Source organism: Bufo gargarizans, chromosome 6, assembly GCF_014858855.1.
Source record: "Bufo gargarizans isolate SCDJY-AF-19 chromosome 6, ASM1485885v1, whole genome shotgun sequence".
Classification (NCBI taxonomy): Eukaryota; Metazoa; Chordata; class Amphibia; order Anura; family Bufonidae; genus Bufo; species Bufo gargarizans.
In genome coordinates, this window is record NC_058085.1 from 252,440,418 (window position 1) to 252,548,082 (window position 107,665).

General features: G+C 43.8%; 4 protein-coding genes across 13 annotated transcripts in view; 3 read left to right on the plus strand and 1 right to left on the minus strand.

Moving 5' to 3' along the window:
- The window catches only part of LOC122940070 (cytoplasmic dynein 2 intermediate chain 2-like), an 11,068-nt gene extending 4,692 nt beyond the window's left edge, over nucleotides 1-6,376 (plus strand). For both annotated transcript variants that reach the window (XM_044296411.1, XM_044296410.1), the window contains exons 3-9: nucleotides 1,187-1,296; nucleotides 2,643-2,800; nucleotides 3,237-3,346; nucleotides 3,634-3,801; nucleotides 4,317-4,549; nucleotides 5,356-5,513; nucleotides 6,046-6,376. In XM_044296411.1, coding sequence (XP_044152346.1) covers nucleotides 1,187-1,296; nucleotides 2,643-2,800; nucleotides 3,237-3,346; nucleotides 3,634-3,801; nucleotides 4,317-4,549; nucleotides 5,356-5,513; nucleotides 6,046-6,284 — 1,176 coding nt within the window. In that variant the 3' untranslated portion in view covers nucleotides 6,285-6,376. The remainder of the gene's footprint in view (nucleotides 1-1,186; nucleotides 1,297-2,642; nucleotides 2,801-3,236; nucleotides 3,347-3,633; nucleotides 3,802-4,316; nucleotides 4,550-5,355; nucleotides 5,514-6,045) is intronic.
- A 29,010-nt stretch (nucleotides 6,377-35,386) lies between these two features.
- LOC122940067 (gastrula zinc finger protein XlCGF26.1-like) lies at nucleotides 35,387-56,220 on the plus strand. 4 transcript variants are annotated; one of them, XM_044296399.1, is made up of 9 exons: nucleotides 35,458-35,504; nucleotides 36,182-36,225; nucleotides 38,926-39,069; nucleotides 47,496-47,619; nucleotides 51,570-51,661; nucleotides 51,763-51,838; nucleotides 51,959-52,029; nucleotides 52,108-52,213; nucleotides 54,552-56,220. In XM_044296399.1, exons 4-9 carry the CDS (start codon nucleotides 47,586-47,588, stop codon nucleotides 55,775-55,777), a joined length of 1,605 nt encoding a protein of 534 aa, XP_044152334.1. In that variant the 5' UTR covers nucleotides 35,458-35,504; nucleotides 36,182-36,225; nucleotides 38,926-39,069; nucleotides 47,496-47,585; the 3' UTR covers nucleotides 55,778-56,220. The 4 variants fall into 4 exon arrangements, with proteins under 4 accessions (XP_044152335.1, XP_044152334.1, XP_044152336.1 ...); XM_044296400.1 differs by lacking the exon at nucleotides 36,182-36,225 and having other exon boundaries at nucleotides 35,387-35,504; XM_044296401.1 differs by lacking the exons at nucleotides 35,458-35,504; nucleotides 36,182-36,225 and adding an exon at nucleotides 36,280-36,430.
- A 9,173-nt stretch (nucleotides 56,221-65,393) lies between these two features.
- LOC122940066 (zinc finger protein OZF-like) lies at nucleotides 65,394-81,067 on the minus strand. Of its 4 annotated transcripts, none has more exons than XM_044296396.1 (7): nucleotides 81,020-81,067; nucleotides 75,587-75,714; nucleotides 74,679-74,870; nucleotides 74,480-74,600; nucleotides 74,036-74,133; nucleotides 73,844-73,955; nucleotides 65,394-66,921 (listed from the first exon to the last, which is right to left on the minus strand). In XM_044296396.1, exons 2-7 carry the CDS (start codon nucleotides 75,668-75,670, stop codon nucleotides 65,864-65,866), a joined length of 1,665 nt encoding a protein of 554 aa, XP_044152331.1. In that variant the 5' UTR covers nucleotides 75,671-75,714; nucleotides 81,020-81,067; the 3' UTR covers nucleotides 65,394-65,863. The 4 variants fall into 4 exon arrangements, with proteins under 4 accessions (XP_044152331.1, XP_044152330.1, XP_044152332.1 ...); XM_044296395.1 differs by having other exon boundaries at nucleotides 65,394-66,924; XM_044296397.1 differs by lacking the exons at nucleotides 75,587-75,714; nucleotides 81,020-81,067 and adding an exon at nucleotides 74,981-75,090 and having other exon boundaries at nucleotides 65,394-66,924.
- Nucleotides 81,068-81,082: 15 nt separating this feature from the next.
- LOC122940055 (gastrula zinc finger protein XlCGF26.1-like) lies at nucleotides 81,083-99,003 on the plus strand. Of its 3 annotated transcripts, XM_044296372.1 has the most exons (7): nucleotides 81,083-81,193; nucleotides 85,182-85,260; nucleotides 85,794-85,835; nucleotides 91,848-91,959; nucleotides 93,537-93,625; nucleotides 93,795-93,882; nucleotides 96,175-99,003. In XM_044296372.1, the coding sequence occupies exons 1-7, from the start codon at nucleotides 81,186-81,188 to the stop codon at nucleotides 97,851-97,853; spliced, it is 2,097 nt and encodes a 698-aa protein (XP_044152307.1). In that variant the 5' UTR covers nucleotides 81,083-81,185; the 3' UTR covers nucleotides 97,854-99,003. The 3 variants fall into 3 exon arrangements, with proteins under 3 accessions (XP_044152307.1, XP_044152309.1, XP_044152308.1); XM_044296374.1 differs by lacking the exons at nucleotides 81,083-81,193; nucleotides 91,848-91,959 and having other exon boundaries at nucleotides 85,203-85,260; XM_044296373.1 differs by lacking the exons at nucleotides 81,083-81,193; nucleotides 85,182-85,260; nucleotides 85,794-85,835 and adding an exon at nucleotides 90,320-90,374.
- The last annotated feature ends 8,662 nt before the right edge of the window (nucleotides 99,004-107,665 follow it).

Consider the following 107,665-nt stretch of genomic DNA (forward strand, 5'->3'; position numbering starts at 1 on the left):
TCTTATCTCTCTGCTCCTGTCCCTTAACCTCATCACTGCTGCAACAAAAGAATCAGCCTCAGTGTAAACTGTTCTAGAGTCTGACTTGTGGCTCTTTTAACTCAAAGAATCAAATGAGTCTCTTAGGGCTCTTTCACACCTGCGTTCTTTTCTTCCGGCATAGAGTTCCGTCGTCGGGGCTCTATGCCGGAAGAATCCTGATCAGTTTTATCCTAATGCATTCTGAATAGAGTGAAATCCGTTCAGGATGCATCAGGATGTCTTCAGTTCCGGAACGGAACGTTTTTTGGCCGGAGAAAATACCGCAGCATGCTGCGCTTTTTGCTCCGGCCAAAAATCCTGAAGACTTGCCGCAAGGCCGGATCCGGAATGAATGCCCATTGAAAGGCATTGATCCGGATCCGGCCTTAAGCTAAAAGTCGTTTCGGCGCATTGCCGGATCCGACGTTTAGCTTTTTCTGAATGGTTACCATGGCTGCCGGGACGCTAAAGTCCTGGCAGCCATGGTAAAGTGTAGTGGGGAGCGGGGAGCAGCATACTTACCGTCTGTGCGGCTCCCGGGGCGCTCCAGAGTGACGTATACCGCTCCCCCGCTCCTACTATGGCAACCAGGACTTTAATAGCATCCTGGCTGCCATAGTAACACTGAAAGCATTTTGAAGACGGATCCGTCTTCAAATGCTTTCAGTACACTTGCGTTTTTCCGGATCCAGCGTGTAATTCCGGCAAGTGGAGTACACGCCGGATCCGGACAACGCAAGTGTGAAAGAGTAAAATATTATAGATAATGAATGATAATGTGAAAGAGGCCTAAGTCAGATCTTTAGATTCTTTTCACCTGCGACTCCTTCGATTCTTTCTTAGACTCCCTGTACAGTGTGTGACTCAGACTCAGAGCTGCTAGTGCTTGCCTTGGCTCAGCTCTGATTGGTTGGGGGGAGGGGAGGGGCTGGCAGAAGCAGCTTCAACTCTAGGATCAGATTACACTCCTCCCGAGTCCCTCCCCTCCCTGCTGCCAGCGGCTCACTCTCTATGTGTGCTGTGACGGAGCTGACTCAGACAGTCTGTGCACTGCTGCGGCGGACCACGTCCGAAGTGCCCGACCGCTCAGTCCGCCCCTGGTTGGAGTGCCGTAGTCCGTGCAGCCCATAACTGACATGGTCTCCCTCTTTCTGTCTGTATGTAGGTGTCCTGCTTGCACAGTCTCCAGTATCCTGAAGCAGTGGCCGAGCATCTTCAAGTCACCAGTGTTACTTGGAACGCCACGGGATCTGTCATTGCTTGTTCCTACGGCAGGTGAGGTACCGAAAACTCCTGCCATCACGTAAACGGAGGAGACGGTGAAGTACAGCGCATGCCAAAACCCAGGTTATGTGTTAGATGATTTCATGGATCTCACGTAGTGGGGCAGATTCCCTTCAGATAAAGTCTTTTGTCTGCATCTTTTTGTTTTCTGCCTATATACCAAAAGCCCTTGCTTGCAAGCTATACATCTGTCACTCGCCCTCTGCACATCACCACCAGTCAATCTACTTCACCCATTGACAGCTGTAAATATAGTCCCCGGTCAGTCTCCTGCACCCTCTGGCAGTCATAAATCTAGTCCTCAAATAAGTGCTGCTGCAGATAGATAGATAATAGTCTGATGCAATGAAGAGATATAGTTGATGCTTTTAAGCAGTCTTCTCAGCTTTCCTGTGATACTGCAAGGCTCCGGTCCTTCCCTGACAAGCAGGGTAGAAGTCATTAGTATGGGCTGCTGTGCAGTGAGCAGAAGATCACTACACCTTATGGCAGGGATGGCCAACCTGAGGCTCTCCAGATGTTGCAAAACTACTACTCCCAGCATGCTCTGACTGCCAACCGCTATCAGCCTACAGCAGGGCATTGTGGGAATTGTAGTTTTACAACAGCTGGAGAGCCACAGGTTGGCCATGCCTGCCTTATGGGAGTGAAGATCTGGCAAGTGGGAGAGTGTCTGAGCTTGTCGTCCATCACTCATGCACGCTGATATACACTTTGACACCAAGTGGCGCTATACTGTGTAAGTAAATGTCTTAACTGACCAGCCTTTCCTATACAGTGAAATAATGCAAAGGCGATGATGAGTGAATGGAGCCCTATGGATATGTTTAATGTATATATCTCGGCATATATGGCAAATGTAGGTCTAGATGCTAAGAGTAAGTGTTTCTGGAAGTACAAAATTAGGATAGGTCATCAATATCTGATCGGTGGGGCTCGGTGGGCCTCCTCACAGAATAAAAGCACAGCACTGTTTGTTGTATAGTGGCTGTGCTTGGTGTTGCAGCCCAGGCCCATTCACTTCACTGGGAGCAGTGACCTCAGAAGATGCCGCTGCTATCACCAGAGCTCCATGGCCTCTTCAGTGGGGGGTGCTGGGAGTCAGACCCCCATGATCAGATATTGATGATCCATCCTGAAGATAGGTCATCAATATTGTACTCCCAGAAAACGCCTTTGAAAAGAGCCTTTATCCACCTGCCCTGTGCCCATAGTTTATGGCCAAAGCTTATTTTTCTTCTTTATACATACAATGCATTTAGTTATGTCAGAGAAGCATTTTCCTAGGAGCGTCTTCACCAGCTTAATTCTGCCAATTTTTTTGGTTTCCCATTCAGGTTAGGAGATGGAGACTGGAGCACAGAAAAGTCCTACGTCTGCACATGGAATCTGGACCGACGGGGCTTCAACCCGAATCACCCTGACTCTGTCCTAGATGTGCCCAGCTCAGTCATGTGTTTGGCATTTCATCCCTCCAGACCGTCCCTTATAGCCGGTATGTTCCGTATGGATGTACCATATGTTTGGACTATAAGACACATTGGACTACAAGATGCACCTAGAATTCAGAGGAGGAAAATAATAAAATAAAATAAAACTGTTATCAGACCTCAGATCCGACCCCCAAATTAGAGCCCCAAGCTCCATCAGCCTCAGATCAGACCTCAGATTAGACTTTAAAAATGACCTTGCATGCTCCGGACTGCGCTGCCACTCACTCACCGCTCCCTGGTCTTCTGGCCCAGGCTGCACTGTGACCTGACATCGCACAGAGTCTGGTCATAGTGCAGCCTGGGTCAGGGGTTTCTATAGAGCAGCATGAAAACTCACTGTCCTATAGTGAACCACAGATAACAGAGGCTAAGTGACAAACACAGCTTTGCTCCACATACCAGCTCGTGTGAATTCAACCAACTTCTCCCTTTCATCAGGTGGTCTTTTTAATGGTGAAGTTCTAATGTGGGACACTAGTCGGACGGATGACCCGCTCATCGGAAGAACTGGTCTCTCCATAGACAGCCACATGGACCCCGTCTACCAGGTAATACTGGACGTTATGCCCGTCTTACCCACTGAGGTCACTTGCTTACTTGCCCCTATTGAGGATGTTATGTGCATTGATCAAAGTGGAGGTGACCATGTTCTATATAGCTGGAGGGTGGGACCCTCAATCATTGTGTATACCCCAGTCTGACTGCTCAGCGCTGTATGATCTCCCCTACAGAGTGTATTTAGCAGCAGTCAGCAGAGTTCTTACATAGTCACCTTTCATTTTCATTGCCCGCTACGTGGCTGGGGACCTCTCTGCCATTCTCTGTTGTCTGACAGGTTCGCTGGCTTCAGGAGGTCGCACAGTCTCACAGGCTGCAGGTTCTGAGCGTCTCTTCTGATGGGAAGATCCTTGTATGGCAGATGGAAAAGGAGGGACAGCTCATGCTGCACAATGGATTTGCTCTGCTTGCTCAGCAGATGCCCAGTAACTCAAAGATGAGCAAGGCAAGCGTATAAAAGTAAGATTGTCGGCCTTGCCGTGCAGCTTGTTGTCTTCAGCTAAAGCGGTATTCCAGTTGTGATTTATCTTATATACAGAGAGCATGCCTGACCTGCAGCTCCATTCATTTTGGGGTCCTAAGGGGTAAGAGTCCCCCGTTCTCATGATCGGTGGGGGTCCAGCGGTCAGGCCCCCACCAATCTAATATCTATGCCCTATTCTGTGGATAGAGGATAAATTGTCACAACTGGAATAGCCAAACAGCACCACCCCTGTCCACAGGTTGTGGGTGGTATTGCAGCTCATTCCTGACTCCAATTGAGCTGAGCTGCAATACCAGACACAATGCATGGACAGGGATGGTGCAGTTTTTGGAAGACAGCTGCCATGTTTTTCTTATCCTGGACAACCGTTTTTTAAGTCCTTTAGACTTTATAATGTAAAGCCCTGCTAGCTGCAAGATTAATTCTTGACTTTATCTACTGTGGACATGTCTGTGACATTCTTATGTTCCTTGCAGCATGGCCGTGGTGACACAGCTGTGGGGGTGACATGCCTCTCCTCGTCACGCTTTGATCCGAGTGTATTCGTTGTTGGAGTAGAAGGTGGTTACTTGCTGAAATGCTCCACTGCTGTCCAGACAGCGGCCCTCACTACCATGGCTTCCTCTGTTCCGCTGAAGGCCCCAGCCCAGTTTGCCTTCTCCCCTCATGGAGGACCAGTCTACTGTGTGGATTGCTCCCCTTTCCACAGGTAAGAAACATTGCTTTTGGTTAAGGCGGCAAATCTTGAAGGTTTAGCTGTGCACGTGTGGTCACTCTGCATTGAAATTAAAGGAAGACCCGCAAACACCGAATTCAGAGTGCGGACCCTTACCAGTTCCATTTTTATGGCAAAACTCATTTGAAGGGGTTGTCCAGTTGTCAGGCATATCCTAAGTGGTGTTTGGTTTCTTCCTGAAACCAACTACCCCTTTAAGGTCAGTGGTTGGAATACTGACCCTCAGGGAGGTGTTCATTATCTGTCTAGGCTTTGGTCCAAAATCGAGATTTAGTTCAGATATATACATCTAGCCTGGTGTGTCCACATGGGCAAAGAATATCCTTCTTGCTGTGAAAGTTTGTGTGGTGACCACCACTGCATACCAAAGCAAGTGTGCCTCCCTGTAAAGGGGTTTTGATGGCTTTTATCTCTAGGATAGGTCATAAATATTGGTGGGGGGTCTGACTCCTGACACAAACACCAATAAGCCATGTGCAGACGCAGCCTCTTTCTATGCCAGTGATGTCACTTTCATCGGTCACATGGCTTATCAACTGCTCAGTCCCTTAAAAGTGAATGGGCTGCAATACCAAGTACAGCCACTATACAATGTATGGCGCTGTGTTTGGCAAGCTGCAAGGAGGCCGCAGCGCTTAAATCTTTAACATGGTCCCAATTGCTTCTAAGAATTCACTGCGCTGCAGTCCAACGACAAACCTCCATGTGTGAACCGTACTCTCATGCCCGGTTATATTACTTTATTACTACACTGTGTTGCTTTCTGTCCCTCTTTGTAGGAACCTCTTCCTGAGTGCGGGAACTGATGGACACGCTCACCTGTACTCCATGCTTCAGGAGCAACCTCTTACTTCTCTGCAGCTTTCCCAGAAATACCTCTTTAGCATTCAGTGGTCTCCCGTGCGCCCCTTGGTTTTTGCTGCAGCTTCTGGAGAAGGTAAGACTTAGGTCTCTATTTAAGGGGTTTTCCAAGACACCCCCCAAAAAGTCTGATGGCAAAAGCTCCTGCCATTCAAGTGCTGCTGCTCCAGTGCTGATGTGTGTGACTACCCCAATGTGATCACTGCAGCCAGGCAATGACCTCATGTACGTCATCACTGCAGCGCCGGAAACAGATGGGGAGCAGACAGAAGTAGTAGTAATTGATGAATATTAGGGAATTGCCATATATGCAGTTCCTTGATGTATATGGTTGGATTCACATGAGGCAGATTTCCTGTCTACGACTTCCGGTCAGCTCGGTGCCGATTGCCTCCAAAACGACACAGTTCAAAAATGCTAAAATATCTGAAAAAAATCTGCCACGGGTGAATTCACCGAAGCACGATTTTAAAGGTAAGTCCTTGGCTTTACCCATAAACTTGTGCAATCATCAGCCCCTGCGGGTAGGTGGGGGGGGGGGGGGGGGCAGCAGTCGGAGCCCGGCCCTTATGGAACTGAGACAATAACATGAAAATCTTCTGCCATAGGAGAACTGCTGCTCTTTGATTTCGGAAGAAGCTCCCATAAGCCATCGCTGAGTGTAAAGCAAACGTCCAATGAGAAACCAGTTTACTGCTTGGAGTTCAACCGAGCGCAGACCCAGCTCCTGGCCGCCGGGGACGGCGATGGGGTCGTTAAGATATGGCAGCTGAGTTCTGACTTCACAAAGCAAGGAGCTCGAGAGATGAACCTGCTGGATGAGCTGGCCAGGGCGGTCGTGGACTGACCCTCGTACGTGTCCCGTATATTTATGATTTATGACTTGTAACTAATACAGATGTGTGTGAATAAACTCTTATTGATGAGGTGCAGCCTTCAGTCTGTGTACATGTCATGTATTGTTCTGTATACTGTTTTCAGGTACCTACCATATACAAGATGGCCACTTATTAATACCAACCAGGCTGGAAAACAAAAGTATGTGAATAAAGGAGAAGCTCGGGTGATCCCGGGTTCTTCTAGTAACAGCTATGCACTTGCTAAATGAATGGGACTGACCTGCAATACCACAGACCACTTTCAGCTAACTGTGGCGCTGCCATTTGGAAAAATACTGATGTTTTTCTAATCCTTGTAAATTCTCTTCATATAAATTAAAGCTAAAGCATTGTACAAAGACAAATTCTTCAAAGGGGTTGTTCCATTACAACAACTTATTGGTCGGCAACTGAATGCTGGGACTAGTGTTATCACGATTCCAAAATTTTGATTTGATTTCGATACCATAAAAAAGTATTGCGATACTCGATACCATTCGAATGAAAAATAAAACGCCAAAAAAAGTGTGCAATCCACATTTTTCTCAACGTCTGGCACATAATAGAACATTCCTATCCTATTTTTTGGGTGGGACAAGGTGACCAGAAAAAAGCACAATTTGGTGTTTTTCATTTTTTTAGCGTTACAGCATTCACCGCATAGGAGATATGTTTAAATATTATAATAATTTTCACTTTTTCTGATGCGGCGATACCTAATATGTTTATTTTTTTTTATTATTTTATTTGGGAAAGAAAGGTTATTGAAACATCTTGGTGTTTTTTTTTTGTTTTTTTTTGTTTTTTTTTTTAAATATAACTATTAGCCCCCCTTAGGGGGATAGAACCTGGGATCTTGTCCTATTCACCCTATTGAAAATAAATGCAAATGTATGGAGCGGGCTCACCCCATCCTTTACCTCTCAGATCCTGCAACCTGAAGAGTTAAATGACAGGGTTCAGCAGATACAGCCGGCACCCGCCTCTTGTGGAGCGGACTCACCGCAGCAGCCCGCTCCATACATTTGCATTTAGGGGTTTATTATTTTAATTGTTAGTGCAGTGGCCCCCTCCCCTTAATGTTATAATTGATGGCAGTGGCGGCCGCTTCACAGTGGGGACTCCCTCCATCACCACTGTGCGGCTGATGAGAACACAGCGCACGCCATATTCTCTAATGAAAAAAGATACTAGACTGTGCAGCCTAGTATCGAGAAAAGGCAAATCCTGATATCGTATAGAAAGTTCCATACCTGGTGCAACCCTAGCTGGGACCCCCTCTGATCTTGAGAATGGAGGCCCGTATTTCCCCATTTGAATAGTGCAGCAGACAAGCATGTGCTTCCTGTCTATTCAACTCCTCAATCCTGTATATACTGTATACCCTCACCGTCCTCCATCATCTGCTCTGTATATACTGTATACCCTTACTGTCCTCCATCATCTCTGCTCTATATACCCTCACTGTCCCCCGTCACCTCTGCATATACTGTATACCCTCACTGTCCTCCATCATCTCCCCTGTATATACTGTTTACCCTCACTGTCACCATCACCTCCTCTCTATATACTGTATACCCTCACTGTCCCCCGTCACCTCTGCTCTGTATATACTGTATACCCTCACTATCCTCCATCATCTCCCCTGTATATACTGTTTACCCTCACTGTCACCATCACCTCCTCTATATACTGTATACCCTCACTGTCCCCCATCACCTCTGCTCTGTATATACTGTATACCCATACTGGGTCTGCTCAGGTAAGCTAGGCATACAGTATAAACAGGCTATTTTTTACTTCTGGTAAACTCCTGTCACGGGGTGGTTAACATGGTTGTCGCTGTTAGTGATTGCACTATGGCTGGCATAAGACACTGGCTGAAAACAGTACTGTGTCTGGTACTCTGTGGTATCAGGCTTTATGCAGTAAATTTATTTTTTTCCCCATAGGGCTGTTACACATGAGGGAGCCGATTACAGGAGTCACGCTCCGTGTGTGAGTCTGATCCTCTGCTCTGGACTTGCAGGAGCGCACGGCATTATCATTTGTAATGACCTTAATTTTACCGAATCATAGAGACAGCTTATTGTCAGTATGATCATGAAGAAGTAATGTCAAGCAGAGGGACATAGCATTATAAATCATGATAATGCCCTGCTCTCCTGCAAGCCCAGAACAGAGGATCACACACTGAGCACGATTCCTGCAATGAACTAGTTGCAATAGTTGTATGTTTCTGATTCTTGGTGCATCTTATGGTCCGAAGAATACTCATATACAGATGTGGTGGTATGGTTGGGTGACATCAGCCATTGTTTGGTTAATCCTGGAGAACCCTTTTCATCGGTTTGTGTGACTTCTTCTGCCTTCGGCACACAACATGGATAAAGAAACAACCCATTGAATATGAAAGCACATTGCTTATATTGCTTCTTCAGTCAGCTAAATCCAAAGCTAAAACCCGGCCCTTACTGTATATGTAGGGTTACATGTGCAAGATGTATAAGTCTGCCTGTTCACCTGTGAGATTCTGAAATGGAACAACATGGAGGTTAGAGGATTGTCCGAAAGAGATCAAACGCAATGCCTGCTAGGGTTGATAATGCTGAGTAAAACAACCCCTCTATAGTCCCAGTTTAGAGACGACTGCAGTTTATTTCATATGCCAATATGCAGATCTAGCCCCTCGGAGCACCACTTCACTACTGCTTTTCCCCATTAGCTGCTCCCTCTTTGACAGGGCCAGACAGGAGGACTGTGAGGATGCCTGGCCCTGTCACACAAGGCTTAAGGGGAAAAAGCAGAGGTAAAGCTGTGCTCCGAGGGGCTAGTCCTGCCTCTCGGAATACCTCATTAGTAAATGGAAATAAACAGCAGATTTCTCTAAAATGGGGCCACAGATAACTACAGAGGGTAATTTCACTTAGCATAATCAACCCTAGCAGGCTGTTGGCCTGGTTTCATAGGGTTGATCATGCTCTTTAAAAAGGCTCTGATGGCTGATCTTCAGGACAGGTCATCAATATCTGTTCTGTAGGGATAAGACCCTTGCCACCCCTACCAATAAGCGGTTGGAAGGGCACACACTATGGCTTCAGTCCTTGATGTCACGCCAATCTGTCACATGGCCTTAGCTCAGTCCCATTCAAGTGAATGGGACTTAGCTGCAATACCAAGCACAGCCACTACCCAATTTATGGTGCTCGCTTCGTATACTATGAAGAGGCTGTGACCCTTTTAAAAACCAAAGTTCGGACATCTACCAATCAGATACTGATAAATGTTTCTGAGGATAGGTCATCAATATTGGATTCCTGGAAAACACCATTAAAGTGGTTCTACAGCTACTGAAGACGTATCCTCCGGACTGGTCATCAACATGAGATTGGTGGGGGTCCAACACCTGACACCTCCATCGATCAGCTGTTTTATAGGCAGCCACGGTGCCAGAAACTGTACACTCTATAGCACGGAAGCAGAAGGCTCCGGCACCCTAAGGATCAGCTCCTATTCACTTGAATAGGAGCTGATCTGAAGTACCCCGAAACAGCCAAAATACCATTGTACAAGCTGTCTGCTTTCAACTCTGGCCCCCACTGATGTAATGCTGATGACCTGTGCTGAGGATACATCATCTATTTGTATGTAGGAAAGAAAGCCAATTAGGAAGCCAACGTCTTTAGAAGCTGGACTCCAGTCATATGCACCTCCATTATCCCAGAAGGTGCACATTTTACTTCAGCGTTCTGATAATAAGGGTAAAAGCTCATGTCCTCACCTGATATAATTCTTCCTTTGTGACGTAAGGTTTATGCTCGGTGCTGAGCGCTCGAAATGCACTGTCAATCTCCTTGCTGGACTTGACATTTCCCCATTTCCTGGCTGATCATGAAGGCCATGTACTCTTGTAGGGACACGTGCCCATCTCTGAAAGAGCGCATGGGCCATGAGTAGGGATTAACGACAATATAACCAAGTCATTTACCTCTTGTAGAGATCGGGACACTTACCTGTTGGGATCTACAATATATAATATATTTTCAAACTCTGGATCGGGTTCTCCTTCTTCCACCATCAGCAGGTCATATCCAAGGGACCTCAGGCAAGACCTTGTCCTTGTCCTTCCAGCTGAGACTCCAGTGTTCCAGACTTGCATGCAAGATCTGCACGAGGCAAAGATCAGTAAGCACAGGTGGTTGATGGTTTCTTAAAGACACTTTACCTTTACAATGGCCAAAATGTGTCCCGATGGACTGTGCATCATGTTAAGGGTAAGGTCTTCAGAGCACAGGAACAGATCCATGCCAAGCGCTGCTCTGCCACCACACACCTGACCAGTGGAGTAGAGCCAAAAGGTGCCCAAACACAGTCCAAGCCTCTCTATAGATCAGCCAAACGGCAGATTAGTGTGCAGTCACTAGTTGTCTAAAAACCAAGATAGAGACTCGGAACAGGAATGTACCAAAGACACCACCTTCTAATGCACAGCCATTCATCTACATCACTCCAGCCAATCATAGGGTGACTACTAATCCAGTGGTGGGTGCAAATACCTTCCTTGAATACCAATCAGTGCAATAGATGTGGTTAAGAGACCACAGCAGACAGCACATATCATGCCCATCATGTTCCTTACAGAACGCTGTAGGGCCAGTAATGACCATGTAGCACCACAGAATGCTACAAATGCAGGCGGTGTAAAGACTTCTTGCCTGCCTTAGGGTACGGCCTGCTGTAAAATCTGCATGTGATACGTGCAGACTTGCATTGCATAGGGCAAAATCCACAGAAAAAATTCAAAATGGAACTAAAATCCACACCTCAGGTCAATTCCGCATGGATCTTCTACTCAGCATGTGGCTATACCTATATTTTACTTAGCTACATATACACGTTAGATAACTGAATGTTTGTTTAGGAACAGCAATTTTTCACAAATCATCCCTCGGCCGAGCATGAACTAGTTCTCAATAGGGAGAAGAGGGGGGTTTCCAGTTTATGAACCCTAGTTCAGTACAGAAAAGCATCACAGTGTGACACAGAAAACCAGTGGAAAGAGGGAAAATGCAACTTCCAGATAGATCATCCCCAACTTCATACTGATACACACGTATCACTCTGCGATAGGCTATGCTAAAGAAGAGAGACCCAATTGTCACGGGGCGCCAAGGGCACACTCGGTCTCCCATCAGCCACAGACCTGCTGCTTAGCTTCGGGAGCGAGGATCTGTGTTTGGCCTCGTTCCCAGGGCGGCTTTGCTAGCTGGGAGGCTCCCTGCTCCTAGGTCTGCCTTGAGCGCCGAGCTGATGACTCGATGCTCGACTTGTCTGTCTGTCGGTCATGTGACGCTGGTCACGTCACATGACCCTCAGACCGCACTATAAATACAGGCAGCCTGCTGGCCACGGGTTGCCTGTTAATTCTAGGTTCCTGGCTATTTGTTGTACTACTGAATACTCACCTGATCCTGTTCCCTGACGATCCTTTGCCTGCTCCTCCTGTACTGCGCATCTCTCCTGGTATCCTGACCCCGCACCTGACGATTCTTTACGGACTCCTGTTGTACTTCGTTTCTCTCCTGGTATTTGACCTTGGCTTTTCCTGACTATTCTCTGCTCATTCCTTAGTACTGTGTAGCTCTCTAGGTATTGACCCGGTTCGTTCACGTTCTGTTATTTGTCTTGTCTGTCTTCCCAGCACGTATCCTAAGTTAGGGACTGCCGTCTAGTTGTCCCCTGTTATTAGAACTTGCGAGGCAAGTAGGCAGGGCCAGGGGTGAGGGTGGAGCGCAGTGGTCACTACCCTCCCCCCTGTGTGTAGTGTACGTGACCGTCACACCAATGGTGAATACACCGCACATAACACATGGATATGGTAACAGAATGCCTCATCAGCGGCCATACTTACTGTAGGCCATCCACACAATGAAGAAAGGTTCTGCAAGCGGATGTGAACTGGTTGCATCATGAGCAAACCCTTAAAGGCTATGGACACCTTTTTTTTTGTTGAATTGTACTCATTTTGCACTAAAAATCTTTTTTTTTCAATTGATCTTTATTTTAATTTTAAATGCAACCCCTTTCTCTGTACAGGGCTGAGATTCTCTAGTAACGGACTCCGTGTTTACTGTGTCACATCCGGTGAAGATCATCTCTGACCTCTTGACAGCTTATAAACACTAATTATAGCTCAATTCTTATCTTACTGATGAGAATATTGTGTTTATGAGCTGTTAGTGGTTCAGAAATAAGGAGAAGTAAGATGCTCACAGCTAGGCTAAACCTTAACCCTTTATCACAAAAACTGGTAAAAAAAAATTAAGACCAATTGAAAAAAATATATAAACATTTTTTTGCTCAAAATGAGTAAAATGGCAGTATACCAAATTCCCCTGAAAGTGTTCATAGCCTTTAACATACTGCTATAGTAATGGCAACATGACCATGTGGGTGTATTGTTGGGGCAAAGACCCCGATGCTGGATGAGCGGTGAATTCCAAATTAGAAGTTATGAGTACTCATAGAGAAAAAAACAACACAGGCATAGAGCTGTGTATCAAGTGTTTCTAACTTTATTGAAAGTAAGCAGAGGTTAATATAAAAATTTTCTGGATCATTTCCAACTGGACGCTTAGTTAACCATTTACATTATATAACTCATTAAAACTACAATCTGAAATGAGCATCCCTTGGCTATATGCCCGGAGCGTCTCCCTGATCTTAAATGTGGGTGTTAATCACGTACCAGTCTTTCTAGCAATGATAGAAGTTCCTTACTTGACTAGGTTGGTGGGGGCTAGGAGTGACCTTGAGGTTATAACAGCTTTGGCAAAGAAGTTCACAGTTTATAAAATAAAATGGCAGTAGTAAGCACAAGATGGAGTCTCAAGGCACAATATGGAGTCTCAACCCTCACAGTATTAACAGAATACAGGCTGCCATGCCTGTGCTTGTATTTGACAGCCACAGGGCACAGATGGAGAATCTGATTTCCCCATAGTCCTACAATGCTGATGTTGCCAAATCTTGTATGGAGAGAATACAACATATTAGGCAGGGGCGGACACACCGCCTGTGCAGCCAGTTCGGCTGCACAGGGGCCTAGTGTGGGAGGGGGGCCCATTGGGAGGTTCTGCAGCTGGGCAGCGGAAGATGAGTGCTTCTACTGTGCTCATCTCTATATTCATCTGTATTGCCGTCCTGCATCGGAAGGGGCCTGCATCGCATCGCTGACAGCGTGGAGGTAAGTATTAGTGTTTATTTTTGTCATTATGTTTAGTATAGTATAGCAAGGGGGGGGCACTATGGGGGCCCTATATTCTGGCACATATTATAGGGGGACACTATGGAGAAGTGGGGGGAAAGAAGCACTATGGGGGCATCTACTAGGGGCCCTTTATACTGGCACATATTATGGGGGGCACTAAGGAGAAGTGGGGGGGAAGAAGCACTATAGGGCATCTACCTGGGGGCCTTATATACTGTCACATAGTATGGGGGGGTACTATGGGGGCATCTACTAGAGGCCATATATATTGGCACATATGGGGGGGCACTATGGAGCATCTACTTTGGGCCCTATATACTGGCACATGTTATGGGGTGGCACTATGAAGAAGTGGGGGGGCACTATGGGGGCATGTACTGGGGGCCCTATATACTGGCACATATTATGGGGGGCACTAAGGAGAAGTGGGCGGAATAAGCACTATGGGGCATCTACCTGGGTGCCCTATATACTGTCACATACTATGGGGGGCACTATGGGGGCCCTATATACTGGCACATATTATGGGTGGGCACTATGGGGCATCTACTGGGGTCCCTATATACTGGCAAATGTTATTGGGGGGCACTATGGAGAAGTGGGGGGAGCACTATTGGACATCTACTGGGGGCCCTATCTACTGGCACACATTATGGGGGGGCACTATGGAGAATTGGAAGGGAGTAAATGAGCACTATAAGGCCATCTACTGGGAGCCCTATATACTGTCACATATTATGGGGGCACTATGGAGAAGTGGGGGGAGGGCACTATAGATAACTGGAGAAGGAGCACTATGGGGGCATTAACTGTGGGTCCTATATACTGGCACACATTATGGCAGGCACTAAGGGGACGTGGGGGGGAAAGGAACACTATGGGGTATCTACTGGGGGCCCTGTATACTGTCACATATTATGGGGGGCACTATGAAGAAGTGGGGGGGGAGCACTACAGGGGCATCTACTGGGGGCCCTATATACTGGCACACATTATGGGGGGCAAGGAACACTATGTTGGCTTCTACTGGGGGTCCTATATACTGGAATGCATTGTGGGGTGGAACTATGGAGAAGTGGGAGAGAAGAGCACTATGGGGCGATCTACTGGGGGGGTGGGGGGCATTTAATATTAGCACTATGGGGAAGGGGGGAGAGGAGCATTATGGGTGGGGACATCTATGTGGGGCACTCTATAGGAGTATTTCATACTGGCACAAATTATAGGGGAACTATGGGCACCTAAGCTCAACTGGGGGCACTAAAAGTGTTTTTTTTTGTTTGTAGTGGCATACAGTACGGGTCATTGGCACACATGAGGGCACTCTGGGGACATTGGCTTTACTGGGGACACTAAGAGGAGGTATATTTTCCCCCCTCGCCTATGACAGCACCCATGGATAGCATCCGCCCCTTTCCTCAGGACAGGAAACAGGAAGCACAGACTCTTTAAAAGGGAAGTACAACCCCCATCACGCCAGTTCTGTTTCCTGTCCTAAGGGACAGGGTGTATGCACAGCACGAGAAGATGGAGCTGCGGGAGCCCCTGGTGTTCACCCGTAAGAGGAGGGCCTACCCGAGCGGCGTAAGTCTTCCTTGGAAGCCGTTGCTGGAACCTGGATCCCTGAACTCCCCCTCGCTCCGGTCACTCCCCCGTCGGGGCTGCCCTGGTGTCCCCTGCACGGCGAACCTCTGCGCCCGTGCCGTATGTTCGGCTGCTGTCCGGCGTTCGCGCGGGAGCGCGACGCCATCACTTCCGGGTAAGCAGGCCGGCGCTGACGTCATTAGTCAGTGCCGGATCCTTGGCTTCCGGGTTCAAGCAGTGGGAGGGGGCGTGCCTTAGACCGGAAGGGGAGGGTGCCGGTACGCGCCCGGCAAGTTCAAATCCAGCCAGCTCTCACTGCAGGCTGGTGTTTTGGCCTGCAGTGATCTCCATGGAAGAAAGCCAGAGGCAGAAAATGGAGCCCACACAGCGCGTAGAACCCACTGAAACCACCAACGAATCTTTGGTACCGGTGGGGGTAAGAGGGGTGAATGCCCTGTTTTTTTTCATATATTACATTATCCTGATGGGAGTCTTCTTATTCTGTGTGTCTAGACTTCCAAAGAGAGAAGGGTGTCAAGATCCAAGGAGCGGGGCCTGGCAATTTGTAAAAGAAAGCTACCGTCCGGTTGGGGTAAACCTGCCTGCCAGACCTGCGTGGGCAAATTATTGGAGGATGAGGCCCCTTCTCTCTTATCAAGCCTAAAACAGATTATCAAGGACGAGGTCAAGGAATCAGTGAAGGAGTCCTTGAGTAATCTGCTTGAAGATCGCCCTAGCACTTCTGCTGCTGTCTCTATTCCCCCTTCAAGTGATCAGGAGTTGTTATCGGGGTTAGAGGAGGAGGGAGAACTACCTTCCTCGGATCACTCCCAAGATGAGCAATTGGCGGGGAGACCTTTGTTCCTATCAGAGAACATTAATTCCCTAGTCAGGATCGTCAGGGCGACCATGGGACTTGATGACCAGTCAGAACCTCAGTCTATGAGAGATACTATGTTTGAGGGCCTGGGTCCTAGGAGGTTGAAGTGTTTTGACGTTCACGAGAATATAACTTCTGTAGATAAGAATGAATGGAGTAGGCCGGATAGAAAGTTTTTCGTGCCATCTGCCCTAAAGCGGAAGTATCCCTTTGAAGATAAGGCCTCAGCTGATTGGGATAGAGCTCCGAAACTAGATGCCCCGGTAGTAAAGATCTCTAAAAAGGCAGCCCTCCCGTTTGAAGACTCAGGAACACTTAAAGATCCGATGGACAGAAGAGCCGAGGTGTATTTAAAAAAGAACTGGAAAGCGACGGCTGGCTCGTTCAGGCCCGCTATAGCCGCCACCTCAGTGGCCAGATCTTTAAAAGTCTGGATGAACGAATTGGAAGAGCAGATAAAGAAGGGAGCACCTGTGGAACAGTTGCATGCCTCATTTCCAACCCTTTATAGTGCCATCGATTTTCTAGCAGATGCCTCAGTAGATTCTCTGAAGCTATCAGCAAGAGCCGCCGCTCTTTCAAATTCCGCCCGGAGGGCCATTTGGCTTAAGGATTGGAAAGGAGATGCGGGTTCAAAAGTGAAATTGTGTGCTATTCCCTGTCAGGGTGAATTCCTATTTGGGCCAACGTTAGACGATTTGCTGGAGAAAGCTTCTGACAGAAAAAAGGGGTTCCCCTCTATATATCAGCAGCCTCCTAAGAAACATTTTCGCTCTCAGACAACCAGATTCAACTTTAAGAGAAGAGAAACTCCCAGACAATCTGGTAATGCGGCCAGAAGAAACAAGGGATTTCTTTTTTTAGGTGGAGAGGCCTCAAAAAAGCCTCAGCAATGACGCCAGATCCCCGGTTGGAGGTCGGCTCTCCCTCTTCGCAGAGCAATGGCGGAAGATCTCGAACAGCCCCTGGATTCTTTCAATAATTTCAGAAGGCTATTGCTTAAACTTCCTGAGAACTCCTCCAGAAAGGTTTGTCTTGACGGACTATCGCTCCAGCCCAGAGAAACTCGAGACGTTACGTCTGGAGATTTCGGATTTGCTGAAGAAGTTCCTGCAGGAGGTTCCAGCTCAAGAGAGGGGGAGGGGCTATTACTCAACGCTTTTCCTTGTAAAGAAGCCAAACGGCACCTTCCGTACTATAATAAACCTGAAACTGCTCAACAAATACCTGGTGTATGAGAAATTTCGTATGGAGACCATCAGTTCTATAATTCCAAATCTATCCCCAGGCTGCTAAACATGGCAACCCTGGATCTCAGGGACGCTTATTACCATGTACCAATCTATCCCAGTCACCAGAGGTACCTAAGAGTAGCCGTTCAGTTTCTGGACAGACTTGTACATGTACAATTTCAGGCCCTGCCGTTTGGGTTATCTCAGGCACCCAGGCTTTTCACAAAGATTATAGCAGAGATGATGGCTCATCTGAGGGAGAGGGATTTGATTGTCATTCCCTATCTAGACGATTTTCTCCTTCTCTCTCAGGAACCAGACCAGTTAATCGATCTGATTTCCTGGTTCAGGGAGGTGCTAGTGAAACTGGGTTGGGAATTAAATCTCCAAAAATCCAGTCTTGTGCCAAGCCAGTTATTCACCTTTCTGGGGCTACTCCTGGACTCCCAGAAACAAATGTGTTTTCTTCCGCCTCAAAGAATAAATCTGCTAGTCTCCAGGGTTCAAGACATTATAGCTCGCCACTCCATCTCCTTAAGAGAAGCGATGTCAGTTCTAGGCCTGATGACGGCCGCAATCCCGGGAGTAGAATGGGCCCACTTCCACTCAAGGTCACTTCAGTTGCAGATCCTGTGGGTTTGGGACAAAGATCCCCAATCCTTGGATTCTCTATTTCTTCTTTCACCTCAAACGTTAAAAGATCTAGAATGGTGGACGGTGCTTTCCAACCTTAAAAAAGGAGTCCCTTGGTCAAGGAAGGATCCCCTTACTCTGACTACAGATGCAAGTCCTTGGGGTTGGGGAGCTCACACAGATTCTCTACTTCTGCAGGGACATTGGAATCAGGAGATAGTTTCCAAGTCTCACAACTTCATAGAACTTCTAGCGATCCTCATGGCCTTGAAGAGGAGCCTCCACCTCTTAAAAGGCAGAAATATCTTGATCTACTCGGACAACATGACGGCAGTAGCTCATATCAATCGTCAGGGGGGACCAGATCCCCAGACCTAATGTCTCCGACCAAAGAAATTTTCGAGCTGGCAGAAGGTTTCCTTCCATCAATCAGGGCAGTACACTTAAAAGGGAAGGAGAATGTAACGGCAGATTTTCTGAGCAGACATTGTGTTCGGCAGGGGGAATGGTCCCTAAATCAGCAGATCTTCAACGACATTGCGGCTCTATGGGGTCTCCCGGTGGTAGATCTCTTTGCCACAAGGGAAAACAGAAAAGTGAAAAAATTATTCTCCCTATCTCCATTAGAGCAGCCCACGGTGGTGGACACATTGGCCCAATCATGGAGAGTAGGCCTCCTGTACACCTTCCCTCCTATAAAGCTACTCCCGAGAGTCCTGAAGAAAATTCGGGAGGAGAAGGCCCTAGTAATTACTATAGCCCCTTTTTGGCCCAGGAGGGTCTGGTTTTCCTGGCTAAGGAGGATGTCGGTAGCAGATCCCTGGGTACTTCCTGTCTTCCCGGGGCTACTAGTGCAGGGGGCCAGTACTTCATCCGCAGTTATAGAGCCTGCACTTGACAGCTTGGCTGTTGAGAGGCAGATCCTAGAAATTAAGGGTTTTTCTGGGGAGGTGATAAACACCCTTTTGTCCAGTAGAAAGGCTGTTACTTCAAAGATTTATTTAAGGATTTGGAGGGCCTTTCTTAGGTTTGCAAATAGGCCTGTTAATGTCCTAAAAACCCCGGAGTTGCCACTAGTCCTTAGCTTCCTCCAGGAGGTCTGGAATAAAAAACTTAGACCTAGTACTTTGAAGGTCCATATCTCTGCCTTAAGTGCTAAGTATAAATTAGCAGACCACCCCTGGATTAAAAGATTTGTCGTTGCAGTTTCTAAACTTGCACCCGTCCAGAAGTCTAGTTTTGTCTGTCTTAACTGGGGATCCGTTTGAGCCCATTGAGGATATCCCAATAAAGATCTTAACCTATAAATTAACTTTTTTGCTAGCCATTACATCAGCTAGAAGAGTGAGCGAGATATCGGCCTTCTCAATCGAGAGACCGTATCTTAGCATTTTAGAAGATAGGGTTATTTTATCTCCTGACCCTGCCTTCCTTCCAAAGGTTTCGTCATCCTTTCACCGATCTCAGGATGTAGTTTTACCTTCCTTCTGTCCCTCACCGAAGAATCAGAAGGAAAGGGAATTCCATTGCCTCGATCGATGTTAGAAGGTGCCTAGTTCAATACCTTTCTGCCACTCAGGACTGGAGGTCATCCTCTAAGCTTGTGGTTTCCTTTCAGGGACAGAAGAAGGGCTCCCCTGCTTCCTCACAATCTATTGCCAGATATATTAAACAGGCCATTTACCTTGCATATTCCTCTAAAGGGGTTCCTCCTCCTACAGAGTTTGGAGCACATTCAACTAGAGCGGTGTCTACATCCTGGGCAGAGAGAGCTTCTGCTTCTATTGACCAGATTTGCAGAGCTGCTACGTGGAGTTCTTCACATACCTTTTTTAAGCACTATAGACTGCAGCTTCCTTCGCAGGAAGGTTTAAGGTTTGGGCGTAAAGTCCTCCATGCAGTTATCCCACCCTAGATAATCTCGCCTAGATATCCATGGCTGCTGTCATAGGCGAGGGGGGGAAATATGGGATTACACTTACCGGTAATAGTTTTTCCTTGAGCCTATGACAGCACTCGCCTAGGACCCTCCCAAAATACCAAAACAAAATAAATAAATAAATATAGTTTTTTTTTTAAAATAAAAACATAGTATAAATACTCCTTTATTTATGTTCAGAAATATAAAGAAAAAAAAAAAAAAAGAAAGAGAAAAATATATTCATATATATATACATACAGTCATGTGAAAAAATTAGGACACCCTTTGAAAGCATGTGGTTTTTTGTAACATTTTTAATAAAAGGTTATTTCATCTCCGTTTCAACAATACAGAGAGATTAAAGTAATCCAACTAAACAAAGAAAACTGAAGAAAAGTCTTTTCAAGATCTTCTGTAAATGTCATTCTACAAAAATGCCTATTCTAACTGAGGAAAAAGATAGGACACCCTCACATGTATTCCCTCTTAAATTGGCTCAGATCTCACACAGGTATATCACACCAGGTGCACATAATTAGTAGATCGTTACTCTGCATGTTGAATGAGGCTTGCCCTATTTAAACCTCAGACATTTAGTTTGGTGTGCTCCTGACTGTTGAAGTGAGAGTGAGCACCATGGTGAGAGCAAAAGAGCTGTCAGAGGACTTCAGAAAAAAGATTGTAGCAGCCTATGAGTCTGGGAAGGGATTTAAAAAGATCTCAAAAGATTTTGAAATCAGCCATTCCACTGTCCGGAAGATAGTCTACAAGTGGAGGGCTTTCAAAACAACTGCCAACATGCCCAGGACTGGTCGCCCCAGCAAGTTCACCCCAAGAGCAGACCGCAAGATGCTAAAAGAGGTCTCCAAAAACCCTAAAGTGTCATCTCGAGAACTACAGCAGGCTCTGGCTACTGTTGATGTAGAAGTACATGCCTCTACAATCAGAAAGAGACTGTACAAGTTTAACTTGCATGGGAGGTGTGCAAGGAGGAAACCTTTGCTTTCCAAGAGAAACATCGAGGCCAGACTGACATTTGCCAGAGATAAAGTTGACAAAGACCAGGACTTCTGGAATAATGTTCTTTGGACAGATGAGTCCAAAATTGAATTATTTGGACACAACAGCAGAGGACATGTTTGGCGTAAACCAAACACAGCATTCCAAGAAAAGAACCTCATACCAACTGTGAAGCATGGAGGTGGAAGTGTCATGGTTTGGGGCTGCTTTGCTGCAGCAGGACCTGGTCAGCTCACCATCATAGAATCCACGATGAATTCTACTGTGTATCAGAAGGTGCTTGAAGAACATGTGAGACCATCAGTTAGAAAATTAAAGCTGAAGCGGAACTGGACCATGCAACATGACAATGACCCAAAACATACTAGTAAATCAACCAAAGATTGGCTGAAAAAGAAGAAATGGAGAGTCCTGGAATGGCCAAGTCAAAGTCCAGATTTGAATCCCATTGAGATGCTGTGGGGTGACTTGAAAAGGGCTGTACGTGCAAGAAACCCCTCAAACATCTCACAGCCTCAAAAGTTCTGCATTGAGGAGTGGGGTAAAATTTCCTCAGACCGATGTCGAAGACTGGTAGATGGCTACAAGAACCGTCTCACTGCAGTTATTTCAGCCAAAGGAGGTAACACTCGCTATTAGGGGCAAGGGTGTCCTATCTTTTTCCTCAGTTAGAATAGGCATTTTTGTAGAATGACATTTACAGAAGATCTTGAAAAGACTTCTTCAGTTTTCTTTGTTTAGTTGGATTACTTTAATCTCTCTGTATTGTTGAAACGGAGATGAAATAACCTTTTATTAAAAATGTTACAAAAAAACACATGCTTTCAAAGGGTGTCCTAATTTTTTCACATGACTGTATATAAGCGTTTGATTTATTATAGATATATTGTGTCCTGTGTGTAGTCTTTTTTGTCTCCTTAGTTCTTGGAATAGGACTGGCATGATGGGGGTTGTACTTCCCTTTTAAAGAGGCTGTGCTTCCTGTTTCCTGTCCTGAAGAGAGGGGCGGATGCTATCCATGGGTGCTGTCATAGGCTCAAGGAAAAACAATTACCGGTAAGTGTAATCCCATATTTTTACTGGCACACAACGGGGAATTTTTGGGACTGGCGCACATTATAAGGGGGCGTTTTTCTACTATACTACATTATAAAGAGAATTATTACTACCAGGGGCATAATAGTGGGCTTTACTATGACTGGGGGACTATGGGGAACATCAATACTAGTATGGGCACTATGGGAGCATTATTACTTCTGGGACATGAGTCCTTATGGGGGCCCTGTAGGATCACTAGTACTACTAAGTATACTCTGGCAGAGAATTATTACTGTTGTTGATTGTTGGGACTCTGTGAGCACTATTACAGTATCAGCTTAGCACAGTTCTTTATGGGTGACATTATGTTTACACTATTAGGGCTCATGCACACGGCTGTTGCCCGGCCATGGCCATATTGCAGCCCGCAAACAGCAGGTCCGCAATACACGGGCACCGGCCGCGTGAATTCTGCATCACGGATGCAGACCCATTCACTTGAATGGATCTACAATCCGGGAGATGCGGTGCAGAAAGGATGCACGGATCGGAAGCCCATGGAAGCATTACGGAGTGCTTCCATGGGTTTTCTGTCTGTGCCTCCGCACCGCAAAAAAGTAGTGCATGCACTACTTTTTTGCTGTGCAAGCAGCCGGATGCAGACTACGAACCCCATTCAAGTGAATGGATGCGGTCCGCAGCAAGGGCCGGCTGCCACACAGTCGTGTGCATAAGCACTTTTTGCTGGGTGCAGTTATTTTCTAGGACATTGTGTTCCAATAATTATTGAAGGGGCACTATCTGTGTGTAACTGGTATTTTCAGGGGGTTTATCTGTTTTTGCAGTATAGTTTTGGGGAGCACAGCGTCTCAGTATTGGGGGTGCATGATGGGATGTTGAGAAGGTTGGAGGATGATGGAAAAGTCTGATGTCTGTCAAACTCTGCCGAGATGAGAGATGGCTAAAAGAAATCATAATGGCAGTCTGGTCTGAATGGAGAAGATGAGGAAAGAGAAAATCTACATCAAAGGAGAGGTCACTGGATGTAAGAGGTATGTGACACTGTATTAGGCTACCTTCACATCTGCGTTAGTGATTCACTGGATCCAGCAAATAACTATAATGGGGGTCAGGCAGAGATATGGCCACAATCTGGCAAAAATGCATAGAATCAGCAAGACGAAAACCGCTGCACGCTGCAGTTTGTGTCTGGCCGATTCCTTGCATTTTCTGCCGGATGAGGTGGCCGGAGCGTAGTGCCACAGGTGTGAAAGACCACATGAAATCAATAATACACTTTATTTGCAAAATTCATATAGGTAAAATACATGTATTAAAAACAAGTGCAGGGAAATAGCATCAACTGGAAGGGAACACAATGGCAATAATTCATACTAATCCAGGAAAATGAGATCCGGAATAAAGTGCAAAAAATAGTCAAAATTTATCATATCTGGCCTTTCCAGTTGAACTGAACGAAGGCAGAATTCTCATCGAATTTGGCCTTGTGTTGTGCAGCTGCCTTCTCAAGTTCTGCCACTTTCCCTGGGAACAAAAAAAAAAAAGACATGGAAAGGTTCTTTCTCTCAGCAGAGTATTTGGTCCTTCAGATAGGCTACATAATTATGTTCTGCTCACCTGTATGAGAGCCAGCGTATCACCATAGTCTTCACTGGCCATAAGAGTCATCTTTTCGTTAATCTAGGCTTCTTCTTCTTCCACATTGGCAACAAACTGTTGATGCTCTAGAGACTCTTCCATCACATTTGCACAGACTAAAAGGAGTATTCTCACCTTTTTCTGTGGGTAGGTTCTCTTCTCTCTTCTGTTAGTTACTGAGAAAGGGCACATATAGAGCCAGGGGCTGGGGTAATGACAAGAAGCAACCTGAGAAGCGTACAAAAATTATGTACAAGTGTGCAAAATTAAAAGACTTTGGTGATTCTATATGGTGAGATTTATGGCAACTTTTCTCTTTTTGGACTTGTCTAATTTTATAGTGTTTAAAGGGCCAATGTCAGCAGATTTATACCTATAAAACTGGCTGACCTGATGATGTTTATATTGCCTGGTCCTATCAATCAATGTAAAGAGGGCTCAGGAAATGGGACCAACATAGATGCCTTCAGCTACCAAACGTACACGCAAGCGTTCAGCCAGTTAAATAGGTACAAATCTACTAACAGATGCCCTTTAAATTTATGACAGTATTAATAAATCTGCCCCAGAGTATTTTGCAATAGTCTAGTATAGGCCAGTGGGGGCAATCCTATGGCACGGGTGCCAAAGGCGGCACTCAGAGCCCTCTCTGTGGGCACCCATGCCCTGGAAAAAGTCTATGGCGTACCAATATGCCTTAGACTTTTCCTGCCATTCATCAGCGCAGGGCGCACTATGAACAGTACAGGCAGCGCACGGAATGTAGGCAGGCTATTATAGCTAATGATAAAGTACATGGAAGATATAATATGTTGGACTGAAGTATTCAGGGTAAATTGCAGTGTCGGCACTTTGCGATAAATAGGTGGGTTTTGGGTTGCAGTTTGGGCACTCGGTCTCTAAAAGGTTCGCCATCCCTGGTATAGGCCATGAAGGTGTGATCAGAATTCGAATACCAGTCTCTTGAGAGCTACAATTGTATGTGATTTCTACTGCTGTGTAAATACCAGCCACTAGGTCTCACAGAAGTGTGCAAATTACGTAGTGTACCTTTACCCCCTATGTGATGTTTGCTTCCTGCTTATATGATTAGCATCGGGCATTTTTAGCAGTTTCTTTTTGCATCCTGCATCTCTAATTCTCAGTTGTTCCTGAGCTGGTGGGTAAACACTAGCTGTAATGTTGCCGGCCCACAGACTACACATAGAGACAGAGCTGATTATGCTTATTAACTCCATCTCTCACTCAGAAGAACTATATAGGACATTACAGGAATCTACTGAGCAGCATAGATGTGAATAAAGCAGCACTTGAGGTGAGATATAGCTTTAGCTGCTAAATCAGGTCTTTACCTGTACTATTCTTCTGAACAAAGTTGTGTGAAAGCGCAGTTCCCATTTAAAGCCATCCTTCCCTAGTGATTATTGTCTGGGTTGCTGGTCCTTTTAGGTGGCAGGCAACCAGAGAGGTTCTTGAAATATATTAGAATTCTGATGGTTAGAATTACAGACAATTCTCTTCCAGTGGGGCCTAAAATGGGGGTCAACATGGTCAGTTTTCCACTCCCACTCCAATCAACTTTTCTGCAGATATCTATCTTCGGCATCTATCATTCAAAAAATTGTATAAATCGGCCTTTTCACCCACCCAAAATAAGTTTAAATGACTAATGGACTGTAAGGCAGAGTCTAGTAAAAAATAATAATAATAATATCATTATTAAAACCCCATATAGCTTTAAGCTTGATGGTCAGAATACCACTTTTGGCTTAAACAGCTGGGAACATATGTGAAATAAGACACCCAAAAAGAAAGACTAACTTCTCTTACCTTGGTACAGTATATATGGCTACTGGGTTCCTGGCAGAAACATTTCTGGACCAGCAGACATGGGGGCATGTGCCTTAGTTGTTTATCCAAGCATTATGGTTAATTCCTGTCATTGAAGAATACGTTGCACTCATAACCAGTTTGTTTTTGTACAGACCCAAACAAAATATTGGAAAAAACAACGGACAAGGTTTAACTTGAGACTCATTAGCCTGGAGTAGAAAACCTTCTCAGTTAGTGAGTTGTCATCCCTGGCTAGCCCTTCTTTTCAATGTATAAAGCATGGTCAGGTACAATGGCATACACATTGTCATTTCCCTACACTTTGGCAAACTGTCACATATTACCTCCTTTGCACATGTGCTCAAACTGGTTGGGCAGAGATTTATAGAATTCATCCAGGAATGCATGTGATCCTTTCAGCAGTGTACAGGAAAGCATGGTCCAATTTTAGCAGATATTCTGCAACCAAAAATTCTCTATTGGTTATGCAGCAGAGCAGCCATCCAGCCATGCTGTTTGATGTTCTCACATGATGGATCTTCACATGCTACATGCTAGACAATTTGTTGGAACAGCACAGAACTGTAGAGCCATCAATGATTGCTTCATGTATTACAGAGGCAAAGAGGGGAACATGTGCCCGATGCTCAGGCAAGATCTTCACGACTTTGGTGGGGGTCTTGTAATTAGCAAGGCCAAATCTTTATTAATGATGCAATCCCACTTCATTTGTGGATAGCACCCCCTCTTGTGCAACAAAATTGTAAGGATGACAACATTCAGTGTCTGATTTCACTCAATATTTTTGTTTGTGGTACCAGATTAAGTTGGCTTCTGTGCAACAGAATCTGGAGGAGCAAGAGGGTGATATGCTTCTCATACAGTTAGGTGGAAGAGGTTCAGATGACTCAATTCTGAAATTCAAGCCTTCTGCCATCTCAAGACATACTTCTGTTCTGGTTTGGTTCTCCATCATCCTGATCCAAATAATCAGTTTTTCCTGGGGTTTGATGACTCTTCAATCAGAAATGAAGCAGTCCTGTTCCTACAGGACTCCTGGGGCCAAGAAACAGGACAAGTGACTTGGACATGAGGCATAAGCTTTGAGATAAACAGCGTCTTCATTCCTCCACTGATGTGTGACTATTTCCATGAAGCAAGAACTGAAATCCAGGAATAAAGCTGAGGTCAAGAGTCAGGAGCAAATTCATTATCACAGAACAATAAGCCAGGCAAGGATATTTCTCTGGGAAACAGCAGTTTATGGAAACATGGTTATCAATCAATTATGATCAAAGAGCTGTGTTACCGGCTGAATCCCGATCCGGTGCGGTGGGAGATGAGCGCTTGCATTGTGCAAGCGCTCATCCCCCTACATTCATCTGTATCACCGTCCTCAGGACGGCGATGCAGATGAACACTGCAGCAGGGCAAGGGAGAGGTGTCTCCCTTCCCTGTTCCTCTGATAGGCTGCAGACACGAGGCCGGAAGAGACCTGCATCGCAAAGCTGACAGAGTGGAGGTAAGTGTTTTTTTTTTTCCTTTTTCTTTTCTGTGATGCGCTGGAGGCATTGCTGGCACATGGGGGACACTATGGGGGTATCTACTGGGGGCATTGCTGGCATATGGGGGACACTATGTGGGCATCTACTGGGGCATTGCTGGCACATGGGGGATACTATGGGGGCATCTACAGGCACATCCTTAGGGACAGTATGGGGGACACTATGGGGGGCATCTACTGGGGACATTGCTGGTACATGGGGACACTATGGGGGGCATCTACTGGGGACATTGCTGGCACATGGGGACACTATGGGGGCATCTACCGGGGGCATTGCTGGCACGTTGGGACACTATGGGGGCATCTACCGGGGGCATTGCTGGCACGTTGGGACACTATGGGGGTATCTACTGGGGGCCTTGCTGGCACATTGGGGACACTATGGGGGCATATTATACTGGCACATTATGGGGACACTATGGTGTTGGAGGGGGGGAGAACACTATGGGGGCATATTTTAGAGGCACATTATGGGGGCACTAAGAAGGGGCATTTATATTGGCACATTTTGAGGGACACTATGGGGGAATCTTATACTGGTACATTATGGGGGCACTATGGGGAAGAGGAGAGGAACACTATGTGGGCATTTGCTAGGGGCATTATATAGGGGTATTTTATACTTGCACACAGTATGGGGGCACTGAGGGATTTTTTTGTACTGGCACACAGAACTGGAGCATTTTTGAACTAGTGCAAATTATTATTATTATTGAAGGTGGCAGGTGAGTTGTTAAAGGGAGTCTTTCACGCAGATTCACCCTATTAACCTAATAACAGTGTTATGTCCACGGCATCCCCCCTATTAAAACCGTGCTTACCGTTAGTTCCTTGCTAGCATCGTTGTGCAGCAAAAACATATCCATATGCAAATGAAGCTGTGAAGGTGCCCAGGGGTGGCGTTACAACGGCCGGTGCCCAGGCCCCTGTGTCATTTTCATACGAAGCCACTCCCCCTCCGCCGCATCTGCCCGCCCTTAGTCTCTGCGGAGACACTAAAACATAATTTTTTTTGTTTCAAAAATGAAATTATTGTGTAAAACTTACATAAATAAAAAAATTGGATACATATTAAGTATCGCCGCGTCCATGACAACCTGCTCTATAAAAATACCACATGATCTAACCTGTCAGATGAATGTTGTAAATAACAAAAAAATACGATGCCAAAAAAGCTATTTCTTGTTACCTTGCCTCAAAAAAAGTGTACTATAGAGCAAACAAAAATCATATGTACCCTAAACTAGTACCAACAAAACTTCCACCCTATCCCGTAGTTTCTAAAATGGGGTCACTTTTTGGAGTTTCTACTCTAGGGGTGCATCAGGGGGCTTCAATGGGACATTGTGTCCAAAAAAACAGTCTAGCAAAATCTGCCTTCCAAAAACCGTATGACATGCCTTTCCTTCTGCGCCCTGCCGTGTGCCGTACAGCAGTTTAAGACCACATATGGGGTGTTTCTGTAAACGACAGAATCAGGGCCATAAATAATGAGTTTTGTTTCGCTGTTAACCCTTGCTTTGTAACTGGGATAAAAAAATGTAAATGGAAAATCTGCCAAAAAAGTGAAATTTTGAAATTGTATCTCTATTTTCCATTAAATCTTGTGCAACACCTAAACGGTTAACAAAGTTTGTAAAATCAGTTTTGAATACCTTGAGGGGTGTAGTTTCTTAGATGGGGTCACTTTTATGGAGTTTCTACTCTAGGGGTACATCAGGGGGGTTTCAAATGGGACATGGTGTCAAAAAAAACTGTCAAGCAAAATCTGCCTTCCAAAAACCATACGCCGCACCTTTCCCTCTACTCCCTACTGTGTGCCAGTACAGTAGTTTACGGCGACATATTGGGTGTTTCTGCAAACTACAGAATCGAGGCATTAAATATAGCATTTTGTTTGGCTGTTAACCCTTGCTTTGTTACTGGAAAAAATTGATTAAAATGGAAAATTTGCCAAAAAAACTAAATTCTTAAAATTGTATTACCATTTGCCATTAACTCTTGTGGAACACCTAAAGGGTTAACTACGTTTGTAAAATCAGTTTGGAATACCTTGAGGGGTGTAGTTTCTAGAATGGGGTCATTTTTGGGTGGTTTCTATTATGTAAGCCTCACAAAGTGACTTCAGACCCGAACTGGTCCCTAAAAAGTGGGTTTTTGAAAATTTCTGAAAAACTTAAAAATAAAATATCATTCCCAAATTGATCCAAACATGAATTAAACATATGGGGAATGTAAAGTAATAACTATTTTTGTAGGTATTACTATGTATTATAGAAGTAGAGAAATTGAAACTTGGAAATTTGCTAAAAAAATTTACTTCATTTTTGGTAAATTTTGTATTTTTTTTATAAATAAAAATGATTTTTTTAACTTCATTTTACCAGTGTCATGAAGTACAATATGTGATGAAAAAACAGTCTCAGAATGGCCTGGATAAGTCAAAGTGTTTTAAAGTTATCACCACTTAAATTGCCTGGTCCTTAAGGGGAAATAAGGCTGTGGGTTAAGAAGGTAGGAAGAGGATGAAAAAGTAGGAACCTACGATGTATTTTGTCAAACTGCAGAGACGAGAGATGGGTGAAAAATCATCATGGCGGTCTGCTCTCAAAGGAGAAGATGAAGAAAGAGAAGGTCTGCATCAGAGGAGAAGTAACTTGTATGATGGTGCTGTATTCTGGATAGCACAGAATATAATATATATGCAAATATGTATTTAGTGCTTGGTACAAATGTGTATTATAAAATGTATATGGTGTAGGTAAATCTACTGTAAGTGTAGCCTAGGTGTAATTTATATACTGTATGATGTATATTGTAGATCTGATTATGTGAGTGTAGTGTCTATATAGTCTGTTTATGTATGCATACCACCCAACCATCCCAGATCTGGCATAACTACTGTGTGGGGGGGCACAATGGAGACTAAGCAGGGTTGGGACATGTACAGATAGACAATGGGAGGAGTTAGGCTACTTTCACACTGGCGTTTCTGGGTCCGCCTGTGAGATCCGTTTCAGGGCTCTCACAAGCGGCCCAAAACGGATCAGTTCAGCCCCAATGCATTCTGAATGGATAAGTATTCGTTCAAAATGCATCAATTTGGCTGCGTTTGGTCTCCGTTGCGTTTTTTAGACGGTCACTAAAACGCAGCTTGAAGCGTTTTGGTGACCGCCTGACTATGCCGAGCCAAACTGATCCGTCCTGACACACAATGTAAGTCAATGGGGACAGATCAGTTTTTTCACTGACGCAATATGGTGCAATTGAAAAGGGATCCGTCCCCCATTGACTTTCAATGTAAGTCAAGACGGATCCGTTTTGACGTAGACTTTTTTTGAATGAATAATGCAAACAGAACCGTTATTAACGAATACAAGCGTTTGCATTATTGGTGCGGAACCGTCTGTGCAGTTACAAGAGGGATCCGCACAAAACGCGAGTGTGAAAGTAGCCTTAGAAGTGTGGGCCAGTGTTGTAAAAAAACTTTGAGCTGATAGTCTAACTCCTTAGGCTTTTTAAAAGTTGGGTGGTATGTGTGTGTAGTGTATACATGGTGTATTTATGTATGTGTTCCATGTATTTGGTGTATTTATGTATGTGTACCATGTATATGGTGTATTTATGTATGTGTACCATGTATATGGTGTATTTATGTATGTGTACCATGTATATGGTGTATTTATGTATGTGTACCATGTATATGGTGTATTTATGTATGTGTACCATGTATATGGTGTATTTATGCATGTGTACCACGTATATGGGGTATTTATGCATGTGTTCCATGTATTTGGTGTATTTATGTATGTGTACCATGTATATGGTGTATTTATGCATGTGTACCATGTATATGGTGTATTTATGCATGTGTACCACGTATATGGTGTATTTATGTATGTGTACCATGTATATGGTGTATTTATGCATGTGTACCACGTATATGGGGTATTTATGCATGTGTTCCATGTATTTGGTGTATTTATGTATGTGTACCATGTATATGGTGTATTTATGTATGTGTACCATGTATATGGTGTATTTATGTATGTGTACCATGTATATGGTGTATTTATGTATGTGTACCATGTATATGGTGTATTTATGTATGTGTACCATGTATATGGTGTATTTATGTATGTGTACCATGTATATGGTGTATTTATGTATGTGTACCATGTATATGGTGTATTTATGTATGTGTACCATGTATATGGTGTATTTATGTATGTGTACCATGTATATGGTGTATTTATGTATGTGTACCATGTATATGGTGTATTTATGCATGTGTACCACGTATATGGGGTATTTATGCATGTGTTCCATGTATTGGTGTATTTATGTATGTGTACCATGTATATGGTGTATTTATGCATGTGTACCATGTATATGGTGTATTTATGCATGTGTACCACGTATATGGTGTATTTATGTATGTGTACCATGTATATGGTGTATTTATGCATGTGTACCACGTATATGGTGTATTTATGCATGTGTACCATGTATATGGTGTATTTATGTATGTGTACCATGTATATGGTGTATTTATGTATGTGTACCATGTATATGGTGTATTTATGTATGTGTACCATGTATATGGTGTATTTATGTATGTGTACCATGTATATGGTGTATTTATGTATGTGTACCATGTATATGGTGTATTTATGTATGTGTACCATGTATATGGTGTATTTATGTATGTGTACCATGTATATGGTGTATTATGCATGTGTACCACGTATATGGGGTATTTATGCATGTGTTCCATGTATTTGGTGTATTTATGTATGTGTACCATGTATATGGTGTATTTATGCATGTGTACCATGTATATGGTGTATTTATGCATGTGTACCACGTATATGGTGTATTATGTATGTGTACCATGTATATGGTGTATTTTATGCATGTGTACCACGTATATGGGGTATTTATGCATGTGTTCCATGTATTTGGTGTATTTATGTATGTGTACCATGTATATGGTGTATTTATGTATGTGTACCATGTATATGGTGTATTTATGTATGTGTACCATGTATATGGTGTATTTATGTATGTGTACCATGTATATGGTGTATTTATGTATGTGTACCATGTATATGGTGTATTTATGTATGTGTACCATGTATATGGTGTATTTATGTATGTGTACCATGTATATGGTGTATTTATGTATGTGTACCATGTATATGGTGTATTTATGTATGTGTACCATGTATATGGTGTATTTATGCATGTGTACCATGTATATGGTGTATTTATGCATGTGTACCATGTATATGGTGTATTTATGTATGTGTACCATGTATATGGTGTATTTATGCATGTGTACCATGTATATGGTGTATTTATGCATGTGTACCACGTATATGGTGTATTTATGTATGTGTACCATGTATATGGTGTATTTATGTATGTGTACCATGTATATGGTGTATTTATGTATGTGTACCATGTATATGGTGTATTTATGTATGTGTACCATGTATATGGTGTATTTATGTATGTGTACCATGTATATGGTGTATTTATGTATGTGTACCATGTATATGGTGTATTTATGTATGTGTACCATGTATATGGTGTATTTATGTATGTGTACCATGTATATGGTGTATTTATGTATGTGTACCATGTATATGGTGTATTTATGTATGTGTACCATGTATATGGTGTATTTATGTATGTGTACCATGTATATGGTGTATTTATGTATGTGTACCATGTATATGGTGTATTTATGTATGTGTACCATGTATATGGTGTATTTATGTGTGTTGCATATTTATGGTGTATGTATATGTAAACATGTGTCACGGTGCCACGTATCTGCCGTTGAGTAGGGAACCTGTTATTAAAAATTTTAATCCTACCCCTGCACATAGCAGTGTGCTAAAGGGCTGTTTCACACGAGCGGATGCCGTGCGTGACATCCGCTGCGTGAATGACAGCCAAGACCCGATGCAGACTGCAGAGGCACGGAGCAGTAACATGACTGATAATGCTCCGTGCCTCTCTGTGATCTCTTTACTACGAAATCACTTTGAGATAAAGTTGTCACTGTGATTTCGTAGTAAAGAGATCACAGAGAGGCACGGAGCATTATCAATCATGTTAATGCTCTGTGCTTCTGCAGTCTGCATCGGGTCTTGGCTGTCATTCACGCAGCGGATGTCACGCACGGCATCCGCTCGTGTGAAACAGCCCAAAGAGTTATCAGTCTATTTGTAACTGATGCTCGTCAGCATCTGATTGGTCTGACACCCGATCTATTTGCTGCTTACCCTAGGCTAATGATGTCATGACCATCGGTCACGTGGCCTGGGTGCAGCTCAGCTCCATTGAGAATTACAAACACATCTATGCCAGAACAGCCTGCCAGAAGGCTGTACCGCACACAGGGAGATTTCCTGGAGGGCAGCCCAAGGGCTCCTCATGGCTACCAGTCAGGTATATAAAGATCTGATGCTCTCAGTATTCATTAATGTAGGCACATCAGACACTTATACACCTGGCCAGCAGCCTCAGGTGGCCTCCTGAACAGTAATGGCCAGTTCGCCCGCGAACACATCCGGGCTGCCATCTTAAATCACAAGTCCGGCGATGCGGTCACCGGGAGCAGGCAGTTCTGAGATCAGCCACCGGGGGCCTTCATCAGGCTGTTCTCGGAACTGCCTGCTCCCGGTGACCGCATTTGTTTCAGACCGGCTCGTGGCACAGGCAAAGGTAAGGGCTTACCTGTGCATCGCCGGACTTGTGATTTAAGATGGCAGCCCGCATGTGTTTGCGGGCGAACTGGCCATCACTGCTCCTGATTTCAACTGTTTTGCTGTCCTCAGGGTAACACTACAGTTTCATACTGTGGTGCAGGCGGCAATATTTTGTGTTACATTGTGGTATTTGGTTCTGCTGGGGCAGTATTTTGTACTACCCTATTGTATTGGCTCCGCCTACTTCTGTTGTCCCCTGCTTCTGTCAATTTGAAGCTGCCTACAACATGGAGCCATTTTAGATTTTTTTCCAGGGCTACTTTAAGTTCCCAGTCCGCACGTAATCACACATGTGAAAGTAGCCTAACCCTTTAAGGCACCACTACCAGTAGTAACATATGGAGAAAGTAGCTGAAGAAAAATCCCAGCAGCCGCCAAGTTGCCTCTTAGTAGACTTGTATTTCGGGTGGTCCACAAGCATGAAAAAAAAGTCTACTAAGATGCAACTTGGCGGCTGCTAGAATTTTTCTTCAGCTATTTTGCAATTGTTTTCCCGCTGCAGTGCCGGAATTGATCGGGTCCTGAGCTTCTTCTGCTGGCACTATATAGAGAAAGATGGCATGGCTTGAGTGACCTTCTGAGTGTACAGGAGGAGAAGACTTTAGGAAAAGGGAAAGTAGAACCTTCTGCTTTATCTTGAAAATTGAGACTTTGGCTTGATCCCACCTTTACTGGTAGTGACCAGGATGATAAAGAATCAACTATGGGTCACTGTGCATACGGATAAAAAAAATACAGCCGTGTACACGATCCCTTAGCATGAAATACCTGTTGCCTTTCCTAGTTTTATATCCACCATGCTGAACCTTTTGGCTCCAAGCAGCAGAGGGCCCTATAGCTGGCAGGTCTCTGCTGTTTCAAACAACAGCGACCGCCAACAATGCTTTTCTCAGGCATTTAGCCCTTTAGATGCTGTGGTCAAGAATGAACATGACATCTAAATGGCTCCCCCGTGCAGCGATGGGGGGGGGGGGGGGGGGGGGTTGCTCCTTCGTTCTAATGTGCCGAGTCTCTCTGAAGAAACCCAGCATATTAGAGCTGCAGATCCTATGGAGGCCACCAATAGAGCTTGGACTGTAGTTCTATGAACTACCCGCATAGGGAGCGCCGCAGGGACAAAATCCATAAAACTGTGGTGGAATTGCAGATTTTTCCAATTTTACCCCATTTGGAATTTTTTCCCCGCTTCCCACTACATGGTATGCTATATTGAATGGTAGTACTAGAAAGTACAATTTGTCCTCATACAGCTATGTGAAAATAAAAATAAAAATAAAAAAGCTGACTCTGTAAAGACAGGGAAGAAAAATGACCCCCCCCCCCCAAAAAAAAAAAAATTTATAATAATAAAACAATAAAAATAATAATTGTATTGAAGGGGTTAAATGGATGCTAATAAAGCAAAAAGATTTTAAGGAATCTTTGCTGACAGCCACAGTATCTTCCCATACCCATTCCTCGGATTGCACACAGCATGCCCCTGCTTTCCACTTGCTGTGTACAAACCTGACTCCCCATACAAACCACAAGTGATAGAAGCATTCACAGTGCAGCTTCTCACAGCTGACTGGCTCCGCCCCCTCATGTGACGTCATCCCTAACTCCGCCTGCTTATCCACTGACCACATGACGGTGACGTCATCACAGGTCCTGCAGTCACTTGTTAGTATCGTCTCAGCAGCTGAACTCCGCCTCCTCATGCACTGACCACATGACGGTGACGTCATCACAGGTCCTGCGGCATTGAGCAGCCACATATGAGGTTCTGGTCAGGTACGGATGACTTGCTGCCACTTCTGACCTGTAGAGTGTAGAATTTACCAGCGTTTTCTAAAACCTGGTAGTAAGAAGCTGTGACTTACAGTAGAGCCTGCTACAATATGCTCGCATAGGAGCTAACGGTCTGCGGAAGAATGCTAGAATGCTTTACCTGTTTTTAGGGGGTAGAAACGTCACCAGCCTGATCCCCCTTCCCCTCCAAAACCACCACATAATATAGGAAAGTCACTCATTAAAGGAGTTGTAGAGAATTAAAAACAAGGATCTGCTTTTCTGCAGTACATTCTGACTGCAATACCAGACAGTGAAACCGGGCAGCGCTATTTCTGAGAAAAAAAGAAGATCCTGGTTTCTGGTTCTTTACTACACCTAAAGAGTCTGACCGTCCAGCATGGTCACCACTTTTCTTGTTGACTTTTCTTTAACCCCTTCCTGATGCAGCGATTTTCCGTTTTGGGGTTTTTCGTTTTCCCCTCTCTGCCTTCCCGGAGCCATAACTTTTTTCATTTTTCCATTCACATAGCCATATGAGAGCTTGTTTTTTGCAGGGCATGTTGCACTTTCTAATGGCACTGTTTAATATTGTGTAGAATGTAGTGGGAAGCTGGAAAAGATTCAAAATGGGGTGCAACTGGAAAAAAACGCACAGTTTATGGGTTTTGTTTTCACAGCATTCACTGTGCGGTAAGACTGATCTGGGCCCTTCATTCTCCAGGTCAGTAAGATTATAGCGATACCACATTTATATCACTTTTCTTGTGTTTTACAGGGGTTGTCCAAGTTATTTTTATTGATGATCTATCCTGAGGTCATCAATATCAGATTGGCGGGGGTCCGACACCTGGCTGAAGAGAAGGCGTTCGCCATGGGAGCGCTGCCTTCCCTTCATTGTTTACCTAATCGCCATCGACATCACAGCGGTAAGCAGGTGTAATTCTATGGGACGGCTCTGTAGTATTCAAGTGTATAGGAACGAGCCGCCCCACTGAAGTGAGTGGGACGGCTACTTGTAAATACACCTGCTTACCGCTGTGGTTTTGATGGCGAGCAGGTAAACAATGAAGAGAAGGCAGCGTTGGCACGGCACACCTTCTTTTCAACCAGCTGATCGAAGGGGGTGCTGGACCCCCACCGATCTGATATTGATGACCTATCCTGAGGATAGGTCATCAATAAAAATAACTTGTACAGCCCCTTTAAGACTGAAAAAAATAAAAACTTTTACTGAGTCTACTGAGATGTGTCTAATTCCATTTTGGGTGTGTATGACTTTTTATTCCATTTTTTGGGGGAGGTAAAGTGATAAAAATGGCTATTTTTTCCCCCCTGTTATGCTATTAACTGTATGGGATGTTTTTTTTATATTTTAATAGTACAGGCGTTTTGCACGCAGCAGTGCTCCAGACTAAAATAAATATCAAGGAGCCATTGGCTCCTAACCTGAAAAATTTAGGAGCCAAATTAAATTTTTTGTCGCCAAATTTAAAATGCATATAAATCTTCTAACCCCATTGATCTTGAGGGGTTTTGCACAGATTTCTATGAACTCTCAGACTAGCCAGATTCGCGTTGCTGATCATGCTTCCTTGATCCCTAGGTGCTGGGCCTTGGCTCATTTGCTTCCAGGCCTAGTCTGCTTGTCTTGGGTTTCTCCATGAAAACTTTTATCTTGATGCCGCTGCAGCCAATCACTGGCCACAGTGGAGATCTGCTCCTCTTGCATCACATGACCAGTTAACATAATGCAAGGGAAGCAGTGGTCTGTTATTGGCTGTAACGGCGTCAAACAGGATGTTTTCATGAAGGGACTCAAGACAAGCAACAGGAGCTGTGGAGCAAACGAGCCAGGACCAAGCACTGGGGGTCAGGTCCTGCCACTCTCAGAAATTAGTGTATACAAACCCTTTAAGGAGTTAATTTTTTTCAAAACGATATTCTTCTATATGTGACACAGAATGGGTTAAAATAAACTATCCCCACTAGGGTTGTTGTGATACCAAAATTTTGATTCGATTTCGATACCATAAAAAAGTATTGCGATATTCTATACCACACGAAAAAATAAAAACACCAAAAAAGCAGCGTGCATGCCGCATTTTATGGAATGTCTGGCCCATAATTGAACAGTCCAATCCTATTTTTGTGGGGGACAAGGTGACTAAAAGATGGCGAACCGCGCAGTTTTAATTTCTTTTTTTTCTGTTACGGCATTCACCGCATAGGAGATTTTTTTTATATTTTAAGAATTTGCACTTTTTTGGGCGTGGCGATATGTAATATGTTTATTTATTGTTTACAGTATATATTTCATATGTAAAATTGGGAAAGGGGGTGATTTAGGGTACTTTCACACTAGCGGCACGGACCTCCGGCAGACTGTTCCATCGGGTGAACAGCCTTTCACTGCTGGGGCTCCGATCAGAAGCTGCCACCAATGAGGAGGAGGGGACCCTGTGGCCACTGCACCACCAATGATTATAATAGTTATACTGGTGGTGGGGGTCATATAGTCAACTTACAAAGACATTGGTCAATAGTAGCCAAAAAGTGGCCAACCCCTTTAACTTTATTTTTATAGATCAATCACTACTACATTTGCACAATAAAAATGCTTTTTGAAAAATATCATTATTTGTGTCACTGCATTCTTAGAGCCATAACTTTTTATTTTCCAGTTGACTGAGCTGTGTGAAAGAAGGAATGTTGCAGGACAAGTTGTAGCTTTCATTGCTACCATTTTGGGCTACATATAGCTTTCTGACCAATGTTCAGTTTTTGGCATTGTGTTTTTAATACTGTGTTTCATATACTGCAATACTTCTACATTGCAGTGTGTTATGTTGGATACAGTAAAACTGACAACAAGCCTGTTTATGCTCTGCCAAAGAAAGGGCTTCAACATGGCAGCTCTGGAGGCCGATATGGAAACCCCTTGACACACTGCTGTAGTTTTTATTAGCACCCTTTGGTAGTACATAAAACTAATATTGTTTTTTCAGGAATCGATAATATTTTTTCTTCATCAGCATTATTTTTATGGCTTTTACCATTGGGGTAAATAATACATTATTATTATTAAGTAGAATTCATCACAATATTACTTTTTAGTATTTTTTTTTTCATTCCCACTTTTGATCACTTCAGCATTACACAGTAATGTTTCTTTGTGGGCCAGGCTCTGAAGCCTACACCATCCCAGTCCTGTACATATATGGCGCTTGGCAAAAACAACATATAAACACCAACGTCATAAATGTATGGCATGTGGCTCCATAGAGTTTATTAGGAGGCATGAAGGTGCCAAAATGTAATCCCCTTGCTGGGGAAATTGAAATTTTAGCACAATTAATAAATCAGAGAGGTGATTCTGAGAATGTCTTTAGTAATATTTATCAGTGTCTCTCTTAATACACAGGATTACACAGTAGAGGGGAAGATATTTGGTGACTATGTGACCCCCATCACAGAGCCTCAACCTTACTTACTGAAACATAACAGAGACCATGGGCAGAAGATCCTAGAACTCACCAACAAGATCATTGAGTTGCCGTCTGGAGAGGTGAGCTGGGCATGCTAGGACCATCTGCCTTCTATTTTCTGTGGGTGGTCAGTTCCTTAGAACCATGGTATATTTTAGGATGAGAGTTTAAGCCAGCTGCTGAGCACTTAGGAAGCCGAGTGTCAGATGCAGACAATTAGAGAATACTTTTTTGGGTGTGGCGATATGTAATATGTTTATTTATTAATTGTTTATATATTTTATGTGTAAAATTGGGAAAATTTAAACAGAATATTTTGGCTTTTTTTTTTTTTTTACTTTTTATTTAATAACTATTAGCCCCCTTAGGGGCTAGAACCTAGGATCTTTTCATCCCTTGTCCTATTCACTGTAATATAGATCTATTAGGGTGAATAGGACTTTACACTCTCCCTGCTTCCCTGGGCTCTGTGCACACAGCAGCAGGGAGCTTACCATCGCAGCCAGGGCTTCAGAAGCACCCTGGCTGCGATGGTAACCGATCGAAGCCCCAGGATTACACTGCTGGGGCTCCGATCAGAAGATGCCACTACACCACCAATGAAAAGGGGACCCTGTGGCCACTGCCACCAATGTTTTTAGTACTGGAGGAAGGGGGGCGCACTGCACCACCAATGAAGTTAAGTAACCTTATAATACAAATACAGGAGGCGGGTGCCGGCGGCAGAATCACATAGCCTGCACCTAACCTCTATGACAGGGCGCTGTGATTCGCGGCAGTTAAGCCCTCGGGTGCCGCACCTGAGGGGTTAACTGCGGCGGATCGCAGCGGCCCGTCATAGAGGTCGGGTGCCAGCTATATGATTCTGCCGCTGGGACACGCCTCCTGTTATTTTATTAATGGGTGAGTTATCATCATTGGTGGTGCAGTGGCCACAGCCCCTCCCCTCTCTTGTCATTGGTGGCACAGTAGGGAGGGAGAGACTCCTTCTCCCCTGTGCTGCTGAGGAGAACATGAAGCACGCTGAGAGCAGTGCGTGCCATTTTCTGTCATACTAAGCTGTAAAGTAGCGCAGCCTAGTATCGGTAAATGCCAAATCCCAGTATCGAATCGATGCCGGTACAAAAGTATAAATTGGGTATCAATAAATCGATTCCCGCTACAACCCTAATCACAAGTATGCTAAAATTTATATATATAAAAATTAATAGTATTCTATGATGAAAACCTAAGACTTAATTTACAATAACACTTTATATTTACCAGGAAATTTTTATAAAAATGTAAAAAGAAACCTTTTTTTTTTTTTTTTTTTTTACAAAGTTTAAAAATCGCTTAAAGGGTTTGTTTCATCTCATACATTGGGGGTATATCGCTAAGATAGACACAGGTCCCACCTCTAGGACCTGCGCCTATCTCCAAAATGGAGCCTGCAAAGAGACTGGGACTTTCCCATAGAAGCGAATGGAGCGGTGGCCGAGATTGTGCGGTGTGCTTCCCATTAATTTCAATGGGATTTCCCAAAAATAGCTGAGCACGATGCTTGGCTATTTTCAGCACTTCCATAGAAATGAATGGTGTATAAAATGGGACAAACACTTTAACCACCTCCGGACCACCTAACGCAGATGTGCGGTCCGGAGGGGCAGCGCTGCGCAGAGTCACGCATATACGCGTCATCTCGCGAGACGACGCCAATATGCGCGCGCGCATGCGCAGTTCGCGCCGGCATTTCGCACAGGAGTATTTCGTCAGCAACCTGCCAGCCGTGATCATTGGCTGGCAGGTTGCTGATTTTTAAAAAATCCAATCAAAGTGCCAGATAGCAGATCATATTTGTAAATATGATCTGTTATATGGCTGCCTGCTCCTCTGCTGGTTCTTTTCGTCGGTTGGATCCAGCAGAGGAGCAGGCTTCACAGTGAGTACACCAAACACTACACTTTAGCCCCAGATCACCCCCCTGCACCCCAATTAACCCTTTGATCACCCCTTTGATCGCCCCTGTCTATCACAAGTGAAAAGAAAAAAGTGATCAGTGCAAACTGTCACTTTTTTTTTTCACTGGTATTGACCGTTAGGTTTCAGTATAGTTTAGGCCCCTTGGTTAGGTAGTTAGCGATCAGTTAGCGCCCAGCCCACCGCACCGCAGTCCGTTATTCGCTGATTAGCTTATCGCTAATCAGCATTTGTACTTTTATAGTATCTGGAAGTGATCAAAACTGATCACGGTCAGATCTATAATAGTACTAGTGTCACTTTAGTTCTCCCTCCACCCAAAACGCAGTGTTTGCCCGATCAGGCCTGATCGCTCGCCCACACCCGCCCCACCGCAGTGACAAAAAAAAAATTTTTTTTTGATCGCTGCACATTCAATTTACACGCACTGCGGCGATAAAAAAATCAGTTTTGATATTTTTTATCAACCGCAGCGGCCTCCGGTACTTCGCTAGGCTCCCCTTTGTAAGACAGGCTTGCTTTTTTTTTCTTGGGTAGTCTCAGGGAATACCCCTAAATTTAGTTGCCCACATGTCTAACAGGGGGTATTCTTCTGAAGAGGCCTACAGGCTTCTGACCCAGTCGGATGAGGAGTGGGAACCCTCATCTGATGAATCCAGCGGGTCAGAATACGAACCTGTAGAAAGCAGTGGCTCTCTGACCCAAAGTTCGGACGAGGAGGCTGAGGTCCCTGATAGAACCAGGCGTACCCGGCCCCGTGTCGCTAGACCGCAGGTTGCGCAGGATCCGCTTCAAGAGCAGCAGAGTGGGGCTGGTGCTGTCGGATTACGTGGTGAGGCATACACCAGCAGCCCAGCCCTTCCTGGACCTAGTACCAGCACTGCCGTACAACCTGGTGAAGTAGCGAGCACCAGAAGGGCAGTTGAAGCTGGTACGGTGGCACGTGCAGTAGTGACCCCGTCGCAGCCACCGCAAAGACAGGCCCATAGAGCCCCTAGAATCCCAGAGGTGCTGGCAAACCCTGATTGGCAGTCCCCAACTTCAGCCGCACCTGTAGTTTTCCCTTTCACCGCCCAGTCTGGAGTTCAGGTTGAGACAGCTCAGATCGGTTCGGCCCTGGGATTTTTTGAGCTGTTCTTGACTGCGGAGCTTTTAGACTTAGTTGTGGCAGAAACAAATCGGTATGCCACACAATTTATAACCGCTAACCCGGGAAGCTATTATGCCCAACCTTTCCGGTGGAAACCAGTCCAAGTTTCCGAAATTAAAACTTTTCTGGGCCTCCTCCTCAACATGGGCCTGACAAAAAAGCATGAATTGCGGTCATATTGGTCCACGAACCCGATTCATCACATGCCCATGTTCTCTGCTGCTATGTCCAGGACACGATTTGAGGTCATCCTGCGTTTCCTGCACTTTAGTGACAACACCGCCTCCCGTCCCAGGGGCCACCCTGCTTTTGACTGGCTCCACAAAATTCGGCCCCTCATAGACCATTTCAACCTGAAATTTGCAGATATTTATACCCCAGAGCAAAACATCTGCATAGACGAGTCCCTAATACATTTTACTGGGCGCCTTGGCTTCAAACAATACATCCCAAGCAAGCGCGCCCGGTATGGGGTCCAATTGTATAAGCTCTGTGAAAGGGCCACAGGCTATACCCACAAATTTCGTGTCTATGAGGGAAAAGATCAGACCCTGGAGCCGGTCGGTTGCCCTGACTACCTGGGGAGCAGTGGGAAGACAGTTTGGGACTTGGTGTCACCCTTATTCGGCAAGGGGTACCATCTTTATGTGGACAATTTTTACATAAGTGTGGCCCTCTTTAGGCATTTGTTTCTAGAACGGATTGGCGCCTGTGGTACAGCGCGAACTAGTCGCGCGGGCTTCCCCCAACGGCTCGTTAGCACCCGTCTTGCAAGGGGGCAGAGGGCCGCACTGTGTAACGAAGAACTGCTCGCTGTGAAATGGAGAGACAAGCGTGACGTTTACATGCTCTCCTCCATTCACGCAGACACGACAATACAAATTGAGCGAGCAACCCGTGTCATTGAAAAGCCCCTCTCAGTCCACGACTATAACCTCCACATGGGAGGGGTGGACTTCAATGACCAGATGTTGTCTCAGTATTTAGTTTCCCGCAGAACCAGACGCTGGTATAAGAAGGTGTCTGTATATTTAATTCAATTGGCTCTGTACAATAGTTTTGTTCTCTACAGTAAGGCTGGGAGAACTGGATCCTTCCTCAAATTTCAGGAAGAGATCATCGAGAACCTCCTGTACTCAGGAGGTTCCGTGGCCCCATCCACCAGTGTAGTTAGCCGTCTACACGAGCGACATTTCCCCAATGTCGTTCCTGGTACCTCAACCCAACCGTCACCCCGAAAAAGATGTCGTGTCTGTAGCAGGAGTGGAATAAGGCGTGACACCCGCTATTTCTGTCCTGACTGTCCTGACCACCCTGCCCTATGCTTTGGAGAGTGTTTCCGGAAGTACCACTCACAGGTACACTATTAGCATAGGGATCATAGCCCATTCACTCACTGCTGCTGCAAACATCTCCTTTCACATGGGACAAAGTGCATAACGCACTTCGCCACATCTTTGGGCGCTTTGCACATTGACCCATGGGGAAGGAGAGGTTTGTTCTATAAAGGTAAAAAAAAAAAACAAAAAAAAAAAAAAAAACACACCAGTAAGCAAACACGTTAATGTTCAGTTCAAAAAGTTAAAGTTACATGTTCTGTTGCAAAGTTAATAAAATTATTGCGTTGCGGCCTGGTTTTTTCTTTTTTTTGTTTTTGTCTTTTTACCTTCCAGGTGGACCAACCGATCGACCATGTGCATTCTGACAGAAGCATTGCGCTGCTGTCAGATTACACGCAAGTCGGTGTATGCGGCGCTGCAAGACGGGATTTTCTCCTCTGCAGTGACAGATAAGTTTGCCGAGGCATACGAGCTGAGGAGGAGGCGGCGTTCCTATGCTTTGGCAAACACTTTGTATGTATATATATATATATATATATATATATATAAAAAAAAAAAAAATCCCGGCAATGATTTATTCATCCACATCGATTGATGCGAATGGAGAAATCTGGTTTGCCAGGGCATACGAGCTAAGTGGGTATGGATGTAGGGCGGAGCTCCTATGTCCTGGCAGACGCCTTTCCCCTCCATTTTTTTTTTTGGCAGAGATTTTTTCATCCACATTGATCAATGCGAATGAAGAAATCTGTGCCGTTCATTTTTTTCTTTCAGCCCAGAGGCTGAACGGAGAAAAAAATCTCATTACCTGTATGCTCAATATAAGGAGAATAGCAGAAACTCCTAATGCTGGCCATACATGTAATGATTGCGGAGACCCTCAAATGCCAGGGCAGTACAAACACCCCACAACTGACCCCATTTTGGAAAGAAGACACCCCAAGGTATTTTCTGAGGGGCATATTGAGTCCATGAAAGATTGAAATTTTTGTCCTAAGTTAGCGGAAAGTGAGACTTTGTGAGAAAAAAAAAAAAATTTCTATGAACTTGCCAGGCCCCTCATTGGATACCTTGGGGTGTCTTCTTTCCAAAGTGGGGTCACATGTGGGGTATTTATACTGCCCTGGCTTTTTAGGGGCCCTAAAGCGTGAGAAGAAGTCTGGGATCCAAATGTCTAAAAATGCGCATCTAGGCTGCAAAAAAGTGTGACACATCTGGTATCACCGTACTCAGGAGAAGTTGGGGAATGTGTTTAGGGGTGTCATTTTACATATACCCATGCTGGGTGAGATAAATATCTTGGTCAAATGCCAACTTTGTATAAAAAAATGGGAAAAGTTGTCTTTTGCCAAGATATTTCTCTCACCCAGCATGGGTATATGTAAAATGACACCCCAAAACACATTCCCCAACTTCTCCTGAGTACGGCGATACCAGATGTGTGACACTTTTTTGCTGCCAAGGTGGGCAAAGGGGCACATATTCCAAAGTGCACCTTTCGGATTTTGCAGGCCATTTTTTTACACATTTTGATTGCAAAGTACTTCTCACACATATGGGCCCCTAAATTGCCAGGGCAGTATAACTACCCCACAAATGACCCCATTTTGGAAAGAAGACACCCCAAGGTATTCCGTGAGGGGCATGGCGAGTTCCTAGAATTTTTTATTTTTTGTCGCAAGTTAGTGGAATATGAGACTTTGTAAGGAAAAAAGAAAAAAAAAAGAAAATCACCATTTTCCGCTAACTTGTGACAAAAAAAATAAAATTCTAGGAACTCGCAGTGCCCCTCACGGAATACCTTGGGGTGTCTTCTTTCCAAAATGGGGTCACTTGTGGCGTAGTTATACTGCCCTGGCAATTTAGGGGCCCATATGTGTGAGAAGTACCTTGCAATCAAAATGTGTAAAAAATGGCCTGCAAAATCCGAAAGGTGCACTTTGGAATATGTGCCCCTTTGCCCACCTTGGCAGCAAAAAAGTGTCACACATCTGGTATCGCCGTACTCAGGAGAAGTTGGGGAATGTGTTTTGGGGTGTCATTTTACATATACCCATGCTGGGTGAGAGAAATATCTTGGCAAAAGACAACTTTTCCCATTTTTTTATACAAAGTTGGCATTTGACCAAGATATTTTTCTCACCCAGCATGGGTATATGTAAAATGACACCCCAAAACACATTCCCCAACTTCTCCTGAGTACGGCGATACCAGATGTGTCACACTTTTTTGATGCCAAGGTGGGCAAAGGGACTCATATTCCAAAGTGCACCTTTTGGATTTCACCGGCCACTTTTTACACATTGTGATTGCAAAGTACTTCTCACACATTTGGGCCCCTATATTGCCAGGGCAGTATAACTATGCCACAAGTGACCCCATTTTGGAAAGAAGACACCCCAAGGTATTCTGTGAGGGGCATGGCGAGTTCCTAGAATTTTTTATTTTTTTGTCGCAAGTTAGTGGAATATGAGACTTTGTAAGGAAAAAAGAGAAAGAAAAAAAAATCATCATTTTCCGCTAACTTGTGACAAAAAAAATAAAAATTATAGGAACTCGCAGTGCCCCTCACGGAATACCTTGGGGTGTCTTCTTTCCAAAATGGGGTCACTTGTGGCGTAGTTATACTGCCCTGGCAATTTAGGGGCCCAAATGTGTGAGAAGTACCTTGCAATCAAAATGTGTAAAAAATGGCCTGCAAAATCCGAAAGGTGCACTTTGGAATATGTGCCCCTTTGCCCACCTTGGCTGCAATAAAGTGTCACACATGTGGTATCGCCGTACTCAGGAGAAGTTGGGGAATGTGTTTTGGGGTGTCATTTTACATATACCCATGCTGGGTGAGAAAAATATCTTGGTCAAATGCCAACTTTGTATAAAAAAATGGGAAAAGTTGTCTTTTGCCAAGATATTTCTCTCACCCAGCATAGGTATATGTAAAATGACACCCCAAAACACATTCCCCAACTTCTCCTGAGTACGGCGATACCAGATGTGTGACACTTTTTTGCTGCCAAGGTGGGCAAAGGGGCACATATTCCAAAGTGCACCTTTCGGATTTCACCGGTCATTTTTTACACATTTTGATTGCAAAGTTCTTCTCACACATTTGGACCCCTAAATTGCCAGGGCAGTATAACTACCCCACAAGTGACCCCATTTTGGAAAGAAGACACCCCAAGGTATTCTGTGAGGGGCATGGTGAGTTCCTAGAATTTTTTATTTTTTGTCGCAAGTTAGTGGAATATGAGACTTTGTAAGAAAAAAATAAAAAAATAAAATCATCATCATTTTCCGCTAACTTGTGACAAAAAATAAAAAGTTCTATGAACTCACTATGCCCATCAGCGAATACCTTAGGGTGTCTACTTTCCGAAATGGGGTCATTTGTGGGGTTTTTCTACTGTTTGGGCATTGTAGAACCTCAGGAAACATGACAGGTGCTCAGAAAATCAGAGCTGTTTCAAAAAGCGGAAATTCACATTTTTGTACCATAGTTTGTAAACGCTATAACTTTTACCCAAACCATTTTTTTTTTGCCCAAACATTTTTTTTTTACATGTAGAACAATAAATTTTGCGAAAAATTTATATATGGATGTCGTTTTTTTTGCAAAATTTTACAGCTGAAAGTGAAAAATGACATTTTTTTGCAAAAAAATCGTTACATTTTGATTAATAACAAAAAAAGTAAAAATGTCAGCAGCAATAAAATACCACCAAATGAAAGCTCCATTAGTGAGAAGAAAAGGAGGTAAAATTCATTTGGGTGGTAAGTTGCATGACCGAGCGATAAACGGTGAAAGTAGTGTAGTGCCGAAGTGTAAAAAGTGGCCTGGTCATTAAGGGTGTTTCAGCTAGCGGGGCTGAAGTGGTTAAGATGAGGCAATATACCAACTATACTGACCAACTAATAGGTGGTTTAAAGTTAGCCACTGTGATAAATTTGTTGCACTTTACAACTGTCTAGTCTAAGTTTACACTGTCTAAAAATTAGACAGGATTAGTAGATCTGCCTCGCTGTGTGTGGGTAATGACTGTATCATTGTATGTGGCAGGTTCCTATAAGGTGTCAGGATGTCACTGTCTATTTCTCCATGGAGTAGTAGGAGTATTTAGAAGGACACGAGGATCTGTACAAGGACATCATGATGGAGGACCACCAGACCCTCACATCACAAGGTAAGTTGATGCCCTCACCATGCTAACTTTTTAGCCAGCTCAAGGCAAACAAAAGAATTTCATAGGATACTTTTAGTCAGCCCTTGCATAAGTACATAGATAATGGTGCCAATATTGAAGCCTTCATGACATCATCTGTATTGCATCCACACTTGTGTCCAGTCATGAAATCTTCCCTTCAAATAATGATCTAATGCTGCTACGTTCTTAGTTTTTTAGTACACATTTGCCTCTTCAGGCAAACCCTGCAAAAATCTTTTAATGGTGATTGATGGTTCTAGGATTGGGGAAAATTATAAATTTGGTTTTGTCAATGTTGAGATTTAGGAAGGAAGAATAAAAGGAAGGAGCTATCTGATGTTGTGGATGTTGATCTAGACCAGTGCTTCTCTGTGTACTTGTAGGAGTTATCCGGGTAAAGATAATGATGACCTATCCTCAGGACTTTGGACTCGCCACCGATCAGCTGTTTCAGGGAGCTGCTACACTCACCGGAACTCTGGCTCCCGGCAGCTTTCAGATTACAGCGCCAAACATCGTATAGTGGATGTGTTTGGTATTGCAGCTTATCCCCATTAATGGGGCTGAGTTGTAACTATGCCCTGTGTACAGTGACATCACATGGCTGAGGGAGAGGCCACTGCATTCATGGAGTGCCTGGCCTCCTCTAACAGCTGATCGTGAGGGGTCCTGGAGTTGAGCCCCCCGATCTGATATTGATGTATAAAGAAGAGAGTTCCCAGCAGCTGCTATATGATCTTAGTAGATTTTATTTCATTGGTTTCAATAAAGAATACAGGACACGTTTCAGCCCGTCCCAGCCTTTTTCAACTGATAAAGGCAAACATTTTATACACATCATGACAACTCATCTACGACGGACATCAGACTCCCAGAGCGGGCAGGAGTATCGGATTACAAGAAAGCAGAAAGTAAAAGTAAACAAATCCTCGACATAGGATACAATGAGATTATAAATATATCCATCGCAGAGTATTGATAGATTATTTGACAAATTTTCTGACCAATCATTGGTTACATGGTCAATGACACACACAGATATTTTGTTATACACACCAACTATTGGTCTGACTGGACAGAAATTGGTCAGATAATTATCTGTTGGTGTAATACTAAACAAAACAATGTATCAATAGAAGAGGTATCTCTAATCACATGCACAATTTCATACTCTATTCAGTCCGTTGAAAATCCCTTTATTGTCCCTCAGTGGGGAAATCTTGGCATAAGGTGTATTTAATGTGTGAATCCAGAAGGCCTCTCTCTTAAGTAAAAGTTTTTTAATCACCTCGTCTCATTGGTGTCTTTTTTTTTTTTAAACTCGTTTTATTCAAGGATAGCAAAACAAGTATGGCATACACATGACATCACAAAGGCCCACGCAGGGGTCTATCAGAAATGCATAGACAGATTAACACAAATGCTGCAAATCCGCAAGTCTGGGGATACAGATAAGAGACATACACGTCAGTAACACATAATCAACAGAAGTGAGAGAACCCCGTTGGACTCCCCCAGTAACAGCTTGTGTCAGAGATCACGACAGACACCAAGGAAAAGATCCTTACGGGTCAAGCAAACCCCAACCAACCTCTACGGGCGCGGTGCGTGCAAAGTAAGCGGTGAAGAGCACCACTCAGACCAGACCCTATCAAACTTCTGTGGGCACCCCCTGTGTTTATAGACCACTTTTTCCATGGAGATCGCACTATTTACCAGCGACAGCCATTGACCCCTCGAGGGAAGAGACTCCCCCATCCAGCGCAGTGCAATCGCTTTTCTAGCCAAAAACAGAGTCCTTTCCAGGAAGATCCTCTGGTAATGCGACCAGGATTCCTCGTCTACTATACCCAGAATGCACATCTTGGGGCACAGCCGCAGCGTCGGGGGGACCAAGGTCTTGAGAACCTCCAAAATCGACACCCAGAACTGATGTATGCCCGGGCAATCCCATATCATATGCCAAAAGTTGGCGCCCTCCGCACTGCACCTGTGACACCGAGAGTGATCCAGCCTCCCCATTTTGTGAAGTCTGGTGGGGGACAGGTAACTATAATGTAGAATAAAGAGCTGTGTCATTCTGTTATTGATCGAAGGGGATACCCTTGTTGGTGCCAGCAGTGCCTCCTCCCATTCCTCAGAAGTCAGAGAGGGTATGTGCCCTTTCCATTTGGTCTCCACAGCAAGTGGGGTCGCCCGCATGTGACAATCCAGCAGGTGAGTATAAAGCGCCGATATCATCCCTCTAGGTCCCTGGGATCTCAGAACACCAATGATGGGGTACTTGGATATACCTCTGTCATCTCCTCGAAATTGGGCCTGTACTGCGTGCCGCAGCTGGAGGTATCTATAAAAGAGGGTACGCGGTACTCTAAACCTCTCCTGTACCTGGGAAAACGAGATCAGCTGCCCTCCCTCAAACACATCCCCTTAAGCGCATATCCCATGCCTCCTCCACTCTGATACTCCCTCCAACCGATACAGGTGGGGGAACATGCAGTTATCCCATATGGGGATCTCGCTGGGCAGATCCTTGTATAAGTTTAATTTCGACGCCTGCCAAACTTGATGGGCCAATTTATGAATCGGAGTCTCATTGGTGTCTTGATTTGCTCGATAACTTGATATCTCAACTTTGATATAGAGTGTTGGGGACGACAAGGAACATGCAGACACGCTCTCAGGTACAGGCCCTTCCCTAGTCATTCATTTATTGTTTAAGAACCCCACACAGATAAGCATATTGGAGAAGGGCCTTTCATTTAATCCTACCTGTCAGTTTGACAGTTTCCACATGGAGATGGATTCACAATTATTAAAAGCCCATTTTGCTGGGGGAGAAACTCTGAATTTACCATCCGGAGAATACTAATACTACCGAGGGAGGGAAAAGTACTTTCTTCCCCCCCAAAAAGTCGTCATCCAGTGGAAACTTTTGTTCCAATTGTTACTTAAGAAATGCAGATCTTCATGGACTCCATTAAAAAGGGTGAATTGAAAATGACCCATAATCTAAATATACAAGAGAGAATGGCTATACGCACTTATTGTTAGACCGGCAGATAAGGGGGGATCTATATTGATGAAAGCTGTATTATTGTAGAAGGTACTGATGAAGGAAACACCTTACTTCCTATTAGACACATCTGATTTTTCGAAAACAATTAGAGAAATAGACATAGCCCCTATTGACTACAGGCTGGCAGCCATTGATGCTTATATGCCTCTATTGGTCATTAAGAAGGGATGTCAGCTGTTTCTACTCTATTACATACTAGTGATTATTCTCAGGTACTATGTGATTTTTGTCTGGATCTTTTGCGTCTAGTATTGAGAATTACTTTTTGTTTGGTGACACATACTTTTTGCAGGAATGAGGTACTGTGATGGGCTCGAATGTGCCCCCCCCATGCTAATGCACTTATGTAATAATTTGAAGAACAATATGTTAATAAAAATGAGTTATTTTGGCAGTTTGCAAAAACATGGAAAAGATTCATTAATTAGATATTTTGCATAAAATGACTGTGATGGTAAAACTGGCAAAGCAAATCTTTGCAGATTCACTCTTCTTTATGTTCCAGCATGTCCAATGATGTGTGTATAGAAGAACGTAAAGGTCAACTCCACTAAAAAGATTTTGGATGAACTTGAAGGTTAACCAGGAGGCTAGACTTATTATCCAACATCAGTTTACATATTCACTGCTTTTCAAAAATGTTCAAAATCTAGTGGAAAGTGCTCAATATGCAAAAATATACACATATGACTATTAATATTTATATGACTCAATAATTATTAAAATTCTTATTAAATATTATTTTTAATAAAATCTTACTTTGGCTAGGTTAGATAACTAATCTATCAGTTATATATAATGTAATCATCAAATATAGAAAATGTATTTACCCACTGTGTGTTTTCTACAGATGGACCCTGTCAACCAAATCCACCAGCAAAATGTCCTGTGTATTCCCTGGATTTTCCAAAGGAAAATCACTATGTCCTTCAGAACCACCAGGTAGATAGAGCTGAAGCTTTCTCAATTATTACAATGTCATTAACAGAGAAAAACAAGACCACTGAGATTTTTAATTATTTGTTTTTGTGTTCCCTGTTTAGGATGAAGATCTGCTTAATATTAAAGTTGAGGTTATAGATGAAGATGAGGAGATGTATATGAAGGCTAATTTTCAGAGTGAGAAAGGGGATGGGGGTAATCTGTAGAATAGAAGAGGTTTTGAGGTTTACCAAGAAAAAACCCTCTGGTGATCATTACATACAGATAATTTATTCACTCTCTCTTTGCTTCCTACAGATGGACCCAGTGAGAGAAATCCACCAGAGAATTGCCCAAAAGAAAATCACAATTTCACATGTGATCCCCAGGTAGTATGTCTTCTATTTTACAGTAGACTCTCCTATATGACTGATGAATTATAGTCATTTGTACAAATGTCAAATCAGGAAGAAGAAGATTTCACTAATATTAAAGTTGAAGTCAAAGAAGAAGAAACAGATTTGAAAGCTTATCAGCAGTTTGAGGAGAACATTCTAGTAGATATTGGCACAGGTGAGTAATAACTACTCCACATTGTAGACATTTTTAGTCTTGTACAAGGGACTTGCTATATATCTAATAATCCTTAACGGGGTTATCAAAGTTCATGAAAAATACAGATAAATACCTAAATATGTCTAAATGCATGCCATTACAGCTCATAAGTAATTATTTTTCTTTATTTTGTCCATCTCTATGTAGCACAATTGCTTTCATTTTGCTAAGACTGGCTGTAACCAATTTAAATACTGGCTGTAACCAATATAAAGGACCCAAGGGTACACACGACCATATGTGTTTTGCGGTCCGCAAATTGCGGATCCAGGAAACAGATACCTGCCATGTGCATTCCACATTTTGCGAATACACATGGCCAGTCCTAATATTGTCTGCAATTGTGGACAAGAACAGCACATGCTCTATCTGTTTTGCGGGGCCGTGGAATGGAATTACGGATGTGGACAGCACACTGTGTGCTGTCCGCATCTTTTGCCGCCCCATTGAAAAGAATGGGTCCACATCCGTTCCACAATGTATCCTAATTCTTAAGCTGGATTTACACGGGCCGACTTCCCGACAGTCGGCTGCTATTTCAGTGAAGGAGACCGCTGCACTAACATGCAGCAATCTCCTTCACTGTATGAGGACAAGAAATCGCTAATGCCTTCGGTATTTACCACTGATATAACAAGTCAACAGAGGGAGGGAGCATCCTCTCTGCCTCATTGGGCAGCCGCGATGCGATGGCAGCGTCTTGATGGTTGCCTTGGCAGCCGGAGGCCTTGCAAAGGCAGAAGGCCGGGTCTGATGAGGTTAAATGTCGGTGTAAAACTAAGTACTGTACACTGCAATAGATGAGTATTACAGAGTATAGTACAGCCATCAGACCCACTGATTTTTAAAGATTCAAGTGGGATAAAAAAAAAGTGTAAAAAAAAAAAAAAGAAATAAAAAAATTCTATGAAAAAATATAGCTAGTTTATAATTAATTAAAAATAAAAAAATAAAATTAACTACACATAATTGGTATCGCTGGGTTTGTAATGACCTGATATAAAATAATCATGTTGCTTATTTTGCTTGAAAGTCGTAAAAAAAAATAATAAATTCGAAAACAATTATGGAATTACAGTTTTTGTCCCCTCATCTCCCCCCAAAAATTGAATAAAAAGTGATCAAAAAGTCATATGTATCCCAAAATTGTATTAAAAACTACAGTCTATCCCGCAAAAAAAACAAGACCTCACACAGTTACGTTGGCGATGCAAAATTCACCCCTTGATCAATTCCTTGAAAAATATTCAAAAATAATCCTTGAAAATTTCTAAAATAGCTTTTAAAATTCTAAGCCTTCTAATGGCTTAAAAAATAAAATGACATTTACAAAATAAAGCCAGCGTAAAGTAGACATATGGCAAATGTTAATTAACTATTTTGAGATTAATCACTTTGTCTTAAAAGCAGATAAATTCAAATTTAGAAAATTGCTAATGAAAGCATATCAAAGTACAATGTGCCGAGAAAAAACAGGAATTGCTTGGATAAGTAAAAGCATTCCAAAGTTATTACCAGATAAAGTGACACGTCAGATTAGAGAAATGGGGCTTTAGCATTTGGTATCCCAAAATAGTGCCAATAGGTTATCAATAATAAAATCCTGGACAACAAAGGATTAATTTTTTGTCCTCAATGTTCTCATTTTAATTCTATACACCTCTACAAAGGGATAACATTAGTGTAGTAGTACTGTACCTTTGTACCTCTCCATGCTAAAATAATGTACACACATTTGGCACTGTTGTACATGAAAGGAATTGAGAATTATTTTCTATCCAAATGTATTAGTTAAGCTAACTATATTGCATTGCAATGTGTTATTGCTGCATTGATAGGAATTTTACTCTACATTTATCAAAATTAACGGCGTTCTGCACCAGTATTTGATATCCCCTGCAGCACTGGAGGATGCACTTAAGGCAGCCTGTGCACCTGAACTGAAATCTACTCCACCTCCCAGCTGGAGTAGGGAGCAAATTATGTAAATGTGCTAGGGCTGATGGCCCTGCCCCCACCTCTCCCCCTGTAAATACAGACCTAATGATTGTAATGTGTTAATTAGAAACCACTATTTCACATAAGCTAAATTTGTAGCTGACACCTTTATTTTCCTATATATCCTGCCACAAGGTTGTTCCTGTTTAGCATATCTCCAACAGCTGAGTGGATTACTGTTATTTTACCATATATCTAATGATTCCATGTTTTGGAGCGCCATATTGTTTTGTTGTTTCTCTAGTTTCATATGCGATTTGCAAAAACTGAAAATAATGAAAATCTCTTTTCCTAATAGGTAATACATGTAAAATGCGTGAGGAACACATCCTTGTAATTCCAAATAATATAGTAGAAGATATAGATACCATGCAGCACTCTTCAGGAGAAAACTTCCTTAACCTTAATGTGCATTTGGGACTCCACAGTGCAGAACTATCATACAATCCCCCTTATCACAAGAAACTTTCTTCTCATCAATCACAGTTTCATACCAGTATTTGTCAAAGAGGTGGTAAAATGTTTCAGTGTGATGAATGTGGAAAACAGTTTACAAAAAACTCAAATCTTTTTATACATAGAAGAATTCACACAGGGGAGAAGCCATACTCTTGTTCAGAATGTGGGAAATGTTTTATCCGTAAATCAGGCCTGGATCAACATGAGAAAAGTCACACAGGAGAAAAGTTTTTTACATGTTCAGAATGTGGAAAATGTTTTACTCGGAAATCATTTCTTTCTAGACATAGGATAATTCACACTGGAGAGAAACCATTTGCATGTTCTAAATGTGGGAAATGTTTTACACAGAAGCCTTCTCTTGTTGAGCATCAGAGAATCCATACAGGGGAGAAACCGTATTCATGTTCTGAATGTGCAAAATGTTTTACCCAGAAATCATCTCTTGTTAAACATCAGAGATTTCACTCAGGGGAGAAGCCATATTCATGTTCAGAATGTGAGAAATGTTTTATTACTAAAGCCAAACTCAGGGATCATCAGAGAAGTCACACAGGAGAGAAACCATTTTCATGTTCTGAGTGTGGGAAGTATTTTATTACAAAAGCTAAACTCAGGGATCATCAGAGAAGTCATACAGGGGAGAAACCATTTCCATGTTTTGAATGTGGGAAATGTTTTACACAAAAATCTGATTTTGTAGATCATGGGCGAATTCACACTGGAGAGAAGCCATTTTCTTGTTCTGAATGTGGGAAATGTTTTATTAGAAAAGTCAAACTCAGTATTCATCAGAGAATACACACAGGAGAGAAGCCGTTCGCATGTTCAAAATGCGGGAAAAGTTTTACCCAGAAATCAAATCTTGTTAAACATGAAAGAATTCACACAGGAGAGAGGCCCTATTCATGTTCAGAATGTGGGAAATGCTTTAGCCGGAAATCAATTCTTGATCAGCATCTGTTAATTCACACAGGGGAGAGGCCATTTTCATGTTCAGTATGTGAAAAAAGTTTCAGGAACAAATCAAGACTTTCAAGTCATCAGGTTATTCATTCTCATTAAGTAGCTGTATTTGTTGAAATTATATTTACCATGGCCAACTGTAGACAAGGTCTAAGAAGGAAAATACCCTTCTTGTGTTTCAAAGCAGTGGATAGAATTGTCACCATGAACTCTTCTTCCTTTCACTCTATTCATGGTGTCTGACATGGCGTCCATACAATTGCATTAACAAGAATGACGTGGTGGAAATCGTGGACACTACAAGCTCCATACAAGAATCATTTTAAATGGAGGCAGCACACTTGTTACTATACCTAAAACAAATTTTAAGATATAGGCTCTACACTGTTCTTTTATCATCCTGCTTTGTCCTTGGGAGAGAATTCCATTTGTAATATTCTTCTATGATTATCTGTTCTCTGTAAAGTTCCTGTCCTGTCTTACAGTGTGTGAAGTTTAATCTATTAAACTGCCAATATTTGTTCAGCTTACATGTAAGTTTTTTTTTCTAGCCTTTTCTAAGCGATGGCCTATCCTCAGGACAGGTCATCACTACCTGATCAGCAGGGGTCAGTTCATTCATAGACTTATTGTCCGTTCAACACATAAGACCTCATTTATTATATTGCTTTGCCAGTTTTCCAGTGTGAAGAAGAACCACTTTTTTTTCACACCACTTCTGCAAAATGTTTGTACAAGTGGCTTTTCTCCGCTGGCATTCCCCACTTTTCTAAAAAGGGGACGGGGAGGCGGCATGTCCATCAGCCCTGCCACGTTTACCTTTTTTTACGTCAGTTTTCTTGCGTAGAAGACTAAAATCTACACCAGACAGGGACACGTAGATTTCAGTTCAGGCGCATGGACTGCCAATGGTCGCACCTAATATATGACAACTCTGGTCTATGATATCTCATGCCCATAGTATGGTGGTTCTCTATATTGAAAAGATAGCGTCAATTTGCAGCACATCCAGCAGAACGTATGGTGGTTCTCTATATTGAAAAGATAGCGTCAATTTGCAGCACATCCAGCAGAACGTATGGTGGTTCTCTATATTGAAAAGATAGCGTCAATTTGCAGCACATCCAGCAGAACAGAAACAATATGGCACTTGCCAATAAAGTCCAACTTCTTACTTTATTTAATCCATGTAAAATTCCACAGACACACGCACAATGGGCGTTTCGCATTACACGTGATGCTTCCTTATGGCAAATTGATATAGTATATATTATGTTTCTTTGCATCACAATGTACTAACACCTATAACTTTTTTATATTTTCATCTACAGATACAGAGCTGTGTGATGGCTTATTTTTGTTGAGACGAGCTATAGTTTTTACTGTTACCATTTTGGGGTACATTTAGGGTAGATATTCAATTTCTTTGGGCGATCAACGTGACCACAAATCCAGCATCCAACCATCTTAGCTAAAGACCCAGAGGAGTTGTTCTGCCTGCAGCCCCAATCACTGTGATTAGCCGGTCAGTTGCAGCTTTACTGTAAAAGCCAGTGAGGGGGCTGAATGTGGCTGAAAAAGGAGGTGAGGCAAAAGTAAAAGTGTCACAATTATTCCAAACACCTATTCAGATGAGGAGGCATATGCCATTATTGCCTCTGATACAGGCAGTGAAGGAGAAGAGGATCATGTCTCTTGTCCTCTTCCTCATCATCCAGTGATGAAGGACCCTCAAGAATACAGCAGCTAGGGCAGTTCCCAGAGTGATCCCATATGGACTTTACACCTGAGGATTATCAGCCTCAAATTCCTAAGTTTGCAGGCAGCTCAGGAATCCAGCTTGACACTGTGGGTTTCACAGAAATATATTTTTTTCAAAATCTTTTTCACTGAGGACTTCATAAATTTAAAGGGGTTATTTGTGCATTTGGACTAATTAGGACATGGTGTTAACCTGTGAAAGAAAGCTCTTTTACACAGGACTTGCACTCCCTCGCTCCCAACTGAGTATGCACAACACAATTGTGCACATGCTTGACCCTAATCCCCTGATGAAGCTGCTTTGTGCAGTGAAACATGTTGGGGGGACATGTGTATGGTGCTTAATAAGCAAGTATCTGTTGTCAACAATAGCTGGTTATCCGGTACGCCAGTTCAAGTCAGAGGGAAAATATAACTGACAGTTTGTATGTAAAGTAATAATGGAATAATAGTGAGACCTATGACATTCGTGGTTTTAATCCACTTATTAATTTCACACCCAGATTTATCTTATTTCTAAAGACAATAAAGTAACAAATTTAACTTAAAGGCCATGTACACCTTCAAGGCAATTTTTTTTTCAAGACTGCATGTTACTCATTTTGGGAGCGACAACACTCCCGTTGCTCCTAGAGGCTCATTTACATATATTAAAACATTAAGGTCTGTTTCACACGAGCGGATCAACATGATTGATAATGCTCTGTGCCTCTCTGTGACCTCTTTACTACGAAATCACAGTGAGATAAAGTTGTCACTGTGATTTCGTAGTAAAGAGGTCACAGAGAGGCACGGAGCATTATCAATCATGTTAATGCTCCGTGCCTCTGCAGTCTGCATCGGGTCTTGGCTGTCATTCACGGAGCGGATGTCACGCACGGCATCCGCTCGTGTGAAACAGCCCTAAGAGGTCATAAACACCTATTTAAGCCACATTCTTATCACTAAGATAATAACTGAGCTATCATGAGTATTTATAAGGGCAGAGATAAGGAGCCAGCCAGGTAAGCATGGGGCAGAGAGAAAATTCAGATTCTGCTACTAGAGCATCTCAGCCCTATACAGAAAAAAAAGCTCTATATTTTTAATAAATACCAATTTAAAAATGATTTTAGCTCAAAATGAATACCATGCAATAATAAAAACATTGCCCCTAAAGGTGTACATAGCCTTTAACAGTACCCATTAGAGAGAGGCTGATCTGTCAGTGGGTAAAATTCTGCTAACATCTGCCCAGCAAGAGGGTAAGGAAGACATTTAAAATGTATGGATTCTATAAGAGTACCTCTGGGTATACCCACAGGTTGCAGGTTTGCAAAGGTAAGGAAACCGGATTGAACCTCCAGAATGCCCTCCCCTCGTCCTAGGAGTTAGTGGGAAAATAGTATGGGGCTTAGTGCACCCACTGCAGGGTCAGAATTACCACCTCTATATAGGTAACTATTATATTAGCATACCGATATTTACAGAGGTACTGTAGCTTGTGGCATAGATAGTACACAAAAATCAGAGAGGCCTCCCTAGGTTACTGCTCGGGCAACCATTCAGAAAGGGGAACATCAGGGCTCTCTGCACTGAGAACATGTTGGCAGGAGCGAACTGTGAACTTAAAGTGGCTCTGGAATAAAACTCTAAAAGTGGCCCCATCTTATAGGTGGGTCCAAATTGACAGAAGGCAGGGCAATGCAAATAGACAATGTCATCAGTGCCATAGTGCAGCACAAAATACCTCCCCAGAAGCTGTGGTCACCAGCACAAACTGCTGCGTTCTGTCCTTCTCCTCCAGTTGTTTCTAATTAAGATATGGAGCAGGGGACTTAGAAGGTGAGAGAAAAGCCACAGCTCTGAACACCAAAGGTGTTTTTTAGACGCTACCTTAAGCATGTTGCCTGCACTGTTCCTAATATTGACCCCTATGGTGCCCCCAGTAGTATGCTCCTCAATTGGCCAAGGAAATTGTTGTGGCCTTTTGCCTATAAAAGGTAAACAGAAGGGAAGACAGCCATGGGCTCCCATGCCCTGCTGCAGTATTTAATTGTATTACCATCTAGAGGACAGCGACACATGTGAATTTAGGAGAGCACCTGTGGCTGCTGACCAGGTATCCAGCGTTTCATCATAATGTACCCAGCCAGTGGCCATGAGGAGGGCTTTGGCAGCCCTCAGGGAAATTTCCTTGTAGAGTCTATGGTCAGTCCGTCCTTTTGTTGGATAAGTGCAAGAGCGATGTTCTTGTACTGACCATAGTTCACGGTAACCGCAGCCCTCCTGCCCTTGTACAAGGCACCGCTACCATTACCCCCAAGCCAGATTGCATCCTGGACTACAATACGTACATGGTACGGGATGATCTTTCAGATCAACTGCTGTAGCCGTCCAGTGCCATGTGGAAAACAAAAGTGTGGTACAAAAAGTTGGCCATGCACATTGTACAGATGGCACTATATAATGCTTACATGTTATTTTAAACTACAGGCCAGTCAGGACTATTCCTTCATTCTCAAAATGTAGTATCAAGACCCCAAGTTTTCAAAATGGGGAAGGGCCCTAGTACTCCAGTTAGTTATGGTACCCATGTTGTACCTGGGCAACATTTTCCTGGTGAAGTCCCCTAAAAAGGAAGGAAGAGAAGGACCCAAAAAATTGTATTGTGTGTTCGAAAAGGGGGATATGAAAGGACACCATTTATCACTGTGAAACCTGGCCTCTGCATAAAGAATTTCCAGTGTACCAGTCATCCACAGAGTCTTCATGTTATCTGTGATGCTGGCGGTCTGTGCGCGTCGCGGTCTGGCTGTCCCGGGCAGGCACAAGCGTCGCTCTGCTTTTCCTGTGTGAACTGGCATTAGAGCTCTGTAAACTTCCCTTCAGCCCTGAGAGAGTTAGAGCTTCCCCCTGTCCAGGTGCTGGTTAAGTTGCTGATCAGTCTCCCTATTTAGCTGGGTTGTGGTTCCACCTCCTTGCCTGATCTTTGAGGTTATTCCTTGCTAGTAACCAGTGAGGGTGATCTCATCTGGATATCTGTGTACCGAACCTTGTTTATCTTCTGATTCTGCTCCTTGCTGCCTGCCCCGACCTTGGAACTGTGACCTGGATTATGCTTTTACTCAGCCTGCAATGACCTTAGAACTGCTCTATGAAATACACAAGTACTATTGGACTTTGTTCAGACTGCGCTTTTGCCAATGTCCTTGGTGCTTCGTACTGGTGTCTTTGACCCCCATGGGTCAGCAGCCAACTATACCAGGCGGCGAAGTCCAGATCCCTGTACAGGGGTTAAAAACTAAATGCCAGGACAACGCCCTTAGGTTTAGCCCAAAGCCAAACTGCACTGGTGGCACTCCGATCCCGCAGCTGAATCCTCTTTAGGACTGGACTTTGCTGGACACCCTGAAGCCTTCTTAACTGCCTCCGGACCGCCTAACGCAGGGTCGCGTTCCGGAGGCGGCTGTCTCAGGCAGAGTCACGCATCTATGCGTCATCTTGCGAGACGCGAGATTACGCTCACAGCCGGCCCGCGCATGCGCATCGCGGGCCGGCAAAAGTTAAAGGAGTATTTCGTCATCAGCCTGCCAGCCAATGATCGTTGCTGGCAGGCTGATGATTTTAAAAAAAAATAATCAGAAGCCAGTTAACACTTTATATTTATAAATATAAGGTGTTAAATGGCTTCTCTGCTGGTCCATTTTGTTGGTTGATTCCAGCAGAGGAGCACAGATCACAGTGAGTACACACCATACATCGCCCCTGTCAATCACCTAGTGAAAGGGAAAAAAGTGATCAGTGTAAACTGTCACATTTTTTTTTCACTGGTATTGACTGTTAGGTTTTCAGGATAGTTTAGGCCCCTTGGTTAGGTAGTTAGCGATCTTTTAGCGCCCAGCCCACCGCAGTCACTGATTCGCTGATTAGCGTATCGCTAATCAGCATTTGTACTTTTATAGTATCTGTAAGTGATCAAAACTGATCACAGTCAGATCTATAATAGTATTAGTGTCACCTTAGTTCGCCCTCCACCCAAAATGCAGTGTTTGCCCGATCAGGGCTGATTGGTCGCCCCCCACACGTGCTTTGACCCACGCCCGCCCCGCCGCAGTGACAAATTTTTGTGACAAATCACTGCACAATCACTTCACAAGCGCTGCGGCGATAAAAAAAAAATCTGTTTTTCGGCTTCCGGTATTTCGCTAGCCTCCCATTTGTAAGACAGGCTTGCTTTTTTTCTTGGGTAGTCTCAGGAAATACCCCCTAAATTTAGTTGACCAAATGGCAAACAAGGGGTATTCTTCTGAAGAGGCCTACAGGCTTCTGACCTAGTCGGATGAGGAATCAGAACCCTCATCTGACGAATCCAGCAGGTCAGAATATGACCTTGTAGAAAGCAGTGGCAGTCTGACCCAAAGTTCGGACGAGAAGGGTGAGGTCCCGGATACCACCAGGCGTACCCAGCCCCGTGTTGCTACACCACAGGTTGCGCAGGATCCGCTTCAAGGGCAGCAGAGTGGGGCTGGCGCTGTCGGATTACGTGGTGAGGCATACACCAGCAGCGCAGCCTACCCTGGACCTAGTACTAGCACTGCCATACAACATGGTGAAGTGGCGAGCACCAGAAGGGCAGTTGAAGGTGGCACGTGCAGTAGTTACCCCGTCGCAGCCACCGCACAGACAAGCCCGTAGAGCCCCTAGAGTCCCTGAGGTGCTGGCAAACCCTGATTGGCAGTCCCCAACTTCAGCCGCACCATTAGTTACCCCTTTCACCGCCCAGTCTCGAGTTCGGGTTGAGACAGCTCAGATCGGTTCGGCACTGGGGTTTTTTGAGCTGTTGGACTTAGTTGTGGCAGAAACAAATCGATATGCCACTCAATTTATAGCCGCCAACCCGGGAAGCTTTTATGCCCAGTCTTTCCGCTGGAAACCCGTCCAAGTTTCCGAAATTAAAACTTTTCTGGGCCTTCTCCTCAACATGGGCCTAACAAAAAGGCATGAATTGCGGTCATATTGGTCCACGAACCCAATTCATCACATGCCCATGTTCTCTGCTGCCATGTCCAGGACATGATTTGAGACCATCCTGCGTTTCCTGGACTTTAGCGACAACAGCATCTCCCGTCCCAGAGGCCACCCAGCTTTTGACCGGCTCCACAAAATTCGGCCCCTCATAGACCACTTCAACCAGAAATTTGCAGATTTGTATACCCCTGAGCAAAACATCTGCGTAGACGAGTCCCTTATACATTTTACCGGGCGCCTTGGCTTCAAACAATACATCCCAAGCAAGCGCGCCCGGTATGGGGTCAAATTGTATAAGCTCTGTGAAAGGGCCACAGACTATACCCACAAATTTCGGATCTATGAGGGTAAAGATCAGACCCTGGAGCTGGTCGGTTGCCCTGACTACTTGGGGAGCAGTGGGAAGACAGTCTGGGACTTGGTGTCACCCTTATTTGGCAAGGGGTACCATCTTTATGTGGACAATTTCTACACAAGTGTGCCCCATTTGTTCCTAGAAAGAAGCCCTCTCCCCCCTTGCAATTTTTTTTATTATTAAAAAACACTTTTTTTTACTTATGTCTCACTATGGGACTTTAAAATTTCAGGGTCTGATCCCTGTTTCAATACAGCACAATACATCTGTATTGTGCTGTATTGAACTGTCAGTGTCTTGGGGTACTTTCACTCTTGCGGCAGTGATCCGGCAAGCAGTTCCGTCGCCGGAACTGCCTGCAGGATCAGGTAATCTGCATGCAACCAGACAGCATTTGTAGACAGATCCGGATCTATTTCACAAATGCATTGCAAGAACAGATCTTGCACTAATACAGTCCTATGAAAAAAATTCAGGCAAGTGTTCAGTTTTTTTGGGCTGGAGATGAAAACGTAGCATGCTGTGGTATTATCTCCGTCCTGAACAGTCAAAACGACTGAACTGAAGATTACTCACCATTCAGAATGCTTGGGGATAAAACTGATCAGTTCTTTTCCGGTATAGAGCCCCTAGGATGGAACTCTATGCCTGAAAAGAAAAACGCTAGTGTGAAAGTACCCTTACACTGTAAGACGCTGGCAGTCCTGATGCCTGTGTAAGGCATCGAGGCTGCCATAGCAACCATCGGGTCCCCGTCATCGCAGCACGGGGACCCAATGGGGATGTACAAGCTGCCGCAAAACCCATGTATGCCGCGATCAGCGGGGTCTTCATCGATGCTGGTGGATACAGCAGGGGCCCGGCAGTGCGTGTGAGGCAGCCGTGTGAGACAGAGCTACCCATAAAAGCTGGGCCTGTTGGGAAGGAGTGAACGGGAGGCAGGTCTGAGCTGCCAAGACCCAGAGGGGGTGAGCATGACAATCTCTTTGCAAGTTGTTGAATGTCTAGTTGGGCCTTTCCATCAATAACCATCCCCAGTCGAACAAACAGGTGAAACAAATTAATCAGGGCCTACAGAATTATTTTCGGCATTTTGTTTCTTTCAGTCTCTTCTACTGGGTATCCTTGCATCCTTGGGCTGAATTTTCATACAACAACCACTCAAGTTAGTCCAACAACAAGTCGCCATTTTTGGTTGTGTATGTTCCATTCAGGAGGTTCTCAATGATCTCTTCCTGAAATTTGAGGAAGGATCCTGTTCTCCCAGCCTTACTGTAGAGAACAAAACTGTTGTACATAGCCAATTAAATCAACTTCTATAAAGAGGTCTGCAGATAAAATATGAAGATTGGCACCACACTTTTCTCCTGGAGACTTGAAACAGCTCTCCACAGAAAGTGACATCACAGGGGGACATATATACATATATCAGGCATACAAAAAACACCAGGCTGGCCCTGCTCTGAGGAGCTTAGTGTAGCTCAAGCAGCCAAGGAGTGAAGTGCTCCCTTCATTTTGTGTCCAATAATGATAGGGCACCCCTCTAGAGCCCCGAGTAGAAATAAGGCACCCCTATAGTGTCCCTACTAGTTCTAATGACCTTGTAGTAACTCTACGTATTTGTAATGCCCTACAACAATTCCCCCTGTAGCTATGACTCCTATAGTGTCCCTGTAGTGGTAATTATATATATATATATATATATATATATATATAAAATTAAATGATCCCCCTTCATATAGTAGTAGTATACATAATGCCCCCCTATAATGGTAATATATATTAATGCCTCTGTGGTCAAAAGTTGCTCAGATACAGGTCACTACTGAGGGCAGTAAATGGCTGCACTGGTCCACGTGACCACAGCCATAGTGTGAGCACTTTTGGTCCCCGGGAATAGGATAGAAGCATTAGTGCTAGAACAGAGCAGCATTTAATAGGTATGTTTTTCTTACTTCTTTTTCAGGTTCCTAGCACTCACTAACTTTTTTTTTTGTGGGGAAGGGGGGGGGGGGGGGGGTTGGTCTTGGACAATCTTTTAGAATTTTCCCTTTTGGATGCTTTCTTCTTGTCTCTTTCTCTGTTAACCATTTCAAATTTACATTTATTATTTAGTTTTTTTCCTTAGACACCAGTCACGTCTCCTGATTTTACCAAGCTCCTGATGTACCTTGGAATATGGTTATAGTGACATACAATGTCACAGACTCATTTCCAACCAATCAACATGGCCATTTCTCTGGTAAACCACCAGTACTAGTTGTCTAGTAGGTTCTCTTTACAGTACAATGTGCTACTACATGTCCTGTACTACTCTGTCTGTGCCAGGATGAGCTGCTCCTTTGGTTGCTAGGTGAGGACGGATCCATTTTATTTTTATGGTGTACCGTGTGCTATATAGGGCTCAGCTGAAGCTCCTGTCGTCACCATAGAAAGTGATTTACAGCTTCCAGCATCTGTTCCTTACCATTATATGTAAGGAGTTTTTCATAGAGTTATGGACCAAAGTTACAATGGTTTCAACATGTGATGTCACCCTGGAACCATTTAATATTATAACTTGTTATACTGTATCTGGTATAAATTGCTTCAGTGCAATTTCTTATATATAGCGGTGAGAAATTATGGAAATTCATGAGCAGATAGTTCCTGTAAAAAATTTCCATTCCCAATTTTGGATCCACCAATAAAGGATAGGATTTCAGTCCATAATAGAAAACATAACGCAATGATGCCAAAAACTGAAGGAAATAAAGAAAATGACGGCAGCCTAGGATTTTCTGTCATAAGTTGGTCTACATTTTTTCTGGAATCTATAGCTAAGTTTATCTTTTATGTATTTCCCAATTATTTTTAATTTAACTTTTTGTATTTAGTGCCAAATGAATAAAACAAGTGACTTCAATGTATGTAAGCATGACACAAGGGGGTAGAAAACGAATGTTACTGTAGGTTAAAACAACATGGAAGGTCCTAAATGTCAAGATCTGTCTCGTGGATGGAATACTTAGGATATAGCTTTTACTTCTCTTCTGCATAAAACTTCTCCCACATTCCAATCACGAATATGGCTTTTCTCCAGTGTGAACTTTGTTATGTTCAACCAAACCGGCTTTCTGGGTAAAACATTTCCCACATTCTGAACATGAAAATGGTTTCACGCCTGTGTGACTTCTCTGATGTATAAAGAGACTTGATCTTTTGGCAAAGCATTTTCCGCATTCTAAACAGAATAATGGCTTCTCCCCAGTGTGGATTCTCTGATGTTCAACAAGACTTGACTTCTGGGTAAAACGTTTGCCGCATTCTAAACATGAAAATGGCCGCTCTCCCGTGTGGATTCTCTGATGTTCCACAAGAGCTGATTTACAAATAAAACGTTTCCCACACTCCGAACATGAAAACGGTTTCTCTCCTGTGTGGATTTTCCAATGTTTAACAAGATCTGATTTGGTGATAAAACATTTTCCACATTCTGAACATGAAAATGGCCTCAAACCTGTGTGAAATCTCTGATGTTGAATAAGAGCTGATTTCTGGGTAAAACATTTCCCACACTCTGGACACGAAAATGGCTTTTCACCTGTGTGAATTCTCTGATGCTGCATAAGATCTGATTTCCGTCCGAAACATTTCCCACATTCTGGACAGGAAAATGGCCTCTCTGTTTTGTGTATTTTCTGATGCTGAATAAGATTTGCGTTTCTGCAAAAACTTTTCCCACACAGTGAGCATGAAAATCCTCCATGAATCTTTAGACGACCATCATTCGGGGTAAGGCATTTTTTAGAGTCAGAAGATGAAACTTTTTTTATATCCTTGTGTGTTCTCTGCTGATTAAGAATGTACGCTTTCTGGGTAAAACTTTTCCCTAACTCTGGTCTAGGAAATAAGTCACATTCCCTATTATAGGTTTGTTCTGTAATAGTATCTGATCTATGGGCAGAAGGTTGCTCTTGGTTGGAAAGATAACATGACAGATCAAGGCTGTTGTATTCAGGGTAAAACATTTCTTTAACAGTACTTTCTCCTAGAGAATATTGTGTGATATTCTTTACTTCTACTTGACATTCTGGAATACTGAAGAGATCTCCCTTCAAATCTTTGCTGTAGTCATCTGCTGGGAATAAAAGGATTTTTATTTATTTGCTTTTTTGGAGAAGCAGTTTAAAATAAAAAGGGGTTATTCAATGAATAAAAAATATATATATATCTGGAGTAATGCATACCATTAATTTAGTGATATTAATGTAAAAATGCTGCTCGCCAGTGCAATTTTTACCCTTACTCCCCTCTCTGTAGTTCTTGTTATCCTTAGGGCTAGTTCACACGAACGTGTGAAGCCCATGCTGTAGACTGCAAAAAAATGCAGTCCGTAATGCACGGGCACCATCCTTGGGGTAGGTGCATGGGGATCGCAGACCCATTCACTTGAGCGGGTCCACGATCCTTCCGTTCCGCAAAAAGATAGAGAAAATTCTATCTTTTTGCGGTGTGGAAGCACGGAACGGAACCCCAGAAAGCACTCCGTAGTGCTTTCATACTGTTCCGTTCCAGATTTCCGGACCCATTGAAATAAATGGGTCCGCATCCGTGATGCGGAATGGCGCCCGTGTATTGCGGATCCGTAAATGCGGTCCACAATACGGCAACGGGCATCACACGTTCATGTGAACGAGCCCTTATTCAGATGACAATCAATCACCTGCATCTCCCAGGAGTGCATTGCAGTGAGCTCTTAACCTTTTCTGCTGTCTTCCCCCATTGCATAGATAAAAAGTCCCTCACACAGCCCCAGTGATTCCACAAATTAATACCCCTCCCTCACCCAATTACCTCCTCCACTGTCTAGAGAGAGATATAGCTACACATTTCTATGAATGGTTACTTCTCTATGAGATCACTATTCCGCCACTGAGGGGAGGAAGGGAGTCAGCAAGCTACTAAACATGTTAGTCCACCACTTTAGGTAAAAGGTGGACTAGAATTTCAGCCACTGGAGAAACAGCAAGGGGCACTACCAGAGAGTAAACTATTTTTAGTGTATGTATATTGCAATAATAATTAATTTGAAAAGCCCTATTCATAGTAACCCCTTTAAATAAAAACTAAAAATTAAAGCAAATACTGATATCCCAACACAATCTGAGAGATCTGTGCTGCATTACCTAGAGCAGTGATGGTGAACCTTTTAGAGGCAGAGTGCTCAAACTGCAACCCAAAACCCACTTATTTATCACAAAGTGCCAACACCGCAATTTAACCTGAATACTACAGTCCAATATAGTATATCTTCCATGTACTTTATCATTTAGCTATAATAGCCTGCCTACATTCAATGCGCTGCTTGTGCCGTTCATAGTGCGCCCTACGCTGATGAATGGCAGGAAAAGTTCTAAGGCATATTGGTACACCATAGACTTTTTCCAGGGTGCGGGTGCCCACAGAGAGGGCTCCGAGTGCCGTCTCTGGGACCTGTGCAAAAGGTTTGCCACCACTGACCTAGACTATATAAATATTGTTACAACTGTATCACTTAGAGCTTGTTCACATAGATACTAATCATCTCCATTATAGGAGCAGAACAACGAAAATCACAGAATCACTGGTTCTGTCACACGATGGACAAGAATGGTGCCCAACGGACCTCAATGACTAAAATGTAGTCAGTCGAGTGTCTGACATTTGACCTGTCCTTTTGACAGACAAAATAGAACAGTATGCACAATAAAGTATATTTTATACTAAATGATACATTTTAAGATACAATTTTAATTGCACTTTTTTTTAGGGGATACCCTTTTTTTTTTCAAAGAATTTTTTTTATTTCTCAAAGAAAAGACATATATAAAGTACAATTCAAAAGCATTGTATGTTGGTTACAAATCATTTTCATGAAACAGACATTGATGCCTAGGTAGACAGTAAAGACTCAAGACAATTTGACCCTCAACTATTCTCAAAACCCTTCATTTAAATGCCCTCCCCCCACCCAGATCTGAGAGAACCTAATCCCCCTCCCCCCCTCCTCCCAACCCCAATCCAATACTAACTTTCGTCCTGCCAGAACATTCACCATACCATTTGACAGACATGGGCTAAAAGTATGATGTCGACATACTAGTAACATCACGAGCGGTTATAAGAAACATGTCATTGTGCCAAGCGACCTAGCGTCCCTTTCAACTGCTCCTCAAGGTACCACTTCGTTAGTGTGAAAGGTCTCATGACACTCTCAATTTCGGAATCGGAAAACTGTGTCAGAAAGCCTCTCCATTTCTTAAAAAATTTGCCTCCCTTCCCTTCCTTATGTTTTATAACATCCCCTCGCTCCAAAGTCAGTAACTCTCTGAGACAAGCTAAAATGTCATCCCTAGAGGGAACTGAAGGCCGGAGCCAGCGTTGTAAAATGCTCCTTTTGGTTAGCATGCAGAGTGCATGGAAGAGGGTCGGCAGTCTACGTTCCATAGGGACCCCATCCTTCAGCTCCTCCCAATAATGAAAAAGAAAGCTCACAGGGCTCAACGGGACTGTCAGTTTCCAACTATCCTTTGATATCTGGGCCACCTGGTTCCATAAATATTGTATTTGAGGGCAGGACCATAAACCATGGAATAGGTCGGTGTGCATTACCTTACATTTTGGGCAACTAGTGATCCTGTCTGACCTATTGGGAGCTGCCGGGAGATTAAAAGCATAAATGGCATTATGCATTATCCTGAAATGTGTGTCCCTCCAAGTTTCATTTATGACTAAGTTTCTCAAAGCCCACCATCCCTTTAATATCTTTTCCCCTGCCTCATCATCCTCTAACATACGGGCCCATGGGCGAAAAGCCAGGTGTGGCAGACCGTCCCCCAAAGTCTCCCGTAACTGGGAGTATAAGAGAGAAATGGATTGTGGGCCTGTACCCTCCATTGCTATCTTGTCAAATTCATTAGTCGTTATTTCCTTAGAAACATCCCTCAACCTATCGGTTAAGAATTTATTGACCTGGGTATATTGAATAGTTTGAAAAGGACTCAGGTGAAAAACGTCCCTAACTTCCTGACATGATAGCCATCTATTCTCGGTCTTATGCAACAACTGCTGGGCCGTTAGTATACCCTTCTGCTTCCATTCCTTAAACAAGGCATTACTTCTTCCCTGCTCAAATTCCGGATGTCCCCACAGAGGCAAAGATTTCGAGACTTTCTGACAGAGTCGCAGATTCTTCCTAATAATTCGCCACGCTGCCCAGGTGTGGCGGAAAATAGTCGAATTCCGCAAGTACGTGGGAAGGGTGCAAGGATCCCAAGGTGCGTAAAGTTCCTTCTCTAAAGCATAGTCAGAGTGGAAACTTGTGTGACGCCGCCAGTCAATAATGTGTCTGAGAAGACACGCATGGTTATACATTCTAACGTCAGGCATATTTATTCCCCCTTTCAGTTTAAGGGCCATCAGCTTCCTCAGACCTATTCGTGGTCCCTTCCCCTTCCAGATAAAATATGTCACCTCACCATGGAGTCTGCTGACGTTCACATGCTTAATCAGCAAGGGTAACGTTTGAAGAGGATAAAGAAGCCTGGAGAAGCTGATCATTTTGACTAAATGAATTCTGCCTAGTAAGGGTAGGGGTAGATTCTGCCACTTACGCAACTCACAAGTCACCTTGTTTAATAGAGGGGTATATTTTAGACCATACAAGGATTCTGCTCTGGGACCCATCTTGATTCCTAAGTAAGTAATGTGGTCTTTAGCCACCGGTATCCCATCTATATCACTCCTCGACTTTAATCTTGTTCCCCCCCCTCCCTAGTTGTAAAATAGCACACTTGGCTGTATTTATCTTAAAACCTGAGAACTGACCAAATTTTGCAATGCTGCTCAATACCGCCTGTAGATCTGACATGGGGTTTTCCATAAATAAGAGTATGTCATCCGCGAAAAAAAATGGCTTTCAGTTCAGAATTCCCTATTCTAATACCCTCAAAAATCCCACCCGAGTTTAGAAAACGAACCAGTGGCTCTACAGCCAGGTCGAACAGTAAAGGGGATAAGGGGCAACCCTGCCTGGTTCCCCTATGTAAGCTAAAAGGGTCAGAAAGAAAACCCTACATGCCTATCCTGGCCATAGGAGTTGTGTAGAGCTGAGAAAGGTACTCCCTGAAAGAGCCTCTCACCCCAAATTTGTCCAACACCCTCCATAGCCACTCCCAGTGTACTTTATCAAAAGCTTTCTCAGCATCCAGGGTGACCATGGAGGGTGTCGATCCCTCTCCCTTTCTCCAACCCACCTCATCTAAGACCGCCAAGACTCGGCGGATGTTGGTGACCGCTGATCGGTTTCTAATGAAACCAACCTGTAGTGGGCTGATCAGGCTCGGGAGGATGAGTCACCATTGGCCATAAGCTTCGAAAGGATTTTAACATCCTGATTGATGAGAGATATCGGTCTGTACGACGTGGGGTCCTCTGCTGGCTTACCCTCCTTAGGGAGCATGCGTATATGTGCCATGTTCATTTGAGCGGATAGCCTTCCCCCCTGTAAAAGGACATTTCCCAATCTAGACAGTACCGGTGATATTTGAGCTTTAAGGGCTTTATAGAAGTCACCCGAATAACCATCAGGTCCCGGCGCGTTATTCCCAGGTAATTGTGTTATCGTCTTCAAAATTTCCTCTTCCGTAATGGGCATATTAAGCTGATCCAGATCCTCCTGTGCGGCCATTGGGAGGGGATACCCTTTCTACAAACGTATAATGTTTTAGAATGCTCCTCTATGCTACTACACCTTTTGTGTCACTATGATACTAGCTGCTGTTACTGGAACACCTAAAAGTGCTTGTTGATCATGCTGGTGGTGATTAAAGGCGTTAAAAGGAAGTTTTCTGGATACAGCATTTCCTATAAACTTGTCAACTTTGCTATTTATACAGCCAAAGGATGAGCAAAATCACCTGATTATCATTAAAGGGTTTCTCTGTTTTCATAATAATTTTTTATCTATCCAGAGTGTCCCAAACACTGCACATTTTTGCCCCATGGACCGTTTTTTTATGTCAGCACTTCCCTTCCCGTTTTCTCAGAATCACTGCATCCTGGCAGGATGCTTACATGCAGGACTTCGTGTTTTTATCAACTTCCTGCTACGTTTTTTAAACAGATTTGGCATGCTTTGCTCTGTAATGTTTCTCAGGGATTGCTCTGCCTTCCACACTGTTTCCTCTGCAGTAGTCATGCCCCTACACTTCCCTCTCTCCATTTTAGCTAGGTGAACCTAGCCTGTGAAACCATTACATAGCAAATCAAGCTGGGTTTGGTTAGGAAACCCAGCAGGAAGCCAATGAAAACACAAGGTTATCCATTTAAACATCCTGCCAGGAGGCAGTGATGCTGAGAAAAGGGGAAAGAAAGTGCAGACACAAAAAACTGGTATTTAGGGCAAATATATCCAGTGTTTGGTACTTTGGGCACATAAAAAAAAATGAATCATGAAACTGGAGAACCTCTTAAAAGAGGACTTGTCTTCTCTCCTGAAATCTGTTTTAGTATCTATTTGCATTTCTCATGCAATAGCAATTCTGGAGCATCTTTTCTTATATCTGTATGCAAACAGATCTTATAGGGTCCTATAGAAAAACTTAGTTGGTGGGGTTTGGGTGTTGCATGTCCGCAGATCAAATACTGATTGTCTATCCTGAGGATAAGCCATCAATAGTAAAATACCATGTGATGGCACAATATGTTCAGTTAATCTATAATGTAGTGTTATAATTTTACCATGTATAATGCACATATACTGGTTGTATGTGAGTGTCGCCTTTTTCATTATCATGTGTATTGCCTGACTCGTCTACCACACCCAGTAGGGGGAGATTATTCAATCTGTTTATGCTTGTCTATATCCTAGCTGTACACCTTCTTGGTTGCAAATCTATTTTCTGGATCATTGAGGCACTCACTGGAGTGCACGGACTGATAAATACAGCCTTCTGTGCTGAGGTGCAACTACAAACTGCCCAAGATGCCCCCCACCCTTCAGGTACTTGAGCAAAAGATTAGGGAAACCTGGAGGTAGACTTAGTAAAGCCGATGCTGCAGTCAGCACTCTATGGGGTACTAAAGGAAGATATACCCCTCTTAGAGAAATGACCCCTTAAAGAAGATTGGTTGCTGGAGAGACTTGCATGTGAAGAAGGAAGATGACGCTGAGGACAACATCCTTTGTTGACCTCTCCGACCAGTAAGTGAAGTTCTGTAAACTATTATCCTTATATTTGTTATTATTATTTATTGCTGTATATCTGCTGGATTATACCCATAGACCGTTTTATTTCCTGTCGTCCAAAATCCTTGTGATACATACCAGAAAACTCTTTTGATGAAACTAAAATGACTCACATTATACATTTTCTTAAAGGTGTTGTCAGATAATAGGGGGCTTTGTTTAAATAACTGCAATGGTGATGTGCCCATATACCGTACATTACTGCTGCAGTCAATTGCTGGTTTCACGCTGTGTAACTCTGAGGTCAATGATTGGCTGCAGTAGTCACATGTGGAATATGAACATGTTATCGCAGCAGTGATTGGGAGGTTTGGAGGGGGCGGTGCAGGAACAGAGGGGGTCGGAAAGGTAAGTTTAACTTGTTTTAAATAATTTTAACAACCTCCCTGCTTTTTTTTACTCGAACAACCCTTTTAGATATGTCCTCCGTAGAAGTGTAGTCTCATATGAGGAGATCAGAATATGGGTCCTTTGTCTTTTGAAGTAACTGCATGCAATATTATGTTCGTCACCTTCCAATGTTTCACTTATAAAATTCAATTTACTGACATTTGTCTTTGACTGAGGCTGGCCATATACATTAAGTCGCTGTGAGGCAAAAGCTATCTCTCCTGATTCCATACATGTACAGTCAGCTCGGCTGAGAATGCCTGTGTCCTACAGACACCTCTGGCACCAGCTTATTTCCCTGAGAACAAAGGATTGGGCAGATGAAATCCATCTGGCCAATTATTCTCTGTATTTTCTGTATTTCGTGGTTATTTCTTACCAGAAGTGATAACTACAGGAATATGCTCCTCCTTAAACTTCTCCTTACTCCTTGAACATGTTTGTTCTTCTCCCACTGAAGAATCAACTTTTACAGAAATCAGGTCTTCAAACTGTACAAGAAAAGGGTACACATATGTATATAACCAATTTTGGCTTCGCTAACTGACCACCTAAATTCAACTCAACCTACCTGATGATCCTGTGGGACATTCTCATCTACCTCTGGACAATCCTCAGAATACAGAAGACTAAGACATCTCTCTGGTAGATTTCCCTCACTAGATCCAGCTGTAGGGGACACATTGCCCAAAAGATGTTTACAACAGTTTGGGGATGTAAAATGCAACGTTTTAAAACATACATAGGAATGTTACAAATTAGCAAATTTTTTGGACTCAAGTGCAGGAAAATAAAGCACGTTGTTTGTGCAAATCTAGAAGATTGTTTTCCTGAGGTTAAACTATGCCAAATTCAGTAAATGGTATGCGTCTTTTAATACATTTGGAACTCACCAATTACCCTTACAATAGCAATCTTAGTAAATGCGGGCCATTATGTATATGTGATGATCAAATAATAGAGGCTCACAGTGATGCTCATAATTGTTCTTTCCATAACAATGAAATTCTCTTACCTGGCGATAAAAGGGGCTGGTCCTCCATAATGACATCCTTGTACAGATCCTTGTGTCCTTCTAAATACTCCCACTCCTCCATGGAGAAGTAGACACTGACATCCTGATACCTTATAGGAACCTCACACACAAAATGACACAGTCATCACCCAGACACATTATCCCTTATATTACTGTATAATGTCCCAGCAGCGCTCACCTCTCCAGTCAGCAGCTCAACGATCTTGTTGATGAGTTCTAGGATCTTCTGCTGATTGTCTCTCTGTAGTATTAGTGAGTGAGGTGGAGGCTCCATGATGGGACTCAGGCTCCTGCTCAATCGTTCTGAGAAATGGGGGTGGCTTCTGAGAGTCACATGCTCACTAGATGTTTTCTGCACTACTGTGTAATCCTAAGTATGTAAAGTAGATAGTATATAAATATCCCTGTAAACAAGGCCTGGACAAATCTTAGCAAGGTCTAGGACCCAGCTGCAAAAGTTCAGATCCTGTAACAGCTTACCCAAAGTCACAGAAGCTCCTTAGTGATCACAGGATCCCTTACTTCTGCAGCAGTCAAGATTAGGCCACCATCCACATTTAGTAGGTTCCATGTTTTCCCCAATAGTCATGGCAGTCTACCACACCTCACCCTCCCAGAAGTCACAACAGGTACCCCTAAATTGGCAGAAACAGAACCCCTCCTCCAGTCCACTACCCGTAGTTATAGCAATAAACAAGAAATCTTGGCACTATCTTTGCTTCTGTATGTGAGGATATGTAGTAGTTGCGGCCACAAGAATTTATCAAATTGTATGCATCTCTAACACACTATGCCCCTCAAATAACCCACATCAAAGAGTCCTCTTACATGAGATGCTGCCAGGCCACTAATAAAAGCTGATAAACAATATTTATGTCAAAATCTGTGCTCGTTTAAAGTGCGTTTCACAAGATGCAAAATTAATGTGGGGAGGAATGATCATTATTACGATTGTTCGTGCCCCGTGGAAGCATCCTGGTTATCAGGACTGATTTTGTACAGTACATTTCCACAACCATTTTCAGTAGTGTGTAATTAACAGAGAAAAAGTGATGTCATATGACATAATTCCCTGAGGTTTCTCACCTCTCCAATAAGCAGGTAGATGATCTCCAGGGCAAGGTTTAATATCGTCTCCGTCATGTCTTTTCTGCCTTTGTACATTCCCATTGTTTCCTAGAGAAATCTATAAGGTGACTTCCACAAGGAAAATCCTGATTGGAACAGAAATGCAAAATATGTAAAATAGATTCATATCAGTAGAAATAAGTCAAAGCAACCAGACTTGTATTTTTTTTCTTGAAGACATTTTGCTAGTCACCTGACCGTTTTTTGACATCTTGGATGACTAGTGAAACATCTTCAAGAAAAATGTATACAATAAATACAAGTCTAGTTGCTTTGACTTCATTCTCATATACTATACTTTTTGTCCAATTTTCCTGCAGCATTGTGAAATGAAGAATACTTTGTGCTTATTGAAATGAAACACTTCAGCAGTTGTGGGGTTTGGTCACATACATGACACAGCTACCCATAATGAAAGGCTTCAAAAACTATGGATGTGTCAGTTCTGGGAACAAGCACAATACTTAGCTAGAATATTGCTGGTGAGTTAGTATTATATGTCCAAAAAAAGATTACAGAGTGCTTCTTTAATATGGTTCTCTAGAGAGAGAGGGAAGCTCTTTGTAGTCGCTCTCTCTGCTCTAGTCCTTTGAAGAACCAAAATGAGAGAGCCCCTCTATTAGCTCAGAATTCCATAATAATGTATAGCTTTTATAAACAGACAGCCCTTTTGACAATATTTCTAGCATCTTAAGCTGTGTATCACCGCTTCACCTGATCATGGCAGGCAAGCTGGTGATCACGATTATCACCTTATTTGGATTTTCGTACATATCAAATTTTTGGACTGTGAGTTCCCCTTTATGTACAGGAGCTGATCCACTGCCCTCACTAGGGTGGATTTTATTCCTCAACAGCCATGTGCTGTGATCATATTTGTGGGGTAATGCTCCTAGATAATAGATAATGCGTCTAGATTACCAACTGTTTGATATGAGCAGTATCTACTCCACATTCTCTTAAAAGGGTTTTATGATTTTTTAAAACAGAAGATTCGTTCTTCCTTGCTCCATGCTACTCTGGTCCTCTGTGGTCTCCATCTTCCGATCCCCGCTCTGTTTGCATCCGGTGGTGATTGGGCATGGTCACATGCACTGCTCCAGCGATGCTGTGGCCACAAATTTCAGAGGAAGAAGAACAGTTAACGAATCTTGCTGTCCATCCTGTAGCTGTTGGGGACCCACAATGAGAAACTGAATTGGGGGATGAGGTGCTGCCACTGAAGGAGGAAGAGGAGCTGGAGCAGCAGGAGGAGGATGATGATGGCGGTGACACCAGCCAGGACACCTAATCATCTCAGTGGGGGGCAGAGTTGGAAAGAACTGTCTCCTCGGGCACACTGGCCAGAATGGTGACCTGTTTGCTCGCTTGTTTACATAATAACAGATGTATCATTGACATCAAGCAATCTGATGATTATTGGCTAGCCATGCTTTTAGACCCTCACTATCAAAGTAAAATAGGGGAATGTTTTCCTCCTTCCTAAAGGGAGGACAAATTAGGTTATAACCAGGAAACACTGTGTACGCAGCTTGCCGCTGTCTTCGGTAAGCAGACCTGCTGCCAGCATGTCTGAAAGGGAGGCCCCTCTCCACCCCCACAGAGTCACCCACCTCCCGCCGCCACAGCAGCCAGTTCAGTCTCCTCAACATGATGGAGCAGTTTTCCACATGCCGTGCCAGGTTTAGGGCAGTAAGCAAGCTGACAGCTCCTGCCTTAACGCCGAGGTTCAGACCTACCTACACTCTAGCCAGTCTCAGATGCTTACCCTATCCCCTGACCCCATACATTTCTGGACAGGCAGATTGGACCAGTGGCCCGAACTGGCACAGAACGCTGTCTTTCATCTTTCTTGCCTAGCCTCCAGTGTCATCTTGGAGAGGGTTTTCAGCACTGTTGGGACTGTAATGACACCCAAACAGACCAAACTGTCACCACCAGTGTCCAAATTTTTTTTTTTGTCAAACTGAACCAAGATTCGGGAGGATTTTCACACTCCTCCAGCTGAGGCCGATGAATAGATCTGGCCTTGCTGACAGTGTCCCATCTTGCCACTGTTGCTGCCTGCCTGTCTCCATCATGCCGCTGCCACCATAACGCCACTGCTGCGGCCTGCTGACCATCATGTTCTGTACAGCTGCTGTTGCAGCCTGGGACCGTTATGTTTTGTGCGGCTGCTGCTGCCGCTATAATTGCCACTGCCGCCTTTATGCCACTGCTGCTGCCTGAGCTTACCATCATCTTCCATAAGGCTGCTGCTGCCTCTATCATGCTGCTGCCTGCCTGCCAACATACACCACATGGCTGCTGCTCCTCACTGCTAATCCCCTACTGCCACCACTATTAACATAAAGCATCTGTAACTACTACTACTACCACCACTACTACCCATAGACACCTGACCTACTGCCTTGCATGCCTAATGCTATGCTGCTGCTAATATTTAAGCCACATGCCACTATGTCCATATCCTTTCCACATCCACACTACGCTGCTGCTCTCAGCATTTTTCTAGGCTTCTCTTTCTTCTGCCAGTCAACAACTTCAGACCCCCATCAGCCTCAGATCAGACCCCCATCAGCCTCAGATCAGACCTTATCAGCCTCAGATCAGACCCCCCATCAGATCTCAGATTAGATGTAAAAAAAAATAAAAAATCACTCCCTGGTCTTCTTCCAATCTGTTCTGGACTGTGACCATGACGTTGCACAGCATCAGGTCATAGTGCACGCCTACGTGTACTACGTCCTGACGCTGTTCGCACTTAGCACACAATGCAGAGCGGGGCCTGCAAGAAGACCAGGAAGGGCGAGTAGAGGCAGAGCAGCACTTCTCTCACTGCACCCCGCACCTCCCATGTGCTGATGACCACTCCTATAATGAATGCACTACCAATTTTCCCTCACTTTTAGGGAGAAAAAGTGTATCGTATAGTCCAAAAATACGGTAAATGGTGCCATTAGAAAGTACAACTTGTCCCACAAAAAACAAGCCCTCATACGGCTAGGTGAAAAGAAGAGTAATATCGCTACGAGTTCAAATAGGCAGTGGGTAAAAAATAAATAGAAAATTGATGCATCAGGGAAGAGGGAAGAAACATCTTCTACTCCTATGGCTATAAGAGCTGGTACTAGTGAGGTGACTGTTGTGTTTTACTGTGTTCAGAAGAACGATAACTGATATGGACAGAGTATGGCGTGGTTTTAGTCACTGTATTTTATTATTGGAGTAAAGCCATGCTTCTTTAAAAACCTCAATCATTTATCTGCACTTTTGTCTTCCCAACACAATTGATGCCCGTGTCCAGCCTCATGTTACCTACCTAGTCTGGATCAGTGCATGTGACCATGGCCATGTACCATTGGATGTAAACAGAAGATGGAGGGAGCGGAGCAGGTATGGATCTTCTGTTTCAGGGGGCAGGCTGCAAGCATTTGCTTAAAGATCATTCTAAGCGGAAAACCCCTTTAAGGGCGGATTCACACAAGCACGCTTGGTCCAAGCCCATGTGTCAGCAGCATCTCCTGGAACTGCCCTGACCAGAACTGTTTTATGATAGTCAGCTCCTATCTGACTGCAGCACTACTGTACTGCAGGGGCGGACTGGGCCGGGGGGCGATTGCCCCCCGGGCCTCTCTGTTAGCTCATTGTCCCGGCCGGCTGGGCCGGAATGATATGTGACTGAGTCTCTGCAGCCTGCGGAGGGAGACGGGGAGTGCGGGAGGCGTGCGGCCGGCAGAGAGGCCGCCGGACCGGCGCAGGCGACGCAATGACGTCATTGCGCCGCCTGACTGAGCCGCTGCGCGGCCGTAAAGTAAGGACATCGACAGCAGTGCTGGAGGCGGGATGGGAGTATTTCAGTGAAGGTGCTGGAGGTAGGAGGTAAGTATAAGTCTGGCTGGCTTTTTTTTTCTTCTTCTTCTCATTTCTGTCACTGATAGGGGGCCCTATCTGGCTACTGGCACATTATAGGGGGGGCCCTATCTGGCTACTGGCACATTATAGGTGGGTCTCTATATGGCTACTGGCACATTATAGGGGGTCTCTATATAGCTACTGGCACATTATAGGGGGGGCTATGACTACTGGCACATTATAGGGGGGCCCTATATGGCTACTCGCACATTATAGGGGGGCTATGGCTACTGGCACATTATAGGGGGGCTATGGCTACTGGCACATTATAGGGGGGGTATGGCTACTGGCACATTATATAGGGGGGCTATGGGTACTGGCACATTATAGGGGGGCCTATGGCTACTGGCACATTATATGGGGGGGGCTATGGGTACTGGCACATTATATGGGGGGCTATAGCTACTGGCACATTATAGGGGGGCCTATGGCTACTGACAGATTATAGGGGGGGCTATTGGCTACTGGCACATTATAGGGGGCACTATGGGGACATTAGCTCAACTGGGGACATTACAAGGGTGTATTTTTGGCACTGTCTATTATAAGGAGAATTATTACTACTGGGAAGGGGGCATTATGGTGGGCTTTATTACTCCCCCATGGTATGAGCCCCTAGTAGCAGCACCAGTCACTCCCTGCTCTGCTATCCCTCTGCCCCTTCTCCAAATCCTTATTATGATATTTTTCTGTTTCTTATTATTTTTATTTTTGTGGAGGTGTCCGAGATCCCCAAGGGTCAAGCCAAGTAATTGTAAGTTTCCATATGAAATATGTTTATGTTATACACACATAGCATATACCGTGCCCCGCAATATACAGTTTCTTCTGCAAAAGTCATCAGGTGTCATGGGGGGGGGGGGGACACAGAGCAGCGCCCAGCGGGGAGGAGAGAATACACGGATGCAACACTGTATCAGCCAGAAAATGACACTTTCGGCATTATACCAAAAATGCCATTTTCGGCTATGTTTCGGCGGCTGATATATCAGAGCATCCCTAGTTTATTTTGTTTTCCTGTGTTGTAATTTACATGGCTGACGAAAGTGTCAAGGCGGGGGGGGGGGGGTCAGGAGGAGGCAGGGGAAATGGGTATACAGGAAGGGGTGTTACTTGCCCCCCTGGGCCAAAAGTTGTCAGTCAGCCCCTGCTGTACTGTACTCACACCATCAGGAGTGTAGGAGCCGATCACTCAGGCTTCCTCTTTGACCCCTCTATCGTTTTTGGGGGGGGGGGGGGGGGGGGGGTTATTCTGTTTCCATTCACTCTTCATGCCCTATATAAATAGACACTTCAGATGTCCTGTAAATACCGTATTCATATACAACATTGGGCTAGAACCTGGGAGCAGGGAGTGTCAGGCGGAACTAGCTCAGCCCCTTCCATCACTGCTGCAGTGTAGACAAGACAGGCGGATTTATAAGAACACACATCTATCAGGAGACTGACACGTACACCCTGCGCCCACCGACTCACCCGGATGTAATCTCCTGTCTGTAGATGCTGGAGCCTAATGGGTTAAAGGACCTTTGATGATGTCATGATCATGTGATCAGTCACATGTGTGGGAGGAGTCAGGCTCCAGGCTGTGCTGCTGGTTGGGTTTCGGGAGTTCATTCCTTGATTGTAGGACAGTGTCCTCATGAGCAGGTAATAAGAATGTACATGTGCTGCCCTCAACTCTGCACTGTATGACAGAGCTCTGCGTTGTATACTTTACATACACACTTTGCTATACACATAGCTCTGCATTGTATACCTTACACATAGCTCTGCATTGTATACCTTACACATAGCTCTGCATTGTATACCTTACACATAGCTCTGCATTGTATACCTTACACATAGCTCTGCATTGTATATTTTACATACACACTTTGCTATACACATAGCTCTGCATTGTATACGTTATACACACACACACACATTTCACTGCTTTACACATAGCTCTGCATTGTATACGTTACACATAGCTCTGCAGTATACTTTACATACACACTTTGCTATACACATAGCTCTGCATTGTATACGTTACACATAGCTCTGCAGTATACTTTACATACACACTTTGCTACACACATAGCTCTGCATTGTATACGTTACACATAGCTCTGCAGTATACTTTACATACAGACTTTGCTATACACATAGCTCTGCATTGTATACGTTACACATGCAGTATACTTTACATACAGACTTTGCTTTGTATACGTTACACATAGCTCTGCAGTATACTTTACATACACACTTTGCTACACACATAGCTCTGCATTGTATACGTTACACATAGCTCTGCAGTATACTTTACATACAGACTTTGCTATACACATAGCTCTGCATTGTATACGTTACACATAGCTCTGCTGTATACTTTACATACAGACTTTGCTTTGTATACGTTACACATAGCTCTGCAGTATACTTTACATACACACTTTGCTACACACATAGCTCTGCATTGTATACGTTACACATAGCTCTGCAGTATACTTTACATACAGACTTTGCTATACACATAGCTCTGCATTGTATACGTTACACATAGCTCTGCTGTATACTTTACATACAGACTTTGCTTTACACATAGCTCTGCACTGTATACTTTAAACATATCTCTTCATTGTATATGTTACACATATCTCTTCATTGTATATGTTACACATATCTCTTCATTGTATATGTTACACATATCTCTTCATTGTATATGTTACACATATCTCTTCATTGTATATGTTACACATATCTCTTCATTGTATATGTTACACATATCTCTTCATTGTATATGTTACACATATCTCTTCATTGTATATGTTACACATATCTCTTCATTGTATATGTTACACATTGCTTTGCATTGTATGCTTTACACATAGCTCTGCATTGTATACATTACACATAGCTCTGCATTGCATACATTACACACAGCTCTGCATTGCATACATTACACATAGCTCTGCATTGCATACATTACACATAGCTCTGCATTGCATACATTACACATAGCTCTGCATTGCATACATTACACATAGCTCTGCATTGCATACATTACACATAGCTCTGCATTGCATACATTACACACAGCTCTGCATTGCATACATTACACACAGCTCTGCATTGCATACATTACACACAGCTCTGCATTGCATACATTACACACAGCTCTGCATTGCATACATTACACACAGCTCTGCATTGCATACATTACACACAGCTCTGCATTGCATACATTACACACAGCTCTGCATTGCATACATTACACACAGCTCTGCATTGCATACATTACACACAGCTCTGCATTGCATACATTACACACAGCTCTGCATTGCATACATTACACACAGCTCTGCATTGCATACATTACACATAGCTCTGCATTTTATACTTTTTTTTTTTTATCTACACCTTTTCTTTCCCAGAAACCGCTGCGGTCCTTTCAGTCCTCACCTGTAAACTTCCTGCATGGAGTTACATGTACTGTTACAGCTAATAACTGGCCTCCACAGTGATTTGTCCCTAAACAGCATGTGACCCAGAAGTGACATGTCACATCACCGTTGACGCCAGTCATTGGCTGCAAGAGCACATACAGTATGACCCAGTCCTTGTTTTTCTCCACTTTTGGTGCATTTCTGGCTCTGCAGTGTAATAAAAACAAAACTGTGTGAAGGAAGCCTTAGAAAAATAACAGAAAAGGGCACCAGGTCCAACTATGCCCATTAACAATCATTTTTAATGTGGGGCATTGTAAATGTTGCTATGGGACCCTATGATTTCTCCATAAGGAAAGAGAATTTACCAGGTCCCGTTGGATACTTTTAACCCTGTTATGGCTTAAAACCCTGCTGTGCTCGTTTTGAATTTATAATATTATTTTCAGTGTTCTGCTGGCTTATGTTTCTTCTTCATTTCAGATTAACCACTTCAACCCCCCCTAGCTGAAACCCCCTTAAAGGGAACCTGTCACCGGGATTTGGGGTATAGAGCTGAGGACATGGGTTGCTAGATGGCCGCTAGCACATCCGCAATACCCAGTCCCCATAGCTCTGTGTGCTTTTATTGTGAAAAAAAAACGATTTGATACATATGCAAATTAACCTGAGATGAGTCCTGTATGTGAAATGAGTCAGGGACAGGACTCATCTCAGGTTAATTTGCATATGTATCAAATTTGCGCAACCTGTGGTCTAGCGACACGGGGCCGGGTACGCCTGGTGCTATCAGGGACCTCAACCTCCTCGTCCGAACTTTGAGTCAGACTGCCACTGCTTTCTACAGGTTCATATTCTGACCCGCTAGATTCACCAGATGAGGGTTCCCATTCCTCATCCGACTGGGTCAGAAGCCTGTAGGCCTCTTCAGAAGAATACCCCCTGTTTGACATTTGGGCAACTAAATTTAGGGGTATTCCCTGAGACTACCCAAGAAAAAAAAAAGCAAGCCTGTCTTACAAAGGGGAGGCTAGCGAAGTACCGGAGGCCGCTGCGGTTGATAAAAAAATATCAAAACAGATTTTTTATCGCCTGCAGCGTGTGTAAAGTGAATGTGCAGTGATCAAAAAAATAATAATTTTTTGCCACTGCGGCGGGGCGGGCGTGGGTGAACGCACGTGTGGGCGACCGATCAGGCCTGATCGGGCAAACACTGCGTTTTGGGTGGAGGGCGAACTAAGGTGACACTAATACTATTATAGATCTGACTGTGATCAGTTTTGATCACTTACAGATACTATAAAAGTGCAAAAGCTGATTAGCGATACGCTAAAAAAAGGTGACAGTTTACACTGATCACTTTTTTTCTTTCACTAGTGATTGACAGGGGCGATCAAGGGGTGATCAAAGGGTTAATTGGGGTGCAGGGGGTGATCTGGGGCTAAAGTGTAGTGTTTTGGTGTACTCACTGTGAAGCCTGCTCCTCTGCTGGAACCAACCGACCAAAAGGACCAGCAGAGGAGCAGGCAGCCATATAACAGATCATATTTACTAATATGATGTGTTATATGACTTCTGATTCGACATTTTAAAAATCGCCAGCCTGCCAGCCACGATCATTGGCTGGCAGGCTGGTGACTAAATTGTTCTCGTTCATTTGCCGGCCCGCGATGCGCATGCGCGGGCCGGCTCAGTCCGAAATCTCGCGTCTCGCGAGATGACGCACGGATGCGTCCAGGAGGAATAAATCAACTGCCTCCCGGACGCATCCATGCGTACAGTGGTCGGGAGGCGGTTAAAGGCTGCTGACCTCACCTCTGGAAAGGTCATCAATATCAGATCATTGGGTACAACTCCCAGCTGTTAGGTCAGGTGCTTTTATGAGCGCCGTGGCCTCTTCCTAGACCCTGTGACATCACTGTACATCAGTCACATGACCTAGTTGCAGCTCAGCCCCATTGAAGTCAATGGAGCTAAACTACAACACCAAGCTCAGCCGCTATACCATGTACGGCGCTGTGCTTGGTTAGCTGCGCAAAGGCTCCTTAAAGAGACACTTTCACTGGTCCACGAATTACAATATAAGTACATGGCACTGTAGGGCATTATTAATAGATGTAATCACTGTCGTTTTTTCCCTTACTCCCATGACAGCACAGCTATCCCTCTGCCCCTTCTCCAAATCCTTATTATGATATTTTTCTCATTAGGATAAAACACATCAGCTCCGCCGAGCCCCCGGCCAAAGTGTGGAGGTGTCCGAGATCCCCAAGGGTCAAGCCAAGTAATGTAAGTTTCCATATGAAATATGTTTATGTTATACACACATAGCATATACCGTGCCCCACAATATACAGTTTCTTCTGCAAAAGTCATCAGGTGTCATTGGGGGGGGGGACACAGAGCAGCGCACAGCGGGGAGGAGAGAATACACATCATTACATCTTCTCTCTCCTTCCCTGCATCAGCGGGGGGAGGCTGAGAGTGTTGCATGACGTGACTTCCGGTATTTCGAATGCATGGGTAGCAGGAAAGGGATTGATGCTTCCGGTTTGGCCGCTTGGAAACATTGGCCCTAACCCTATCCTCTCTTCAGCGTGCTGCCAGAAGGATCCCAGCTAGCCTGTGTGTGTGCGTAGATACCCTAAATGGAAAACTTTCTCTCATCATCTGGAATTATGGAGGAAGAGAGTAATCAGTGTGCTAATGTCCAGGAGGGTCATGATGGCAGACCGGTATTCCCGGTGGGGTAAGGGGGTTTGATCCCATCCTTTTACTTTCTTCTAGAATCTAATGGGGCTAATTCTCTTGTTATGTTACAGAATACCAAAGAGGGCCGTAGAAAAGCCACGTCTAAGACTAAGGTAAGGGAGTGTGCTGTATGCAAGAAAAAACTCGCACACTCCTGGTCCAGATTACTATGTCAGCATTGTGTGAACAAAGTAGTTGAGGAAGAATCCTCATCCCTGCTTTGGAGTATCAAGGACATGGTTAAATCTAAAGTTTCGGACCCTATTAAAGTGTTTGAGAAATGCCTCCCCACCTGTGCATGGGCAAACAGGGTCACGTTAACGTGATCTCGGATTCAGAATCTTCTGATGAAAATGAGCAGGGGAAGGTCCTGGACGATTCAAGTCCTTCTTCAGATGAAGAATCCTCCGGTAGACCCTTATTTTCCCCAAAATATACAGATTCCTTACTTAAAGCGAACTAATGAAAATAGATTAGGCTAGAGAGCAGAAGTCATTATGTTTTGGGACTTGGGACATAAGCCACCTAGAGTCTTCCCATTAAATGAAAATATCAAATATCTAATTCAAAAAGAGTGGATCAAACCTGATAAGAATTCTTTCATCCCTAGAGGTGTTAAGAGGAAGTATCCTTTTGAGGAGATCGAATCCTCCAGTTGGGATAGGCCACCGAAATTGGACACCCCTGTAGCCCAAAACTCAAAAAAAACGGCCTTACCATTTGAAGACTTTGGTACATTGAGGGATTCAATGGATAGAAGGGCAGAGGTCTTTCTTAAGAAAGTATGGGAGGCCTCTACCCAAGCTTTTAAGCCCAACATAGCTACTACCAGGTCTTTAAAACTATGATTGCAGGAGTTGGAATCCCAAATTCAAAGCAAAACTTCCAGAGATTAGCTTCTTGCAGTTTTCCCAACAATTTTCAAGGCGGTAGATTTAATCTCCGATGCCTCAGCGGATACAATAAGATTGAATGCTAGATCAGCAGCTTTGTCAAACTCTGCTAGAAGGGCTATTTGGCTTAGAGGTTGGTCGGGGGATAGAGGTTCGAAAAACAAGCAATGTTCTATCCCTTGTTAGGGGGATTTTCTTTTTGGGTCAGTTCTTGATGACCTTTTAGAAAAAGCCTCTGATAGCAAGAAAGGTTTTCCTGTTTCCAAACCCCTTAGAAAGCAGTTTTTCATAGGAACAGGAGGGTTTTCAATAGATAAGACAGAAAACAAAATAACTGGAGGGCTAGATGTAAAAAAAGACTAAAGTTTCCTTTTCAACTCCCAATCTGGTTCAGGGCCTAAGTCAGGTCAGCAGTGACAATTATGGTCCAGTGGGGGGAAGACACTCTCTCTCTCTCTCTATCTATCTACCTATCTATTCTCAGGCTTGGGAGGAAATCTCGGCAAGCCCGTGGATAAATGGAATAATAAGAGAGGGTTTTCGCCTAGAGTTTGTGTGTGTCCAAAGGTTAAAGGTTACAGACCTATCTGCAAATTGTGTAAAAGATGTGTCATTAAAGGGGTTATCCAATTTCAAGAACCCCCCCCCCCCCCCCACATGTGCTGGGCCCCTCATCTGTAATATACTTACACTGCTCCTGGTACCGCTCTCCTGGTCCCTGCATACGGATGAAAACATCCGGTGTCAGGGGGGAGCAGCCAATGGCAGACGGGGACGGCAGCTAAATTGGAAAAGGTCAAATCTCTGGTCCCTTCTCAGAGGTCTGTCTTACTGGGGTTAATCCTGCACTTGTTACAACAGTGGTGTGTCCTCCCTCAACACAATATATCTCGCCTAAGGGAAGACATTTAAGCTCTGGTAGCCTCAAAAAGACGAACTATCAGGCAGGGCATGTCGGTGTTAGGCAGGGTGACCTCAACAATCCCAGCTGTCGGTTGGTCCCAGTTTCATTCCAGGATACTTCAGTGGCAGATTCTGAAGCAATGGAAGGGTTCGTTGTTCCCTTAAGATCCCCACTTCCTCTCACTTCTCAGGTAACACAGTCCCTAACCTGGTGACTCAGGGATTCCCGTAGGCACTACAAGAACACATAACAATTACCACAGACGCCAGTTCTACCAGGTGGGGGGAGGGGGCGTATTCTCAATAGGGGGTACTGCAGGGAGTTTGGAACTTAGAGGAGAGTCGGGATTCGTAAAATGTGAGGGAGTTAAAGAGGACCTTTCACTTAAAAAAAAATTTAAACTAAGACTATAGCGTTACTTACATGCCCCCATGATTTCTTGAACGTTAATTCTTTTTTCATTCTGTGCCCCGGTTTGTCCGCTATGCCCCCCAGAATAATTCCCGCCGTTTATGCTAATGAGCCAGCCTCAAATGGGCTGGCTTTAAAAGTTCTCGTCGTGCCTTCCGGGATAGACGAAATCGCTCCAGTTCTCTGAAGTCTCGCGAGAACTGGAGCGTCTTCTCCCTGGCTAAGAGCGGAGCGCGCTGATTGGATGCGCTCCGTGCCAGGGAGAAGATGGAAGGCACGATCGGGAGAACTTTTAAAGCCAGCCCATTTGAGGCTGGCTCATTAGCATAAACTGCGGGAATTATTCCGGGGGGGCATAGCGGACAAACGGGGGCACAGAATGAAAAAAGAATTAACGTTCAAGAAATCATGGGGACATGTAAGTAACGCTATAGTCTTAGTTTAAATTTTTTTTTTAGGTGAAAGGTCCTCTTTAAGAGCTGTTTTCCTAGCCTTGAGGGTTTTTTGCCAAAACTTCTCAAAAAGGGGAAAAAAATCTTTTCAGGCAATGCTACCGTAGTATCCTACCTGAACAGACCCAGGGAGGGACAAGATCAGAAGATCTAAAGCCATTAACAGTGGAAATCATTTCTCTAATTATGCCTCTTGTTCCATTTATAAAGGATCAGAAAACAAAGTGGCAGATTTTTTAAGCAGAAACCACCTGGATCAAGGAGAGTAGTGTCTGAATCAAGAGGTCTTCAATCATGTAGTCCAACTTTGGGATCATCCCTGGGTAGATTTGTTTGCAACCAGACTTTAGGTCTAAATGCTTTCTCTCTTCCGTAGACAGATCAACTGCTGTATGCTTTCCCTCCTCTAAGGCTTCTCCCGAGAGTGTTACAGAAGTTGAGGCAGGAACAGACAAGGCTTATTCTCATTGCCCCTTTCTGGACAAGAAGAACTTGGTTCACTTGGCTGAGAAAGTTGTCCCTTGCAGAACCCTGGATTCTTCCGTCAAGACAGCACCTTTTGTTTCAGGGGCCGGTCTTTCAGAGGGAAATCTTAAAGCATAGGGGTTTGTCGGATGAGGTCATTTCTACCCTTCTATCCTTCAGGAAAACGGCAACCTCCTCTATTTACCTTAGAATTTGGAAGGCTTTCTTAAACTTCTCTAAAGTCCAGATTGATCCTTTTTAAGTCCTCCTCCTATGTCTAGGATTCTGGATTTTCTGCAAGAGGGTTTAAATAAGAACCTAAGGCCTAGCACTCTTAAAGTCCAGGTGTCTGCCCTTTCTGCCTTCTTTGACTCCAATATTGCGAACCGTCCCTGGATTAGGCGTTTTTTTTTTATTTTATTTTAAGGCTGTTAGTAGAATTAAGCCTCTTAATCTTCAGCTCCTCCATGGGATCTAAATTTAGTCTTGCCTAGGATGATGGAGCCTCCTTTCGAGCCTATACAGGATTTATCTATCAAAACTCTATCCTTTAAAACAGCTTTTTTTTTCGGCAAGGGGAGTTGGGGAGATTTCTGCCTTCTCGGTATCCCCTCCATAGACTAACATTTTGGAGGATAGAGTTCTCATCAGACCAGATCCATATTTTCTTCTCAAGGTGGTTTCGCCTTTTCATAGATACCAAGACTTTGTCCTCCCTTCCTTGTGTCAATCTCTGAGAAACGAGAAAGAAGGGAAGCTCCATTGCCTAGACGTCAGGAGGTGTCTCTCTGAATATTTGAAGGTTACCAGTCAGTGCAGAAGGTCTTCTAGACTGTTTGTGCAGTCTGGAGGGAGGAGTAGGGGTGATAAAAGTGTCTTACAGAACCTTGGCCAGATAGATTGTTGGGGCTATTTCCTTAGCCTATTCTTCAGCGGGTGAGTCTCCACCTTTTGGGTTTTGGAGCTTACTCAACTAGGTCCGTCTCTACCTCCTGGGCGGAAAGAGCTGACACATACTTTGTAGAGCGGCCACCTGGAAGTCTCCATGTACCTTTTTTCGGCACTATAGATTGGATTTAGACTCTAATGAGCATTTGTCCTTTGGAAAAAAGGTTTTAGAGGCAGTATTCCCCCCTCCTAGGCTAGTTCTATTCTAGTCGTCTCTCAAGGGTGCAGTCATAGGCGTAAGGGAAATTCAGGATTACACTTACTGGTAATCATTTTTCCATGAGCCCATTACAGCACCTGGGATTTATTCCTACCCTATATTCGGGGTATTCTTATATAAAAAAAAAATAAAGACAAGCAGGAAGAGATATAGTTATGAGTATATTTGTATATATATTAAAAAAAAGTAAAAAATATACATAAAAAAATATGAGATTTAGAATTGTAAGATGAGGACGAGTTCTCTCAATTAACTGGTGCCTCTTCTTTAAAGCTCTACACAAAGGTTCCTGTTTCCTGTCCTGGATGGAGGCAGTCTGTCTAGGGTGCTGTCATGGGCTCATGGAAAAACGATTACCGGTAAGTGTAATCCTGAGTTTTCCCCCAAAAAATTGTCATTGTGTCTTATAGTCTGAATGCTAATGACCACTTCTATTATGAAGGCGGTCATTAGCATGCAGGAGGCATTGGGAAGTGAGGGCAGCGCTGTGCTGGCTGTACTCACCTCCCCTGGTCGTCTTCGGGGTCCTGCTGTGGTGTCCTGTCCGTGCACAGTGGCAGGACGTAGTGCAGGTAGATACGCACTATGACCTGGTGCTGTGCTCCGTCAGTGAGTCCTGTATCTGAGGTCTAATGGGGGCTAGGGGTCCGATCTGAGGCTGAGTGAGGTTGGGGTGTCCGATCTGAGGCTTAGTGGGGCTGGGGGTCCGATTTGACATTCACTGCCTGAGAAAGACGTTAAAAGAAAAAATAAATAAATATTTATTGGTATAACTGCTGATAAAAGACGGAGTATATTCACACCCGGCAGTAATTATTCTCCAAGTCCCAATGAAAAACCAGCAATAGTGTAGCCACTCTGCACATAATAGATAGCTATGCAGTGACTGCTGGAGGGACTGGAGGAAAGATCAAAAGCATGAGGGTTGAGTCGCCTGTAAAGTATAGGGGTATATTGCCCCAACCATTTTATCACACACTCCAGTGTATCCAATGGGGGTGTGTGGCGGCAATTCAACTCCACACGCCAGTGGTGGGGAGAGGGAACCCAGTGATTCTGGTATTTAGTTCCCTCTAAGTGTTCAGGGACAATGCCCAATGCAAGCCCCCCTGGTAGAAGTGTGGTGATGCTTGCTGTGCGTTAACACAGTGCTAAGTACGCACTAAACCCCACCAAATTATAAAGCACCCCTCACAGAGTTGGCTACAAGACTACAGCCAAGGGGATGCTGAAAACCTACTAAATTACCCCCAGTAGTGCTCGACGTCAGGAGAATAATCATCAGGAGAATAATCTATGGGGAATCTAAGGAGGTCTGATTTGAGACTAAGTGGGGTCTGATCTGAGGCTAATAGGGTCTGATCTGAGGCTGATTGGGGCTGAAGAGTCTGATCTGAGGCTGATGTGGGTTGTGGGGTCTGATGGGGCTGATTTTTAGCTAATGGGGGCTGGGGGTGTCTGATGGGAGGCTGATCTGAGACTAATGGAGGCTGGGGGTCTGATGAGAGGCTGGGGGTTCTGATATGAGAATGATGAAGCTTGGTGGTCTGATCTGAAGTCTGATGAAGAATGGTAGTCTGATTTGGTGATCTGCTCTGAGGTGTGAAAATATATATTTTTTCTTATTTTCCTCCTCCAAATCTTAAGTGCGTCTTATAGTCCGAAAATACGGTATATGGATATTTCCAATTACCATATGGGCAGAATGTAGGGGGTCTCTGAATAATTACCATACAGAAATAGGATTCTATCTTATTATCATCTTTACACATTTATGTTAGACCTCTGCAATTTGCCCTTGAATTGTACATTATATGAGCTCCTTGAAACAGGGAGAAGATCTAATTGATATTAAAGTTGAAGTCATAGAGGGAGAAGAAGAGATGTGTGTGGTGGGAGATGAGCAGTGTAAGGAAGAGGAGATTCCTGTAGATACCAGCCCAGGTGAGTAGCAATCACTTAATGCAGTCATCTTGATACCCTCTACTTTTGATTACCACATATACCGTATAAGCAATGGTAGAGATTTATTATTATTGGTGCACTTCTACCATAGGAGCAGGAACATGCCTTGATGATGAATCTGTGCGGAGGAAAAAGCCAGTTCAGACCGGACATTGTTTTTTTTGATATTTTCTCATTGACAAAAAAAAAATGCACTCATATAGAAATGTCGGATTGCTGGAAAAATCGGCTTGCAGTTATGTCACAGGCAGATATGTAAATTATTACACTGGGTCTTGCCACAAGAGTGCGTAAAAGTGCTTCCCCTGCTGCCCTATAAAAAAGGCTCTCAGAGGCCACTTTTGTTTAGTGTACCTCTTGGTGACAGGTCGCTGTATTCTAGATGTGCCTCTATGATACACTTGAAGAGATTATGCTCAGCTGACAAACTTTGAGAGGGAGCACATCACTGGACTGAGAGAAGCAGGATGTTCATTTCTACGGATTGCCCGCTATCTAGGCTGTTCTGACCAAGCTGTTAGGAGGTCATGAGATCATGCACACACAGCAAATGGTGCAAATGGGTTCCGGGCGGTCTAGAAAGACCACAAGTAGAGAGGATCATTTGAATGGCCAACAAGCACAAGCAGCTTCCCCACTTTAATTGTCCACCATCCATACACAGGTCACTACAGACCCCTGTTTCTGCCTGGACCATTTCCAGGCATTTAGCAGAAGGAAATTTGGTCTCACATTGCCTGTTATGTGTCCTGACATTGACAGCCACCATTGCCTTTGTTTGCAGTGTTGTTGTGAACTACTACAGACTGGAACCATATTGTCTTTAGTGACTAATCCAGATGCTGTTTGGGATCCCACAACAGTCAGATTTGAGTATAGAGGCCTCATGGTGAGCTCTTCAATCCTGCCTTTGCTATGCTGGGACACACTGTCCAAAATGCAATTGTGATGATCTGGAGAGCCATCGCATACAAACAGTAGGTCACCCCAAGTAGTGATATGAGGGACACTAACAGCTCAGCGATATATGCAGGACATTCTTCAGTCTCATGTGTTCCTCTCAAACTGGCATTTTTCAGCAGGATATTGCTTGCACACACACAGCAAGGGTTTCAAGGAAAGTGTCCACGAAACTGCTTGGCCTGCCTTTCACCAAATTTATCGCAAATCAAGCATTTACAGGACCAAGTGCACCATCCATGGCCAAATGTGCCACAGGATACCATTCAGAAACTGGCTGTATAACAGGGTACTAGAGCCTTCTTTTAGTTGTATAGTTTTCGTTAAAAATAAACGTAATCTTTCGCTCTAATATTGTACTCACTTATATCATTACAGTCACACATAGAAAGTTTCATTTGATTCCAACAACTTCTTCTTGGTGGTTTTTATGTCAATGAATGTCCTTGAATTTTGCTCTTCTCAACTTGCATCGTAAAAGTACAGTATGTGTCATAATAGTGGTGCAGGTGCTTTATAAAATGGTATTCGACAAACACAAATTTTCTAATGATAATTTTGTCATAGTGTACTCAATAAATGTATGTTTCCTACAGATGGATGCAGTAAGAGAAATCCATTAGAGAGATGTCCTAGTCCTCTGTATACCTGTCCAGATAATCATAATGTCCCACAGAATCATCAGGTAGGTGGAGCGGAGGTCTCACAACCCACATTGCTGGCTTGTAGGCTTCCTTTGGAAAGATTCCTGACAAGGAACATTGTATATGTCTGTATAGAAATATCACTGAAAACTGCACCATTCCCTTAATAATGACTTCTGTGATTACGTAAAATGAATTTACACTTTACAGGTTTGTATCAAGGAAGAGATAAATGAGGAAGAAGAGGCTCTACCTGTGGCCATGAATTACACAGAAACTCTAACTGATGTCCCTACTGGTGAGTAATGACTCATGTGAGGGTTGTAGCGGAAGGAAGGGGGAGTTGTGCAGCAGTCACTCTGGACAACCCCTGGTGAACTGTGGGACTTCGCTTACAGGGAATCGGGGTTGGGGTGTTCCTTTATTACTTTATTACCACACCGCGGTGTATATGTTTTTGTTAATTGGTTACTTGACGGTTTTGTTTCTCTATGGTAAAAGATATTGGTGGTTTAACCCCTTCAGTCTATGAGGTTTTTAATCTTTGCACTTTCGTGTTTTACTCCAGACCTTCACAGAGCCACAAGGACAAGTTATACTTTCTAATGGCATCATTTACTTTTGCATACAATGTGGTGGGAAGCTGAAAACAATTTCTAAATGGGGTTGAATTTGCTGGCCACAAGTGGTTGGCTGAAAAACTGATTAAAGGAGTTTTCCAATTTCTTTATTTTTTTTTTACTGACGACTTATCCTCTGGATAGGTGATCAGTATCTGATTGGTAGGGGTACCTCACCCGGGACCCCCGTCGATCAGCTGTTTGAGCAGTCAGTAGCACCGCAGCCTTCTCTCTTCTTACTAAGCACAGTGCTGTACAATGTATAGCGGCTGTGCTTGGTATCACAACCTAGCCCCATTCATTCCAATGGGCCTGTGATAGCTAACCTCCGGCACTCCAGCTGTAGTAAAACTGCAACTCCTAAGATGCACACTTGCTTGGCTGTTCTCAGAACTCCATAGAAATGAATGGAGCTTGCTAGGAGTCGTAGTTTCACCACAGCTGGAGTGCCGGAGGTTAGTCATCACTGGCCTAGGCCATGTGACCGACGAATGTGCCGTTACATATTTGTTTGGAGCCTCAGAAATGCCAAATCTTCCTTGGATATACCCTCCAATTTAATGTCGGAGGACAACATCAAAATATTTTTGGGAGAAAAATTAAGTATGGCCAGATGTCCCCTTTATTTTCTAGGCTTGGGATTTTCCTGGCTTGAAGGTACACTTCTGGGCAAAATGCCCTTTTACCACAGTACAAACAAAGACCTAGTCTCCTCCTATCCTTCTTTGTCTTGGAGAGTCTTAAGGGACCAATTTGCATTGGTTCATTTACAGTCAAACAAGAATAGGAAACTTCAATAGGAACACATGAAGTAACCTCCCTTTCTGATACGCCTGTCAATATTAATGTCCAAAGAAATTAAACTGTTCAGAGAGTCACATGGGGGAATTTCTACTATGGCATCTTTAACCTGACCCGAAAGACTCAAATAATATTGACTGCATAGGGTAATGTGATTTCAGTCACTAGCAGTAACTCTCCCTCCAAAAACCCTCCACAACTGCCCTATGTCCCTGTTAAAGGTGTAAAGATAGGCAACAGATGATGAACAGCATTGTGTAGGACTCAAAGCTGAGAGAAAGACATCCATACTTTGTAAAGCGGGATATCCAGGCCTAAAACTAAATGTCCATGACTGAGGATCCCCTGAAAAATAGTCTTAATTCCTTCTTTTTGGGTCCCTGGAAGTATTGGGGGGAATTTATCATTAGTTAATGTTTGAAGACCGTTTTAATTGAGTCTGCATTGGCGTACTTTGCAACCAACTTATCAAATGTCACATGGCTCATGTTAAAACGCTTTTGTCTAGAAATGCTACTCCAGTTTTCTAGACCACTTCTCGACTGGAGTGAGTTTACGACTTTTTTTTTCTCTTAAAGTCTCTGGTATAAATTTGGGGTGACATTCATTTACATAGCTAACCATGCCCACTTTCCCATGTAATTTTCAACATTGGAGGGAGCGAGAGGTGTAAGAATATAAAAAGTTGAACATTTTTTGTGCAAGTGACCTCAAAAGTCACAAAGCCCCTATTTTGTAACAGTTTTTAAGCCACAATTCTGGAGTGCAGGGCTTGATAAATTCTCCTCTAGGTATCTTCTATTACCAAGACCATGTTGAGAAAAAGGGATAACTGTAACCCTATTTGTCCACTGACCTTTCCCAGATCAGAGTCTCCTGATGGGAAGGCTGGACATATACATGAAATACAGTACCTAACGGCTAAATTTCATTCAATTGACAGCTACTCTCCCAACACCTCTTCCTGTGCACATGGCCACTTAGCTTGGTCAAGCATGTACATGTTCTGAATGGGTAGAGGGGAGAAAGACACTGCACTGAAGAGGTCACAAAGTCCCTGGCCTATCAGGATAAAAGGGTGAACAGTGGCTATCACAATTTTAGCATGTTTTTGTATATTCAGCATTTTGGTAGGCTAAGATCCTAAATGCTTCTTCTTTCATTTCTAGATTACGGATACAAAATGAAAATTTCCATGCACAAATCTACAGAAGAAACCAGGACCACCCAAAGTATACATCCTGGACTTTATAAAAAACCTTCTTATCATACTGTTAATGATCAGAGGGCACACATAGGCCAGTTCCCATGCTCTGAACATAGGAACTATTTTTCCCAGAAGGGTGATCGTTGTAATCCCTTTAAGATCCATAAAGGCTTGAGGCCATTTTCTTGTTCTCAGTGTCAGAGATGCTTTACCTGCAAATCATATCTTCTACAGCATCAGAAAATTCACACAGGAGAGAGGCCATTTTCCTGTGGGGAATGTGGAAAATGTTTTACAAAGAAATCGACTCTTGCTCAGCATCAGAGAATTCACAAAGGAGAGAAGATAGTTTCCTGTCCAGAATGTAGAAAATGTTTTTGCAACAAATCAAATCTTGCTAACCATCAGAGAACTCACACGGGGGAGAAACCATTTTCATGTTCGGAATGTGGGAAGTGTTTTGCTCAAAAATCAAATCTAAGTAGACATGAGCTAAGTCACACAGGGGAAAAGCCATTTTCTTGCTCTGAATGTGGGAAATGCTTTACCAAGAGATATCTTCTTGTTCAGCATCAGATCTGTCACACTGGAGAGGGTCAGTTTTCATGTCCAGAATGCGAAAAATATTTTTCCACGAAATCAAGCCTTGTTGAGCATCAGAGGAGTCACACAGGGGAGAAGCCATTTCCTTGTTCAGACTGTGGGAAACGTTTTGCCAACAAATCAAATTGTAATAGGCATGTAAGAAGTCACAAGGGAGAAAAGACATTTTCGTGTTTGGAATGTGGGAAAAGTTTTACTAAGAGATCAGGTCTTGTTCAGCATCAGAGAAGTCACACAGGGGAAAAGCCATTCACGTGTTCAGAATGTGAAAAATGCTTTTCCACCAAATTAAGTCTTGTTGAACATCAGAGAATTCACACAGGGGAGAAGCCATTTACATGTACAGAATGTGGGGAATGTTTTACCAAAAAATCTAAACTAGTTATACATCAGAGAAGCCACACAGGGGAGAAGCCTTTTTTATGTTTGAAATGTGGGAAATGTTTCACCAAGAAATCAAATCTTGACAAGCATCAGAAAATTCATGCAGACCAAAAACTATTATTTTGCTTGGATTGTGGGCTTCATTTCACAAAGAAAGCAGAGCTTGTTGAACACTCTAGAATTCACACAGGAGATAGGCCGTTTTCATGTGCAGAATGTGGGAAAAGCTTTACCCGGAAATCTGTTCTTGTTCATCATGAAAAAAGTCACACAGGAGAGAGACCATTTACATGTTCTGAATGTGGGAAATGTTTTGCCCATAAATCATATCTTCTTCAGCATGAGAGAATTCACACAGGAGAGAAACCATTTTCTTGTTTGGAATGTGGGAAATGTTTTACCAAAAGGTCAGGTCTTATAAGACATCGGGAGATTCACACGGGAGGGAAGCTGTTTGAATGCTTAGTGTGTGGCAAATGTTTGACCCAGAAATCAGGACTTGTCAGACATCAGAGAACTCACACAGGGGAGAAGCCATTTTTGTGTTCAGAATGTGGCAGATGTTTTAAACAGAAATCAAATCTGGTTGAACATCTTAAAATTCACACCCGAGTGGGAGACAGTATTGAACACGGTTGGGTTGGATTAATCTAAATTTTTTATTTGCACATTTCACAAACCCTGTTTATAAAACCATTTTTTCTTATACCCTGTTAGGGAATTCTGAGTTAATAAAGGGGTGGGGGCATCTCTGTTCAGGATCCCCATGTGTTGGCAAGAGACAAAGGGCATTTTCAAACTGAGTTTTTTTTCTGTGCTGAAAAACAAACAGGGATTTAATTCAGGATTCCTTGTGGATTTTTGGATGCAGTTTATATTCTGTGAGGGGTAGCTTTCTTTCCGGGGATCATCCTCACAAATACCTTCGCAGACAACAGGTTTTCATGTCCCAACTCGTGCTTTATTGAGACACAAGCACAAACAAACGATACAAAACAAAATGAAAGCCTGCCCGGCTAGGCACTACCTAAACACTATATATCCCTGACTCACCTAAGTCACCGTTCACACACACGTAAACCCACGCGGCTTTCTTCAGCCTAATGTCCATCAGCCTCCTGGCTGTTACCACACCGGTGTCTTTTGGGGGATTGTGGTCTAGTCATCTGCCCGACGCTGACCATGCGACCCTTATCCCAAGGCGTCGCGGGACACCCCAAACCTCAGGTCTCTCAGCGCTCCCAGCTCAGACGACACACACAACCACTCCAGGCTTCTGTACAACACAAGACACACCCTTCTCACTTTGAGGACAGCTTTATGCTCCGTTGATTGTGTCACCTGTTGCTGCCTCAGGCCTGACCACTGATGGGAAAGAGATGGATAATCCTGCCATTCCTCTCTCCTAACAGCCATAAGGCCTGTCACTCTCACAATTCTGACCCAGTTTTTTTTATGAAGTTATTGAACCTGCCCATTTCAATGGGAAGTTTGTATGTGGATTTGACGAATAATCCACACCAAGAATGAACATGCAACTTCTTATTTCCAAGCCTCGATAAATGGAGAAATTTGCAGGCATTTTTGGCAGTTTTTGGGTCCAGAACCTGCACTAAAATCTACATCGAAAAAACTCTGTGTGAACATACCCAAAGACTGTCACTCACTGTGGAGGGAAAAGTCTAATAAAAATACAAAATTAATTGATAAAGTATATTAGAAAAACTTTTATTAGGCTACTTTCACACTTGCGGCAGGACGGATCCGACAGGCTGTTCACCAGCTATTTCGCCGTGCCGCCGGACCACCGCTCCGTCCCCATTGACTATAATAGGGACGGGGCGGAGCTCCGGCGCAGCACGGCGAAAGCCGCCGGACTAAAAAGCCTGACATGCAGTATTTTTAGTCCGGTGGCCTTTCGCCGTGCTGCACCGGAGCTCCGCCCCGTCCCCATTATAGTCAATGGGTACAGAGCGGCGGCACGGCGAAATAGCCGCAGGACGGATCCGACATGGCGAACAGCCTGTCTGATCCGTCCTGCCACAAGTGTGAAAGTACCCTTAGGGACATCATATAAAAATTTTACACAAAGGTTTAGTTGCTTTTTAAGGAGGGAAGTTGATTTTTGTAAAACATGTTATTAAAAAAACTTTTTAAGAATATATATATATTTTTTTAAGTTCTTTAGCATATGAAAATTACATTGTGACGAAAAGAACTGATATGACAATTCTTTGGACAGGTGCAGGTGAATTTGTACATGTGAAAATAAATGCTGTACAATAAATACAGATACTGGACAACACAGATCTTGTTCATTTTTTTATCAAAGTCCATGGTAGCTGGGATCTTGGGTAGGAACAAGTATTGGAGGAATAACCTTGATTCGGATGGCAGTGATAAAAATGACGGTGCATCACGTTAGTTAGTCTCGCGCATACTAACGCGATCCCAGGCCGCACTGCAGGATGTCACACACAAGAAGGGATGGTTAGGGGGTGTGCTTATCTTGACTTAAAGCAAGGAGGCCGCTGCCCCCTCGACCTCAGTCTGACCGGCAAGATACTGCTGATGTATGGAGAATCAGATTACCAGATCAAACACATGATTAACCGCCTAACGCAGGATCGCGTTCCGGAGGCGGCTCATTTAGGCACAGTCACGCATCTGCGTCATCTCGCGAGACGCAGAACTGCAAGTAAGCGGGTGGATCTACAGCCTGCCAGCGGCGATCGTTCGCTGGCAGGCTGTAAATGCGATTTTTTTTTAACCCCTGACAGGTATATTAGATGCTGTTTTGCTAACAGTGTCTAATATACCTGCTACCTGGTCCTCTGGTGGTCCCTTTTGCTTGGATCGACCACCAGAGGACACAGGCAGCTCTGTAATAAGTAGCACCAAGCACCACACTACACTACACCCCCTCCTGTCACTTATTAACCCCTGATCACCCCATATAGACTCCCTGATCACCCCCCTATCATTGATCACCCCCCTGTAAGGCTCCATTCAGACGTCCGTATGTATTTTACGGATCCATGGATCGGATCCGCAAAACACATACGGACGTCTGAATGGAGCCTTACAGGGGGGTGATCGATGACAGGTGTGTGATCACCCCATATAGACTCCCTGATCACCCCCCTGTCATTGATCACCCCACTGTAAGGCTCCATTCAGACGTCCGTATGTGTTTTACGGATCCATGGATCGGATCCGCAAAACACATACGGACCTCTGAATGGAGCCTTACAGGGGGGTGATTACCCCATATAGACTCCCTGATCACCCCCCTGTAAGGCTCCATTCAGACGTCCGTATGTGTTTTACGGATCCATGGATCGGATCCGCAAAACACATACGGACCTCTGAATGGAGCCTTACAGGGGGGTGATCAATGACAGGGGAGTGATCAGGGAGTCTAAATGGGGTGATCACCCCCCTGTCATTGATCACCCCCCCTGTAAGGCTCTATTCAGACGTCCGTTTGTGTTTTGCGGATCCGTGGATCCGCAAAACACTGACACCGCGGATCCGCAAAACACATACGGACGTCTGAATGAAGCCTTACAGGGCGGTGATCAATGACAGGGGGGTGATCACCCCATATAGACTCCCTGATCACCCCCCTGTAAGGCTGCGTTCACACGGGCGAGATTTCCGCGCGGGTGCAATGCAGTAGGTGAACGTATTGCACCCGCACTGAATCCTGACCCATTCATTTCAATGGGGCTGTGTACATGAGCGTTTTTTTTCACGCATCACTTCTGCAATGCTTTAAAATCGCAGCATGTTCTATATTCTGCGTTTTTCACTCAGCCCCGGCTCCATAGAAGTGAATGGGTCTGCGTGAATAACGCATTGCATCTGCAAGCAAGTGCGGATGCAATGCGTTTTTCACTGATGGTTGCTAGGAGATGTTGTTTGTAAACCTTCAGTTTTTTATCACGCGCGTGAAAAATGCATCAAAACACATTGCACCCACGCGGAAAAAACTGAACAACTAAACGCAATCGCAGACAAAACTGACTGAACTTGCTTGCAAAATGGTGCGAGTTTATCTGAACGCACCCTGAACGCATCCGGACCTAATCTGTCACGCTTGTGTGAACTCAGCCTAAGGCTCCATTCAGACATTTTTTTGGCACAAGTTAGCGGAAATTGATAATTTTTTTTTATTTTTTTTCTTACAAAGGCTCATATTCCACTAACTTGTGACAAAAAATAAAATCTCACATGAACTCACCATACCCCTCACGGAATCCAAAGGCGTAAAATTTTTTAGACATTTATATTCCAGACTTCTTCTCACGCTTTAGGGCCCCTAAAATGCTAGGGCAGTATAAATACCCCACATGTGACCCCATTTCGGAAAGAAGACACCCCAAGGTATTCGCTGAGGGGCATATTGAGTCCATGAAAGATTGAACTTTCTGTCCCAAGTTAGCGGAAAGGGAGACTTTGTGAGAAAAAAAATAATAATAATAATTTCCGCTAACTTGTGCCAAAAAAACAACCTTCTATGAACTCGCCATGCCCCTCACGGAATACCTTGGGGTGTCTGTTTTCCAAAATGGGGTCACATGTGGGGTATTTATACTGCCCTGGCATTTTAGGGGCCCTAAAGTGTGAGAAGAAGTCTGGAATCCAAATGTCTAAAAATGCCCTCCTAAAAGGAATTTGGGCCCCTTTGCGCATCTAGGCTGCAAAAAAGTGTCCAACATGTGGTATTGCCATACTCAGGAGAAGTAGGGCAATGTGTTTTGGGGTGTCTTTTTACATATACCCATGCTGGGTGAGAGAAATATCTCTCTATAATGACAACTTTGTATAAAAAAAATGGGAAAAGTTGACTTTTAGAGAGATATTTCTCTCACCCAGCATGGGTATATGTAAAAATACACCACAAAACACATTGCCCTACTTCTTCCGAGTACGGCGATACCACATGTGTGACACTTCTTTGCAGCCTAGGTGGGCAAAGGGGCCTACATTCTAAAGAGCACCTTTAGGATTTCACAGGGCATTTTTTACACATTTTGATTCCAGACTTCTTCTCGCGCATTAGGGCCCCTAAAATGACAGGGCAGTATAACTACCCCACAAGTGACCCCATTTTGGAAAGAAGACACCCCAAGGTATTCCGTGAGGGGCATGGCGAGTTCCTAGAATTTTTTATTTTTTGTCACAAGTTAGCGGAAAATGATTATTTAAAAAAAAAAAATCATAATTTCTTACAAAGTCTCATATTCCACTAACTTGTGACAAAAAATAAAAACTTCCATGAACTCGCTATGCCCAACACGAAATACCTTGGGGTGTCTTCTTTCCAAAATGGGGTCTTTTGTGGGGTAGTTATACTGCCCTGGCATTTTAGGGCCCCTAATGCGTGAGAAGTAGTTTGAAATCAAAATGTGTAAAAAATGCCCTGTGAAATCCTAAAGGTGCTCTTTGGAATGTGTGTCCCTTTGCCCACCTAGGCTGCAAAAAAGTGTCACACATGTGGTATCGCCGTACTCGTAAGAAGTTGGGCAATGTGTTTTGGGGTGTCTTTTTACATATACCCATGCTGGGTGAGAGATGTATCTCTCTAAAAGACAACTTTTCCCATTTTTTTTTATACAAAGTTGTCATATTTATCTCACCCAGCATGGGCATATGTAAAAAGACACCCCAAAACACATTGCCCAGCTCCTCCTGAGTACGGCAATACCACATGTGTGACACTTTTTTGCAGCCTAGGTGGGCAAAGGGGCCCACATTCTAAAGAGCACCTTTAGGATTTCACAAGGCATTTTTTACATATTTTTATTTCAAACTACTTCTCACGCATTAGGGCCCCTAAAATGCCAGGGCAGTATAACTACCCCCAAGTGACTCCATTTTGGAAAGTAGACACCCCAAGGTATTCCGTGAGGGGCATGGCGAGTTCCTAGAATTTTTTATTTTTTGTCACAAGTTAGTGGAACATGAGACTTTGTAAGGAAAAAAAAAATCATAATTTTCCGCTAACTTCTAAAATAAAAAGTTCTATGAACTCACTATGCCCATCAGCGAATACCTTAGGGTGTCTACTTTCCGAAATGGGGTCATTTGTGGGGTTTTTCTACTGTCTGGGCATTGTAGAACCTCAGGAAACATGACAGGTGCTCAGAAAGTCAGAGCTGCTTCAAAATGCGGAAATTCACATTTTTGTACCATAGTTTGTTAACGCTATAACTTTTACCCAAACCATTTTTTTTTTTTTTTACCCAAACATTTTTTTTATCAAAGACATGTAGAACAATAAATTTAGAGAAAAAATTATATAGAAATGTAGGGTTTTTTTTGAAAAATTTAACAACTGAAAGTGAAAAATGTCATTTTTTTGCAAAAATTTTGGTAAATTTCGATTAATAACAAAAAATGTAAAAATGTCAGCAGCAATGAAATACCACGAAATGAAAGCTCTATTAGTGAGAAGAAAAGGAGGTAAAATTCATTTGGGTGGTAAGTTGCATGACCGAGCAATAGACTGTGAAAGTAGTGTAGTGCAGAATTGTAAAAAGTGGTCTGGTCATTAAGGGTGTTTAAGCTAGGGGAGCTGAGGTGGTTAATAACAGACTGGGGGCTACTATAAGGCAATGCTGGCGGTTTTATATGCGTTTTTGAGGTGACAGGTTCTCTTTAAAAGGGTTGTCTCAATTCAGCAAATTGCATTTATCATGTAGAGAAAGTTAATACAAAACACCTACAAACGTATAGTTATCATCCATATTGCTTCCTTTGCTGTCTGGATTAATTTTTCCATCACATTATACACTGCTCGTTTTCATGGTTATGACCACCCTGCAAAGAATCAGTGGTGGTCGTACTTGCACACGATAGAAAAAAACACTAGCCTTATGTGGGGTGCCACGATTCCGGTCACCAGAAGGGCCGGCGCTCTTTCCTATAGTGTGCAAGCCTGACCACCACTGATGGATTACAGGGTGGTGGTAACCATGGAAACGAACAATGTATAATGTGATGGAAAAATGAATCCAGCCAGCAAAGGAGGCAATATGGATAATAACAATACATTAGTAAGTGGCTTGTATAAACCTCTACATAAATGCTATTTGCTGAAGTGAGACAACCCCTTTAACCACTCCAGGACCGCCGTACGCAGGATTGCGTCCTGCCGGCGGCCCTGCTCTTCTGGGTGGACGCATATACGCGTCCTCCCGCGAGAGCCGAGATTTCCTGTGAACGCGCGCACACAGGCGCGCGCGCTCACAGGAACGGAAGGTAAGCGAGTGGATCTCCAGCATGCCAGCGGCGATCGCTCACTGGCAGGCTGGAGATCCGAATTTTTTAACCCCTAACAGGTATATTAGACGCTGTTTTGATAACAGCGTCTAATATACCTCCTACCTGGTCCTCTGGTGGTCCCTTTTGTTAGGATCGACCACCAGAGGACACAGGTAGGTCAGTAAAGTCGCACCAAACACTACACTACACTACACCCCCCCCCCGTCACTTATTAACCCTTTATGAACCCATGATCACCCCATATAAACTCCCTGATCACCCCCCTGTCATTGATCACCCCCCTGTCATTGATCACCCCCCTGTCAGGCTCCGTTCAGACGTCCGTATGATTTTTACGGATCCACGGATACATGGATCGGATCCGCAAAACACATGCGGACGTCTGAATGGAGCCTTACAGGGGGGTGATCAATGACAGGCGGGTGATCACCCATATAGATTCCCTGATCACCCCCTGTCATTGATCACCCCCTGTCATTGATCACCCCCCTGTAAGGCTCCATTCAGACGTCCGTATGATTTTTACGGATACATGGATACATGGATCGGATCCGCAAAACACATGCGGACGTCTGAATGGAGCCTTACAGGGGGTGATCAATGACAGAGGGGTGATCACCTCATATAGACTCCCTGATCACCCCCTGTCATTGATCACCTCCCTGTCATTGATCACCCCCCTGTAGGGCTCCATTCAGACGTCCGCATGTGTTTTGGTATCCATGGATCTGTAAAAATCATGCGGACGTCTGAATGGAGCCTTACAGGGGGTGATCAATGACAGAGGGGTGATCACCCATATACACTCCCTGATCACCCCCTGTCATTGATCACCCCCCTGTAAGGCTCCATTCAGACATCTGCATGTGTTTTGCGGATCCGATCCATGTATCCATGGATCCGTAAAAATCATGCGGACGTCTGAATGGAGCCTTACAGGGGGTGATCAATGACAGAGGGGTGATCACCCATATACACTCCCTGATCACCCCCTGTCATTGATCATCCCCCTGTAAGGCTCCATTCAGACATCTGCATGTGTTTTGCGGATCCGATCCATGTATCCATGGATCCGTAAAAATCATGCGGACGTCTGAATGGAGCCTTACAGGGGGTGATCACCCATATACACTCCCTGATCACCCCCTGTCATTGATCACCCCCCTGTAGGGCTCCATTCAGACGTCCGCATGTGTTTTGGTATCCATGGATCCGTAAAAATCATGCGGACGTCTGAATGGAGCCTTACAGGGGGGTGATAAATGACAGAGGGGTGATCACCCATATACACTCCCTGATCACCCCCTGTCATTGATCACCCCCCTGTCATTGATCACCCCCCTGTAAGGCTCCATTCAGACGTCCGCATGTGTTTTGTGGATCCGATCCATGGATCCGTAAAAATCATACGGACGTCTGAATGGAGCCTTAACAGGGTGGTGATCAATGACAGGGGGGTGATCAGGGAGTCTATATGGGTGATCACCCCCCTGTCATTGATCACCCCCCCCCCCCCCCTGTAAGGCTCCATTCAGACATTTTTTTGGCCCAAGTTAGCGGAAATTTTTTGTTTGTTTTTGTTTTTTCTTACAAAGTCTCATATTCCACTAACTTGTGTCAAAAAATAAAATCTCACATGAACTCACCATACCCCTCACGGAATCCAAATGCGTAAACATTTTTTAGACATTTATATTCCAGACTTCTTCTCACGCTTTAGGGCCCCTAAAAAGCCAGGGCAGTATAAATACCCCACATGTGACCCCATTTCGGAAAGAAGACACCCCAAGGTATTCCGTGAGGGGCATATTGAGTCCATGAAAGATTGAAATTTTTGTCCTAAGTTAGCGGAAAGGGAGACTTTGTGAGAAAAAAATTAAAAAAATCAATTTCTGCTAACTTATGCAAAAAAAAAATTCTAGGAACTCGCCAGGCCCCTCATTGAATACCTTGGGGTGTCTTCTTTCCAAAGTGGGGTCACATGTGGGGCATTTATACTGCCCTGGCTTTTTAGGGGCCCTAAAGCGTGAGAAGAAGTCTGGAATATAAATGTCTAAAAATGTTTACGCATTTGGATTCCGTGAGGGGTATGGTGAGTTCATGTGAGATTTTATTTTTTGACACAAGTTAGTGGAATATGAGACTTTGTAAGAAAAAACAAAAACAAACAAAAAATTTCCGCTAACTTGGGCCAAAAAAATGTCTGAATGGAGCCTTACAGGGGGGGGGTGTCATTTTACATATACCCATGCTGGGTGAGAAAAATATCTTGGTCAAATGCCAACTTTGTATAAAAAAATTGGAAAAGTTGTCTTTTGCCAAGATATTTCTCTCACCCAGCATGGGTATATGTAAAATGACACCCCAAAACACATTCCCCAACTTCTCCTGAGTACGGCGATACCAGATGTGTGACACTTTTTTGCAGCCTAGGTGGGCAAAGGGGCACATATTCCAAAGTGCACCTTTCGGATTTCACCGGTCATTTTTTACACATTTTGATTGCAAAGTTCTTCTCGCGCATTAGGGCCCCTAAATTGCCAGGGCAGTATAACTACCCCACAAGTGACCCCATTTTGGAAAGAAGACACCCCAAGGTATTCCGTGAGGGGCATGGCGAGTTCCTAGAATTTTTTATTTTTTGTCGCAAGTTAGTGGAATATGAGACTTTGTAAGAAAAAAATAAAAATAAAAAATCATCATCATTTTCCGCTAACTTGTGACAAAAAATAAAAAGTTCTATGAACTCACTATGCCCATCAGCGAATACCTTAGGGCAGTGATGTCGAACCTTTTAGAGACCGAGTGCCCAAATTGCAACCCAAAACCCACTTATTTATCGTAACGTGCCAACACGGCAATTTAACCTGAATACTATAGTTCAATATAGTATATATTCCATGAACTTTATCATTTAGCTATTAAAGCCTGCCTACATTCAGTGCTCTGCCTGTGCTGTTCATAGTGCGCCCTGCGCTGATGAATGGCAGGAAAAGTCTAAGGCATATTGGTACAGCATAGACTTTTTTCACAGTGCTGGTGCCCACAGAGAGGGCTCTGAGTGCCGCCTCTGGCACCCGTGCCATAGGTTCGCCATCACTGCCTTAGGGTGTCTACTTTCCGAAATGGGGTCATTTGTGGGGTGTTTGTACTGTTTGGGCATTGTAGAACCT

Excerpts from the sequence above, each read along its gene's own strand:
- LOC122940067 (XM_044296400.1), top strand. The coding sequence starts at position 47,586 with ATGATGGAGGACCACCAGACCCTCACATCACAAG. Across the intron at positions 52,030-52,107 it reads ATTTCACATGTGATCCCCAG|GAAGAAGAAGATTTCACTAA; the intron begins GTAGTATGTCTT and ends ATGTCAAATCAG. Across the intron at positions 52,214-54,551 it reads TCTAGTAGATATTGGCACAG|GTAATACATGTAAAATGCGT; the intron begins GTGAGTAATAAC and ends TTTTCCTAATAG.
- LOC122940066 (XM_044296395.1), bottom strand. The coding sequence starts at position 75,670 with ATGGGAATGTACAAAGGCAGAAAAGACATGACGGAGACGATATTAAAC. Across the intron at positions 73,956-74,035 it reads ATGTCCCACAGGATCATCAG|TTTGAAGACCTGATTTCTGT; the intron begins GTAGGTTGAGTT and ends TTTCTTGTACAG. Across the intron at positions 66,925-73,843 it reads TCCTGTAGTTATCACTTCTG|CAGATGACTACAGCAAAGAT; the intron begins GTAAGAAATAAC and ends TTTTATTCCCAG.
- LOC122940055 (XM_044296372.1), top strand. Across the intron at positions 85,261-85,793 it reads CAAGGGTCAAGCCAAGTAAT|AATACCAAAGAGGGCCGTAG; the intron begins GTAAGTTTCCAT and ends GTTATGTTACAG. Across the intron at positions 85,836-91,847 it reads AAGCCACGTCTAAGACTAAG|GGAGAAGATCTAATTGATAT; the intron begins GTAAGGGAGTGT and ends TCCTTGAAACAG.